A 144,179-nucleotide genomic window follows, 5' to 3' on the forward strand; every position below is an offset into this window, starting at 1 on the left:
GGTCCAATCCTAGGATAGCTTTGGTCTTCCGGCTTGTGTTATCTATAATTCGATGCTTAAGTTGGAGCATTGCATCCCGTGTAGACAAATTTCTCTGGAAGCCCAACATTGTAGGGGGGAGAATGTCGTTGTCCTCGAGATAGTTGGTCAGTCTCATAAGGACAACATGCTCCATGAGTTTGCCCACACAGGACGTGAGTGAAATCGGTCTCAGGTTCTCCAACTGTAACCGCTTGCCTGGTTTAGGTATTAGAATAATCTGGGCCATTTTCCATTGTTGTGGTATTGCACCGAATTGCCAGCATTTGTTTATATACTTGGTAAGTTGGTCTACAGAGGCATCATCGAGATTTCGAATCGTCTTGTTTGTTATTCCGTCTAGTCCCAGCGCGGATGTAGTATTAAGTTTTTGTAGAACTGCTCTCAATTCCGCTTTGCTAATCTCTTCGTCTAATTGTCTGTTTTTGGTGCCTGTGTAATCTAGGTGAGGAGTTGGCTTAGCCCAAGATAAGTACCTTGTGGTTATCTCATCGATAAAAGCTTTTTCAGTTTTGTCATATGCATGTAAGATTGTATTTATGTTTTGTCTGTACGTGGCTTTACTTTCCTCAGAATTCAAAAGGTGCCTGAGCAAAATCCACATTCTGGATAATCCTAACTGATTATTCATATTGGTCCATTATCCGTCCATTGCTTGCTGTCATTTTTCCATTTTCAGGTCTAAGGCTATTAGTGCATATTGTGTTTCCATGTCAGAGAGGGATCTTGAGGAAGAGGCAACTGGAAGCCTATGACCTGCTGTCTCTTGTAAGAGGACTGCCCCAAGACTGTACGGTGATGCATCTGCAGACACAGTGAGATGACTGCAAGGGTAGTAGTTGGTGAGCACCAGTGTCGTCGTCAGTTTTTTTTTAATAGCATTGAAGCTCTCTACTAGTGGTGTATCCCAGCACCATTAAGCATCACTGTGAAGTAGGTCACGTAACAGTTTTGTGAGCTGCGAGAGCCCTGGGAGAAATTTGGTCAGGGGATTAGCCAATCGCAAGAAGGATCTCGCTTCTGTTGCATCTGCTGGCTCTGCTAGATGACAGACCGCGTTGACCTTTTCAGCATCAGCACTGATACTGTTTGTTGATACAACGTACCTAAGGAATCTCACCGACTGCTGGTGTAGTACACACTTTGCTGAATTTAAGGTGATGCTAAGAAGTACTCTGTGGAGTCATGCATCATGTTCTTCTTTCATGCAGCCAAACACTATCATGTCGTCTTGCAGACATGCTTGGCTGTGCAGGCCTTCTAGCACTTTTAGCATTTCCCTCTGGAAAAATTCAGGTGCTGTGGAAATCGAAGGAACGGAAAACGGCCAAATGGCATCAGGAAAGTGGTGTACCTCTGGGACTCGGCTGCCAGTGGAGCCAATTGCCAATAACCGGAACTTGTGTCGAGCTTGCTAAACATGCAGCTCCAGAGAATTTGGCAAAGCATTTATCGATGGTGGGCATTAAGACTTGTTCACGCAGAATGTTCTTCAACCCCTCAAGGTCAATGCAGATTTGAAGCTTGCCTCCTTTTTTTTTGCAACTGCCATAGTTGCACACCACTTTGTGGCCTCTTCAACCTTTCTGATGCGACCCAAGCACTCTAATCTCTTAACTCACGTTTGGCATAGGGCAACATGGGCAGAGGTACTCACCTCAGGTACGTAATAGCACATAGGAATATCATCATCTTGCATTTTGTCCTGACTAGGCCCAGGCATGAAGTCAGGTATAGAATGTTGTACAGGTATCAGGTATAGAAAGTAGCATAGAATGTTGGATGGGTCGCTGACCTAGCAGGTTGACTCTTACCTCCAGAACGCTTGGTAGGACATCTAAAGTAATTGATCGCGAGACGTCCAAGAAGTGCGTGACTCTGTCGATCACACAAATTTATTCTTGACACAACCGGCCACTCCAGCACAGGCTTGCACTGAACAGTTCAATCGTTACTATTTTGGTCCTGCTAAGTCCAAGTAGCTGTTTTTTTTTGCTTGCTTTAAGTTGCCTATAACTTCTTCGTTGGTATAGCGGTTATATCCGCGCCAGTGTTTACCTGAACTTCATGGGCAAGCCGTTGACTGTCGCACCTCTGTTAGGCCTTTTGTAAGCGGATAAGCACACGGCGGCGAAGTGTACACGCCCCTTTTTGTCACAAGCACTGCACGTTTTGCCGTTCGCTGGGCACACAATGTGTGATGGTGGGAGCGTCGTTGAGCCACACCCCTTGCACGTCGGCGCAGTCTGCTCGCGCTGGTTTTTCTGAGCCTACTGATTTGACTTTCCTTTGCTCTTGGAGTTGCGAGCACGGGTGGCGGCGGCTTCTCGGCGTTAAGTTGCAGCTTCTCGCTTAACCACGAGCCTATCTCGGATCAGTCAGTTCATCTGATCGCCATACTCGCAGGTTTCGGCTCGTCTGAATAGTTCGGCGGCGAACTGTCTCGTGCGCTTCGTGCTTCCGGCTGTTGAACTTCGCACGGTCGTGTATGACGTTCGTCCGCGGCACAAAATATTTCGCGAACGCTCGGGCATCTATGGCTCGGGTTTCTGTGTCGTAGCCGAGTTTCTCGGCGTCGCGGAGCTAGGTAATCTTCGGCTTCACGACCCATGGCATAGACGAGGGCGTTTACCTGCTTCTCGTCAGCTTGCTTCCCAAGTCCTCAGATAGCGCTCCCATCTCGTGAACCACCGTTCCCACTCTTCGGATCGCCGAAACTGGTTTTTTGGGCTGTTCAACAACGAACGGGTTGAGCGGAGCGGTAAATTCTTCGTTGGTAACGTTCTCCTCGCACGGGCGCGGTACGTCGGATAGACTTTCTCGCGCCTGCGGTGCTCCTGCTGCATGCCGGATTATACTTTTCTTGCGCCTTGCGGCGCTCTAATTTCAATATAACTTCACTTTGAGTTGAAATGTTTTGGAAAGTCACGGAGAGCAGCATGCGAAAAGCCTGGCACAAGCGAAGATACTACTACAAGAGAGCAGGCCCGGTCTCTACTACGGCCCCTACTGCTCCTCTGGAAAAATCAGTTATGTTATATTGAAGGTAGAGCGCCGCAAGGCGAAAGAAAGGTATAATCTGGCATGACTGATACAGCACGAGCGCCGCAGCCGCGAAAAAGTCCATCCGACGTACCGCGTCCGTGCGAGGAGAAGGTTACGCCAACAAGGAATTTACCCGGAGCGGAGCTGTAGGCATTGAAAGCGAAGCCATGTGTAGTGAAGTTTTGTGTCCGGGGCACTGCGCCCCTGCGCTGTGGGAGTTTTCAGACTTCTATTTCAACGGTGCGTTTCTCACGGCGTTGTCGAGCATCCTGCCGCTGCCACCATGTCGTGGTCGTCTGCCGAGCATGTGACGAGATTGACGAGACGCAAGTGTTAATTAACAACTGTTTAATAAGCCACACTCGCATGGCTACATGCCGTCTCGGCTGGCGCCGGCCGCGGTCCGCTAGAGGCGTCATCGCGTCATTCCGCATCTCACCATATGATTTCACCATGGATTGATGGATGGCTGAACCATTTAGATCGGGCGGCGGCCCACACCACCTAGCCGTGACTATAGTAATACGTGTGACTGCAGATAAGTAGTATGCATGTAGTTGCACTTAGTGGAGGGTTACATTTCACTCGTCTTAATTTTAACCACCAAACAGATAATCTCTGTTTGGTTATTTCTACCTTGTCTGCGCTGCCCCTAAACCACAATGCTTTGAAAAAATCCACCCTGTTGCTTTAAACTGTAGGGTGAAACCCTTTATAGAAGAATATCAGGTGTTCAGCCGTTTCTTCCTCTTCACACACACCGTATAACGTGTCTATCCCTTGATAGTTGGTTCGGTACGTCTTAGTCCGCAATACTCCCGTCCCGTCCTGACTTCAAACAATAAAGATCTTCCCCTAGAATTATTGTAGATATTTTCTTTGGCAATTTACTGCTTGCAAAATATGTATGTTCCCAGTGCTGATTTCGTCTGCATGCCTATTTCCCACAGACCCCTCTCTGTTTGTTAGACCTTGCCCTTAACCGATGATTCTTGGCTTGGCCTCCTGTTGCTGTCCAGATATTTGCTCGACAATTTTCTGGTTCACTTCCTCCATTTTGTGTCAACATTCCTCATGTACAAGTAGCAGAAAACTTTCCTAGCCCACTGCTTCTCCCCCATTTCTCTCAATCGCTCCTATGTCTTGCTGCTAGCTTCTCTGCTCTCAAATGGTGAGCACACTGTCTCCCTGTACCCTCTATTTGGTGTATTTCCATGTGCTCCCAAAGCAAGCCTACCTACCCCACATGGCTTAATTTCCAACCTTTCTCAAACCTCTGATCTCACGCACAGGACTGCATTGCCAAAAGTCAGACTAGGAATCATCACTCCTTTCCAAATCCCTCTCGACCACTTCGCACCTATTGTAATTATTTACTTGTACCTATTAATTATCACCTATTGTAGTGCCCTATTTTTCACCACAGCTGCATTCCTGCTACTTTAGGTCCTATCTTTCGTGTTCCGTTATGTACTCAGCTCCATTGTTTATCCACATGCCACAATATTTGTGCTTATCCACTACCTCCAGTGTAACGTAGCTCCTGTATCCTATGCTTGCCACCTTTATTTTGATTAAAAATCATGATTGCTGATTTCTCATTACTCAAGTTTAAACCTAACCTAGCTCTTTCTTTACTGCAGATGTCCATCGATCCCTGCAAATCTTCCTTGTTGTCAGCCATTAGTACTACATAATCCGCGTACATCAGTCCTGGTAATGACTGTTCAATCTATTCTCCCTGGTTGACCAAAGAAAGGTTGAAGCCAAGTCCGCTCCTCTCTAATTTAGCCTCTAATCCTTGTAGGTACAGTGTGAACAACAAAGGTGACAGCCCCTGTCTAAGCCCCGTTGTATCTCTATAGGCTCAGATACCTTTCTTTCCCATTTTATAATCCCCTTGAGACTGTTGTAGATATCTTTTAAGAGATTAGTTACTCCATGTGCCACATCTAGTGTGCCCAGTCTGTGCCACAAGTCCTCTTGAATTACACTGTTGTAGGCTCCCTTTATATCCAGAAATTCCAGCCATAGGGGCATGTATTCCTTTTCTGCTATTTCGATGCACTGTGTCAATGTGAACAGATTGTCCCCTAACTCCTTTGTTTCTGGAACCAATCTTGTAGTTCCCCCAGCGTCCCTTCACCCTCCACCCATGCCTATGGACACGTGCGCGTAGTGCCATGTCATATTAGTCCCGCACACGAAACTCCCTCGAGGACAAACATACAGCAAAAATGCAACATTTTATCTAAATTTACAACTGTATGTTATTCATTGTTAGTCTTCTCAGGTACTGAAGAAAACTGGAATGATTGATTTAAAAAAAATTAGCATGCGAACTAGGGCCTATATAGGCAGTTTTCATAAAGCTGTTTTGTTTACAATACCGTTTGATTAATATAAGGCTGTATAATGGGCACCTGATCACAGTGTCCTTTATGCATAGAGATGCTTGCATGGCGTTATGGCTATGGGAACTACAAATAGGAGTCAGAATAATCTATTTACTTTTGGTCATCTGTGTAGCCCATATTAGTCATTTCTCCTTGAGTTCCACATTTATTGGCAATTATTCCTAATGGGACAAATTTTTACCTATTTTATGGCCCATTCCATTTTCCAATAAGAATTTGTTGCCGTCAGCCCTTGTGTCTTGCTTAAACGAAGGGATTCAGAATAATAATTTCTAGCTGCAATACAACATGAGCAAACTCCCCCATATACTGTAATATGTACTAACTTCTAACAATTCAACTGCATACATTCTGCTGTCATCTCCCAATGGGAGCCAGCATTAGAGAGTGGCCAGTAACGTAATAACTGCTCTCCAAGCTGATGTTAAATACCAGTATGCTGCTATATGCTACATCTGAAAAAAAAATGAAAAAAAATATATATAGAGCTCTAGGTAACAGATTCTATATAGCAGTCACCACGTAACAAGCTTTCTTTTATGTGTGTTAGAGAAGAAAGGAAATGTGAAAACTAGTAGATCTCTTGTACAATTAAAAAAACTTTGTCTAAAGTGGTCTTGTTTAAGAGTTTTTTGGTGTTGCAAAACGAAGAGAACTACTCTTACTAGTCATGGCTGACAAAATGCTTGTTGAATGAATTCGGTGATGTGTAGGGCTTGCATAAGGAAGGGCAGCAATTGTGTCTTTGCTTTCAGTTAGATCACACCAAAACAGCATGAAAAGAGTAGGCTCAACTCTAACAATGGAGGCTGCTTTAAAAAGCAACTTCAGAAAGCCCACCTTACCTCAGATGAGTTTGTAGTTGACACTAGCAGTATATGATTAGCTTTAGTAAACAAAGATCTCATGTTTCCAATTATAACATTTGTGTTTGTTTCTAGATACCTAATAAGACTGATGCGCTGGCAAAGCTTTTGAGTATGTGCTTTCTGATTGTTCGGTAAGACTAAGGAAAAACTAAACATGAAAATTTTCAATGTTTTGGTTTTAGCCAAGCGAAATAAAAGTTATATCAGAAGGTACTTTTGGCAGAAGATACTGAAAAGCTGAAACCCCACTTATGAGCACACCTTCTAAAAACAGCTGTGAAGAATAGAGCTTCGTTAGTTGCTGCTTTTCTATGCATATGAAAAGTTTGACAGAGATCACAAATATGCGAGAATAGTATGAATGCATGTTTGCCTTAATAGTGCAAGGAATTCAGACAACCACACAAGAGAAAACTACATGACAATGAAGCACTAACTTCAAACTAAAGCTAATTCGTGATGAAAAGCACCTATTTGACCACCATCACAATAACATAAGAGCAATAAACACAAATAAATCATGGCTCTTGTGCCCTCAAAAAACCAAAACATCAAATCATGGCTTATCACACTGTTGCACCCTCAGGAAAAAAAAAACTGAACATGAAAGTGAAAACCATGCCAGAGCTCGTATGCCTGCACAAAAGGCAGACAGGTAGTATCAAATTGATACTAGACACAACTTTTGGGGAATTACAGTTAACTGTTATCAAAGGGTGGCTAACACTCGAGCCATTTTTGTGGATGTAGAACGCTTCATCTATTTCTCGAGTTAATCTATCTTGTATACACACACGGTAAACCTATGCTGTACATGCCTAGATACACATACAAGGTGTCAAAACTGAATATAGAGAGAGACTCAGCACCAATGTAGATGCATGTACATGAACCTAACTAGGCCACTGTCATGAGGCATTATCTGTATTGTCTTTAAGTATACCACATTTGAGAGGCAAATATTAGGGCAGTCCCATTCATGCTTCAATTCTGTGGACGGGTTGATACATGAATTCCTAATATGACTCTCAATCTTGTTTTAACGACCTAGCTGAATCAATGACAAATAAAATATGCAATGATCACGATAGAATTATGATAAAAACATGCACCTGCTAAGCAGCACTGAAGGAGCATTGAAACTTTTGAGGGAGGGTCGACAGACATCCGAACAGAGATTTGGGAGCCCATCACTGCTTCGCTGCAATGCTCGCTCACAGGTCCTGTGGGATGCATGTTATTTTTTGGCATTTCACAGCAGTCTTGCAGCACCCCTGTTGTACACCACTGGGTTAGGGCTCTTTGGCCAGCATTGCAATAGCTCCTGCCAACTTGGATTAGAACCCCCTGCACATTTCTGAATGGATTTGATAATGTTAGCTTAGCCTTTGTCAAATCTGTATACCGAGAGGGAATGCCACAAGTTCCAAGTACATTTTCAAATTTTAATAGAGCACAATATGGTGAAATTAAGATGGCTGTCATCACCATGCATCACACCAACGTTGATGATAGGATAATGATATGTATGTCCCTCAGTAACAGCCCCGAATCTGGCCTTTGGTTATATACTAAGTGGCATGAGTTTAAGTTTGGAATCTTGTATCTCTGGATTTTGTTGTTAGCCAATGTAGCCTGAGCTTTGCAAGATTGGACCAACTCAGCTTTGTTAATACCGTTTTATTTTATCTAAGCTAACACATAGTAATGCAATCTCCAGTTGATATAATCAAATGAACTTATTCTTGGGTTTTCCTAGATGAAGCAGGTGAGGTTACGATAAGTTGAATTGGCTGTGCTTAAACAGTAAATGTAAAGGCTTAGCAAAACCATTAAGAGCAAAGCAATGCAGCCATAGTAAACACATTCATATGGGCTTTAATGCATTTTTTCTCTACAGTTACAACAGAAAAGCATTTAGAACGAAGTGACATTAGGCTACTGTTGACTGTTTTAAACAAGTAGGACTGTGTGTGTCATCATGCCTGTAGACCTGTTTCAGCACAACACGTTCACTTTTGCTAAGGTTGATGCAGATTGAACTCAAGGATGATTGCGCACTGATTGACAGTCATTTTCAAGCACAGGAATGTGCATGCCAGACATAACTCACTCCTTGGTGCAGTGCTGCTGCACAGCTACTCAAGGGTATGCAGAGTAACATTCAGAACACGCTCAACGAGGTGGCTTGAGTGACTGGCCAAGCAACACATCGCTCAACCAGCATTGATTTTCCCCTGCATTGAATCATACATGATTGCAGTGTTTTAAAGCCATAAGCTTAGTGGCTTAGCTTAGACTATGGTTATAACAGGTAGCGTATGTCAGTGCTTCATGTCTATTTGGCAAGCTCACCTAGAGGCCTTTGTGTTAAGGTATCAGTTTAGAAGGTGTTTTTCATAACTTGTCTTTCAGCAATTCACTCTTGTAGGACAGCTTTGGGTGCCTTCTTTGTGCATTTGAGAGTTGTCATTTGTATCCCAGTCAGCAGACTGACTTGTGGTGGTATTTTGGCTCATATTGTGCTGGCATCACAGTCCTGAACATGCAGAAAGCTGCATGTTCAGGACGGTGATGTGAGCACAATGTAATTGAACAGTCATTGTAGCAGGACGTACCAGCAAGTTTTTCTAGCTCTTGGAGATACCTCATGTGTCTTGCTTCATGCGTTGCCTGCCACTTTTGTATGATTTCAAGTGTCAGTGCTATCCACGACCAGAGCCAATGCAGTATTACTTCCTCTCACATAGTGAAGCTGTGCATCAAGGCAAAGAGGAAATGAGCCTCATGCTTTTTAGCAAGAAGTCGTTATTTGTTGGAAGCAAAAACTGAAAGCTGAGCGACTTGGAACTGATTCACACTGTGGGCTGTCATGATAAACACACGAACGAGAAATGAAAGCGTCGACGACACAGGCATAATCCATGCTTTGATTTCTCTTCCTTGTGGTTATCATGCGACCCACGGTATGTATGTTAGAAGCAAGATTAACACCGGGGTTGTCTTGATGAGCTTCATGTACTGTTCTGTTGTTCCATGTACTGTGTGACGAGAAGACAAATATATTTCTTGGAAGATAATGTGCATGCACTCAGGTAACCGTCATCTTGTGATTGACAGCTGCTTCTTTCCTCACTCCCAGGCTAAGTGGCTGCTTTCGTACTTTTCTCACTTACTAGCTAATTGCTTGCACAGTTTGGTTTCTTTATGATGATGGGATGCACTGCTTCCTAGGTTAAAAAAAAGGCATTTATTGTGAAATATGTATAGTCCATAAAGCTCAAAATAAACTATGCTGCCATTGAATACTGTCACATATTTGTGTGTGTCTATTCACTTGTGTAGTTTCTTGCAATAGAGGGATAAGGCAGATGTGAAGAAGGCCTGTGATGGCACATGTTACTTTCTTGTAGATTCTTGCTACTGGTGTTGCTGTTGCCTTCTGAGGTGAAAGTGTTGAGTGCTATTTTATACTTCACTAGTTCAACGTACTTGATCAGGGGACACCAGTTGACTTAACTGACCTCGCTGAGAATAGCATGAGTCATATTAGCTAGAGCTAGGGGCTCTGGAAGTGTATTTGAAATGTGGGGGAAGAGCCAGACTCCTTATGCCTACACAAACTTATCTCTTTCTTATTCTGAGCCCAGTTAAGGCTTAATATTTTGTACATTAGAGGGGGCCAGTTATCCCCTGCAGTGAGCGCCGCACAGATTCCATTGCAAGTAATGAGCTTGGCAGAACATAATTTTTGGTTTGGGCAAGCTATTCGAGGTCATGAACATGAATTTTGTCTATCGAAACTGCCTATTGGTGGCCAGGTATTTATTTATAACTGGGCAGCCACATCTTAAATTTAAGAATCACTCTACTGCAGACGTGCCATCGCCCTGTAGTAAAGAATTCCTGGACATGCTTTGAAGCATACAGAGCACCTAGTGTACAACTTAATATGAAGTTTTATAATTTGCGTAACCTAAGTGGTTTGGGTTCTCAAAGAGACCTTTGCATATGGAAAGCGTCATACCCCACTTGTGTTATTTTGTGCAGCTTTGGGATTGTCTTGTATAAGTTTCTGGCACTCTTGTGTAAGCCCTGCGGTTTGTGCCCTCTCTTTGCACACTCAAAACTTAAAGCTCCCTATTGTCAAGGGCATGAATTTCAAGGTATTTGGCACAACTGGCAGGATTCAAGGAAATTCTGCTGTTGGTGAGCCGCGGTTACACTTGCAGTTTAACAGGAGGAGTTCCGAGTTGAGATTGAGCTGTTTGAATTACATGCATGCATTTTTGGAGATTCAGCTGTAGCCACTAGTGACATCAAATCAACTTTTGTATGCCCGACATCATGGTCAAAGTAACACGTAAAACGCACAAATACACAGCCTTTGCCACTGCAGACGATAGATGGCAGCCAACAGCAATCAACGGTGCTTCCTTGATCAGTAGATGTGGATGTTAAGGTGTATCCTATGTTTACATTGGGAAGCCAAAGTGCTACGTAATTTAAGAGCACTATGGTTTGAGTCGTGAGCAAGTGCCATTGTGGCTCCCACTAAAATCAGTGATGGTTGCTTTTATGTAATATGACGATTGGCCACTGTTTTGCTTGGTAGAATGCGTTTGGGTCTGAGAAGGTGTTTCTACTGAGGGAAAGGTTCTGTAAACCAACATTGATGCTAATCAAGTTCTATAGCTCCTCAGCTGCATGTATAGAGTTACATTTGTTTGGCGAGGAGCAATTATACAATGTGCATAGCGACCGTGAAGCAGTATGTTGAAAACATTGGTGTGCATGGCTGTTTACATAATGGGTACAGCCTTGTGAAATCTGCTGTGGCAGCAATTAAAAAAAAATATGGACAAATCTGCTCATCCACAATTTGAACCCCCTGTTGGAGTAGAAGAATGAGCGTTCCAAGGTGTTTTTTTTTCTTTATTATACCATTGTCACACGGCCACTTTCGATCGCGATCGAGCCTGATCCCGTTCGAAATTCTCGATTATGATTGGCTTCTTCTCACGGCTTGCTCAAGGAGGGCACACACGACCTAGAAATTCGATCCTGATCGGGTTTGATCGCCATGAAGAGTGCGCGGTGTGACACCCGCATTGCACTACTCGGAATACGAACTAACGCTCGACATGATCGCATCTATTTCTAGTGCGTGAGGCTTTCCATTGACTGTCGCTACAACTAACCAACGTTTTGTTTCTTTTGCGCTGCAGTGGGCCGTGACGATTCCGTTTATAGCTTCAAAGTGGACAATAGACAGCCGTTTTCTCGCTCGTAGAAGCATGAAAAGGTGGGCTTGTGCTTGGTAATGAACTCTGACCTACACATTTGCTTCCGGCCGGAGCAGCAGACGCGACAACTCGCCGTTTGTAGGCTGCCGGCCGATGGCGGTATCCCTCGCGAACGGCGAGATATTTCCCTGCCGTTAAGAGGATCGGTCCAGGAACGATTCTTGAGGCGATTTTTGTCGCTGAATGCGAGCATGGCCACGCCGGTTCGCCGTGCAGAGCGGAATCGGAACATTATTTTTCGATTAGTTCGCACTGACGCAAAGCAGTCGGTTGGCCCGTCGGTCGTGCAACGGGCGGCGCGCCGGCATAAAGCCACGTCCACTTGAGACACGCACAGTACATACGTTCCAAGTCTCCAACGTTCTGCGGTTCCGTTGGCGGATGCACCGCCACGGCATCTATATTTGCCATTTCTGCCGCGGCCGTGCCCGTCGCCGAGCATATATATATAGGCTTAACTGGATCAGGCAGAGCTTGCATGATTGCGGAGTATAGTGGTAGTATTTAATCACGTGACCTTCAGGTTGGTTCCAGATCACGTGGTTTAGAACTCTCAATAGATGGTTTTTGGTCACGTGATCTAAAACTCCGTACGTCGTGAAGCCGGCTCATGACATCCTTTTACTACGTTTCTCAGAGCTGGTACTAAAACGATGTAATGTAACGCGTTTTACTGCCTCATGCCAGAGTAATTTTCTGGTGCAAGGTAGTCTTCAAAGCTCATGAGCCGCAAAAACCCCAATGTCGGCTAGCTTTTGTTTACAGTGTACACTGCTCGTTCGCACTCTCCGTACCTTCCACATCACTGCGACGCGGAAATATAGTTCTTCAATTGTGCAACAGTGAATCTAATTCAACGTGCGCGTTTTATGTCCTGATTATCGCTGCTGCTCCGTGGCGTCCTTTGCCACACAATACGACCTTCACTGCCTCAACGATGATAGTGCGACATACTTACTCGGGCTTACATACAGCAGCTGCCTAGACTTGACCCTGGTTTCTTGGCGTCTTGAAAGAAACCTGCAATGGTTTCCACACAACAAATCGCATGGCGGCGACCATATGCCTACATACCTGAAGAGCAAGGGGCTATTTAAATGCTCCTACACGACTCTCCAGCGGATTGACTGGTCGGCGCTTCGGTCGCCCACGGAGAAAGTACGTCAGCAAAGGAACCAATCAAGTCTGGAACACGAGATTTAAAAAAGCCATGCAAGAGGCTGCGCGCTGTTTTCAGCCTTTCTCGAAACATGAAGAATTTGAAGATGAACTGCAACGACCACCAGCGATTCACCGGCGGGCTGAAAGATACAGGAGAACTAAATCCATCCATGATCATGAAGCAAGGTGGATGCAAAATTAAATTCAACGCTGCATTAATTCATGCTCTACAATATCAAAGATGGAAATGTTTTTGTGAGCCGCTTGGTCCACGTCAGCGCTTATCTCAGATATGGAGAACCGTGCGTGGACTGTCGCGTATCAACGCAAAGCGTGTTCCTTTCAAATATCTCGCTTTGCACAAGTCACAGGGAAATCAACATTGCTGAAGAATTTTGCTCAAGGCTTGCTAGCTCGCAACCCCAACGCGCACTTGAACCATGTGCCACTCCTGTGCCTCGGTATACCCCCATGGAGGGAAGGAAAGACAAAAGCAGAAGGCAGGGAGGTTAACAAGAATATCGTCCGGTTGGCTACCCTACACCGGGGGATTGGGAACGGGGAAACAAAAATGACAGGTTGAGAGAGAGGAGGGAAGGAATGAATGAAATTAGCGGTGAGTTCGCTGACGCGTGTGGTCTAATAGAAATTGCAATAATAGTCACAGACATTCATACAAGCCTGTGGTGCTCAAGAAGCACAATAGTGCCTTCACCGGTTTATGGGCCGACGAGCGATGTTCCAGCTGCACCTGTATGGAAAGCAGCTGAATGATCAGTTTTTGGACAGCGTTAGCAAGTTCTTGTCTTTCTGGGGCATATCGTGGACAGCGGCACAGCAGGTGGTCGATATTTTCTTCGGTGCCGCAGACCTCCCACCCTGCACTGTCGATCCCTTTGATTAATGTAGAGTATGCCTTTGTCAAGGCAACTCCTTACCAAAGGTAACAGAGAAGCGTAGCTTCAGGTCGAGGAAGTCTGAATGGAGACCGCATTTCAAGTGAGGGGTTTAATTGATGCAGACTTGCAAGCGTTATGTATCTCGAATTCCAATCGGTCAGTGAGAGAGTGCATGCCAGGTGTTGAAGCGGCCTTGCGGCGTCTGTAATCGAAAGCGGAATTGACGAATGTAATGTTTTCGGTGGAGTAGCTTGAAGCAGCACTGGCGACTTGCAGGCGCTCTTCCACACCTGGGCCAGGCGGCGTTGCCTATGCGGCGCTCACTAATATTGGGCAGAAAGCACCGACTCATGCTGCGAAACCATTACAACGAGTCTCGGCGCAACGGTTTGGTTCCACATGAAAGGAAATACAGCCGCTTGGTTCCACTTCTCAAACCTGCTAAATCACCGCTAGATTTGTCATCGTACCACCCCATCGCTCTGGCCAGTTGCATAAGGAAAATAATGGTAAGAATGATTTCGACGCGCCTGGAATGGCACCTGGAAAATTACAACGTTTAGCCAGATGATATGGCTGGCTTCCGGTGTGGGCACTCATCCAAAGATAATGTCATCGATTTGGTGACATTTGTTCAACCTCAAATACGTCTGAAACGACTCACTGCGGCATTATTCCTTGACACAAAAGGCGCCTATGAAAATGTAGCATATTATGTCTTCATAAAGACTCTGATTGAAGCCGCAATTGGTTGCTGTACTTTTGAGTGGCTGTGCAGGTATTGGGCCGATAAGCGTTTCTTCGTGATGACCGAGGATAGCGCCATGACTGAACACCAAAATTTCCATGGGTTACCGCAAGGAGGAGTGTTGGCCCGACGCTATTCAACCTAGTGCTCGTTGGCCTAGTCAGCTGCTTGCCCAACACAGTTCAAGTATCAATATATGCCGACGACATCTGCATTTGGGCGTCTGCCGTAGCACGACTGCAGGTACGAGCAAGGCTACAAAAGGCAGCTATGTTAACTTCACTGTGCTTGCGAAAACAGAACTTAGAGCTGTCTTCAGAGAAATGCTGCCTTGTCACATTCACTCGGAAAGCAATGAAACGCTACACTCTGCAAATGGGCAAGCAATTGCAATTGAAAACGCACGGAAACACCGCTTTTTAGGGGTAATTATCTACCGCAACCTATCATGGAGCCCGCTCGTTTCATTCCTAAAGAAAAGGTTAGTGAGAATAATACATTTCAAATTTCGCGGCGGAAAGTTACGGGGCACATCGGTGCGGTCAATGCTGCACCTTTATAACACCTACATCAGTTTCGGAAGATGCAGTCTCCCTGTGCTTCGTAACACCTGCAAAACAAACCCGCATGTGCTCGAAAGACTACAAGCTCAAGCCCTAAGGACGTGTCTCGGTCTTCTGAGGTGTGCGTCTACAGCGGCCACAATTGTCATAGCTCGAGACCACCTAATATCAACCTACTTGACAACCGACGCTCTCTGGTGGCATATTCGGCACGTTGCCCGACTACCTTCTCACCACCTTGCCGCTTTACCCGCAGAAAGGCCACCCACAACTTTCCTTCGTATAATTGTTGCCAATCGTACGCCGTTGCCATCGAACTGCCTGCCTGCAACAAGGCCATCCTTACCTTTATGGTGCCTGCAGAAACCTGAACTATGCCCCGCCATTCCAAGAACCAAGAAGGCTAACATGTCTTCATTTACCTTGAAGTTTACCCTAGCTTTGGGCAGGCCGTCGGAAGCATATCTATTTTGATTCCTGCTCAGGCGTCACAAATTATGCCGCGAAACATTTCACCATGGACACTATCCCCACTGGAAATCGTGCCATACATACCTGGAATCAGTGCGAAAAAGAAAATGCCTCAAGCAGCGACTTATCAGATAGCTTTAGAATATATGCACAAAGAATACGCAGCCGCAACGCACATTTTCACAGATGGCTCTACAACTCCACATCGTTCATCATGCGGACTTTTTGTTCCCTCTACAGGACAACGATTCTCGTTTCGTCTTGAGCGAGCGACATCATCTACCTCAGCGGAGCTATATGGCATTAAGGAGGCCCTTGTGTATATACTTCGACAGCAGCCGCCAAAGACATGGGTGATATTCACAGACTCAAAAGCAGCCCTACAAAGTATATGGAACAGGCACAAGCGTTGCAATAATCAACCAGCAGCATTTCACATTGCTTATCTTCACCACAGGGCTAAGATTGCTGGGCATTGCATACAGTTCCAGTGGATACCTGGCCATGCCGGCATTTCGGGAAATGAAAGAGCGGACGAAGCTGCCAGAAATGGACTCCAATACCGCAAGTTCAGAAGAACATATTTTACAAAAGCCGACACTTCAACCATGGCAAAAAAATATGCCTATGAAGAAAAAAACGCATCTTGAATCTGCCGCTTCACCAAGATAACTTCCTACATTACATTGACCCAGAAATGAGACCGAAAATTCCACGACCACATCCTCGACACTTAGAGACATTGTACCATCGTCTTCGACTGAACGTGGCATATACGAACAATTATCTGTACCGCATAGGACTTACCACTAACCCATACTGTGATAACTGTCGCAACTTAGAGGCAATTGAGCACATATTACTAGAATGCCCCGCATACCGCGACGAGAGACAATTTTTTGAGCACCAAATGGACATGATTCGCCACGAACCGTTAACATTACCGAGCATCTTAGGTCCAATGCCCGGCCCTTCAAAACAGCGACGGGTTTTGGATTTATTGTTCAAATACCTGACAGAAATTGGTCAAATAGGAAAACTTTAAAAATTGCATCCTTCCTATACAAAAGCCTAAATTAACCCGCCATGTCACGTGTAAAAATTAGTATCAGGTCCACTCGGACATTTCATATTTATTTTTATCCTTTTTTTTTCTCCCACTCTCTTCTGGAATCTTTTAATCCCATTCCCCATCCCTATACAGAGTAGCATGCCAGCGGTTATATACACGCCGGCAAAATTCTCTGTTCTTCTAATAAAGAGCCCTCTCTCTCTCTCTCTCTCTACCCTGAAGCGGAACACATTAGGACTTTTACACGAGGTGCACAGTGACCACGTACACGTTTACAACGATGGCTCAGTCATACTTGCAAGTTCAGATTCCGCTTTGGTGATACCAACAAGATATGTCAAAATACAGGTGAAAACATCACGTGTATCATCAACGACAGCTGCCGAACGGGTAGCCCTACGTGTGGCTCTTCATTTCATTCAGGAGGAACCACCGCATGTATGGTCAATCTTCTGTGATTCCAAGGTAGCCCTACAACGTGTACTCTCAGCACTGCGCCATGGTTCACATGAGCCACTCTTCACAGAGATCAGAGAAGTCCACCATCGCATCGTTGACGAAGGACACGATATAAGATATCAGTGGTTGCCTAGTCACTATGGCAAACATGGCAATGATCGAGCTAGCGCAGTTGCCCGATCTACCCGTGACGGCGTCGACTGATCTCTCCCTACTGATCAAATCATCTCTCCCTACTCATTTCCGTTAAAATACGCCTTTTTGCAGATGATTGCGTTTTATATTGTAGAAGTAAATCTCCTACTGATCATATTGTCCTTAACAATTATTTTGCTGACTTCTGTAACTGGTGCAAAGCACAGCAAATGAATATCAACTTTTCCAAAACTGTCTGCATGTCCTTTACACGACGCCAATCCCCATCTTTCTTTGCCTATGCCTTTAACAATATGAAATTAAATAAGTTCTTCGAATTCAAATATTTAGGTATCCTACTAACACACGATTTGTCATAGTCGAAGCACATTGATGTTACCTGTAACAAGGCCCTTAAAAGGCTGAGTTACACACATCTTGCTCCTCAAGAAACTAGACTGACCGCTTGCCAGAGAATAGGCGCGGGCATTCAACACGAAAGAGAAAAGAGTGATACTACCGACACAGAGAGCTGTGTTATGGCTGTACAGAAATCGCAAGACAATGTGCCCAACAATAATGAATAAAGAAGTTTAAGAATCCTGCATAACTTATGGCATATATCATTGATAAGCAATTTGCATAACTACACAAGGCACACGTATAGTATAACCATAACCTGATCAAAGCATATCCATAAGTTAAACCGTAAGCATAACCGTAAGCTAAACCGTAAGCATATCCATAACTTAAACCATAAGCATATTCATAAGTTAAACCGTAAGCATATCCATAGGCTAAATCATAAAGCATAATCATAAGCTAAACTGTAAGCATCACCGAACCTTTTCGCTTCGAGATATCTAGGCTTAAGCCTAGCTAAGCACCAGCCAAATTTTTCCATAAACAATTGAAATATGAAATTCATTATCGGGCAACATTCGTTCACTATCACTGAAACAATTCACGCAAGCTTGTTTATAAATGTTGTTACAAAAGTGTGTTATAAATATTTATAAATAAAAAAACTTTCCGCACTTGCGTGTGACCTGACAATACGTCAATGGAATTCATCCCAGTTCACAAGTGCACGCCTTCATACCTCGGACGTTAATTCACAGCTCCGTATTCCACCCGACCTCCCACGACGTCACTGCACCCTTCTAGTCCGTCTGCGGCTTGGAGTCGCGTTTTCAAATGTGTTCTCCTTTCTTATCGGAATTGCCAACAGCCTGCTTTGTGACTTCTGCGGGTCCAATGAAACAATCGTGCACCTTCTTTGTTAGTGCCTTCGTTTCAACCCGCAAAGAGCCGTGCTCTGAGCCACCCTAGACAAACTGGACCAGCGCCCAATGGCAGAGAACATCATCCTTGGAAACTGGCCTACGCGAATATCAGCGTGATCCGCTATGAAGGCGCGGCTGCGGTACTTAAAAAGACACGGGACTTTTTGACAAATTGTGACTGCACACTGTGTGACGTAGCATTGTATGGTTACACTGCGTAACAATAGGAACGCCTTTGCATGCTGCGTGACAGTGCCCACAAACAGTGTGTATGTGTGTTTTTCTTTCATTTTTTCCCACTTTTTTTAACCCTTTTCTCTCTCTCTCTCTCACCTATCGCTACCCTTTGCTCCTCCCCAGTACAGAGTAGCCAACTGGTAATAATCTCTGGTTAACCTCCCTGTCTTTGCTTTGCCTTTTTCTCTCGCTGCTGCTGCTGCAGGTCAAGCTGGCATTAAGTACAATGGCGTAGAACAAAGTAAGCGTAGCACATGTAGTAATAAGAGGTTATTACGCATATATTTAGAAACGCAGTGTTGAGCCAATCTCGGCAGGAGGAAACAATTATGTGAAATCGCCTTGAACGTGTAACCGCAACAAAGGGAAATCGAGCAAGTCCACATTGCGTGGAAACAATAAAAACAACTAAACAACAAAAATATGACAACCGACGTCGTAACAAAAGGTAAACGCCTCACAATCGGAATGACCGATTGCTGATCGAAGCGAAGGCGCTGTGATTTCCACAAGACATGCTTGCACTAGCAAGAACGTTATTGGCTGAAATGTCAGGTTTCTGGATGCGCTAATAGGCACAAAATAGAGACACTGTAGGTTTCACTCTGGTCGCTTTTATTTTGAGTCATTGTTAAAGTGAACGATGATGAAAACAAAGTAGTCGGTCGGAAAAAATAACAAAATAACTCTGTTTGTCCGTAGCAAGCTTGCAGCAAACATTGTGTTGATCTCAGTGCCCATGATCAGACTATTTGGAACGCCCGTGACCCTTCTTGCCTTGACCCCGCTCCTCTTGCACGGGAACGACGTTGCGCACATGATGGAAGTCGTTCACAAGCTGAAAAGAAAAACGACAGGCAAATATTCAGCTTGCTAGAAGCAGCTGTCATGAAAACTACAGATACACAGTGGAAGATTGTTATCGTTGCAGAAACTCTCGGGTACATGACCAACATGAGCATCGCGAATTGGTAGAATTTCTCGAGTCGAGGATCCCGGGAAGTAGACGACATAAAGAAAAATGTAGGTTAAGCTGAAACTTATTCAAACAAGCGCATCGATGCTCGCTACATGCATGATTAACTGCACAGATCCCAGGATTCCAGAGATGTGTTCTTTAATTTCATTGTACGTTGTTAAACCATAATTTATCATGATTTACGGTGTGCTGTGGCGGGCGTCCCTAGGCTTTCTTTTTTTTGTCTGTGTCACGACTCATCAACTATTAGAACGAATATAACAGTCGAGACTCGATCTAACCAAACCCGATATTACGAAGTTCCCGTTATAATAAAGCAATTACCATTCGCCGGCTGGTAGCAAGAGGGTTCAATGTTGTCATTAAGCCGAATCAATGAAACTAACTAGGCCAAACTCGATTTAACGAAGCTTTCTCTGAAATAAATGAACGAAAGTGCGGTAATTTCTAATTTTGACACAGGAGGGTTTTTATTCGAGCGTGCACTATACAGCTATCGCGTTAAAACACTAAGGTGCCCTAGTCCCGGCCCTAGCTTTATTTTGACGAGGCAATATCGGATTCAACACCACCTCGGTATTAGCGGAGGTGGTTACTTTTTTTACTTCATGGTTTACGGGACAGATGGCTGGATTAGCCGCAAATACAATGCCGCGGAAGCTTTTGCGTGTCGCTATACTACAATGTTAGATTTCGAAGAACCGACAGATTTCTTTCTTGATCTTATAAACTTCCCGAATGAAATAAATATTTTGAGCGTCTTCCTGGCTTCGTTAAGCCGAGTTTCAATTGCAATCATTAAGTGCTTTTTCTATGGCTCTGACGTTATCCTTCGTAAACCATTCCTCGTTTTACAGCGTGCATAGACCAAAACACGAGACAATAAAACCGTGAACTTTGCAGTTGAGAAACAAACATTTCACGAATTTACACGTTGCATATTTTGAAAGTAAACAAAATTGTACGCCATCTCTCTAACTTATAAAACATTTATTTATGCGCGTTCTAAAGCTTTGCCTAACTGGATTGCAACATGGTCGACGGATCTGAAATTATTATTTTTTTTTTTGCAAATATGTTTCACTTACTTAATGGAAACCGCATTAATTGAAATTAAGAGCGTGCGAACGATTTCATTTTCATTCCCGAGCACCGCTATGTTGGCTTGTTAGACGAGGAACTTGTGACTTGTGGGCGAAGTGACGTCAAAATAAAGCTGTCATAAAACACCGAACGCATAGTCACAACCATTTTCATGCATACGATTCGACCGTACGTTGCCGTACATTTGGTTTAGGCACAAAGTGCCGGCACTTAATCTCTAGAGTAAAAAAAAAGCACTTCATACGTCATCCAATAGCGTGGGAACCTGGGTGGCTCCATGCATATGCCGGCTTGGTGCCTGAAACAAGAAGCAATCTTAAAGATGTAGGCCTGACGTCGATCAATATTCGGCAGTGTTAATCAACCACCATTAACCAACTAATCTTTGATGATTAAGCAGCAATAATGCACGAGGAGAATATATGTCGCCTTATACCTCGAATTGCGATAAACGACCGATAATTGTTTCAAATTGACATATTTTTGGGCCGAAGTCATGGAGACTCCATGTAAAGGAAGTCATGGTGAATTCGATGATGATTGGTGCATTCTCTGCGAGTCATCATAAGTACGGAGTAATATAATGCCAACCTATTCTGCAGTCACTGATGCTGCGTTTCTTACAAAAAAAGAATTCAATTCACCCCCTCAAAGGGAATGCAATAGTTATTTATGTGCTACAAGCATTACGAGACAGGAAAAATGACTCTTTCACCATTGCCGATGGCACGTGGCACAGAGGCCACATTGTAAAATGTGGTCTATACTAAAATGTTTCCAGATTGTTTATTCGTTGTCATCCTGCACACATTCCAGGCCGACAAATACGCGAGGGTGGCCAGTGAAACAAAATAATATACAATAATGAGCAGTGAAGAACAAAGCTAGTATGTCGCAGCACTAGGGGAAATTGCAGATGCTAATTCGCCAACAATTTTCCACTAAGTAATCTTCAACGTTTTTCTCACCTGCAAGGTGTGGACTGTAGGTGAAAACTTTTCGTTCACATCTTTCATTGCCTCTTCAACCTGTGCGGCGTCAAAAACAAAAATGACTCGATATAAAAGTAAAACTTCGCGTTTTATATAAACGTATGTGCGTCGAGAGACCAGTGCTGCCAACCATAAGGAAAGTTGCCTAGATCTATGGATTTTAGGTTCTGTTTGTGGAAAAAAAGAAAATTTGTCAAAATGAACGTTGATGGGCTATGACAGGGATGAAAGAAAGACTCGGAAATGTAAACAACAACTGCTGTGACGCATCGATTACGAAGCCGGGAACCACTGAGGCCACTGCGTTTTCTGATTAAGTTACCTCAAATTACGTTCGCAGTTGTGTGCGGTGTATGACTTATCAGGACGCATCAGAACAGTGAAGGCATCTGGCGATGTAAGTGACAGAGCGTGGATGCCTTCAGCTCGCTAACGAAGTAATGCTACTCCACTATTGTCGTTCGTAACTCTAGCTGTGCTGTGAAATTCTGGGCACCTTGAATGAAATAGTTACCTTTAATAGCGCAACAAACGTATGCTGACCAACAAAGCAGTACATACAAATCTGGGCGTAAGTAGACGCATATTTAGAAACAGTGCCGCGCACTACAAGGTGACTGTGCCGCTAAGCAGACGACTATGAATGCGTTTATTAAATTTTACCGTGAACCGTCCAATAGCTGCGTAGATCAAATCAACTTTGGACACAGTCCCGGTGGTCACCTGTTTGGGCGACTTTTGGATACAGAGGAAAAAATGAAAAAGATTGGCCCCGTATCTGCGGGCTTTGCTCCCAATTAGTTGTAAGCGTTCAAGCGTGGTGGTGCTACATGACTTTATGACACGCAAAAAAACAAAAAAAACATTGCAGATCTTTTACATTAATCTCATGAAGTGGTATACTGTTTCGACACTGTTGCATTCTGTAAGAGAGGTCAGGGTCTCATTTTCGTACAATTCGAATAACGTTTCTTGTCAATCTTGGTTCGAATTTGCACTCAGTCGCTGTCCAAATTTGTTTTTAAGGTGGGACAGTGTATACAGGGTGTGATTATTATTAAGTGCCACGGAATTTTCGACTCGCCTGTGGCAGATAGCATGATCATTTTCCACGAGCTGGATTATTCGAAGAGTTGGGCATTACTAGCCCCAGAAATCGAGACACACATTCAACTAATTCACCCAAAAATTTCTATCTTCTTAATTAATTGGTGACATATATGGCAACACAGTTGGGAATTGTAGCCGGTGAGTTTGCACGTATGCACTCGAAACGAGTTGTCATGCTTCAATGGAGAAAAGGGCGTTTCATTAGAAAAGTAAGTAGAACTACAAGTCATCTGTATGGCGAGTTTGATGGCGTATATCTCAAGACAGCAGTTATTCTGGAATTTATTTCCAAGTGGACACGCCTTGAACACCCAACGGACAAAATTCAGAAATTGCAATATCTGCCATAAAATAATTGATTAGGAAGTAAATTAGTGGAATTATGTTATTCAGTTAAATACGTGTTTAGATCTCTTGTCGAAGTAATGTCCGCCTCTCTGAATAATCCAGCTCAAGGCTACAATTATGTCTGCTGCAACATTCGATATTTACCATTTCATGAAATTTAAAAACAATGATCACGCCATATATTCTTGCCGACGTGTTCTTCTTTGTAGATATCACTTCGAGGAGAAGACTGTGTTGTTAGAGAGATTATTCACCTGATGTCTCTGCGCACCATTTTGTAGTCCTCTTCATGTATTCCGTATCGGTGAATATAAGGGAATCGAGATACAGCGCAGCTTTTCGCTGTTCTAACTGTACTACAACGTTGTGGCCTCGATGTCATGCCTACCCCCATGCTCACGAGCAACTTCCTCTGATAATGAAGAGAAAGCTACAGGGGTTGAGCTTCTGCGCAAGTGTTACCGTGCGGAATAATGCGGCAAAGTTTGATAGCGTTTTCGCTTTCTCGGAGAATGTAATGAATCGCCCTTTCTTCCATGTATGAAGGTGTCGCATTAGCCGAAACAGGGAAGAGAAAGGCAGAAAAACATTTATTATTTACATGTAGCAGTGTATAGTGTGTCATTTTCTTTCGTAAGTACTCTTCCGAAGTTAAAGCGTCTGTCTACCGCTCGGAACATGACCTTGGATTGTGGTGAGAATGAGAACATTGCATGTCATATTGTCGGAAACGAGTATGCTTGTATCCCGTAAACAATATCAATTATGTTCTTAATTTTTCTCTGAAATCAGTACAAAAATGCCATGTGATGTAGTTCGACGGGGAAACAGCACAACCAATTCGTATACCGCCCCATAACCTAAAATCCGCGCAGGGAGGGTTGTTGCGCTTGGATACGATAGTGGATACGATTTTGCTTGAAATTGTGTTTTATGCTCTCCTGCTAACGTTCCTTATCGGGACAATATTTTTCTCCTGTTTCCAGCGAGTGCATGTTGAAGTGGCGCCGCCTTGTGGAAACGAACGGAGTCGCGGTATACGAAGTGGTGCGTGCACGCATGGCCCCCGAAATTACCATCGCATTCGCTAGTCAGTGTTGTCGGGCTCTAAACACAGTTTTAAGAGCAAACTTCTGCAGATAAAAAAAAATTTCGAATATTTTTACTCGCTTGCGAGAGAAACCACTGCACGTTTGGGCACTACGAATGGCAGGCTTTCTATTGCAGTAGGAAATAAATTGTGCAACATTTTTCCAGGAGAGCTCTCACATGTACGCTTTTTTTGCCTCAGTAGCTTCCCAGTGATGCAACAGTTGTCCTCAAGGACTTGCTGCTGCTCCATCATTCGAGCTTGAGTGGTGTAATAATTTAAAAGCTGAAAACAGCCTTAGAGGTTCCTTTAAAATAAGATTTGCCGTCTATTTGCACAGCCCAAACAATAATATACTTACAGAAAAAAAATTACAGGTCGAAAAACCACAATTTGATAAGATGTCAGGGGAAATCCAGAAGCTTTAAATCAGAGATATGGTAAGACTAGCTTCGTAGGTTCGCAGCACAACACGACGCTGTCTAATTTCTGTTAAAAAATCTGCTTTCACCTTCGTAGTTGCGACTTTTTATTGGCTGATCTGAGCCAACTCTGCTTTTGGCCTACAACAAAATTCGACCGCCACAGGGACGTATCGATCCCATGACCTCGTGCTCGACAGCAAAACTCTACAGCCACTGAGCTACCATCGTACGTAGCCGAGCACGTTGAACTGAGACAGTTTAGAGGTTGCTTACCGCATCCAGACGAGCGTTTGTCTCTTCCCTGATAACGGACAAAGCTTCCTCGAGGGAGCCCTGACATTCCTGTGGAATAGAGAACGGAATTGAATTGCTGCGCGCTTACTGAAACGCCCATGCGCTTGTGAATGCAAGGCACATTCCCTTACCTCGAGATCCGAGACCGTCTTTTCTGATTTCGCAATGCGTGTTTCACATTGAATTTGGACCTGCATAAATATTTACCATGTGCATGATCTTTGCCTTTTAAGTAGGTTGGGCAGAATGAAATAATTTATTTATTTATTTATTTTTTATCATACCCTCAGGTCCCAATGGGCATTACAGAGGGGGTGGGTACATGGTTTACAAAGAAAAAAGCATTAAAACCTATAAGGACAAGGACAAGATCAACAGACAGTAAGAGCAGCAAAATAAAAAGAAATAAAACCCAGCAATATTCGAGTCATTTTAAAGGATGATCCGTCACAGCGGTCATGAATGATGACGCAGCTACCTTATTGCTGTGGTCGATACGGGAGAATAAGTACACTGGCTGCGAAATTAGTTGCTGATTCAATGAACGGTGATGGAACACTTTGTGGAATAAACAAAGGCGCGAGATGTTGCGGCGAGTTTGAAGGTTAGGAAGGTTAAGTGACGATTTCATTTGCGAGACACTAGCGGTACGTGAATAGTTCGACATAATAAAACGAGCTGATCAATTCTGAAGGGATTCTGAAGGGATTCTATGGATTGAATGAGAATGCGGTGTGCCGGACGCCAAGCAGCAAACGCGTATTCAAGTTTCGGATGATCGAAAGTTTGATAAAGCATTAAATTTAGGCGCTGCGGGGCTTGGAGAAAATTGCGTCAGAAATAACCGAGAGTGCGATTTGCATTACCTATGGTGTAGTCAATGTGAACATGTCATGGCAAGTCACCAGATATGTAAACACCGAGATGCTTGTATTGTTAGATATGGAGCTGTTTCCTGCGATTACTTCGAGTTCCCCAAACCACTTCGAATCGCAGCACAGCTAATTGAGGAATGCCGAAGCAGGAAAGCACATTCCAGAGGAGCGGCCGAGCAAACAAGTTTAAGGCAACAAGTTCACGTGCCAACAAGTTCGTGCGCCGCCGGGATTAGCAGGTGGGCATCTGACAATGGAGCATGAGCAGCCCTCCCCTTCTCCTCGTTAGAAGTGCATTGCCAGTCTGCGAGGCAAGACCACAGAGAGCCGCCAGGTGTGACACCGCGACACCGGCGCCTACCATTGGCTGAAAGTGGCGTCATCGGAGTGGACTCTCCCATTGGTCAAACATGACGTGACTTACAGTGCTCGAAGGGTTTATAAGAAGCCTTCCAGAGAGACCTGAGCATGCTGGGATAGTCCCGGATTCCCTGATTCACCTCTCTCTAACTACTTGCCGCGGGCCGCAGCGTCCGAGTTGCTGCCGGCCCGTAATGACTGTACGACTGATAATTGACGCTCACCTCCCTGTACAAAATGTAGAATAAACCCTCCCAAGTTTTGGGGTTTTCATCCCGGAGTCCGTCCTACAACCCCTACATCTGGTGGCAGCGGTGGGATCGCCTCCGAATGCATCAGCTGGTGGCAGCGCTACGGATAAACCTTCGTCAAGAGAGATCCTAAGGAACCGGGAAGAGCGAAGAAGAGAGAGCCTTCGTCGAAAGAGGTCCGAAGAAACTGGGAGTAGCGAAGAAGGAGCGAGCCTTCGACCCAGGCAGTCCGGAGGAACCGGGAACAGCGGACGAACGAACCGGATGGCAGGGTGCTGCAACCGTAAGTGAGCGCGTGGTTTTTTTCCTTATGATTCGCCAGACTCAAAGGTTGTGTGTTCAATTTTAATAGTTCTGGGAATCGGGAGTTTGTTGCATTGTGTGTTTGCACAAATTAATTAAGGAAAACAGTTTTAACCACCTGTCGGGGCAGCTGCCATGGATCTTAGAAGGTTGACGAGGTTAGACTTGTTGTTGGTGTGCGACGATATGGGAGTTGAGGCGGACGAACGGATGGATACGCCAGCTATCATAAAAGCGATTAACGATAGTGGCAACGATGACAAAAGCATTGAGCTTGCTTGGGAGGTGATACAGGAGCCACGGGAGCGTGTGCGTCGTGTACGTTTGCGAGAGCGTCGTGAGCTTAGGAGTGAGCGTCAGCGTGAAGAACGCGAGAATGAACGGAAGCATGAGCTTCAAGAACTTACTCTTAGGTGTGAGCGTCACGGACGTGAGAATGAACGCGAACGTGAGCGAGAGGAAAAGTATGAGAGAGAGAAGGCAGCACTGATCAAAGAGATACAGTATTGTGATCAGTTATTGGCACAGAGAGAACGGCTGTCTGAGAATTCTGTAGGTAGTACAGAGCGAAAGAATGAGGAAGTGTCTAGCGGACTTTCGCCAGAAGCCGACGAAAAGAGTAGTGCCTGTGAGATTAGCTGCCGATTCATAAGTGAAGGGAGAAGGCTAGCCGCTAACGATGCCTTAGTGGCAACAGAGGCCGTTAAAGGCCGTAGTGAGAGCGACGAGGTGCTGTGCCAACAGATGACTGTAGAGACAGCTAGGCCAGCTGCGAACAAATTGGCACAGTTACCGCGTGTGTGCGTCGCTAGTAATGTTAGCGAGGTTGCTAGCGGGGAAAAGGGTACTCCTGAACCGAGAGACGCGAGCACCCATGTAGAGCCAGATGTGCGTGCAGAAGTGAAGTGCGAACTGAGCGATGCAGTTGAGAGTAGTTCTCGGGATGGCGAGCTCCGTAGCTCACGAGAGAACAACTGCATTGTTCAGGGATCGGTGCGGCTCTCCGCCAGTCTAGGTAGCCTAGAGAGGGATGATACAGTTATTAATCATTCGGACTGTGCGCGTGAGACAGCGATCGATACCGACGTGCTGTGTGCCGATGCACAGCGTGAGCTGGGCAATGTAGTAGAGGGCAGTTCGCAAGAGTGCGAGTTCTCTAACTCGAGTAAAGCCTGCTGCATTGTTCCAGAGTCGGTTGAGCTGTCCGCCAGTCGAGGCAGAGAGAATGTTGATTTAAAGGAAAATCAATGAGACTGTGCGGGTAAGAGACCGATCCGGGCCGACGAAATGTGTACCGGCCAGCACGAGGCACGAGAAGGCGACATGAAGACGAGTGCAAAGAGAAAGCGCCGTAAAAAGAAGCGCGGTAAAGACCGAAAGACGGTAATTAATGTAGCGCCGCCAAAGATGGCGAGAACCCCAAATGGGCAGGGCGCGAGGAGAAGAAAGGTGCGGTCGTCACTGACGATGTTGACGCATCCTAAACGTTCTTGCCACCGGTCAAAGGGGGACCGCGAAGAATGTTCTGCACGGACGCGGACAGAGGGCACGAGGCTGTTAAACTCCTCGTCGTTCCGTAGTTCTTTTCATAGCTCAGCGTGCATTTCGAAGAAACGCAAGGTGGCAGGACGAGACCAGGTGGGGAGTAGCGACGCGGTCAATCGAGTTTGTGTTGAAAGCGGGGCGCGAGGACGCAAATTGGCAGGAGACCGTAACGTCTTGGGGGAGCTGATAGTGAATCAGCCCTTTTGTTGTCTCTCGGCAGCCTGAGTAGCTTTGAAACTTCGCCCACCTCGGGTCAGGCTGAAAGTATGAGTCAGTCGTAAGCAATCGGGAACGGGAAGCCAAGAGAGCTTCCGTAGAAGCAAAACGTGTTATTTGGTTTTATTTTTGAGCATCGGAAAATTTCGCGATTTGAGACTAGAGTTTCTTTCAATGTGTAAGGTTTGAGCTTTGTTAATGTTTTGGTTTGAGCAAGCTCCGAGATTTGAAAGATGAGGTTTATGTAATCATGTAGTCTCGCGAGATGCTCATTAATAAGTAGATAGGCTTTTTTTTGTGGGGAGTAACCTGAGGGTCAAGGTTATTGTTGAGAGGCCTATCGTAACGCGCGTGTGTGTTATTTAACCTTCTTTCTTTTTAAGTTTTGAATTTTCTAAGGTTAAGCGCGTTGATTTTCAGTGAGTGCATGAGTTGCACTGAGAGGCGTTCTTAGTTCCATTAGCGCGTATCCTGTGTGGACAGAAGGAAGCAGATTTATGACTGGGTTGCTAGTGTGTGTTGAGGGCAGCCGTATTCTGACTTCTTTAGTGAACGTGCGTGGAAAGAGTTAGTAGAAGACGCATCATTTTAAGAGTTCTGCGGAGTGTTAAGTCCCGCGAGTTTAATTGTTCGTTTAAGTCACGTGTCCTAGAGGGACTAAAGGAAGAAACGTGAGTAAGCGTATGAAGAGTTTGCCTACAACACAAGTACGCGTTCTGTTTAGTGACCACAAGGTTAATGCGCTTGTGATTACTTACTTGTGAGGTTGACCAGATTGTTCAGTGGCACCATTACGTGCGATAAGTACGCCACTGCGATAGAGTGGAAACATGCTGTTCGTGTAGTCAGGCCACTTAAATATGTTCGGCTGTTTTCATTTGTTGTTTGCATCGTCAACGACCCTTTTGTTTTGCAACAACAATAGTACTCTGGTCTTGTCGGCATTCGAGGAGAAATGGATAGCTGTTTGGAAGGGTGGTTGGAACTGCTTTGTCAAAATTGGGGAACTAAAAGATCAGGGTTGATTTTGACTCAGTAATAGCCTGGCGAGTCAGGGGTGAAGAGCCTGCGCTTACGCGTGGTGCAGCGCTGTGTTGTTTGGTTTGTTTGACGTATGTTCTCCAGGGCCCAGGATCCCGAGGGTTGTCAAACGAGGCTCGACCCCAGTACCCTGCAGCTTCTTTCAGCGTTCCTCATGGCCAGCGAATTGAGTTCACCGGCCATTCAGAACAACCGGGGCGAGGACGAGCTGTTAGATATGGAGCTGTTTCCTGCGATTACTTCGAGTTCCCCAAACCACTTCGAATCGCAGCACAGCTAATTGAGGAATGCCGAAGCAGGAAAGCACATTCCAGAGGAGCGGCCGAGCAAACAAGTTTAAGGCAACAAGTTCACGTGCCAACAAGTTCGTGCGCCGCCGGGATTAGCAGGTGGGCATCTGACAATGGAGCATGAGCAGCCCTCCCCTTCTCCTCGTTAGAAGTGCATTGCCAGTCTGCGAGGCAAGACCACAGAGAGCCGCCAGGTGTGACACCGCGACACCGGCGCCTACCATTGGCTGAAAGTGGCGTCATCGGAGTGGACTCTCCCATTGGTCAAACATGACGTGACTTACAGTGCTCGAAGGGTTTATAAGAAGCCTTCCAGAGAGACCTGAGCATTCTGGGATAGTCCCTGATTCCCTGATTCACCTCTCTCGAACTTCTTGCCGCGGGCCGCAGCGTCCGAGTTGCTGCCGGCCCGTAATGACTGTACGAATGTTCATTGACGTCTCACCTCCCTGTACATAATATGTAAATAAACCCTCCCAAGTTTGGGTTTTCATCCCGAAGCCCGTCCTTCAACCCCTACAGTATGCAGACACGCGCTCCAGCCGGATACCATTAATTTTGTATTCTGAAGACATTCAGGCGTTAGGGCTTCGTGAAAATTTCAACTGCTTGCCTTTACTGATGTTAAGGGTCATTAAACATTTATTGCACCATTCAGATACTTTATTTAGGTCAGATTGAAGGACAAGTGTATCATTAGAGTAATTTATTTCGCGATAGATAACGCAGCCGTCTGCAAGTAGCTTTACACTAGAGTTAATGTTATCTGGAAGATCAGGAATCAGATTATGTAGATCAGGAATAGTAGCGGACCTAAAACGGAACCTTCAGGGACGCCAATTCAACAGGACAAGGAGAGGAAGCGTGATTGTTAGCAATAACATATTGGGTTCGGTTAGATAAAAAGCATTCGGTCCATTTGAGGATGTTTGGGTCAATTTTCAAAGTGCTGATTTTTAATAGAAGTAGTTGATGGGGTACCTTGTCGAAAGATGAGGTAACTTGTCACGCATGACAAAACAAAAAACACTATTGCACATTTCACACTACATGCGTGCCAATTTGCGGGAACAGCTGAATATCTTTTATCTTATGATAATTGTTACAGTTAATCATTTTGTTTAGTGTCTGGATGCCTTTTGCACCTTTTACGCGTAGTCGTAAGTGTTCAAATTAGAATTATTCATAATTAGTATACAATTACTGCACTATCCCTATACTACCAGGGCACCAAAATACACTCACTCACTCACTCGCTCGCTCACTCACTCACTCACTCACTCACTCACTCACTCACTCACTCACTCACTCACTCACTCACTCACTCACTCACTCACTCACTCACTCACTCACTCACTCACTCACTCACTCACTCACTGGCTATCTTCCCCAATCGCTAATTTTCGACGAAGATATTTGTGTGGTGCTAACGCAGTATGCAGTGAACTGGTCTATATCTGCCATATCGTCATAGGGACGTGTCAGAGTTCGACGAGAACAGACACCAAGCAGACACAGAGATGTGCGTTACAAGATATTGACCAAAAGGCACGCCCAGTGGCCTTACGTTCCTCATGTCTCCTTGGATTGTTGGCACTGCAACTTGGAGGGTCTCCATGTCGCCCTGCAAAATACGCGGTGCCAATATCAAGCCCTGTAAACGTCTTTGCTAGTTAAACGTCATATTTCTTTCAGAAAATGCCAGAAACTTACTTTTACTTCGTAAGCCACCTCTTTAAGCTGCAAGAAAGAATGGAGAATGAAATAAATGTTCATATATAACAGGGTTTGTCTACAACCGAGTCGCGTTCGAGAAAATGCCTAAGAAATAGGTCGTGTTAGATGCCGACGAGTAATTAGCACCGGTCAAGCTATGCGAGGGGAAGCACCAGCCGTCGCTTTCGAATTATGGTGCCCCGGAATGCGTCGACCATGCTACCGGACCCACCAGACAGGATGACTATCCTGCCCTCGCGTGTCGCGCGTTGAGCTTTTGTTTCCCCCCTGTGTGACGCTTCCCGCAGGTGCACCTGGAGGTCGGCGCGGTTCGGGGTAGTTGAACTTAGTCCAGAAAAAATCTGCTTTGCAGTACTGGAAGGTCCTTCAAGAACGACCAGGCGAGGAGGCAACGCCGGGGGGATGTGGCCATAGGAAGATAGGGCCCAGGGCGGAACATGACGCCACTCGCACGGGCCCTATGATTGGATGGAAATGACGACCCCGGCACGGGCTCGACGATTGGCTGAAAACGAGGCGGCCTCGACGGAATGAAGGGGTTATGAGCCAGATAACCGTCGAAAGGGATGGACGTTCTTGCCGCGAGCCGCAGCGTACGATTTGCGGCCGGCCGTCGACGAACGTTTACTGTTATTGTAGCTGGTTCTAACCTTGTAGATAATGTCAAATAAACCTTCATTTCTCCAAGTCCCCCCCTCAACGTCGGCGAACTCCCGCACTCAACGTTAGTATAGATAGTCCACACAGATGGAATATAAAGGCACACGCTCATATGACTACATACGGAGAAACTGGGCTGAGTTCATTGGTAGTAGTTTCTTTTTCTTTATGTCTTTCTCCAGCGCATTGCTTTCGATTAGCACAGAATAGAGCAAGGCAGATTGAAAAATAAAGTTTTCTTGACCCTAAGCTGATGGCGTCAAAGTTACGGTTGAAGTACAGAGCGTAAATTTGTGCTCGTGTACATGTTCACGTTCGCTTTCTGCTCCTCGTTTTGGCAGCACGTCTCAAGTAGGTCATGAGTTAAGCAAGGAGACAATACCAAGAAGAGTGCTTTCAACTAGAAGTTTCGGGCTTGAGGAAAAACATTGTGAACGGGTTGGGAAATAATATGCAAGCGCTACTATCCCATGCAATACACCGAGCGTGGACGCTTCCTCCGAGCATTTCGGAGTGCCTCAGTTTTAAAGAAAGGTTTTACTCCGGCATCATTGTTTTATGAATATTCGCAAAGTCCATGTTCACTGTGGGAATGCCGGCGTTCACACATTCGCAAATGACCAACGAAACCCAGTGTATCATTTCTGTTACACTGAATTTGATGCTTAAAGCTCTCATATAAGCACTAGAAACCGAATGTCGAGACCATACTTGAGTTTTTGATACGCTGGAGACAGTTTTATGTTGCGCATGGTTCAGAAAACTAATTGCTAAATAATTAAGGTACCAAGTAGTTTATAACCAATTATTACTTCACTGTTTTCTTCCTACCTATATAGCTTCTATGGCGAGAAATGTGAAAAAGTTTTTAAAACCTTTTTGGATATAGAATGGTGTTCGGGCATTGTGAAGTTTACAAATTTTACTTTGCCTAAATGGGCAAAAAAAATAGTAAACAGTGGCCGTTTTTCCTATGTTTCGTTAGTATGGGAGCATTACATAGAATTGTTGACCCCCTAGGTTTTCTATGCGTGATGGGAAGTTTGCCCGGTCCCCTTGGTAAAGTAAACGAGGTGGCTTCTTCATATTTCATACCTGTCAGGGCAGGTAACGGGTGATGTGTACAAAGTTGAAAATGAGTCGGTCAAATGGTTACTTGTCAATAAATTACGCATTCAACTGCTTTCAAGCGTTGTGAACGGGTCTAATCAGAGGCGCTGAATTCAGCTTGTGCTCAAATGCCAACTTTCTTTGGGAAGTTTTATGCCTGTGGAATACAGTTTTCGTAAAAAATGTAATCAAATGTTAGAAAGTATTTGGGCACTATGTTAGTAAGTAAACTGTAGGTTACACTGGGTTTATATTTTGCAGAAAGGGGGGGAGACGATGCTGTGTGCAATTTGTGACAAAGTTCTCACTTTCGCGGCCTAGTTAGAAGCGTCAAAATTACTTAACTCTCGTTTTTTTATTTCATGCGGTCACACTCCTCTCGCAGTAGGCTTTTCCGGTGTCCTGGGTGTACTAAATAACGTATACCCTGCTTAGAATTTCCGAAAATAAAGGTCACGTTATGGGTAATGATGCACCTTTCGCAGGAAGTTATGTGTACAAGCGGTAAGTAGCTTCATAAGTGTAATGTTTCATGAATAAGGCTGATTTTATGATTCGACTGGGGAGAACTGTCAACGCTAGCGAGATCAAATTAAGCTAATATATCACCCTGGTGACAGGCAAATGGTGAAGGAGGAGGAATTATGGCCAGTGTTGTGTCGAATTTAACTGAACGTGTCGATTAATGTCCTAGCGAAAATTCCTTCGCAAGTGCTGGAAACTGATATGCATTGGCAAGGCTTCAAAATGAGCCGTGAAATATGGGCAACGCATTCCAGTACGCTGTTTAAATAGGGTAACTGAGACTGGTATTGAAACCGCATCGGGGATGGTTCAGAGGATGTGTATACAACACAGCAGCGCGGCTGAGAAAGGCGACGCGGGAAACTCGTTTGGACCTTTGCACCGTGTCGAATGTGCACAGTGCCCTCCGGAGCTCCGTGGGCGTCGCCACATTAGCCTCTTGAGAGTAGTAAATATCCGTGACACCCCTCAAAAGCACTGCAGAAATTGCAGCGCTTACCTTTCTACTTACGTTCAAGTCAAGAGGCAAGCTGGATAGAATGGTCGAGAGGAGGGCGAGAGGAGGCAGACAATGGGTAGAACCACCACATTCGCTAAATGAATCAGTAATAGCATCACCACTCTTCGGTCACAGTTCCCATGCAAAGGGGGAAGGGGGTAGGTGACGTGACAGACAAGGAAACGCCACTTCTGCAGACACGACAGTTGTTGCGGGTAAGCGGGAGGAATCGAGTTCAAGGTACGGTTCGGTACGTTTCATATATTTCTGAAAAATAAGCACTAGGCGAATTTGTCAAGCGGACAACTTTGGCACGGCGCGCAGGCACAGAGCCGCATACAAGCGCACCGTAGGGTCTAGGTGACACTACGGAAGCGGTCACATGTCAAATCAACACTTCTGTGCCCGCCGGGGTAGCGTTGAGGCTATGGCATTGCTCGAGGTAGGGGGTTTGAGCCCGACCGTGGCAGCCACATTTCGACGGAGGCGCAATAGAAAACGCACGTGCACTTAGATTTCGGGACACGTTAAAGAACCTCTCGGTGTCAAAATCTGGATTCTGTCACTACGGCGTGGATCATAGTCCAGTGGTGGTTTTGGCACGCTCAGTCCCATAATGCGATTAAAATTTCCTACTTCTGCCACGACGCGATGGGTAATGCGAGGCGATGACCATGCCCAACCCACTCAGAGGCTACGAAGTACGGCGCAGAACAACGCCTCAAGCAAGCACCTTTCCCTGTGTGTTTTGTGTACTGCGCAGAAAAACAGCAGTGGTGCGCGCAAGTTAACGTTTAGCATTGACTCACCATTCTCGCCTTAGATTGAACGTTGAAGAAATTAAACATCCACCCTTAACATCATCGCCACTCATCGTCGATCAACGCGAAGAGCACAAAAAGCTTCGCTTGCATCGATTCCCACAGTGCGTTGGATCTGCATATTGTTTTTTTCTATGCTTGTTGCACTTGTTCCTCAAAGAGTGACCATATAGTTTTTTTGAGCACCTCAGGACGAAGCGATGCCATGATTGTCTCCTTTCTCTTTGTTCTTTGCATCTGAACAGTGAAGGCATCTGGCGATGTAAATGACAGAGCGTGGATGCCTTCGGCTCGCTAACGAAGCAATGCGACTCCACTATTGTCGTTCGTAACTCTAGCTGTGCTGTGAAATTCTGGGCACCTTGAATGAAATAGTTAACTTTAATAGCGCAACAAACGTATGCTGCCCAACAAAGCAGTACATACAAATCTGGGCGTAAGTAGACGCATATTTAGAAACAGTGTCGCGCACTACAAGGTGATTGCGCCGCTAAGCAGGCGACTATGAATGCGTTTATTAAAATTTACGGTGAACCGTCCAATAGCTGCGTAGATCAAATAAACTTTGGACACAGTCCCGGTGGTCACCTGTTTGGGCGAGTTTTGGATACAGAGAAAAAAATGAAAAAGATTGGCCCCGTATCTGCGGGCTTTGCTCCCAATTAGTTATAAGCGTTCAAGCGTGGTGGTGCTACATGGTTTTATGACATGAAAAAAAATTATTGCAGATCTTTTACATTAGTCTCATGAAGTGGTATACTGTTTCGACACTGTTGCATTCTGTAAGAGAGGTCAGGGTCTCATTTTCGTACAATTCGAATAACGTTTCATGTCCATCTTGGTTCGAATTCGCACTCAGTCGCTGTCCAAATTTGTTTTTAAGGTAGGGAAATGTATACAGGAAGTGATTATTATTAAGTGCTACGGAATTTTTGATTCGCCTTAGGCAGATAGCATGATCATTTTTCACGAGCTGGATTATTCGAAGAGTTGGGCATTACTAGCACCAGAAATCGAGACACACATTCAACTAATTCACCCAAAAATTTCTAACTTCTTAAATAATTGGTGACATATATGGCAACACAGTTGGGAATTGTAGCCGGTGTGTTTGCACGTATTCACTCGAAACGAGTTGTCATGCTTCAATGGAGAAAAGGGCGTTTCGTTAGAAAAGTAAGTGGAACTACAAGGCGTTTGTATGGCGAGTTTGATGGCGTATATCTCAAGACAGCAGTTATTCTGCAATTTAATTCCAAGTGGACACGCCTTGAACACCCAACGGACAAAATTCGGAAATTGCAATATGTGCCATAAAATAATTGATGAGGAAGTCAATTAGTGGAATTATATTAATCAGTTGAATATGTGTTTAGGTCTCTTGTCCAAGTAATGTCCGCCTCTCTGAATAATCCAGCTCAAGGCTACAATTATGTCTGTTGCAACATTCGATATTTAACATATCATGAAACTTAAAAACATTGATCACGCCACATTATCTTGCCGACGTGTTCTTCTGTGTAGATATCACTTCGAGGAGAAGACTGTGTTGTTAAAGACATTATTCACCTGACGTCTCTGCGCACCATTTTGTAGTCCTCTTCATGTATTCCGTATCGGTGAATATAAGGGAATCGAGATACAGCGCAGCTTTTCGCTGTTCTAACTGTACTACAACGTTGTGGCCTCGATGTCATGCCTACCCCCATGCTCACGAGCAACTTCCTCTGATAATGAAAAGAAAGCTACAGGGGTTGAGCTTCTGCGCAAGTGTCACCGTGCGGAATAATGCGCAAAGTTTGATAGCGTTTTCGCTTTCTCGGAGAATGTAATGAATCACCCTTTCTTCCATGTATGAAGGTGTCGCATTCGCCGAAACAGGGAAGAGAAAGGCAGAAAAACATTTATTATTTACATGTAGCAGTGTACAGTGTGTCATTTTGCTGTCGTAAGTACTCTTCCGAAGTTAAAACGTCTGTCTACCGCTCGGAATATGACCTTGGATAGTGGTGAGAATGAGAACATTGCATGTCATATTGTCGGAAACGAGTATGCTTGTATCCCGTAAACAATATCAATTATGTTTTTAATTTTTCTCTGAAATCAGTACAAAAATGCCATGTGATGTAGTTCGACGGGGAAACAGCACAACCAATTCGTATACCGCCCCATAACCTAAGATCCGCGCAGGGAGGGTTGTTGCGCTTGGATACGATAGTGGATACGATTTTGCTTGCAATTGTGTTTTATGCTCTCCTGCTAAGGTTCCTTATCGGGACAATATTTTTCTCCTGTTTCCAGCGAGTGCATGTTGAAGTGGCGCCGCCTTGTGGAAACGAACGGAGTCGCGGTATACGAAGTGGTGCGTGCACGCATGGCCCCCGAAATTACCATCTCATTCGCTAGTCAGTGTTGTCGGGCTCTAAACACAGTTTTAAGAGCAAACTTCTGCAGATAAAAAAAAATTTCGAATATTTTTACTCGCTTGCGAGAGAAACCACTGCACGTTTGGGCACTACGAATGGCAGGCTTTCTATTGCAGTAGGAAATAAATTGTGCAACATTTTTCCAGGAGAGCTCTCACATGTACGCTTTTTTTGCCTCAGTAGCTTCCCAGTGATGCAACAGTTGTCCTCAAGGACTTGCTGCTGCTCCATCATTCGAGCTTGAGTGGTGTAATAATTTAAAAGCTGAAAACAGCCTTAGAGGCTCCTTTAAAATAAGATTTGCCGTCTATTTGCACAGCCCAAACAATAATATACATACAGAAAAAAAATTACAGGTCGAAAAACCACAATTTGATAAGATGTCAGGGGAAATCCAGAGGCTTTAAATCAGAGATATGGTAAAGCTAGCTTCATAGGTTCCCAGCACAACACGACGCTGTCTAATTTCTGTTAACAAATCTGCTTTCACCTTCGTAGTTGCGACTTTTTATTGGCTGATCTGAGCCGACTCTGCTTTTCACCTACAACAAAATTCGACCGCCACAGGGACGTATCGAACTAGTGACCTCGTGCTCGACAGGAAAATTCTATAGCCACTGAGCTACCGTCGTACGTAGCCGAGCACGTTGAATTGAGACAGTTTAGAGGTTGCTTACCGCATCCAGACGAGCGTTTGTCTCTTCCCTGATAATGCACAAAGTTTTCTCAAGGCAGCCGTGACATTCCTGTGGAATAGAGAAAGGAATTGAAATGGTGCCCGCTTCCTGAAACACACATGCGCTTGTGAATGCAAGGCACAATCCCTTACCTTGAGATCCGAGACCGTCTTTTCCGATTTTGCAATGCGTGTTTCACATTGAATTTGGACCTGCATAAATATTTACCATGTGCATGATCTTTGCCTTTTAAGTAGGTTGGGCAGAATGAAATAATTTATTTATTTATTTATTTTTTATCATACCCTCAGGTCCCAATGGGCATTACAGAGGGGGTGGGTACATGGTTTACAAAGAAAAAAATCATTCAAACCTATAAGGACAAGGACAAGATCAGCAGACAGTAAGAGGAGCAAAATAAAAAGAAATAAAACCCAGCAATATTCGAGTCATTTTAAAGGATGATCCGTCACAGCGGTCTTGAATGATGACGCAGCTACCTTATTGCTGTGGTCGATACGGGAGGATAGGTACACTGGCTGCCAAATGAGTTGCTGATTCAATGAATGGTGATGGAACACTTTGTGGAATAAAGAAAGGCGCGAGATGTTGCGGCAAGTTTGAAGGTTAGGAAGGTTAAGTGACGATTTCATTTGCGAGACACTAGCGGTACGTGAATAGTTCGACATAATAAAACGAGCTGATCAATTCTGAAGGGATTCTGAAGGGATTCTATGGATTGAATGAGAATGCGGTGTGCCGGACGCCAAACAGCAAACGCGTATTCAGGTTTCGGATGATCGAAAGTTTGATAAAGCATTAAATTTAGGCGCTGTGGGGCTTGGAGAAAATTGCGTCAGAGATAACCGAGAGTGCGATTTCCATTACCTATGGTGTAGTCAATGTGAACATGCCGTGGCAAGTCACCAGATATGTAGACACCGAGATACTTGTATGCAGACACGCGCTCCAGCCGGATACCATTAATTTTGTATTCTGAAGACATTCAGGCGTTAGGGCTTCGTGAAAATTTCAACTGCTTGCCTTTACTGATGTTAAGGGTCATTAAACATTTATTGCACCATTCAGATACTTTATTTAGGTCAGATTGAAGGACAAGTGTATCATTAGAGTAATTTATTTCGCGATAGATAACGCAGTCGTCTGCAAGTAGTTTTACATTAGAGTTAATGTTATCTGGAAGATCAATTATGTAGATCAGGAATAGTAGTGGACCTAAAACGGAACCATGAGGGACGCCAGATTCAACAGGACAAGGAGAGAAAGCGTGATTGTTAGCGATAACATATTGGCTTCGGTTAGATAAAAAGTATTCGATCCATTTGAGGATGTTTGGGTCAATTTTCAAAGTGCTGATTTTTAGTAGAAGTAGTTGATGGAGTGCCTTGTCGAAAGCCTTAGAAAAGTCAAGACAAACACATTATCTTCACTCACCACAAAACAAAAACACTATTGCACATTTCACGCTACATGCGTTCCAATTTGCGCGAACAGCTGAATGTCTTTTATTTTAAAGTAATTGTGATTGCTAATCATTTTGTTTAGTGTCTGAATGCCTTTTGCAGCTTTTACGCGTAGTCGTAAGAGTTCAAATTAGAAATATTCATAATTAGTATACAATTACTGCGCTATTCTTATACTACCAGGACACCAAAACACTCACTCACTCACTCACTCACTCACTCACTCACTCACTCACTCACTCACTCACTCACTCACTCACTCACTCACTCACTCACTCACTCACTCACTCACTCACTCACTATCTCACTCACTCACTCACTCACTCACTCACTCACTCACTCACTCACTCACTCACTCACTCACTCACTCACTCACTCACTCACTCACTCACTCACTCACTCACTCACTCACTGGCTATCTTCCCCAATCGCTAATTTTCGAAGAAGATATTTGTGTGGTGCTAACGCAGTATGCAGTGAACTGGTCTATATCTGCCATATCGTCATAGGGACGTGTCAGAGTTCGACGAGAACAAACTCCGAGCAGACACACAGATGTGCGTTACAAGATATTGACCAAAAGGCACGCCCAGTGGCCTTACGTTCCTCATGTCTCCTTGTATTGTTGGCACTGCACTTTGGAGCATCTCCATCTCGTCCTGCAAAATACGTGGTGCTAATATCAAGCCCTGTAAGCGTCTTCGCTAGTTAGACGTCATGTTGCTTTCTGAAAACGCCAGAAACTTACCTTTTCTTCGTTAACCACCTGTTTAAGCTGCAAGAAAGAATGGAGAACGAATTAAATGTTCGTATATAACAGGGTTTGTCTACAACCTAGACGTGTTCGAGAAATTCCCTAAGAAATAGGTCATGTTATATGTGGACGAGTAATTAGTATCGGTCAAGCTATCCGTATGGAACCACCAGCCGTCGCTTTCGAATTATGGTGCCCCGGAGTGCGTCGACCATGCTACCGGACCCACCAGACAGGATGGCTATTATGCCCTGGCGTGTCGTGCGTTGAGCTTTTGTTTCCCCCCTGTGCGACGCTTCCCGCAGGTGTACCTGGAGGTCGGCACGGTTTGAGGTAGTTGAACTTAGTCCAGAAAAAATCTGCTTTGCAGTACTGGAAGGTCGTTCAAGAACGACCAGGCGAGGAGGCAACGCCGGGGGGATGTGGCCATAGGAAGATAGGGCCCAGGGCGGAACATGACGCCACTTTCACGGACCCTATGATTGGATGGAAATGACGACACCGGCGCGGGCTCGACGATTGGTTGAAAACGACGCGGCCTCGACGGAATGAAGATGTTATAAGCCTGAGAACCATCGAAAGGGATGGACGTTCTTGCCACGGGCCTCAGCGTACGATTTGCTGCCGGCCGTCGACGAACGTTTACTGTTATTGTAGCTGGTTCTAACCTTGTAGATAATGTCAAATAAACCTTCATTTCTCCTAGTCCCCCCTCAACGTTGGCCAACTCCCGCACTCAACTTTAATATACATAGTCCACACAGATGGAATATAAATGCACACGCTCATATGACTATATACGGAGAAACTAGGCTGAGTTCATTGCTAGTAGTTTCTTTTTATTTTTCTTTGTCCAGCGTATTGCTTTCAATTAGCACAAGATACAGCAAAATATATTGAAAAAAAGTTTTCTTGACCCTAAGCTGATGGCGTCGAATGTTACGGTTGCGTAGAGAGTGTGAATTTGTGCTCGTCCACACGGTCACGTTCGCTTTCTGCTGCTCGTTTTGCTAGCGCGCGTAGCAGTCAAGAAGGTCACGAGTTAAGAAAGGAGACAATACTAAGAAGAGTGCTTTCAACTAGATTTTTCGGGTAGGGAAAATAAAGCTGTACACGGGTTGGGAAATAATATATGAGCGCTGCCGTCCCATGCAATACACCGAGCATGGACGTTTTCTCCGAGCATATGGAGGGCAGAAGTTCTTTAAAGATGGGTTTTACTCGGCTATCATTGTTTTATGAATACTTATAAAGTACCCATTCCCTGTGTTAATGTCGGCTTTCACACATTCACAGATGACCTACAAAGCGCAGTGTATCATTCTTGATAATCTGAATTTGATGCCTAAAACCTCTCATATAGGCACTAGAAACCGAATGTAGAGACCATATTTGTGATTTTCATGCGCTGGAGAGTTTTCTATTGCAGATAGTTCAGTAAACGAATTGCTAAATAACTACGGTGACACTTAATTTATAATCAACGATTACGTCACTCTTTTCTTCCTACCTACATACCTTGAATGGCGATAAATAAATGTGAACTAGTTGTTTAAACTTTATTGGGTGTAAAGTGGTGTTCGGGCGTTTCGGGGTAAAGGCCTACCCCAACAAATTTTACTTTGCCTAAATTGGCAAAAAAAAGAGTAGTAAATAGTGGCCGTTTTCCCTATGTTTCGTAAGTATAGGAACATTGCAAAGAAATTTTTACCCCCTAGTTTTTCTATGCGTGATGGGAAGTTTGCCCGGTCCCCTCGGTAATGTAAACGAGGTGGCTTCTTCATATTTCGTGACTGTCAGGTCATGTAACGGGTGATGTGTACAAAGTTGAAAGTGAGTGGGTAAATGGGGCCTTTTCAATAAATTACGTATTCAACTGCTCTCAAGCGTTGTGAACGGGTCTAATCAGAGGCTCTGAATTTAGCTTGTGCTGGAATGGCAAATTTCTTTGGGAAGTTTTATGCCTGTTGTTAGATATGGAGCTGTTTCCTGCGATTACTTCGAGTTCCCCAAACCACTTCGAGTCGCAGCACAGCTAATTGAGGAATGCCGAAGCAGGAAAGCACATTCCAGAGGAGCGGCCGAGCAAACAAGTTTAAGGCAACAAGTTCACGTGCCAAGAAGTTCGTGCGCCGCCGGGATTAGCAGGTGGGCCTCGGACAATGGAGCATGAGCAGCCCTCCTCTTCTCCTCGTTAGAAGTGCATTGCCAGTCTGCGAGGCAAGACCGCAGAGAGCCGCCAGGTGTGACACCGCGACACGGGCGCCTACCATTGGCTGAAAGTGGCGTCATCGGAGCGGACTCTCCCATTGGTGAAACATGACGTGACTTACAGTGCTCGAAGGGTTTATAAGAAGCCTTCCAGAGAGACCTGAGATTCTGGGACATTCCCTGATTCCCTGATTCAGCTCTCTCGAACTTCTTGCCGCGGGCCGCAGCGTCCGAGTTGCTGCCGGCCCGTAATGACAGTACGTCTGGTACTTGACGCTCACCTCCCTGTAAATAATAGGTAAATAAACCCTCCCAAGTTTGGTTTTCATCCCGAAGTACCGTCCCTCAACCCCCACATCTGGTGGCAGCGGTGGGATCGCCTCCGAATGCATCAGCTGGTGGCAGCGCTACGGATCAACCTTCGTCGAGAAAGATCATAAGGAACCGGGAAGAACGAAGAAGAGAGAGCCTTCGTCGAAAGAGGTCCGAAGAAACTGGGAGTAGCGAAGAAGGAGCGAGACTTCGACCCAGGGAGTCCTGAGGAACCGGGAACAGCGGACAAATGAACCGGATGGCAGAGTACTGCAACCGTAAGTGAGCGCGTGGTTTTTTTCCTTATGATTCGCCAGACTCAAATGCTGTGTGTTCATTTTGATAGTTCTGGGAATCGGGAGTTTGATGCATTGTGTGTTTGCACAAATTAATTAAGGAAAACAGTTTTAACAACCTGTCGGGGCAGCTGTCATGGATCTTAGAAGGTTGACGAGGTTAGACTTGTTGTTGGTGTGCGACGATTTGGGAGTTGAGGCGGACGAACGGATGAAAACGCCAGCTATCATAAAGGCGGTTAACGATACTGGCAATGATGGCAAAAGCATTGAGCTTGCTTGGGAGGTGATACAGGAGCCACGGGAGCGGGAGCGTCGTCTACGTGTGCGAGAGCGTCGTGAACTTAAGAGTAAGCATAAGCGTGAAGAACGCGAGAATGAATGGAAGCATGAGCTTCAAGAACTTACTCTTAGGTGTGAGCTTCACGATCGTGAGAATCAACGTAAGCTTGAGCGTGAGCAAAAGTATGAGAGAGAGAAGGCAGCACTGATCAAAGAGATACAGTATTGTGATCAGTTATTGGCACAGAGACAACGGCTGTCTGAGAATTCTGTACGTAGTACAGAGCGAAAGAATGAGGCAGCATCGAGCGGATTTTCGCCAGAAGCTGACGAGAAGAGTAGTGCCTGTGAGATTGGCTGCCGATTGATAAGTGAAGGGAAAAGGCTAGCTGCTAACGATGCCTTAGTGACAACAGAGGCCGTTAAAGGCCGTAGTGAGAGCGACGAGGTGCTGTGCCAACAGATGACTATGGAGACAGCTAGGCCAGCTGCGAACAAATTGGCACAGTTACCGAGCGTGTGCGTCGCTGGTAATGTTAGCGAGGTTGCTAGCGAAGAAAAGGGTACTGTCGACGCGACAGACGCGAGCACCCATGTAGAGCCAGATCTGCGTGCAGAAGTGAAGTGCGAACTGAGCGATGCAGTTGAGAGTAGTTCTCGGGATGGCGAGCTCCGTAGTCCACGAGAGAACAACTGCATTGTTCAGGGATCGGTGCGGCTCTCCGCCAGTCTAGATAGCCTAGATAGGGATGATTCCGTTGTTAATCATTCGGACTGTGCGCGTGAGACAGCGATCGATACCGACGGGCTGTGTGCCGATGCACAGCGTGAGCTGGGCAATGTAGTAGAGGGCAGTTCGCAAGAGTGCGAGTTGTCTAACTCGAGTAAAGCCTGCTGCATTGTTCCAGAGTCGGTTGAGCTGTCCGCCAGTCGAGGCAGAGAGAGTGTTGATTTAAGTGAGAATCACTCAGACTGTGCGGGTAAGAGACCGATCCGGGCCGACGAAATGTGTACCGGCCAGCACGAGGCACGAGGCGACATGAAGGCGAGTGCAAAGAGAAAGCGCCGTAAAAACAAGCGCGGTAAAGACCGAAAGTCGGTAACTAATGTAACGCCACCAAAGATGGCGAGAAACCCAAATGGGCAGGGCGCGAGGAAAAAGATGCGGTCGTCTCGGACGATGTTGACGCATCGAAAACGTTCAAGCCACAGGTCAAAGGGGGACCGCGAAGAATGTTCTGCACGGACGCGGACAAAGGGCACGAGGCAGTTAAACTCCTCGTCGTTCCGTAGTTCTTTTCACAGCTCAGCGTGCAGTTCGAAGAAACGCAAGGTGGCAGGACGAGAACAGGTGGGGAGTAGCGACGCGGTCAATCGAGTTTGTGAAGAAAGCGGGGCGCCAGGACGCAAATTGGCAGGAGACCGTAACGTCTTGGGGGAGCTGATAGTGAATCAGCCCTTTTGTTGTCTCTCGGCAGCCAGAGTAGCTTTGAAGCCGCGGCCACCCCGGGTTAGACTCAAAGTATGAGTAAGTTGAAAATGCTTGGAACGGGATGCCAGGAGAGCTCCCGTAGAAGTAAAGCATGTTGTTTTGTTTTTTATTTTGAGCATCGGAAAGTTTTCGCGAATTGAGACTGGGATTTCTTTCAATGTGTAAGGTTTGAGCTTTGTTTAAGTTTTCGTTCGAGAAGCTCGAGATTTGAAAGGTGTGTTTTAAGTAAACCTGTAGTCTCGCGAAATGTTCATTAATTAGTTGATAGGCTTTTTTTGTGAGTGTGAGTAACCTGAGGGTCAAGGTTATTGTTGAGAGGCCTATCGTAACGCGCGTGTGTTATTTAACCTTCTTTCTTTTTAAGCGTTTTTTTGAATTTTGTAAGGTTAAGCGCGTAGATTTTCAGTGAGTGCATGATTTGCACTGAGAGGCGTTCTTAGTTCCATTAGCGCGTGTCCTGTGTCGACAGAAGGAAGCAGATTTATGACTGGGTTGCTCGTGTGTTGAGGGCAACCGTATTCTGACTTCTATTATAAGTACGCGTGGAACGAGTTATTAAAAGACGCATTAGTTTAAGGGTTCTGCGGAGTGTGTAAGTCCCGCGAGTTTAATTGTTCGTTTAAGTCACGTGTCCTAGAGGGACTAAAGGAAGAAACGTGAGTAAGCGTAATGAAGAGTTTGCCTACAACGCAAGTACGCGTTTTGTTTAGTGACCACAAGGCTAGTGCGCTTGTGATTACGTACTTGTGAGGTTGACCAGATTGTTCAGTGGCACCAATACATGCGATAAGTACGCCACTGCGATAGATTGGAAACATGCTGTTCGTGTAGTTAGGCCACTTAAGTTATGTTCGGCTGTTTTCATTTGTTGTTTGCATCGTCAACGACCCTTTTGTTTTGCAACAACAATAGTACTCTGGTTTTGTCGGCAATCGAGGAGAAATGGATAGCTGTTTGGAAGGGTGGTTGGAATTGCTTTGTCAAAATTGGGGAACTAAAAGATCAGGGTTGATTTTGACTCAGTAATAGCCTGGCGAGTCAGGGGTGAAGAGCCTGTGCTTACGCGTGGTGCAGCGCTGTGTTGTTTGGTTTGTTTGACGTATGTTCTCCAGGGCCCAGGATCCCGAGGGTTGTCAAACGAGGCTCGACCCCAGTACCCTGCAGCTTCTTTCAGCGTTCCTCATGGCCAGCGAATTGAGTTCACCGGCCATTCAGAACAACCGGGGCGAGGACGAGCTGTTAGATATGGAGCTGTTTCCTGCAATTACTTCGAGTTCCCCAAACCACTTCGAGTCGCAGCACAGCTAATTGAGGAATGCCGAAGCAGGAAAGCACATTCCAGAGGAGCGGCCGAGCAAACAAGTTTAAGGCAACAAGTTCACGTGCCAACAAGTTCGTGCGCCGCCGGGATTAGCAGGTGGGCCTCGGACAATGGAGCATGAGCAGCCCTCCCCTTCTCCTCGTTAGAAGTGCATTGCCAGTCTGCGAGGCAAGACCGCAGAGAGCCGCCAGGTGTGACACCGCGACACGGGCGCCTACCATTGGCTGAAAGTGGCGTCATCGGAGCGGACTCTCCCATTGGTGAAACATGACGTGACTTACAGTGCTCGAAGGGTTTATAAGAAGCCTTCCAGAGAGACCTGAGATTCTGGGACATTCCCTGAATCCCTGATTCACCTCTCTCGAACTTCTTGCCGCGGGCCGCAGCGTCCGAGTTGCTGCCGGCCCGTAATGACAGTACGTCTGGTACTTGACGCTCACCTCCCTGTAAATAATAGGTAAATAAACCCTCCCAAGTTTGGTTTTCATCCCGAAGTCCTGTCCCTCAACCCCTACACTGTGGAATACATAGATTTTGTAAAAAAATGTAATCAAGTGTTAGAAAGTGTTCCACGGTCGCTATCTACACTTCCCAACGCCCCGACGTAACTGTCGGTTACACTGGGTTTATATTTTGCAGAAAGGGGGCCATGCTAAGTGACATTTGTGACAAAATTCTTACGTTCGAGGCCTAGTTAGAAGCGTCAGAATTACTTAACTCTCGCTTTTTTATTTTCATGCATTCACACCCCTTGGTTTCACCGTTGACCTCGGTAGACTAAATAACGTATACCTTGCTTAGATCTTTGGGAAATAAGGGTCACGTTATGGGTAATGATACACCTTTCGTAGGAGATTACGTTTGCAAGTGATAAGTAGTTTCTTAAGTGTAATGTTTCACGAAGAAAGCTGATTTTTTGACGTTTTCGGGGAGAACTGTGAACGCTACAGAGATCAAATGAAGCTACCATCATCCTGGTGACATTGAAATGGTGAAGCAGGAGAAATTATGGCCAATGTTCTGTTGAATTATACTGCACGTGTGGATTAATGCCTTAGCGAAAATTTCTTCGCAAGTGCTGGAAACTGATATGCATTGGCAAGGCTTCAAAATGAGCCGTAAAATATGGGCAACGCATTCCAGTACGCTGTTTAGATAGGGTAACTGAGACTGGTATTGAAACCGCATCGGGGATGGTTCAGAGGATGTTTATACATCACAGGAGAGCGGCAGAGAATAAAGGCGACTCGGGAAACTCGTTTGAACTTTTGCACCGTGTCGAATGTGCACAGTGCCCTCCGGAGCTCCCTGGGCATCGCCACATTAGCCTCTTGAGTACTGTAAATATCCGTGACACCCCTCAAAAGCACTGCAGGAATCGCAGCGCTTACCTTTCTACTAACGTTCAAGTCAAGAGGAAAGCTAGATAGAATAGTAGAGAGGAGGGCGAGAGGAGGGAAGGCAAGAAAACACATAGACACGACAGCTGTTGCGGGCAAGCGGGAGGAATTAGGTTCCAAGGTACGGTACAGTACGTTTCTCATATTTCTGAGCAATAAGCACTCTGCAAATTTGTCAAGCGTACAAATTACGCAGGGCGTGCAGGAGCACAGCCGCTTACAAGCGCACCGTAGGGTCTAAGCAACACTACGGAAGCGGTCACATGTCAAATCAACACTTCTGTGCCCGCCGGGGTAGCTTTGCAGCTATGGCATTGCTCGAGGTAGCGGCTTTGAGCCCGACCGTGGCAGCCACATTTCGACGGATTCGCAATAGAAAATGCACGTGCACTTAGATTTCGGGACACGTTAAAGAACCTCTCGGTGTCAAAATCTGGATGCTGTCACTACGGCATGGCTCATAGTCCAGTAGTGGTTTTGGCACGCTCAGTCCCATAATTCGATTCAAATTTTTTACTTCTGCCACTACGCGATGGGTAATGCGAGGCGATGACCATGCCCAACCCACTCAGAGGCTACGAAGTACGGCGCAGAACAACGCCTCAAGCAAGCACCTTTCCCTGTGTGTTTTGTGTACTTCGCAGACAAAGAGCAGTGGTGCGCGCAAGTTAACGTTTAGCATTGACTCACCATTCTCGCCTTAGACTGAACGTTGAAGAAATGAAACATCCACCCTTAACATCATCGCCACTCATCGTCGATCAACGCGAAGAGCACAAAAAGCTTCGCTTGCATCGATTCCCACAGTGCGTTGGAACTGCATATTGTTTTTTTTCTATGCTTGTTGCACTTGTTCCTCAAAGAGTGACCGTATAGTTTTTTTGAGCACCTCAGGACGAAGCGACGCCCTGATTGTGCCCTTTTTTTTTGATCTCCTAACCCTCTTTTCCCTGCGTAGCGTATTAAACCGGATGTGCGTCTTGTAGGCCTCTCTGCCTTTTCTTTCATTTTCTCTCTCTTCTGGCTATAATGACGTTGCAGAGATCGTGTAGTGTTATTCTCACCTCTGTTACTTCGTTTTCCAAATGGTATATCTTCGAGAGAGCCTCTTGCAGCAGACGAGTGAGCTGCGAAATTTAAAAACAAACAAAAGCGAGAGAGGTAACACGTAGAAGATTAACACTAAAACGTGGTATCAACAAGGAAATAAAAACGGAAAAGTACTCACCTCGGAGGATTCGGTTGAAGATACAGGACGCTCATTCCTGGTAGGGTAGAGGCGGCTCTAAGAAAGAAAGAAAGAAAAAGAAACAGTGTTAAGTTTATAAATTGATGTTGGCATTTGCTTGAATTATCGCGAGCGCGTACGGATTCTTAAGCAATGAAAATCGTACAACTACGTCTGAGGACAGAGGTCCCCAAATATAAAACTCAGATTAGGCTACATTTCCCTTGGCGATTAGGTGGCGATGTTGGAATCATGTGCTTCTTGCCACTCCGCCTCACTTCTACGGGGATTAAGGTGCTATTACTGATTATAATTACTTGACAAAAATTCTGATGCACATAGAAAAGCCAAAAAAGAAAGAAATGATGGACAAAATAACGTCGCAGCTATGTACAACGTTGAAAAAGAAATTGAACTTCAAAGGCATGCGCAGTAAACAGCCGATTTAAACAGCGTGACAGAGGGCCCATCAATAGGACCACAAAACCAAGGACTGACTAACAAGTAAGGCTTTTTTGCTGTGCCCCGAAAGGTGCGACATACCCAGATTTATGAATAGGTCCCAAAGAACACGCTGTTAACATTGTCAATATTAGAGGCTACGTTGAACGCAACAAAGAAATTCCGCGCGGAACGCACTAATTACGTACTCATCATAAGAAAGACTGTTAGTGATATTAACGTCTACAATTAACTCCAAATAATGAAGGCAATGACAATATCTGACACAATGACAATAATAGACACACACACACACACACACACACACACACACACACACACACACACACATATATATATATATATATATATATATATATATATATATATATATATATATATATATATATATATATATATATGTATATATAGACCACGTCGTTCATCACTGCTCTAAACTTGAACCGTTCTTGTCTCCGCTGATAATAAAACGGAGAAGTTAACAGCAAATGTGAGATGACCTCATCTGGTTCACCACAAGACCATGATGATTTCACACACCCTAATTTCGGTAGGAAGTCGTCAACCAAGGGTATCCAAAGCTTGAAGTTCATTTACAGAGGGCCTGAAGCAGTTAGCCCGCATAGAATGTTCCTAGACGTGACTATTTTATTGGTCTACACTTAGTACGAGAAATGGACACTTGAACGCATCCACTTGCGAGCCGCGGGGAAGTTGTTGCAATTTCAATTTGCTCGCGTTCATTTACCCGATATATTATTCTCTTAATTTAAAGCGAGTAGGTCCAAATGATTAATTTAGCTCTAGTTTCTAGGACGAATATTATGTGAATTTGTTATCATTAATTTGTTAGGGCAGCAGCGGTTCATTGTAGATACAACCTCCTATTTACGTGTCGATCTATGAAGTTCTCGACTATCGAGTTTAAGCCCCGTTACATACTGAAAGTGGAGGATTCTCCGGCACTGTTGAGCTTCCATAGAACAGCTCTTATTCATGTAGTCAACCTCAATTTCACTGTTAAAAATAGAGTTTAAACTTGAAGCTCAAGTACAGGACGGCAGTTCGTGTGACACAAAAAGTGGTTCCCGGTGGGCGAAGGTATGACGTGAAATTCAAGCTGTCGTTAAGTGAACTTTACACGAGCTATTTTTCTACGTGTGGCATGCCTAGGCAAAGATTTCCCTTACGGATTATATTTGTTGGAAGGTAAACAAAACTTGCTGCTAACTACACACGTCCAAGTTGGTTGATTTGGTAATGATGGTGTAGCTATGCAGTTGTATGTGCTAATAATAGTAGAGGCAAGGCGCAGAAGACCAGGACTTAGGGAGAAGAACACAAACGACAGGACCGGCGCCACTCATAACTAAGTTTATTTTCGCACCAAGCCTGCCTTATGTAGGTCATTCACGCCAAGTCACGCACAAAACTTTAGAAGTAAAAACCAGCAATCTATCGACCATACAGGAATGTTATCTGGCAGAGCTATCGAATGAGCAAACAAGAACCACACGTGGATCAGCACAGGAGGCAATCAATCTAGTATAGTCTTTTTCCAAGCCAACGGGGATAAAAAACCAGACATAGACAGTACCGTCTACACTTCACTACTAACCAATCCATTCACAACACACTTCAAATGCCTAAGGCCCAGTCAGTGATAAAACCCGCACGACTATGGGAATAATGACCAACGAATAACACGAAAATAACATGAAAAAATGCGTCTAAGTACAGTGTCTGCGTCAAAACTAAAATCTCCAGTTGTCACTCACCTAAAAATCGATAAAACATGTGACCGCGCGAAAAAAGAAGAATCACGTGACAAACAATGAAATCGACAAAAGCGATGAACGATAAAGGCCTAAGAACAGCGTCTGCGTCAACAAAAAGGCAACAAAAGTTTAAGAGCCACTAGAAAATTGTCAACAAGATAAAACTAGTAAAATAAAAGGAAGACAGACGGTAAAGCCAAATGAAATCACTCTAACAAGAGGCCTAAATGAAACCTTCTAAAAAAGTCGTCTCCTTGTCATTAAGCATAATGGACGGCCTGCTGACGCATGCGTTTCCCTCTTTTTTGGTGAAAAAGGCTTCCACAATTTCCCGCTCAAACCTGTCTTTTCCATACTTCAAGAATTTAGTTTTTTCAAACTGAGGGCTGCAATCAGCAGTCTCTGCAATGCTCTGCAAGGAAATTCCCTTCCTTGTTGCACAGATTACGACAATGTTCCATTGCACGCTCATTGAACCATCGACCTGTTTGTCCAATATAGCTGCGACCACAGCTTAGGGGGATTTGGTAGACTACACGTGTCCTGCATTCAGTGAACTTATTCTGATGGTGGATTGAACAAGCCGGGCGTTTCTCTCCGTTCATGGCACAAAGCATAGACAACTTGCAAGGTGCCGAGAAAACAACCTGAACGTTATGCCTACTTGCCACTTTCTTAATGTTGTGCGATGCCTTACGAAGGTACGGAATTACCGCAACAGAACTGCGTGAAACTGGCTCCCTGATACGAGGCGGGTGCTTTAGTTTTTGGAGCATCGTTTCGCAGACAGCTGAAATCAGACATGGCGGGAAGCCTGCCTGTTGTAGACGTTGCACTTGAGCGCTAAAGCTACTTGACACAAAATGGATACACGACTTAGTTAAAGCCGTTTGCAGAGAATTTGTAGCAATTGCACGCTTTACAATCTTGGAATGGGCGCTCTCAAACGGTAGCAGGCCTTTCAAAGAACGCGGATTGTACATCCAACAAATGCCTTCCTTTGGAAACACTAGCCTGATATCCAAGAACTGATATCCAAGCCTGATATCCAAGCCTCACCTCAATAGGATTTCACAGGATCTGAAGGACAACGACCTTGTGGTGCTACAGGCCGATAAGGAGGGCGGCCTTGCTGTTATGCCAACTGGTGTTTTTCGTGAGATGGCCTTGGTTGCTATAAAGAACTTCGAAGAAGTGGCGTTCAAGGTTCGGAAGCAAAAAGGTCAGGCTCTTCAACTTTTGGGAGAAATGAATTTGGAAAACCTGCACAAGATGGCAAAGGATGAAAAAGGGAGGTTTCTTGAGATCTTCTTCACGGTGAATACACACAAACCTGAATGTCCGCTGCGCACCATTGTTTCAGAAAGGGGAACATGGCAACGTCTGGTTAGCCGGTACCTTCAGACACATCTGGGAAACGTGGTGAGCGACGACCCTTTCCTGGTGCGTAGTTATCTGGAGGTGCTGAAGGATCTGGTAAGCTTGCCGCCTCGTCAATACAACTCGTTCTCCATAGACATTGAAGATCTCTTCTATTCGATCCCTCACCAAGGTCTCTTAGCGGCGGTCAGGGACAAAATCCAATCAAATGGTGAAGTCCGCTTCCAGAATGCTGCAGGTGTAAGCGTGGACAATTTCATTTCCTTATTAGAGTTCTACCTGAACTCAACCGCCATTTTGTTTGAAGGCAAGTTTTATGTGCAGAAGAAGGATTTGCATCGGTTCTTCTGTAGCTCCTATCCTTAATTGTGATATCTTCTTATCTGTTGTAGGATCTGACGTCAGTAATAATCTTTGTGATCCTGATGTAGTGGCCATTTACAGATATGATGATGATTTCTTGATCATATTGAAGGACGTCCCTGAGCACGAATTAGTTTCTACCGTTGAGAGAACCATGACTATCTTCTCGAACCACAGTCAGGGACTCAGGTTTACTAAGGATGTTCCGAGCTGCGGTCAACTCCAGTTCTTGGATATCAGGCTCGTGTTTCCAAAGCAAGGCATTTGTTGGATGTACAATCCGCGTTCTTTGAAAGGCCTGCTACCGTTTGAGAGCGCCCATTCCAAGATTGTAAAGCGTGCAATTGCTACAAATTCTCTGCAAACGGCTTTAACTAAGTCTTGTATCCATTTGGTGCCAAGTAGCTTTAGCGCTCAAGTGCAACGTCTACAACAGACAGGCTTCCCGCCATGTCTGATTTCAGCTGTCTGCAAAACGATGGTCCAAAAACTAAAGCACCCGCCTCGTATCAGGGAGCCAGTTTCACGCAGTTCTGTTGCGGTAATTCCGTACCTGCATAAGGTATCGCACAATATTAAGAAAGTTGCAAGTAGGCATAACGTTCAGGTTGTTTTCTCGGCACCTTGCAAGTTGTCTAAGCTTTGTGCCATGAACGGAGAGAAACGCCCGGCTTGTTCAATCCAGCATCAGAAGAAGTTCACTGAATGCAGGACACGTGTAGTCTACCAAATCCCCCTAAGCTGTCGTCGCAGCTATATTGGACAAACAGGTCGATGTTTCAATGAGCGTGCAATGGAACATTGTCGTAATCTGCGCAACAAGGAAGGGAGTTTCCTTGCAGAGCATTGCAGAGACTGCTCTGATTGCCTCCCTCAGTTTGAAAAAACTAAATTCTTGAAGTATGGAAAAGACAGGTTTGAGCGGGAAATTGTGGAAGCCTTTTTCATCAAAAAAGAGGGAAACGCATGCGTCGGCAGGCCGTCCATTATGCTTAGCGACAAGGAGACGACTTTTTTAGAAGGTTTCATTTAGGCCTCTTGTTAGAGTGATTTCATTTGGCTTTACCGTCTGTCTTCCTTTTATTTTGCTGGTTTTATCTTGTTGACGATTTTCTAGTGGCTCTTAAGCTTTTGTTGCTTTTTTGTTGACGCAGACGCTGTTCTTAGACCTTTATCGTTCATCACTTTTGTCCATTTCATAGTTTGTCACGTGGTTCTTCTTTTTTCGCGCGGTGACATGTTTTATCGATTTTTAGGTGAGTGACTATTGGAGATTTTAGTTCTGACGCAGACACTGTACTTAGACGCATTTTTCATGTTATTTCCGTGTTATTCGTTGGTCATTATTCCCATAGTCGAGCGGGTTTTATCACTGACTGGGCCTTAGGCATTTGAAGTGTGTTGTGAATAGATTGGTTAGTAGTGAAGTGTAGACGGTACTTTTTATGTCTGGTTTTTTATCCTCGTTGGCTTGGAAAAAGACTATACTAGGTTGATTGCCTCCTGTGCTGATCCACGTGTGGTTCTTGTTTGCTAATTCGTTAGCTGTGCCAGATAACATTCCTGTATGGTCGATAGATTGCTGGTTTTTACTTCTAAAGTTTTGTGCGTGACTTGGCGTGAATGACCTACATAAGGCAGGCTTGGTGCGAAAATAAACTTAGTTGTGAGTGGCGCCGGTCGTGTCGTTTGTGTTCTTCTCCCTAAGTCTTGGTCTTCTGCGCCTTGCCTTTACTACTTCAAGCATGAACCAACTAGCCCAAGCAAGAGTTTCACATGTGCTAATAGTACGCCTGCGTAGTTTGAGGTCGTGTGGACATATGTGTATCTATCACTCTCAATAATCGTGTGCCTGGATAATATTTATGTCTATATTTCTACATTCCTATATTTCCATATGCCTAGGTTATATTTATCCATATATATATCACACTATCTTCGTCTGTAAATGTTTGCATATTTCTCTGCAAGATAGGTTTGATTGACCAAAGCTTGAATGCTTGCTTCTTCACAGCAAAGCATACGCCAAGTTATTGGAACTACTAGCGCGCGATATACTTATATGATACCAATAGTGTTACTTTAATCAGAATCTTACTAAGCAGATGTTCTAACAATAGCAATACTATTCAACAGAATTACTAGTGTATGTCCTGTTACACCGATTGAGCTCAATTTTGAATCCAACATGAAAACTGGTAGGGCATAAACTGTAACGAAACTGTAGGGCATAAAACATTGGCGTTGTGCTTACTTTTATAGGAATGCAGTGCTCCACAGTGAACTTGTTAGCTGCATGCGACATGCGCACCTGCGAGTAGAAGCAGAGAATTAGGAAATAACGCTTCATCAGCAAACAATGCGTATAATGAGAGGTGCTGGCGCAGGCAAACACTCGTCACACGAGCCAGTACGTTTGCTTAGGGCGATCTAGATGTCTAGTATCGAAGAGCCAAAAAACGTATTTGGGCATCGAACTTGCACATTTAAGAAAGCTTGGTGAAGCTCTTACGTCATTGAAAGTGTCATATCGCCCGGTGCCATTGAAGCTGTCCGGAATTTCTCGCTGGAATATTACAGTAAACACCCGTTGAAGCGAGACCATACCCTTTATTTTTCCGGTCAAAGCAAGACTTACAGTCACTTGAACAAAATAAAATCACAGCAGGAGATTTTCAGAGAAAAGCGTGCGCCCACACAATCAATCAATCAATCAATCAATCAATCAATCAATCAATCAATCAATCAATCAATCAATCAATCAATCAATCAATCAATCAATCAATCAATCAATCAATTTTATTAGTACTTGTCGCCTACATTATCGAAGATTAGTTGGAGCAACAGATAACAAGTGGTACAATTCCGGTGAACCATTAGAGAATTATATCTATACACGTCCGGTAGCATTCAAGAGGGCAACAAACAAAGCGTGTTTGTCGTAGGTAAACGCAATATGAGGTAAGAATTGAAGATGTACTCGAGCACGTGTTTTCATGTCGCGTTCCATTAACCTCTTATTTTTTGTCCGCCCTTAACAGCATGCATATTCCGTAAAATTCAACCAGGATTGATGTCATATATATATTGCCGAAACGGTCACTAAAGCAAAACAGTAAGCCAGGCTAGATTGAACGATTAGATATCGAGTGATGAATTCGTCATACGTGGCCAGACGAGATATCTTGCAAACGAGGAACTGGCAGAACTGGAAAATAGAAGTGGCGCCACCTGTGGCGGACTATGGTAGTTCTCATGTAATGTCAACACAGACTCTTCCACAGTGTGTGGCATACATGGAGGTCACGTGGAGGTTACGTCAGCTCATCCGTTTTGTCATGGGCGGTTCAAATTGAGGAGCAGTAGTCGGGCGTCCTGCGGCAAAGGGATATACTTCTACACGAATAATATATTGATCTACTTGAGCATAATATTTTCCTTCAGGGTCCCTAATAATTTTTGTTCCAGTGATTTTCGACAAACATGACACCTATGTAGTACGGGCCTATTCGATCATCAATGACTCCTTTCCGCAAGCTCGCTTTAAAGAGCAAATCATGATCGAGCAATTCGTTCAGATCCGGGTCGATCGCAATCGGAATTGCCTGTGCTACACCAGCGTAACGTGTGCAAGGCCACTATTTGTTCACAAACTAGAAGAAAACGCCCGCGAAATACATTTCGAGTACTACCAGACATCACTGATATTCAGCACACCGTATGAGCACATAGAGCCAATAGACAACACTAACTTCATTTATGTACATAGGTACAGTACTGATCAGGGCACCGAGATGATTTATTGTGGTGTACTACGAAGCCCAGAGTTATTTCGAAGCACAGTGACTGTATTTGGTTCCCCAGTGGTCACCCATTACCCGTGCAAACTCTGCCGACCGCTGTATAGCCAGATATTCGAGACTGAATCGCCGAGCAATGTACATCACCATGTGATCCTTGCGTAAACAAATACGGATACAGTAACTTTGTGGCCGCATAAACACACGTACGAAGGCTAACCACAACACGTCTTTTGACGACAGAACTCTGCCGGAAACCAAAACAGAGGGATGGAATAAACAAACGCCACGATATGCTTTGTGTTGTTTGTTCATTCCTTCTGTCCGACTGCGCTTTCTGTGCTACATTACCGTTAAAAAACACGTTGAACCATCCAGCTCCCCCAGGGCATTTAGGTGAGGAATAGGTCCTTCTTGTATGAAACATACTACTGGGAAATGAGTTGAGAAGCCACTGCATCAGTGGCCTTTTTAAGGGTACGAGGGAGTCAATACGTCGGACAAAGTGGCCTCTGCCTTATATACCGACTAAAATTTCGAATCTCATGAGATGGCACGCAATTACTAGCGTTGCTTTAGTTTTGTAACTTTGCAATGCCTAAAGACAATTCACGTCGAGGAAAATTGCTGCAAATTGTTGACGTTAATTTGGGGACATGGAGGGTACATTAGTGAAAAAACAAAGAAATGTATTTTTATTCAGTCATAACTTAATTACTATAATATATCATCATAATCATTATAATCAGCCTGGTTACGCCCACTGCAGGGCAAAGGCCTATCCCATACTTCTCCGACAGCCCCGGTCATGTACTAATTGTGGCCATGTTGTCCCTTCAAGCTTCTTAATCTCATTCACCCACCTAACTTTCTGCCGCCCCCTGCTACGCTTCCCTTCCCTTGAAATCCAGTCCGTAACCCTTAATGACCGTCGGTTATCTTCCCTCCTGATTACATGTCCCACCCATGCCCATTTCTTTTTCTTGATTTCAACTAAGATGTCATTAACTCGCGTTTGTTCCCTCACCCAATCTGCTCTTTTCTTATCCCTTAATGTTACACCTATCATTCTTCTTTCCATAGCTCATTGCGTCGTCCTCAATTTCAGTAGAACCCTTTTCGTAAGCCTCCAGGTTTCTTCTCCCTACGTGAGTACTGGTAAGATACAGCTCTTATGCACTTTTCTCTTGAGGGATAATGGCAACCTGCTGTTCATGATCTGAGAATGCGTGCCAAATGCACCCCAGCCCATTCTTATTCTTCTGATTATTTCAGTCTCATGATCCGGATCCGCAGTCGCTACCTGTGCTAAGTAGATGCATTCCCTTGCCACTTGCACTGCCTCGCTACCTATCGTAAACTGCTGTTTTCTTCCAACACAGTTGAACATTACTTTAGTTTTCTGCAGAATAATTTTTAGACCCACCCTTCTGCTTTCCCTCTCCAGGTCAGTGAGCATGCATTGCAATATTTCCCCTGAGTTACTGAGCAAGGCAATATCATCAGCGAATCGCAAGTTACTAAGGTATTCTCCATTAACTCTTATCCCCAATTCTTCCCAATGCAGGTCTCTGAATACCTCCTGTAAACACGCTGTGAATAGCATTGGAGACATCGTATCTCCCTGCCTGACGCCTTTCTTTATTGGGATGTTGTTGCTTTCTTTGTGGAGGTCTACGGTGGCTGTGGAGCCGCTATAGATATCTTTCAGTATTTTTACATACGGCTCGTCTACAACCTGATCCCGACATGCCCCCATCACAGCTGAGATTTCGACTGAATCAAACGCTTTCTCGTAATCATTGAAAGCTATACATAAGGGTTGGTTATATTCCGCTCATTTCTTTATCACCTGATTCATAGTGTGAATATGGGCCATTGTTGAGTAGCCTTTACGGAATCCTGCCTAGTCCTTTTGTTGACGGAAGTCTAAGGCGTTCCTGATTCTATTTGCAATTACCTTAGTAAATATTTTGTATGCAACGGACAGTAAGCTGATCGGTCTATAATTTTTCAAGTCTTTGGCGTCCCCTTTCTTATGAATTAGAATTATTTTGGAGTTCTTCCAAGATTCCGGTACGCTCGAAGTCATGAGGCATTGCGTGTACAGGGTGGCCAGTTTTTGTTGAAATCTGCCCACCATCCTTCAACAAATCTGCTGTTACCTGATCCTCCCCAGCTGCCTTCCCCCTTGGATAGCTCCCAAGGCTTTCTTTACTTCTTCCGGCGTTACTTTTGGGATTTCAAATTATTCTAGACTATTCTCTCTGCCATTATCGTCGTGCGTGGACTGGTACTGTGTAAATCTCTATAGAGCTCCTCAGCCACTTGAACGATCTCATCTATATTAGTAATGATATTGCCGTCTTTGTCTCTTAACGCATACATCTGATTCTTGCCTATTCCTAGTTTCTTCTGCACTGCTTTTAGGCTTCCTCCGTTCGTGAGAGTATGTTCAATTCTATCCATATTATACTTCCTCATGTCAGCTGTCTTACGCTTGTTGATTAACTTCGAAAGTTCGGCGAGTTCTATTCTAGCTGTAAGGTTATAGAGGCTTTCATACATTGGCATTTCTTGATCAGATCTCTCATTTCCTTCCGATAGCTTACTGGCATCGTGTCTGACGGAGTTACCACCGAATTCTATTGCACATGCGTTAATGATGCCCATGAGATTGTCCTTCATATCTTAAACACTAAGGTCCTCTTCCTGAGTTAAAGGGAAGCTGAAGAGTCTGTCGAATTGAATAAGACGCTCATATACGGATGCGGGAACCTTATAAACCATGAAGGTACAATTTTGGGGGGGATTTTTCACTTAGGAGCGACGCAATCGTCGGTTAAAATTGCGCTGTAACTCCGCCCCCCGTCGAGCCCCCCGCGCTGCTGCTGACGCTGACGATGCGAGCGTAGACCGGAAACGGCGGCGTAGTGACGTCAACACTGGTGTTCCGCTCCTTCGCAGCCTCCGCGACCGTGCCTGACCGGGCTCATTTCTGCGTGCGTGCCGTCCTAATCTGCTTCGCTCGAGCCTACATTCCTTTATTTGTTTGTATATAGGAGTGGTAGTTGACGTGCGCAGCATCAATTGAGCTTGTAGGCTGATCATGCCGGCGTTCTGTGCAGGCTACGCTTGCGCGAACCCCAGCGGCCGCGACGATGTTCCGATGTTCCATTAGTTCCTGCAAGACAAGAAGCTTTCAGCTAAGTGAGAGGCTGCTGTGAAGCGAAACAACTTCAAGCGCTCAAGAACACGTGTTGTGCTCTAACTACTTCCGTGACGATTACTACCGGATTTTATCAATAATGCGTGCTTTGGTTTCTCTTAAAAAATAGTTAGCGTGCTGAACGGAAGGTGCATGTTTATCGCCCACCTTTGACGCAGGTTTCATCGCCAAGCGCCGCGAATTTTCTATTCGCACGTGTGTTGTGAAACAGCCTGCATGCAGCTACCATAACGCAGTGCAAGCGTAAAGTTTGCTTGTGTTGGAAAGCCTGCTCACGCCAAGACGCTGCACTCCCCCTTTTCTCGCACACATAAGAAACCTACCATCTCACGTAGCCGATGGAATTCACCGGTTACGAGTAGCGTGCGGATGGCGCGCTGATGAAGGTTCTATTCTACACGTGCTACAACAGCCGGTAAACTTAAACCGTCTGTGTAAATTGCCGACAGCTTTGGGGCAGCGCACAAATGCTGAAGATCGCATCACCGCTTACGTTCTAGGAGGAGGCATGCAGGACCATAACACTACAGTTGTTTGCCCGGAAACGTACTCACTGGTACGCTGAATGCAGCTTAGCAAAGAACATTTCCAACACAAAGAGATGCTAACACTCCACCTTCGTTCGCGTGGAAGGCAGTGCTTGCACCAGCATTTTTTGCTTCTTGGAGAGGCCGGCTCTTCGCAATCGGCTCGTACATGTATGTACAAGTATGTACGTACGTGTAGTATGTGCATGTATAAACCCCTTACAAGTGATCTTGCACGCGACAGAGACAGCGCTACAAGTGAGGCGATGGCTGACGCGTTCACTCGTCGTCTGCAAGGCGAACTCCATGCGAGTGACGGCTTTGAGCGACGACTTCCCGGAATGAGGGCAGCAATATACGCGCCGAAACTAGCGTGACGCATGCTTTATCAATTTTAGTTGCTGTATTTTATTGAAGAAGGAGCATAAAATATTTCTGAAGGTCTTGCACTAGGTTCTTATTCTTGAACATGTAAAATTCAATAGTTTGCTCGTTCCGTGCGACAAACAGCAGTATTTGAGTTATGTACATCAAGTTTCGGCTTCGCACAATTGGCTAGTCGCTCATAGCATTTCCGGGCGATGAGCGACGAGTTCTAGATTTCTAGAAACGAGCGATCGAGCGACAACACCAAGCGATTTTTTCAAGCGACGGCCCTTCTTGTCGCTCGAAGCCGTCGCCCGTCACCGTCACGCTCAAAATCGATCTCGTAGAGTTTGGACTTAACGCTGAACTCCTCAGGGAAACGCAAGCTCTCGAAAATTTCCATGACCGTCTCAGCAAAACACCACCAAACTACTTTGCACCGTGCTTCATGTGTAGCGGCAGCAGTCGGTCCGGACGAACACCATTGTTGACGTCACGAGGCGCCCGACCAATCACAGGCGGAAACGAGGCGCGCCAGCTGGGTGTGTCTGCTGCTGCACTTTTCGTCGAAATAAAGTATGTTTGCGCTTTCTTTCACTCAATTTCGATGCGATATTCGAATTCAGAGGGTTGAAAACCACGGCGTACTGCTCTTCACTCATTTTTTCTGGAAAACCATTCAGCTTCCCTTTAAGGCCGAGTACCTGTTCTGTAGCTTGATCCGGAATTCTTCAATTTTCCCTCTTACCGCTAACTCATTGATCGGCTTCTTATGTACCAGTTTCTTCCGTTCCCTCCTCGTCTAGGTTAATTCGAGTTCGTGCCATCCTATGGTCACTGCAGCGCACCTAGCCGAGCACGTCCCCATCTTGTATGATGCTAGGGTTAGCGCAGAGCATAAGGACTATCTCATTTCTAGTCTCGCCATTCGGGCTCCTTCACGTCCACTTTCGGCTATCCCGCTTGCGGAAGAAGGTATTCATTATCCGCATATTATTCTGTTCCGCAAACTCTACTAATAACACTCCCCTGTTATTCCTAGAGTCTATGTCATATTCCCCTACTGACTTGTCTCCAGCCTGCTTCTTGCCTACCCTGGCATTGAAGTCGCCAATCAGTACGGTGTATTTTGTTTTGACTTTACTCATCGCCGATTCCACGTCTTCATAGAAGCTTTCGACTTCCTGGTCATCATGACTGGATGCAGGGGCGTAGACCTGTACGACCTTCAATTTCTACCTCACAACAAGACCTGCCACCCTCTCGTTAGTGCTATAGATTTCTTGCATGTTACCAGCAATATCCTTATTAATCAGGAATCCGGCTTCTAGTTCTCGTCTCTCCGCTAAACCCCGGTAGCACAGGACGTGCCCGCTTTTCAGCACTGTATATGCTCCTTTAGTCCTCCTAACTTCACTGAGTCCTATTATATCCCATTTTTTGCCCTCTAATTCCTCCAATAGCACCGCTAGGCTCTCCTCACTAGATAACGTTGCCAACGTTGATATCGTTGATAGATCACGTTGCCAGGTTCAGATTCCGATGGCGGCCTGCATGGAACCAGGGATTCTTAGCACCCTCTGCTGCGTCGCAGTTCCGACCGCCGCCGTGGTCAGTTGCTTCGCAGCCGCTGGGGACCCTGGGCCGGGGTTTGGTTGTTGTGTTCATATAGGAGGTTGTGGTTAAGTACTGCACCAGGGTGGCCAATCCTGCTCGGTGAGGGAGTGCGTTACCGGTTCTGGTCACCGGGATCAGGCCACACTGCAGGCCTGTTTAGGACTATAATATATACGCAATTATAACCGGTGTGCTGAACTATACCCACCACTGAAACATTACTGCCCCCTATCAATAACACAACTACGGGTTTTCTATTTAATTTCCCAAAACTTGAATTAGCATTTACAGACATCAAATTCGGCGTAGCACATTTGATGCATTGTGCATTTAAGGTAATTGCATACTATGCCCGCCGACCGCCCGTCTGCTTCGTAATGAGTGTCGGAAAGAAAGGTAAACAAGTGGCAGTTTCGCCCTAAAGGCGAAGCATCGAACGCGATAGCAAATTAGTAGACAGTTATACGAAGCAAGGATAGTAGTCTTATGGGCTGTGTGAACTCACGATGATGTGTTGTGTTTAGTGGTGCAAGAGCCAGATATGGCCAAAGAGCGTCACGCAAGTGCTAATGTGGTGGCAATGCTCTGCAAATGCGATGGACAGATGTATTGCAATAGGTAGATGTTACTTGCTGTAAAATGGGTTAGAAACCAGTCGTTGTAAGGAGTGTGAAATTGATAGGTAATAAAACAGTGGACATGACAACAGGGTGTGCTATATTACTGCAAAATACATGTTACAGAACTATCACATAAATAAAATTTACCGTTATGGAGATAGCACTGCCGCCTCGCGAGGGACCTTAAACGCAAAGGTACGGAAGCATGTGCTCTACAAAAAGCTGTATCAACTTGTAAATACTCGCTTACGAACTACATTAACAAGCACGGTGTCACGCGCACAGGAAAATATGAAGACATGTCACTCGATGACATGGTAACTCGCTGTCAAAATGCTGGAGTGTGGAAACGTGGCAGCAGTAGCGAGCGAACTGACATTCATGCTGCGTCTCGCTTCAGCGCGAACTCCACTCCCCCTCCTCCCCCCCCTTGAGCGCACCAGATTGAGCCACGATCAGCGGCAGACCCTCGCAAGACTTCACTTGCACGTACAGCATACGGCGACGATGTTATCGGGCTTGGATTTTATGTGGAGTATCACGGTGACGGCAGAAATGCGCCTGCAGTGTCCATATAATTGCTATCGCAACAAAAAAAAGCAAAGGGATATTCACCTCAGGGAGCGACACCTCGTAGGGGAGGCTGTCTTGTTGCTTTTGAATACATTCTTTCATGTGACCTTTGATGAATTTCTTGGGCATCTCATCGTTGCACAGGGGGCAAAGGCTGACCTTTAGAAAGACCAGAAATAAATAATATCAAGGAGTGCCATCTCAGATAAAGCTACACAGGCTAGCAGAACAAGGAAGATGTGTTATTTAGTTTAATAGAGAAGGACTGACATCTAAGTGACATGACATTCGTGAGCGATTTCAGCATAGCAATCACTTGTGAGTCCTCGTCTCGCATTCGGTCAACTGAAGTGACATTTGACTTTAAGTGGCGAGTCATGTACTGTGGCTCTGGCGCGTGGCATGTTTTCGGCAGTGCTGGCCCCACCTCACTTGATGAAGCATTAATAGCATGGCCGCTTGTTTCTTTGACATTCGTGCTCATACTGAAGACAGATGGAACAAGAGGCGGCGTTGCCAGAGGAGACATTTCCATTGAGCCCGAAGTGCATTTCGTAGACTTTCGTTTTCGGGAGCGAGTTCGCCTAACGCTGCATAAGCATCTCTGTGTGATGATCCGTGTCTGGCCATATTTCTCTATATTTTCTGCTCCTTCTTTAGGCGTGGACCGTCTTGAGGATGCAGCGTTCCAACTTAGACGACTTAGGCACTTAAGCACTTTTGCACGGCAAGCGTCAGTGTTGTGTTGTTCGGAACATCGCGGGCATATATCGTTGCACCTCGGCAGACAGAACTCACGTCTCCAATTCTTTGTCACCTTATGCACCGAAGTGGTTTGGGTACGAAAGGTCGTACCACATACCGAAAGTGGCCGACATTTGCATGTGATGGTAGGCAGTCACCTTTAAACAGGAGACTTGCACAGGTCGACTTGCCGAGGGAACAACATCTGTCGCAGGTTTGATTAAATTTGGCAGGTTGCTGTCACTAATGCATATGTCAAAATCATAGACAACACCAGCCGTGGTTTCGTTCTCCTGCGGAATGAGGTAGTGGACATTGATGTTGCCCAGTATCTTTACTACCATAAAAGCACTGATTCCTCTTCGGTTGTCATCATCAATTGCCAGGACAGGACGTTATTTCCCCTATTAATTCGGATACCTTTGATTTCTCCATGGACAAGAGCTTCCAGAGAAACGGAAATCGCTTGTCGATTAAAGCGGTTGAGGTTGTCGGCAGGTGTGTCCGGCACAAACAGAATTGTGTGCGCCGATGGCCTTCGCTGTGGCATGACGATTGACTTACTGACGAAAACCGTCCATTGATGTTTCTTCTCTCGGGCTTCCGGTGTACCACTGCTTTGAAGCCTTCGTCATCTGAGGCGCCAATGCTTGCGCAGGATTACAAACAGTGTCCTCGCTGTCAGCTTGACTAGGAGGCCAATTTCTCTTCGTCGGGCCGGTTCCTGCCGAAGTAGCCAAGTCGCGACGGCATTCTGCCGACTTCCCTTCCATTGCCATGGCAATTGGAGTGGCGACTCACAGTAAAACGCGGAAGAAAGCCGAAAATACTGCAGCGTGAAGGAAAAGAGGTCTCTTCAAGAATCACTTCGTTTTCGTTCCTTTTTGTGGAGTATTCCAATGAGGGATGGCGCGAAATGGTGGCGAGTTATTTAAGTGGTTTGAACGTGCATGCTGGATTACAACTTTGAAAGGATGATCTAGGCACGGGAAATTGCGATGGGCCGGCTGCATTTGAGAGCCCACCAATGACGATTGATTACGATAAAGCTTGTGAAAATGAGGCAATAGTTCCAGCAGTCTTGTTTCCTCTAGTGATGGAAGGTTTAGTGACGCTTAAAATTAGTGATGCTGGGAGGATGTAAGTAATTTGTTCTTATAAATCCGGCAGCTCTATTCTGGAGAGAATCTAGTTTAATAATTAAGTAGATTTGATGTGGGTTTCAAATGAATGACGCCTATTCTAACTTGGAGCGAACAAGAGAGGTGTATGCCATAAGTTTGCCTTCGGGTTAGCTTGATGTAAGCAGCGTCTGACAAATCCGAGTGTTTTTTATGCTTTAGAAGTTAATACATCAAAGCGGGTATTCCATGTTAAGGCTGCAGACAGGTGCAGGCCAAAGTACTTAAATGAAGAAACTTGTAAGCCGTGATATCGAGAAGTTCGTTGCACAAACTAATAAGGAATGAAAATATCGTTAGGTCCACAGATGTAGAAGCTTTGTTGCAGCCCTGTAATTGGCTCAAAGTCACTGCACTTGGGTTCCAATATTCTATGGAATCTCTGTATTAGTTGTCTGAAAACTAAAGCTTCACACAAGATTTTTCTCTCATCGAAAGTGGAATACTCACTTGAAGCTCGTTCTGTAAGGTCAGCACTCGCTCTTCCAATGTAGCTCGCACTGTTCTCTCAGCATTGGCAGATTCCTGAAGTTCGGCCTAAACGTTGCAGAGATGTTGGGCAAAAAGATGAAAAGGGGGGAACTCCTTAATCATAAAACAGCCTCCCGTGTAAATTCCATGTACACGTCTCACTGACGTTTAGGAAAACTTCCAAGCGATAGCGACGGGGTGTTGCTTTCCCTATATGCTCAAGTCGTTCGACTTCGTTCCACCATCAGTATATATAGGGGGGCAAGCTCCACCAGTGTAAAACAGGCGCTGTCGTCCGCGTGACGCGGTATGAGGGATCACGTGGACACAGCAGGCGCGTCGGTTGCTTCGCAAACGCCTAAGCAAGCTGAAAATGGAAGTTTATAAAGTCCCACCTGCGCTGCGGTTATGATTACATGGGGACGTTTTCCCGCCGTTGGTGTCTACTTGACAATCCTTGAGAGCACTACAATGGGTAGTGGCTGCCTTTAAAGACGTGCAACATGGTAAGCTACAGCTCAGTGACGCAATGGCGGTCGTAGGCAACGCAGCACAATCTCCGCTTTCACACGGACCCGCGGGACAAGAAACTGCGTGAAGCTCGGATCGCAAAATTTAGAACCGGCAAACAGTCATCGGCTACAACTCGGGTGCGTAGCAAGCACTTCCGGAAGATTTCTGCTACGAGGTCGATGCTGTGATGTTCAGTGAACAGCAGAAAGCGCGCACCGAGACACTCGCCCGAGCGCGATGCCCGCCTAATGTCACGCAGCTTTGAACTATGAACACGTTGATGTTAGACGCTGGCACGTTCACTGCAAAGGAAAGGGAACGGTAAGAAGCACGTTAAAAATGCATGGCATAACTCATGTTTGCGTTAGCGCCAAACAATGAGTGTATACTGCATTAAGAAAAAGAAGCAGCGGGAAATCGCTCGCTGAGACGACCGATAAACATACAGTGCGATGCAACCTGAGAAAATATGGTAATGAGACGTCCAATGATTTAGAACAAAGGAAAGAAAAAGATTGAATCGTCACCATGGCACATCACAAATCGCCGTAAGCGTCGAAGTCTCTAGATATACCCAAATTATTTTTGAAGACCTCCCACAGCGTCCATGCGACAATAGTTCCTTGTGAATTGTCAAATGTACATATTAAAGCTCAGTACATGGTGCGAAAGGGCACTTGCAGCGAAACATTGTGCGCGGACTTGCATGCAGACGCGTAGCCTGTCACCGCGAACTGGTGTGATCGCTGCACTGAAACTTCACTGTGTTATGCTCCGTTTGATTAAAGAGACAATACATTATAGGAACATATTTCATCATTCGCTCTCAGCAACTGCCGACCTTTCACGCAAGAATATGGTTTGAGTGACTCCATCGCGGCGGCCGTGCTCAGTGGGCGTTCACTCTATGTATCCAGTAAACTTATATCGACATAGTGTCTGTAAACCGGTCTGTGCTTTCTCTTTGCCTAGGATTATTATTTTGACCGTAAATAACTTCTGGCGTTTTGAGGATACTTACAGAAATGCCCAGGAGGGCACCCACGTGGTTCTTATTGAGCGCCGACGGCGAAACCTATGAGGAGCTCGTCGCGTTATCCCTCATACTACGCAACCGAGTCACTTCCGACAGATGGCGACTCCGTAAGCCCTCGGCGCCAATAGTGACGTTGGATTGCAAGGCCATGGTGAAGTATTACTTTGACGCTTTAAGTATACGCCACTTACTACAGCTAAGTGCAAAGACTTTCAATTTTATGAGAATTGAAGCTAGGGACACGTTTCAACAGGAGGGATACGAAGAACAGTTCATTGTTAGGGAACACTAAAAGACAAAAATAAAACTTGCCATTTCCCTTTGCATCTGCGGGATCGTATCATCGCATGTACTGTTGACAGTACTTAATACTTGATGGAATGAGTTGTTATGGTTCTGAAAAGAAAGAAAACACAAATGCCACTGAAGCATCTATATCTTGAACAAACGAAAAAAAATTGCGAGAAAGCCGTCTGAAGCGTTACATAAACCGCGAAGTAAACAACCAGTTTTACATGGGCGGGAAGGGGTGTTACAGAAAACATAGGGGGGTTACAAAGAAGCAGGCGAATAGTCATTGACAGCAACATGGACGGAAGAGAAAATAAAACCCTCGCGTATACAAAATATATTACCAAGTTGCACACATAAGCATACAGACATAAATATTAATCGATGCTATGCTACCTATTCGGAATATGTAGATGTATCGTGGATTATTATAAACACGACGTCGTGTGGCAGAGTATTCCAATGACGGATGACCCGAAATAGTGGCTAGGTATTTACGTGGTTTGTACGTGCATGCTCCAATATAATTTTGAAATTATGATCTAGGCGCAGGAAAATATGATGAGCAGGCTGCATATAAGAGGCCGCCAATGACGGTTGATTACGATGAAGCTTGTTACAATACCTCGAATGAATTATTAGTGCCAGCAGTCTTCTTTTCTCTTGTGAAGTAAGGTTTATTATTGACTGATGATTTCATATTTGTCATGCTGGAATGACGCAATTTCTTCTTATAAATCCGGCAGTGTTATTCTGGAGAGAATTTAGTTCATCAATTAAGTAGATTTGATGTCTGTTCCAAATGAATGACACCTATTGTAACTTAGAGCAAACCAGAGAGGTATATGCCGCAAGGTTTTTCTTCGGGTTAGCTTGATGTAAGCTGCGTCTGACAAATCCGAATGTTTTTTATGCTTTAGAAGTTATTACATCAAAGTGGGCATTCCATGTTAGGTTAGCAGACAGGTGCACGCCAAAGTGCTTAAATGCAGAAACGTGTCATCCATGAAATGAAGAAGTTTGTTGTGGAAACTAATAAGGAATGGAAATATTGTTAGTTACACACACGTAGACGCTGTGTCGGAGCCCTGTAATTGGCGCAAAGTCACTTCACTTGGGTGCGTATATCTTAGGGAATGACAAATGACAACCTTCACAAAAGATTTTTTTATCCGAAAGTGGAATACTCACTTGAAACTCATTCTGTAAGGTCAACACTTTCTCTTCCAAGTTAGATCGCAATGTTCTCTCTGCATTGGCAGATTCTTGAACTTGAGCCTAAACGTTGCAGATATATGGGGAAAAAGATGGCAAGGGAGGAATTCTTTAATCATAAAGCTGCATCACGTTTAATTTTCAAATACACTTCTCACTGAAGTTTAGGAAAACATTCAAGTGATTGCGACGTGGTGTTGCTTTCCCTATATGCTCGAGTCGTTCCACTTCGTTCCACCGTCAGTCTGTATTGGAGGCAAGCTCGACCAGTGTAAAAGCTGGCGCTGTCGTTCGAGTGACGTGGCATCACGTGGACACAGGAGGCGCGTCGGCTGCTTGGGAAACGCCAAAGCAAGGTGAAAATTAAAGTTTAAAGTCCCACCTGCGCTGCGATTATGATTACATGGGGAGGTTTTTCAATTTCGGGTGTCCACTTGACGACCCTTGAGAGCATTATAATATTGGCTGCCTTTGAAGACGTCAAACATGGTAAGCTACAGCTTGGCGCCACATTGTCGGAGGTACGCAATGGAGCACGGTGTCAGCCTTCACATGGACCCGTGTGACAAGAAGCTGCGTGAAGCTTGGATCACGAAATTAAGAACTGGCAAACAGTCATCGGCTAAAACTCTGGTGCGTTGCAAGCGCTTCCGGAAGATTTCTGCTACGGCATCGGTGCTGTGATGTTCAATCAGCAGCAGAAAGCGCTCACCGAGAATGAAGCTTTGAATTATGAACATGTTGATGCTAGACACTGGCAAGTTCACTGCAATGGAAACGCAACAATAGGAAGCACGTTAAAAAAAGACATGGTATATGTTCATGTTTGTGTTAGCACCAAACAATGATTGTATACTGTATTAGGAAAAAGAAGCAGCGAGAAATCGCTCCATGAGAAGACTCATAAACATACAGCGCGATGCAACATGAGAAACAGTGGTAACGAGACGTGCAATTATTTACAAGAAAAAAAAGAAACATTGAATCGTCCCGACGGCACACCACAAGTCGCAGTAGGCGTCGAAGTGCCTATTAATAACGAAATTAGTTATGAACAGTTCTGATAGTCTCCACGCTTTAATGGTTGCCCGTGACCTCCCAAATGCTGAAATTCTGCAACCTAAAGTTCCCGGCTTTCGCTCTCGCAGTGAAAGCGAAACATTGCATGCTGCATTGCATTGAAGCGAAACATGCATGCCAACGCGTAGCCGATCACCATGAAGTTCTGTGCTGGCTGCATTGAAGCTTTCTTCTGTTATGCGCCATTTGGTTATACAGACGGCCCACTATAAGAACATATTTCATCGTTTGCTCTCAGCAACTGCCGAATTTTCACGTAAGAAACCGGTTTGGTTGACTCCATCGCGGCGACCGTGCTCAGTGAGTGTTCACTGTACGTATTCCGTAAAGTTATATCGAGATAGGGTGTGGAAACCATTCTGTGCTTTCTGTTTGCCCAAGATTATTATTTTGACAGGAAATAACTTCTGCCGTTCCGGAATATATATAGAAATGTCCAGGACGGCACCCACGTAGTTATTGAGCGCCCACAGCCAAACCTATGAGGAGCGCGTCGCGTTATCCCTCATACTACGCAAGCGAGTCGCTTTCGATAGATGGCGACTCCGTAAGTCCTCGGCGCCAATAGTGACGCTGGATTGCAAGGCCATGGTGAAGTAATACTTTGACGCTTTACGTATACGACACTTGCTAAATCTAAGAGCAAATACTTTCAATTCTATGAGAATTTAAGCCAGGAACACGTTTCAGCACAAGTGATACGAACAACAGTTCATTGTTATGGAACACAAAAATAATAAAATGAAGCTTACCAGTTTCGTTTCCATCTGTTGTATCGTATCATCGCATGCTCCTTTGACGTTATTTATTGTTTGATGGAATGAGTTCTTAAGGTCCTGAAAAGGAACACCCAGACGCCACTGAAACATTTATATCCTGAACAAATGAAAAAAATTGCGGGAAAGCTGCCTCAAGCGTTGCATACATCTCAAAGTAAATGTCCAGTTTCAGATGAGATAACACGGGAAATAAGCAAGTCTTCGTGTTAGCCAACTGACAGGCCAGCCGCAATAAAATTTTCTTCATTTCAGATAAACGTGCTATTATAGCGACTCGAATTGCAGACAATTCAGAATGCAAAGGACTTGACAGAAATAATTTGCCATTGAAGTGTCGTAGCATCATTTATTTTCTCGTCCACTACTTGTTTGTCTATGAGCAGACCAAGGAATTGACCATGCATTGGTTTTAAGGCGTTAATAAAAATTCTTGCATTTGGGAGAGAAAGTGAATTGACTCAGGGCCTAAATTTTGTCTGAAAATTTCTGAAGATTTGTAAATTAAAAAAACATTGCACGAAGTTTACGAATCTGTAAATCTTTGCCACAGAGAGATAACGCAATTCTCTAAACTACATCACTTAAACAGCCAAAGTGGACAACCTTAATATTTTACCTCTTCATTGAACGTGTAAACAATGTTTGCAAGAGTCGGAGTCGCATAATAGTAGTCAATTCAAGAGCCTCGTACACTGCATCATTTTCCCCGCTTTATGTGTCCTATCACAAGCAATTAACACAATTATGATATAATTTTTGATTTGTGAGTTAGGAAGCTGGGAACCTAATGGCTTCTTCTTAACGACTTTTACAATGTAACTGACTTCCTAAATCGAAAATCAGCTTCTAACAGTAACTAGAAGTTAACGTTTTCCTTGAAATACAACAAATACCAAATTTGGTCCTGTGGCAGCCGAGAAAAATAATTTGTCCTTTTCCTTCTATTTAGGTAGGAGCCACTTAGCTAAAGCTTACTCTTAAGATACGTTTAAGCATAAAAATTTATTGCGCTATGCTTAGTGAGCGCCTTAAACTAGTTTAATTCCTTGTTTTTGGGAGTGTATAGCCGTCGAGAACTCATAATTGAGTTTTGTGTTTTTGGCAAATGTCACCTTGCGCCGTGCTGGCGTTTGGTCAATCAACACGTTTCCTTAATTCTCTAGATAACTGCACCTAGCGACCACAATATCAATAGCGGTGCTGCAACTCTTTTTTTTCTGCTTATCCACCTGGGCAAATAAATCTATGCGCAAACACAAAACATGCGTTTTCAGCTTATAATAGACCAACAAGTATAGTGGAGTTATAAAATAAACACAAATGCCCTAAATAAATGACCCTATTCAAGGGCAACGTTATAAAATTTATTAGCTGCATTCCCTTATAACAAGGGATGGCTCTAATGTTAAAGTAGCCCAATAGTAGCCTCATGAACGGTTATTAATTCCTCGGGGATCAAAGAAGGATCAAGAATTCTACACCCGGAAGTGTTTTTGAAGGAGTTCTTATGCGAGTGGATTTACGATCAGCCAACAAAGACGTTTCGCTCATTGTGTGTGTAAATGTTTCAAAAAGCATTCAACATTTTCCGCAAGAAATTCACAGTATCCATCTAGTGATGAATATGGAGGCGCTTAACATGTCTAAAACCTTGGCTTGAAGCACCGTAGGAGAAAACCATTGTCTCCTTCAGTGGAGGCTAGCGTAAGAGACGGCTCAAGGTACAGTGGTGCAAAGCGTTGCACACAACATGCAGTGATGGATAGATGGATGGATGAAAAACTTTATTAGGGTCCTTTAGGGCACGCCCTAGCGCGCAGCGGGCCGCTTTCACGTCGGGACAGAGAGGCCGAGCCTCTCCGCTGCGTCGCGGGCCCGTTGGACAGCCCATAACTGTTCTTCGAGGTTGGGACTGTGTAGGACAGCATCCCAGCGTGAAGAAGTGTTACTTTCATCACTGCGTAACGCGGGGCATCGCCAGAGCATGTGAGGTAAGTTCGCCAAGTCATTGCATAGTGCACATGCATTTGTCGTCTGAATTTCGGGGTACATCTTGTGAAGAAGTAGGGGGTTTGGGTATGCCCCCGTCTGTAGAAGCCTTAGTGTCAAATCCTGAGGTCTATTGAGTTTGCAATGTGGGAGGGGGTAGATCCTCCGAGCCAAGTAAAAGTGCTTGGTAATTTCGGTGTACGAGGAAGGAGAGTCCCGATTGTCAGTACCCCCGGCGTCACGCTGCCCGGTAGCTACGTGGTTGATGATCCCTCGCGCAGCTCCGTGTGCCGACTTGGTGAAGTTGGGCGGGGCACCCTCGATCTGTCCCAGGTGAGCTGGAAACCAGATCAATGTGTGTGGCTTGATTTCTTTGCTTCCTAATATCCCTAGGGCCAGCTCGGATATGGTTCCTTTGGCAAATGCCCTAACAGCTGATATGGAGTCACTGTAGATTGATGTCCTCTTGTTGTCCAATAAGGCCATCGCTATTGCAGCCTGCTCTGCGATTTCAGAGGACGTCGTCCGAATCGAGATTGCGTTCGTTATTTGGCTTTCATGATTTACGCTAACTACAGCGAAGGCCTGTCCGTCGGCGTAGCGAGCTGCGTCTACGAAACTGTTCTGCGAAGCCCGTTCACGAGCCTTTTCCAGGAGAGCCTTCGCGCGCGCCCGACGTCTTCCCACGTTGTGTTCTGGATGGACGTTTCGTGGGATAGGCGCGACAGTGATGCGGTCCCACTGCTCTCGAGGGATGCTGCAGAACTTTGTTTTGATTACTCTGGAAGGAACGCCCAACTCCTGTAAGATGTGCCTTCCAGCTTGTGTGGTAGATAGCCTGATGAACTGGGCCCTCTCCTGTGCTTCCGCTATATCCTCTAGCGTGTTATGCATGCCAAGTTGAAGTAAGCGTTCCGTGGGAGTGTATACGGGGAGGCCGAGAGCTCTCTTGATTGCCTTCCTGATTAATGCATTGAGCTTATCCCTTTCCGATCTTTGCCAGTTGTGCATGACCGCGACGTAAGTGAAATGACACATTACGAACTCCGAGGCCTTCTCCGAGGCCTTGCTGCCGCTTGGCCACTCTTCTGATTAGTCTAATGGCATTGTCCGTCTTCTTAGTGAGTCGCAGCACTGTCTGGTTGTTTGAACCACTCGACTCTACCATCATGCCGAGAATCCGGATAGCATCCACCCTCGGAATATAGCCTCCGTCTTTTGTGCGCAGTTTTATGTCGCATTCGGCGAGTGGCTTCCATCCCTTTGGTTTCGGGCCTCTGCGCTTGGGTCGATAAAGCAGCAGTTCCGACTTGTGCGGTGAGCACCGAAGGCCCGTGGACTCAAGGTATCTCTCGGTAGCATCAACCGCCTCTTGCAGGGCCGTCTCTACCTGTCCGTCACTACCTCCCGTACACCAGATGGTAACGTTGTCTGCGTATATGGTATGACTGATACGGTCAATAGCAGAGAGTGTCCGGGATAGACCGATCATGACTAGGTTAAAGAGGGTTGGGGATATGACTGACCCTTGTGGCGTCCCTTTAGACCCCAGCTTAATCATGTCTGAAGTGAGGTCCCCGATCTTAAGGGTGGCTTCTCTGTCTGACAGGAAAGATCTCGTGTAGGAATGAAAGTGCTTCCCCAGGTTTAGGCTCGAGATTGTGTTTAAAACGCACGAGTGCAGAATGTTATCAAATGCCTTTTCCAGATCTAGACCTAGTATGGCTCTCGTGTCCCGCGTATTACAGTCAATAATGTGATGCTTGATGAGCTTCATCGCGTCTTACGTCGAGAGTCCGACCCTGAAGCCGATCATGTTGTGTGGGTAAATGTGGTCCTCAAGGTAGCGTGAAAGCCTGTTTAGGATTGCGTGCTCAGCAACTTTCCCCGCGCACGATGTGAGCGAAATTGGGCGGAGGTTATCGAGGCTGGGTGGCTTGCCTGGCTTGGGGATGAGAATGGTGTTGGCAGATTTCCACATTTCCGGGACTTTACCACTGCTCCACGCTTGGTTAATGATGTCCGTTAGGTATTCGATGGACTTCTCGTCCAGATTCCGTAGAGCTTTGTTTGTGATCTTGTCCGGACCCGGAGCCGATCTGCCGTTGAGGGCGTGGAGCGCCTACCTGATCTCCTCAATCCCAAATTCTGCGTTGAGCTCAGGGTTCTCGGAGCCTTCGTAGTCAGGGGAAGGTGGTGTAGGGCACGATGCGACTGATAGGTACTTCTGTACGAGTTTCGATAAAATTTCCTTGCTCGAATATTCTCGCTTGGCTGTGTGTAGGGTGCGCGCCAGTGTGTTGCGTTGGTTGGTTGTAGTGTTCGTATCGTCGAGGAGATGCTTTAGGAGGTTCCAGGTGCCACCGTTGCGCATCTGCCCATCGATCGAGTTGCACACCTCATCCCACTGCTGTTTACAGAGGGTCCTGCAGTGTTCCTCTATAGTTCTGTTGATTTCCGATATCCTTTTTCTGAGCCTGCGGTTGAGCCGTGGTCCTTTCCACCTGGCGAGGAGGGATTGCTTGGCCTCCAATAGGTGAGCGAGACGGCTGTCCATCTTTTCCACCGGGAGGTCGGTACAAACCTCTTTGGTGGTAGCTTTGATGTCGTGTCTAACCTGTGCAACCCATTGTTCGAGGCTAGGCTTGTCCTCACTCTCCATTCGCTCTTCCCTTATTTTGCGAAATTTGTCCCAGTCTGTGTACTGGAACATGCGCTGTCTCTTCTGGTCGACTTGGAGGTGCGTGGCCAAGATATAATGGTCGATACCAAAGTCTACTCCGAGGTTTGTCCACTTGACCGCTGCAATGCTCCTGACAAAGGTGAGATACGGTGTCGTGTCACGGCTCGACGATGTTCCGCATCTGGTGGGGAACGCTGGGTCCGTGACTAGCATCAAGTTTAGGTTTATAGCCTCACGCCAGAGGTCCTCCCCCTTTTTAGTGCTATATGGGTAGCCCCAGGTGCGGTACGGCGCGTTGAAGTCACCAGCTATGATCAAAGGGGAGTCGCGCGCTAGTTGCGTGGCCTTGGTGATTAGGGCTTTGAAGCGCTGTCGTTGAGCTTTGGGACTACTGTAGACATTCAGGATGAATATACTTTGGCGGTTCGTTAGGCTAGGGATGATCTCTATCATCATGTATTCAACTTTAGTTGCAGTCATCTTAAGGTCGTGAGTGATGTGGGCCAGCTTGTTGCTAACCAGTACGGCGATCCCCCGTCCTTCTTCGTGCTTTGCTACGGGCCTGTAGCCAGACAGCGTGACGTTAGATGTTAATGTTTCTTGTAAAATGATAACATTTGGATTCTCTGCATGCGAGCGAATATATTGTTGCAGGGGAGCCCTCTTGGGAAGGTAACCCCAGCAATTCCATTGCCACATCTTGAATGTGCTAGTTTGAGTGACCATCGTGTTGCTCTTGAGTTGCTGTGCTAACCATCGGAGAGCCGATCGCCCCCGAGCTGTTACTAGTCGATGTTGTTGGGGGTGTAGGAGCTGTAGGTACCAGCACAGGTGCTACAACGTTTTCTAAGAAGGATTCAATTTTGCTGATCCGCTGATTAGTGCGCTCCCCCATGGAAGCCATGTTGCTTTGGAAGAGCGAGCACTTTTCATTTATCTGCTTAATGCTGTCACTGAGAGCGGAGAGCAACTCGCGAATCTCCGATTTGGCCCTGCCTGGTGCTCTTTCTTGTTCGATAGCGATTGCCCTCTTTTTAGCGGGCCTCTCTGTATCGATCTTCTCAACCATGGGGACTTCCATTGGCTGGGGAGCGGCCGGTTGCTTATCCGTATTGCTCTTCTCAACCATGGGGATTTCCATTAGCTGGGGAGTGGCTGGCTGCTTGTCAGCCATGACGGGTTGACCGCCTTTCTTAATCTCAGCAATTTCTGTCATCAGTCTAGCTATAGTGTTCCTCATCATCTCATTTTCGCGCTCAAGTTGTGCTAGTCTGTTGTTACCTCTATCATGCTCTGGCGGTGAGCCCCACGTTACCTTTTCCGGCGTTCCTCGAACTCGGTCGGCCCAGGTCGGGTAGCACTCGGGTCGGCGATCCCTGGAACAGGACCTCGAGCAGGACTTGAACCGGACTTGGCTGCCTCGGCGCCGGGATCCGGAGCGACCCCTGGAGCGTGATCTGGTCCTGGTTCTGGAACAAGAGCGACCTCTGGATCGAGAGCGACTCCGGGGGCTCTCTCTGGAGCGAGAGCGTCCCCTGGATCGGGAGCGCCCCCTAGGCTCTTGCGGTGGAGGTTGCTCGAAGTCTTCTTGCTTTCGCTGCTACGTGGTGTTGACGAAGCCCCATTTGTCGAAGCTTCCACCGTCGCACTCTCCCATCGTCTCCTTCTGACGACGTGCGGGATCTGGAATCTCTCCTTGCACGTTTTGTCAGCCGTAGGGTGTGGGCCCCCGCACAACCCACACTTTGGCGTGCACTGGTGTTGGTCGTCCGGGTTGACTGCCCCACATCCTCTGCAGGTGGACTCTTCGGGAGTCGGACAAACGTCGGCACGATGGCCGAGTTTGCCGCACGCGTAGCAAATATCAACTTGTTTGTGATAAAGAAAGCATTTCACAAGGACTGGGCCATAGCGTACGAAGTTCGGAACCTTGAGTCCGTCGAATGCAATGATGATTGTGCCTGTGTTCTTAATTCTCTTCACCGCCAAGGCCAGTGGGTTTCTCTCGTTGACGATGTTTCTATGTTTAAAAGTATGTACCGATTTGTATGTACCGTTGACGAATTCTATGTTTAAAAGTATGTACCGATTTCTTCAGAAAGTTTTAAGTGATTCAATTTCTAGATCCCGTCGATGAAAGAATGTCTTCCTTTGGTAGTTCGGTGGGGTAAAGGGTGGCGTCAGTTCACAAGCTGTTCTGGCGCCTTGCCCTAGAGGAGTAATGAGAGCGTTAGACTACCTATTTTTTTGTCACTGAACTACCATGGGGATCGACCCCCGTTTTGTGACTGCACGTCCCCACGGAAACGGGCCACATTTTTAGACTGCAATACCTCGAGGATCGGCTCACATTTTGAGACCTCAGGTTCAGACGGGAACGGGCCACATATTTTAGACTGTTCCACCTCCCGGATAGCTCCATATTTCTGGAATGTACCATCTCCGGAATCGGCCACCCAAGAAGCTGGAAACGGACCCACCCGATACGGAAAAATCGGAGTAACTCCCGAAGAAACACGTTGCCATCGAAACGTTAAACCAATAAGAAGAATGAGTTGGGAGCGTGTGCTACCACTCTGTTTCCAAGGCGCTGATCATATCATTATCGTCATCGACATAACCACACACACAAAGCAGGTGTCTAGCAGTTGTGATAAAGGTTTATAGGAATAAGGAACGTTTTTTTGCCTGAAAAAACGGCATCTGCCAAACGACTTGGGTCCAAAAACTGTTCTCCTGATATTCGCATAATTCTATAGGTTCGCACGAGTAGGCCGTTTTCGTTATGATGAATGAACTCTTATTTGGCTATTGCGGATGGTGTCGCTGCTACAGTGGAACGCGCGGCAGCGGCAAGCCGTAAAATAAGGGATCGATACATACCTGGTTCTCTTTTTCCAGGCGGCAGATTTTCCGAACGAGGAGATCGTTGTGAAAAGCACTCGCTTCGTGGCTCTCCATCTCTCGCCTGGTTGCCTGTACCGAGAAACGATGGAACTTATAAGGGAAGTGCTGAAAATGGGGAGCGCGGCTGCTTTCGTATGAGGCTTGCACGAATTCACTTCGTGCGCGAAGGAGGGAGTTAGAAGAATGATATCAATAAAGCTCATTGCTGGCCTAGTTGGTTCTTAGTACTCCGGGAAAAAAAGGATGGGTCAGTGCGGGAATTCAACTAGCCTTATTTCAGTCAGAGGCAGCAGTACAATCACATTACTACACATGTCGAACGAGGCAGCACACGTTCACTATTGAAAAACGAAAATGCTACACGTACAATTGCGGAATATACACGAAATAATGGCCTCCGTACGACATGCTGCGCCACAACCTCTCCTCGCTAACAAGCAAAGTAATTGGCATATCGGTCACACATGCATGCATTACTATTAGATAAATGCTCTAATTCGCCTCTATACTCTGATTTTGTCTGTTCGCGCAGTATCATTTCGTGAGGAGCACTAGAGTCATAATAATAACAATCTTCATTTCTCTATTTCCACAGAATGCAGAATGAAAGCGGACGTAAGGGTAAAAGCCGCATGCAGCGCCTTGAAAAAAAAACCCATTACGCTCCACATGACAGTATGACGAGGAAACAGCTTAGTCATGACAAACGCAGAGAAATACCAGAAACATTGGAATACATTGCGAAATTTGTGAACGTACAAGGGCAAAAATACAGTAGGGATCAGTAAGAAAATATACGTAAAAAATTGACAACAGCCTTAGTGCATATCTTAACATTGTGTCATGTCCGAAAGAATAGCGCGACATACAAAAACAGAATGAAACACCATACATTAGTGCAGGAGCGGCAAAACACTAATTAACCTATTTTTCGATATTTCTTCCAGTGAGATGTTACTACTTTCAAGTGTGTTAAGGTAACAGGGAAGTTTATAGGCGCTTGATTGAAATCGGTACACAGTCCGACAAAACGGTGTAGACCAAGCGGTGCAACGGCGTACATTGTACATGGGCACATGGCTTTGAAGGCTGAATAGTGTCAACATATCTGCGTTGTTTGTTCCAATAGCATTCTTGTACATAAGAATTAATCTGAAGGCATAAGGATTAGGCACTTGAATGATGTTAAACTTGGAATAATAGCTTTCTGTGTGGGCATACCATGGTATATTAGCAATTAATCGTATCGCACGTTTCTGAGTAACAATAATCTTGGATAAATTATGCTTCATACTTGTGCCCCAGACAGTGTGGCAATAGTTAAGTATTGGAGCTAAGAAAGCGTTGTAGATTAATAGTGTAATTCTTGTTGATAGCACATACCGTTGACGACATAGCACCCCATTCAGTTTGTTCATTTTTGATCGTATGTTATTAATTTGGGCATCTAAATTAAGCGATTCTGAGAAGGTTACTCCCAGACATTTGATAGTACGCGCGATTTCGATATATTTGATCCCATACCTAAGCATAATATCTTTTACAACTTTGTTTTTCACTCGAAATACTATGGCTTTAGTCTTGCTTCCGTTCACCTTTAGGTAATTTTCCTGCGACCATTGACACATGTATTGAAAAAACTCATTACCTCTAGAGGATAAGTCGTAGAGGAATAACGTATTCACCGAAATTGTTAAAATAATCGTTTAATCTTGCTCTGACGAATCAATTTATGCTCTAAGGAGCCCCATCTGGCTTATGTTCCCTTTTCATGCGCTCACTTCTCTTTGGTCTGCCTAATAAGCACTACGATTGTCCCAAATAAAATTTAGGACAAAAACTCCCCACTGGGGAGTCGTTATGTGGTGCACAGCATTCTTTGGAACCATTACTCACCAAGCCCAGACTGTACCCTTGAAACCCAAGGTTGTTGTATGTCAAGAGATAAGCAACTACAAATAACACGCACACTATGACGATCACCCAGAAAACTCATTTTTACTGCCAGTATTGTGTTTGCCAAATGAAATAAATGCTGCTGTAGTGCTTTTTTCTTCGGATAATTTGCCCGTGTAGAAGCTTGCGTTCGTTCCAAAGTTGGGAAGCTTCTTCCTGCTGTCCCCAAAGGCAATCATCTGGTTGCTTGCGTTATCCGCGCGTTCCTTGACTGCGAAATGTCTCGCCTGCGTTCTATAACTGCGCCTGCGAGAAATTCATAGCAATGTTCTGCGGTTTGTTGTCGATACATGCGGCCCTGACGTAATTGTGACGTATACTGCTGGACTACACGTCGCGAGTCCGAAACATGCCATCGGATAGTTTTAATGGTATTTCCTTAACGATTTCTAAAACTGTATTTTGCTTAAACGATGAGTTCACGAAGCCGTTTGAATTTAAGGCAAGTACATATATATTAACCATCACTTGCATGCGGGCTGACAAAATATTGCGTTGGAGGCTAGTTCGCCCACTGGTAGATGGCGGTAAGCGTACAGGAGTTTGTGTCTTCCCAGAAATTCACCCACTCAAGCCTGGACGTTGGCATGGGCTTTCGGGACACGAAGCGGAAGGACGAAAGGAACGGAGCCGAGGATGACCCCAGACACCTAGCCAAAGAATACTACGCATTAAAAATAACCAGGCACAACAGTGAACGTCAGCCGGACCCCTTTTGTTCCTTTGCCCGCTGCGCCAACAGGGGTAAATGCATTGGACGTGCTACCGCAGGGCAGGCATTGATGAAAAGTCACGTGCGGTTTGACATTGTAATAATTGGGGGCTCAATCCCACCGTTCGTAACTCGTTGTCAAGATTGGAGTCGGGCATGAATTAGAAGGTAGCTGGCCCATGCCGTCATCCAACTTATCCACGCTGAGGACGTTGTTGAAGGGAAGGACTGCTTCTCATTGAGAACGAGGAATATGTGTTTATTTACAGTATCCACATAATAACGTTGCAGTTCATCAGTCTAGCATGACTGCGAGAGAGAGTGCATAGAGCAGCCGCACAACAGCGGTTGATATACACTCGCTCCTCCTTCGATCCCAAGGTGAGGGAAACGTTCGACCAGTCACCGTAGACGAGTCGCCTCTCTGCGCGAGGGATAACACACACACACACACACACACACACACACACACACACACACACACACACACACACACACACACCTGCACAGGTTCACACCCCTCCCCCCGAGGGCAGATGGCTTTCGCAGCACTCGGATCTGGCCTTCGCAGCACTCAGAGCTGCCCTTCGGAGAACTCCCGCCGGTTGTCCATTGTCTTGCGTCTTAAGCGGCGCGGGGGAAGGGGCCTCCGTAGACGTTCCCACGGCAACTCCCCCGCTCATAGCAGATCAGTTCGGCGGTGGCGGGTTCAGTAAGAATAGTTGGTCCGCCGATCGCGTGTAGTCACAACGGCGACGAGGTTCCAAGAAAAGTTGCCGCCGCTGTCGCAACTGGCTGGCAAAACTTGCATTTCAGCGGGCCGTTCTTAACAGCATCCAAGATTCGGATTGCATGCATAATTTTTAAGGTCTGTCAGGCATGGTCCGTGGCCGCGTGACGAAGCAAGGCAGTTTAGGAGCTTCTGTCATTCCACAGAACTGTCGGATCAATGTACGCTGCTGAAAGCTGTGCGGCATGCGTGTCCATGGACGCCTTCCAGGGTAAATCCCTCGGGAAACGTTACTGTGTCACTCTAAGGAGCATCTTTTACCACCGATCTATTTACCGAGAAGGACGCACGTTCCACTTGTGTTCCAGATGCGGGTGCCAGAAGATGTGCGAAAAGTAATCTGCATGGATTTAGGTAATCATGACAGGTTGGCAACAATTGTGATTATATCTACGACCCTGTCTTGCCTACACGCGGGCACACTCACGAACCTATAGTAACGCACACGGCATACGTGCGCTAGCGTGGTGTAATTGCTGGCTGGTCGCTCGCGCAACCAAACGGCGATTGAACCGCTTCAATGGCCGGCGAACACGTTATCTAGGTACCAACTAGTGATAAACCAACTGTACAAAAACTGTAAGAAAAGGTTACACCCTTTGTGGTGTACATTTGCCACACGACAATAATCAGCATTTGTCTTGCCCGCATTTCCTTTCTTATAAACGATGCGCTCGTTACATCCTTGTCGAGAATGCTTTCTCATGCTGACAACGCGCATACCGTTCGTGACTTGGAAGTACCGGGCTCGCAGCGTTAAGGAAAGGAAATGCGGGCAAGACAGATGACAATTGTTGCTGCGCGTCTAATATACACCCCAAAGGGTGCAACAGTTCTTGGAGAGCATATTAGCGGAAAGCTTTCCGCTGTGGCTTGCAGCCCGTTTTCACAGGAACCAGTCGCAAGTATTTGTCACGGGTGCATTGCTAAGGAAGTTGGACCTTATCAGCGTTGCTTCGTAGGGTGTCAGCGACTAGATTCACGGTTTGATTCCGAATCATCATCATCATCAGCCTGGTTACGCCCACTGCAGGGCAAAGGCCTCTCCCATATTTCTCCAACAACCCCGGTCATGTACTAATTGTGGCCATGCCGTCCCTGCAAACTTCTTAATCTCATCTGCCCACCTAACTTTCTGCCACCCCCTGCTACGCTTCCCTTCCCTTGGGATCCATTCCGTAACCCTTAATGACCATCGGTTATCTTCCCTCCTCATTACATGTCCTGCCCATGCCCATTTCTTTCTTGATTTCAACTAAGATGTCATTAAGTCGCGTGTGTTCCCTGACCCAATCTGCTCTTTTCTTATCCCTTAACGTTACACCTATCATCCTTCTTTCCATAGCTCGCTGCGTCGTCCTCAATTTGAGTAGAACTCTTTTGGTAAGCCTCCAGGTTTCTGTCCCGTAGGGCAGAAACCTGAAGCCATGATTCCGAATCGATGTATACCTATTCGTAGTGGGTGCTCAGCACTCGAAAAGTGAACAAACCACTTCGTCAACAAAATAGAGTGTACGGGATGGCACTGGTTACGTTTGAGCAAAGCGTCACAAGACTAGTTTTGCATTTAAACATAAGGCACGGAAACGTCATGTGGCTATAGCACAACCACCATGCTTGTTGAGGCGCATTTTGCACGGACTGCGGGTAGGCGCTCACTGAGTGGTGCCCACAGCAAGAACTTTCCATGGAGATTCCCATTTTCAGAACCTTGGACCTTTAGTAAACGACAGCGAACTGCACAGCGCAAAAAAATTCACCGACGATTACGATACTTCCTAATGCGAAATTTGAGTGCAGCTCTATGCGCGTTTTAGTTTCGCGATATATTCAGGCATCGCACTGATCACGGCGTCGACTGGCAGAGCCCCGACGCGCAGTGTTATATACAGACCGGACACATAGCGGCCTGCAGCTTACGCTGCAGCTTATGCAACTGTAATCTTCACCGGCTTTCGGCGAGCGCTATGCGTCAAGGTATTCCGGATCTTTTTGTTCCCCCGCACCACGGAGTGCCGCCGCTGCCATGGATGCGTGGACGTGAGAGCCATCTGGTGGTAATTCAAGGTGGCTTCCCCCACTTTCCTCCGCATGCTTTTTCTACACCTCCTCCTCCGCTTTCCTCCTCGCATTCTCTTCGCTGTCGCCGTATTCCACCCCCTGCGTCACTCCGCGTTCGCTTTTTCACCATTCGCCGTGGTCGTTCGCTCGGTTACGCCGAGGTACAACGCCGAGGCACGCCGACGGTCAACGCAAGAAGGGGCGCCTGAGAGCTGCGCTCTAAAATTCGAGTGCCTATGCTGTCGAGGTCGACCACGGCTGACCCGCGCTGTGCTTATACGATCGCACAGAGCGGTGAGAACAACGGACGTGATGCCCGAGCAGCATTTTTGTCTGTGTCGCAGATTGGCTTGAACGAGCTGACAGTAATCAGCAGAACGGGCCTACGAACAAAAAATCTTGAAATAATTCTGTCTTCTTGGCGAAAACCGGCAAGCAATACATTTGAAGCAACAGAAGATTGCCATGAAGCACAGTGTGGCTGAGCTTAAAACTGAAGATACACAGTACAACGTAACTTCTGTATTCCTTCAGGTTCAGAGGCACAGCGAAAAAACAAACAAGCAAAGCACTTGGATTCATTGATTAAATGAAAAATTTAAGATATTCATAATGAACTGAGCTGTATGATCAGTGCTGTAGCAGTAATGTGGTATTAGTAAGACTAGGCCATACCGTACTCAATTTCAAACTTAAACTCGATTTACAAGTTACTCATAGCTAACAAATTCTTAGTTAGTTAGTTAGTTATATGGGGTTTAATGGCGCAAAAGCAGCTAAGGCTATGCTGCGCCAAACACGAGGTGTTCTAAAATCCAGTTTGTGAAAGAAAAGGCTGGGTTAGTAATCTATATTTTATGTAAAAATCCAGTGTCGTGTAGAAATTTATGGACGTCACATAATGGGACTAGCGGATCATCACCTAAAATCAGAGCAGGGTGTAAAGGTATGTGTGGTTGATATAATTTGTGCAAAAGTGTTCGTCTGTGTTTTTCAGTCTGGGTACATGTGTGTAATATGCGCATAACTGTTAGTGGCTGTTGACATTTCTCGCAGGTTGGTGTGTCTTCTTTCGTAAGTAAGTAATTGTGTGTGAGATGTGTGTGCCCAATGCGTAGCCGGCATAAAACTACTTCGATGAACCGCTCTTGATGATAACACGACTTCCACTCGCCAACTATGGGTTTCGTGAGATGTAGCTTGTTGTGAGCACAACGGTCCCATTCGCGTTGCCATTTTACCGTGAAGGCTTTTATAATTGCACGGATGCTATCATTATATGGGAGTGTCGTGTTTGTAATATCTTTGTGCGCTGCCATCAATGCACATCTATCAGCTGCTTCGTTACCTGGTATCCCAACATGGCTTGGGACCCTGCAGAAACGAATTGACCTCCCGTATTCGTTAAGCACCAACATGTTTAAAATGTCTCCTATCAGGGGTTCACACTCAGCTTTCAGATGTAGAGCCTTCAGTGTACTTAAGGAGTCGGTGTATATGACTGTGTTTTTGTGCTTGCCAGTGATAATCTTTTTAACTGCAACCCATACAGCATAAACTTCAGCAGTGAAAACAGAAGCATGTGTTGGTATACGGACACTTGTTTCCCAATTTTCTGTTACGACCCCTACACCCACGTGTTCTTTTTTTTTTGGAGCCATCCGTGTAGAATTCCATGTGATGTTGATACTTGTCTTGAAGAGCACGGAATTCTTGCATGTTGTGTTCGTGTGGAGTGTTTCTTTTCTTTAAATGTGTTAATGTCCAGTCGCACAACTGCGTGAAATTGTACCGTGGGGCCAACCGTTGTGGTTTCTTGGCGACCTGGAGGACTTCGTGGGGGATGTCGTAATCCTGACAGTATTTCTCATACCGCAGGAGAAGTGGCCTAGTCATGTTCGGTTTATTTGTGTAGTGTAAGCGTGAGTTGCACTCTTTGAGGATGTTGTAGCATATGTGTTGCGGTGATGACTGAATTTTGAGTAGGTAAGAGAATGTTATTAATGCTCTGCGCTGCTGTAATGAGGGTTCGTTACACTCAACATATAAACTTTGAATGGGTGATGCTCTGTAGGCACCACTTGCCAGTCGCAATCCAAGGTTATGTGCTGGATCAAGGAGTTGGACGTAGGACTGCCTGGCTGAGCCGTAAACCACGGAGCCGTAGTCTAAAAGGCTACGCACAAGAGACCGGTAAATACGTAAAAGACAGGTTCGGTCGGAACCCCAGTGCTTATGAGACAGAACTTTTAGGATATTCAATGCTTTATTTGCCTTAATTTTTAGTGTTTTAATGTGGGCTAGGAAGTTTAGATTTTTTATCAAAGATTACTCCCAAGAATTTATATTCCTGTTTTACCGGCAGTGCGACATTATTCAATTTTAGAAGCGGGGCTAAGTACAATCCTCGTTTTTGCGAGAATAGCACTGTAATGGTTTTTTGAGTAGAGAAGCGGAAGCCATTTTTCTCAGCCCACTCGGTTAGTTTATTAATTGTTATCTGGAGCTGTCTTTCACATGTTTGTAAGTTTGAGGCGCGGCACGCTATTTGCAGATCATCCACATATATGGAGTGCATAACAGAGGGGGGGGGGATGACTTTGTTAACAGAGTTCATTTTTACTATAAAGAGTGTTGTACTCAGTACGCATCCTTGTGGCACTCCATTTTCCTGGATGAATATACGCGACAGCGCCATTCCTAAACGCACCTGGAATGTTCGGTCCGACATGAAATCGGCTAGACATTTGAGCATTCTACCTCGGATTCCTAAATCTGCTAAGTCCCTTAAGATACCAAACCTCCATGTTGTGTCGTAGGCCTTTTCTAAGTCAAAGAAAACAGTGAGACAATGTTGTTTGTGTAGAAAGGCCGCACGTATTTCGTCTTCTAGCCGGACTAGGTGATCTGTTGTGGAGCAACCTTTCTTGTATCCACACTGATGGTTATCTAGCACGTTCTCTGTTTCAAGGATGTATGTCAGTCTTATGTTGATGATGGCTTCATAGGACTTTGCAAGACAACTTGTGAGTGCTATGGGTCTATAAGTGGTTGCTGTTGTGGGAGGTTTTCCAGCTTTCAAGAACGGGATTATGATCGCTTTCGGCATTTTTCCCTTTTCCCAGCTTTTATTAAAAAACGAAGCAAGGTTTCAACTGTATTAGGAGATAGATGAGCGAGCATCGCGTAATGTACTCTGTCCGGACCAGGTGCTGTTTTTTTGTCAGTTGTTAGTACTCTATTGATTTCCGGTAGTGATAAAGCGGCATTATACGGTCTTTCTAAACTTCCTGTGGTCGGAAGCTTTAGTTTTTCTGCTAATTGCTTATGTTTTAGAAATGCAGCTGAATAGTTTACCGAGCTTGATATATTATGGAAGTGTTGTCCTAATATGTCTGCTTGTTCGTCTATATTTGTTTGCGTGCCTGGAGGTGATAGCATGGGGATGGTGTAAGAAGCGTAGTCACCTCTAAACTTACGAACCTGATCCCACATTCGTCTGGATGTTATTGAACTATTTATAGACGAGACATAATTTTTCCAGGACTGTATTTTGGCTTGTCTGCGAGTGTACCTGGCTTTCGCTTTTGCTTTTTTGAAGGAGAGTAGACTGTCTTGTGTTTGGTATCGCCGAAAGATACCCCACGCTTTGTTTTGTAGTTTTTTTGTTTGTGTACATTCCTTCGTCCACCAGGGTTTCAGGTTTTTTTCTTAATAAGCTAGAGGATTGTGGGATTGTTTCTGTTGCTGCAGCAAGTATACAGGCGGTGATCTTATCATTCATTTCATCTATGGTTAGCTCATCTGATATGTTATCCAGACTGGCCTTTTCAGTAAAGAGAGGCCAGTCTGCTAGGTGGAGTTTCCAACGGGGTGGTCTTAGTGGTATGGTAGGAGAAGGAGATTTTCTTTTAATAATAGCAGGCATATGGTCACTACCGTAGGGGTTGTCAATAACACTCCATTGGAAATCGTCAAAGAGAGATGGAGAGCATAGTGCCAGATCTGAGCAACTCATAGCGCCTGTGCTTGGGGAGTAGTAAGTTGCCGCACCGGTGTTTAAAAGGCATATGTTATTTGTTAGGATAAAATCTTCAAGCGTTTGCCCCCTGGTGTCAGTTGTTTGACTACCCCACAGTGTGTTATGTGAATTAAAATCACCGGCTAATAAAAATGGTTCGGGTAGCTGGTTTAAAATGACCTCTAGGTCTCTTACGGTAAAATGTAAATGCGGCGGAATGTATACTGAACAAATGGTGATGGTTTTGTGAGCTAAAACGGTGACAGCAACGGCTTCTATGTGAGTGTTAATGGGAACTTCTCTGGCTGCTATACCACCTGGCAGGACAATGGCTACACCTCCTCACAGCCGGTTCGCCTTAGCACGGTCGCGCCGTACAACAGTAAAACCTTTCAAAATGTTTTTGTGTTTTTCGCCTAGGTTTGTTTCTTGTAAGCACAGGGCTACAGGAGAGAAGTTTATTAATATGTGTTTAATGTCACCTAAGTTGTGCAAAAGCCCTCTACAATTCCAGTGGATACTAAAAGCCATTTTAAAATGGAAAGATAAGAAATGGCATTACGGAAAAATTAAGAGGTGTGGTATAGGTGACATGGGTTTAAAAAGGCTAATACAAATGAGCGATGACCTTTAGGTTAACGCTTTCTTATTTTGAGTTGTTATTGGGATTTTGTCCCTCTTACCGCGCTCGAGAGAGCGCTTATCCTTCAGTGTCAATGACACCGGAGTTTTTGTGTCGACCTCCATCGCTCTCTCTGAGGCGCTGGAGGACCGAGAGTTAGGCGCCGAGACACGTGCCTCTGGCCTTAGGGTTCGTTTGATTTTAGGGCCCTGCGGGGCTGGTGTCTGCAGGGCCGTCGAAGAGGGTGGAGGAGTACTGACTGCTTCCACCATGGGGGCGGGAGGAGTCACTGCGGCACCACTGCGCGTGGGCTCGGAGGACTCCGGAGGCCTCTGTGATGCTGCCCCCGCCTTTGTCTCTTCGGCATAACTTCTTCGGGGAAGGTACGACAGTCTTTTTCTGGCTTCGAAGAACGAGATTTTTTCTTTAACAGTTAGTGCAATGACTTCTGTTTCTTTTTTCCAGCAAGGGCAGGACCGCGAATAAGCTGGGTGATCTCCCTTGCAGTTAACACAATGTGGCGAAGAAGTGCAATTCTCTGATTGGTGGTCGTTGGAGCTGCATTTAGCACAAGTTGTTTGTCCTCGGCATGCATGTGAAGCATGTCCAAAGCTTTGGCACTTAAAACACCGTCTGGGATTCGGGATATACGGTCTCAAATTGACTTTGACATAACCTGCATCGAGTGGAGTAGGCATTACGCTTGTTCGGAAGGTGAGTATAACATGTTTGGTGGGGATTTCTTGATCGTTTCGTCGGATTACTATTCTTTGTACTTTGGTGACATTTTGTTCCTGGAAACCTTCCAGCAGTTCCTCGTCGCTTAAACCAATGAAGTCTTCTTCAGATATTACTCCCCTGCTTGTTTTAAGTGTTCTGTGGGCTGAAACAGTTACTGTCGCTTCGCCAATACTGGTAAGTTCAGAGAGCTTATCTGCTTGATCTTTGTTATTCAGTTCTAGGAGCAGGTCCCCGCTAGACATTTTGGATGCTTTGTATGTTGGCCCGATTTTGTCTTTCAGACACTTCGCTGCCAGGAAAGGAGAGAGTTTCCTTACCGGAATGTTGCTTTCACTATGCACTACATAGTGCTTTGAAAATGTTGGGGCGTTGCTTTGAAAGGAAAATTGAAATGGTACTTCAGTGCGGCATCTCTTCAGACGCCGATCATAAACAACAGAAGCTTGCGCTGCCATAGGAAAAGGTGTATGTTCGGCAACAGCGCCCACCGCCCACCACGGAGCCCAACGAGGGGACGCGGCACAGCTTGTGTACAAGCCTGCACGACGCCAGCCGTGCGCCATCACTATAACCCAATATGGTGTACCCAAGGTAGGATATCCACACAAGATTAACCCTTACCGCCGTGGAGAAAGGAAGTAAATGGAAGAGAGAAGAAGACAGTAAAGATGTAAAGTGAGAGATAAGGACGAAGGTTTGAGAAGAGAGAGACAGGAAAAGGCGACTACCGATTTCCCCCTGGTGGGTCAGTCAGGGGGTGCCGTCTATGTGAAGCAGAGGCCGAAGAGGTGTGTTGCCTCCGCCGAGGGGCCTTAAAGGTCCAAACACCCAGCATCGGCTCAACCCCCACGATCCCCTTTTCCCCAGACACGGCTAAGCCGCGCACGGCTACACGTGGGAGGGTCCAACCCTCGTGTGCTCGTGTACGTGGTGTCGCAAAACACCAAACGCCTGCTTGCACAGACGCCCCTGCGGGGCTAACAAATTCTTGTAACGCAACGAGATAAGATTCCCGAGTATGTATGACTTTATTTATTTATTTAGTATCCACAGCACCCATTCAGACATTACAGTGGGGGGGGGAGGGGTACAGATGAAAAACAAGCATAAAAATTGCAGATTTGCATAAATTTGTGTAAGTCAACAACACATTATTACAGGCCGACAAAAAAAAAGCACACAGCCAAGTTGCACGCAGGCATGTCGGGCACAGGCACGTTGCAGATGGGACATGTCACATTTGAAAAAAAAAGAGTACATAAAGCACAATGATTACAGAGACTCATAATGAAAAAAAGCAAAAAGAAAAAAATCGAATAATAAGTTGCAAAAAAAAGAAACAATGCAGTGATTAAGATACAGTGCGACAAGGTGAAAAAAGAGGCACTAAAAGAAAATGTGATTTGCAGCTGGGATTGTTTATAGGTCATTATGATTTCTAGACGTACACGGGACATTTATCAAGCCTTAGGGATGAAAAGATTCTATTGCTTTTAATGCAGCATAGAACTTGTGAGGACAAGAAATTCCTACAACTGAGGAAGGAAGTCGGTTCCACTGATTGATGGTTCTTGGGAAAAACGAGCTGCTAAAGGCCGATGTATTACATTTGTATTCTCTTATCTTCTGTTCATGATCTTTGCGTGCTGATGTGTAGTGAGGCTGGCTTATGTACACCTCACGCGGGATCCTAGTATGAGAGTGATATATGCTGTGTAAAAGCTTCAGTCGAAACGACGCTCTTTGGTGCTGGAGAGATTGCCAGTTTAGCATTGCCTTAGATTTAGTTGCACTAAACTGCCTGTCATACATTACTATATCTAGTACATATCTTGCCGACATGGACTAAACTTTTTCAAGCTTTTCTTTGGTGGTTACTGATGAAGGATCCCATGCAGAGCATGCGTATTCGAGCGCAGATCTTACATATGATTTATATAGTAACTCCCGGGTTTGTTGTGAAAACGCACGTGTATTTCGTCGTAAAAATCCTAAGCTCCGACAAGCTTTGCCTACGGTATAATCCACACGCCGATTCCATGATAAAGAGGGGCATAAGTAACCACCTAGGTATTTATATTCAACACCATTTTTACTGGACAGCACTTTATCGTATATTCAAATTTTCCAGGATATTTTTTTCTGGAGAACCTCATACACACCATTTTTTCGAGTTTCAGTTTCATTTCCCATCGCTCACACCACACCTGTATGACATATAAGTCGTTTTGAATTACGAAGCAGTCACTTTCAAATGTAACTTTATGGTATAATATACAGTCATCTGCAAATAACCTAATATGGGACTGTACATTTTCATTATTGTCATTGATATAAAGTAGGAAGAGAAGGGGCCCCCAGAACTGATCCCTGAGGTACCCCTGACGTAACATTGCTTATTGCAGATTGTTCACCGTTTACGACTACATATTGTCGCCTCTCGCGTAAATATTCGGCAATCCACGCAATAACTTGGAGATTAATGTTAAAACTGGTTAGTTTCTGCAGTAAAAGGTAATGTGAAACGGTGTCAAACGCTTTTTCAAAGTCAAGAAAAATACAGTCGACCGATGATTTGTCGTCTAGGGCTGCCGCTAATACATGTGTGAACTCTACTAGTTGTCTGACGCATGATAATCCTCGCCTAAATCCCTGCTGATTTGAGTGAAATAAAGATTTACTATCTATATGTTTGACTACTGCAGTATATAAAACATGCTCTAGAACTTTACTGCACACAGAAGTTAGTGAAATGGGACGGTAGTTATTAATAATGTTTTGCGGGCCAGTTTTATGTATAAGAACAACCGATGCCATTTTCCAATCAGCCGTAAGTGGACTGTGTTCCAAGGACTTCTCAAAAATAATTTTCAAATACATTGACACTATATAAGAGGAAGGCTTTAACATAAAATTGGGTAAACAGTCAAGGCCCACAGCTTTTGCACAATTTAAATCACGAAGCAGTAATTCAATGCCCCAAGCTTCGATAACTATTTTAGGCATGGGTGTGGATTCGTGTTTCAACAATTTCAGATCTTTCCGAGAATCTGTTGGGGCAGAGGACACTGATGTAGAATAAAGATTGAACATCTTGGCCTTTTCTGTGGCGTCGCAAATTGTAACATCGCCATCGGTCAAAGCGGGGATAGAAATGTCTTTTTTATTTCGTTTTATATGCTTCCGAAGTTCCTTCGGATTTTGCTTTATCTTACTTTCTATTGTTTTAAAGTAGGCTGATTTTGTTTGGATTGTAGCGTTGTTCACTTCCCGCATTGCCAGTTTTAGTTTACAAAAGTTCTCTTTAGAAGGGTATCATTTAAATGAACGGTAAATTCTTTGCCTACGCTTCACTAAAACATTCAGTTCTTTAGTGTACCATGTCTTACTTCGATTACGCCTTCTAGTCAATACCCATGACAGAAAAAACCGGTTGCGCAGTTCAAAGATTTTTTCTTTAAATAGAACCCATAGGTTTTCAACAGAATACTCATACGCAAGTGTTTCGAACACAACGAAATATGCTTCCAGTGAAGTATTGATTGCTTGGATATCAGCCTTGGCGTAATTGTACATGTACCAACTCTTCTCATTGTAAACGCTTACATGTTTCATATTTATTTCGCTTAGCACGACGTCATGATCACTTACTTAACCCTGGCAATATTTCAGTGTTCTGCACAATTTCTGGCACATTTTTGAAAAATGGATCTAGGATATGACTTCCTCGCGTAGGTTTCAGCACAGTTTGTCTTAACGAAAGGAGGTTCATGAAATCGGCATTTCAAATGTGAAGCTTGTTCTTTTGTCGAAGTATTCCATTGGAAATCTATTATTTGTTGTTTGCACAACCCCAATTGAAAATGCTACATTACTACAGTGCCAAAAACACTAAATTACAGACAAAAAGCAAACGTTACAGGTTGTCACCTAGGCTTCTGCTGCCGAACAGAATAGAAAACTTCCATTATCTGTTTTGTTTCAGCTTTCCTGCTAAAACATTTATCGAAGTTTTAGTTTCCATTATTTGCGATAGTTCATTTAGCAGAGGGAAATCGGAAATAATACTTTACCAGGAGCTTATTGAAACATATTTGGTTATTTTTTAATATCCGGAAATGACTAGGAGTTCATTTCGAATACCAATAGTTACTGTATTTGATTATTCACCCAAACCTAATCAGAAGTCAGACTCAAGTTCATTCGCAAACATGCAGCAGCTCGGAAAGTCCTTCTTACCCTGTAGTCACAGCCCAGTTGTCTAAACGAACAGTCGACAGGCATGAGCTGGCATACTGCCTTGTGTTGCCGCTCAAGCTGAAAAAGACAAGGAAGGGGTACACGTTATTGAAGAAGCAACGTCGCCGATTCTACTTTCTGGTAAATAGAAAAAATGAACAAGCGCGCTTTGAGTTCACAGAAACTACTGTCACAATAATCGCCTCCTTATGGTTATTGCCGTCTTGCCCGCTCCTCTAATCGATCTGGCTCGACTTCCGAAAGCAACGAATGCCCGACGCGAGAATCATCAACAGAGGGAGGCGTATGAGTCTTGAGCATATGGTGACATGCCGACGAAGAAGACGTCAGCTTGGTCGGAAGAAGACGACGCTCTGGACTTCGCGCGCTGTCTACCATCTTGTCAGCCGCTACGATTATTGTAGATATTCTGTAAATACACGTCTGGCTGTTTTTAACCCAGTAACAGTTTTGGTGGAGGTTGGGGGATCATTATCAAGGCGGTTTCACGCAGCGGGCGCTCCTTGGCTGCATCTACAATGCCAGCACAAGGCGAGGATGCTTCGGGCCTGTAGGCACCCACGCCCACCGTCATCCTCGCTCAACCCAGCGACCCAGGTTCCTTTTCCGGCACCAACGACACTGATGTTGAAGACTGGCTTCAACTATATGAGCGGGTGAGCTCCAGCAACCACTGGGATCAGACCATCGTGCTCGCTAATTTGATATTTTACCTCGCGGGCACGGCACGCGTCTGGTTTCGGACCCACGAGGAGGAACTTACCAGCTGGGACATTTGTAAACAGAAGCTGAAAGGTTTGTTTGACAAGCCTGTTGGACGTCAGCGCGCCGCCCCAAAAGACCTCGTTTCGCGTGTCCGGACGTGCACTGAATCCTACCTCACGTACACCCAGAACGTGCTCGCTCTGTGCCGCAAAGTGCATCCGAAGATGTCCGAACCAGATAAAGTTGCATACGTCATTAAGGGCATAGCAGATGATGCCTTCCACCTCCTTGTTTTCAAGAATTCTTTCACTGTGCAAGCCATTATTACCGAATGCCGGCGGTTTGAAGAAGCCAAGAGTCGCCACATTGTCCAGCCATTTCCCCACCTTCCCAACACGGCTGCTACGTCTACCTGCGAAGACCTCCGCAGTCCGCCCACGCCCGGTCTCTCTGATAACGTCCTACATATCATCCGACGTGAAATAGAAAGCCGCATCTCCTGTCACAGCCCCAACCCATGGCCCCGAAAATTGCCAGGCGACCGTCTCACTGATACAGTCCGTCGTGCGCCAGGAATTGGCCAACATTGGCTTGACCTACGTTTGCTCAGTTAGTTAACCTGACTACACTCCGTCCAGCACTGTCATACGCACTGGCCCTATCTCCCATCCCACAGCCCTCATGCTGCTCCTTGGTTCCCGCCGCAAACGCAGCCAGCACATTCTGTCGACACTTCTCTGCCTACCCGTTCTAGCCGTTCTCCTTCGCCACGTCGCCGCTTCTCCCGATCGCCCCCATCTCGCCGATCACCGTCCCCTAGCTCCTTCCGGCGCACCCTTCCGGACAACTAACGGGTGCAGTACCTGGAGGTGGTGCTGCCAAACCAACCCGACGCAAAAATCCGCTTCTGACCTTGCCCACATATCGGAACCTCATTAAAGTGAACGTGGATGGTGTACCTGTTACGGCTCTGATTGACACTGGCACGTACATATCTGTGATGAATGCTCAGCTTCGGAATCGTCTCTCGAAAGTCCTTACTCCTGCCCCGTCGCCTGCGGTCCAAGTCGCCGACGGTGGAACACCAGCCGTTATTGGTATGTGTCCAGCTCGCGTGAGTGTCGCCGGACATCATACTTCTGTTTTATTTTATGTTCTAGAGCACTGCCCTCACGATCTCATTCTGGGCCTTGACTTTCTGCCTACACATTCCGCTTTGATAGACTGTTCTGCTGGTGTTGTGCAACTCGCTCTACTTGCTGCTATTGACACTCCCGATAATGCTCCGATACGGCTATGTTCCACAGAGCATATTCTCCTCCCGCACGGTGCTGTTACCTACATAGGTGTCTCACCCGTTCCACCTATAGCAGACGGTGACTACATCGTATCCCCTAATCTGGATGTCCTGCTGTCGCATAACGTCGATTTTCCTTACCGTCATTACCATTTCGGACAAGGCGTCCTGCCTTCCACTTGTGAACTTTGGACTTTGTACACAAGTACTCCCACGCGGAATATTCCTGGCGCAAATAACGCCGGCCAGAGGCTACAAAATTTCGGCTTTAACTTGTAACAGCTCCTCGCGTTGGACTATTGCTTCGCCCCCTGTCCCTTCAGACTTGAATGCCCTAACAAAAATGATTGCTCCCGACCTTCCGCCCCAGCGTGCTAATGAACTACGTTGCCTCCTTGCCTCATACTGGGACGTATTAGACCTAGGAGAGCGCCCTCTAGGACAAACATCTGCCGTAAAACATCGAATAAACACCGGTGATGCGTGTCTCATCCATCGGCGACCCTACCGCGTCTAAATCATCCAACATGAAGTTGACAAGATGCTTTCTCGAGACATCATCGAACCTTCTTGAAGCCCATGGGCATCCCCTGTTGTACTTGTTAACAAGAAGGACAACAGTTGGCGATTTTGCGTGGATTATCAACAGATCAACAAGGTAACTAAGAGGGACGTCTATCCGCTACCACGCATTGACGATGCCCTGGATTGCCTGCATGGAGCACAATATTTTTCGTCCATCGACCTTCGCTCCGGCTACTGGCAAATTGCCGTCGACGGCATGGACCGCGAGAAGACAGCATTTATTACTCCCGATGGCCTGTATCACTTCAAAGTGATGCCTGTCGGCTTATGTAATGCCCCGGCCACATTTGAACGAATGATGGACGCCATCCTACATGGTTTCAAGTGGTCCATCTGCCTCTGTTACCTGGACGACGTGATCGTATTTTCTCCGACTTTTACGACACATCTCGAACACCTATCGACAATCCTATCTGTTTTCCGTCAGGCGGGGCTACAATTAAATTCGTCCAAGTGCCACTTCGGTCGTCAGGAAATCTATGTGCTCGGGCATCTCGTCGATTCTTCTGGCGTATGCCCTGATCCCGATAAAATACGGGCAGTGAAAGACTTTCCCGTGCCAACATGTGCCAAGGATGTTCACAGCTTCTTGGGCCTTTGCTCCTACTTCCGTCGGTTTGTCCGAAATTTCGCGAATGTTGCGCGCCCTCTCCCTCAGCTGCTTAAAAAAGACGCCGGATTCATTCGCGGCCCTGAGCAAGCTGTTGCTTTCACCGAGCTGATTGGGCTGCTTACGTCCACGCCCATTCTCGCTCACTTTGATGCGTCAGCTCCAACAGAAGTCCGTACCGATGCCAGTAGCCACGGTATTGGCGCTATCTTGGCACAGAAACAACAAGGGCGAGAACGTGTTATTGCCTACGCCAGCCGCCTTCTTTCCTCTGCTGTGCGCAATTATTCCATCACCGAACGCGAGTGTCTGGTCTCGTTTGTGCACTGGATAAATTGCGCCCCTATTTGTACAGCCGCCAATTCACTGTCATCACTGATCACCACGCTCTGTGTTGGCTTTCGTCCTTCAAAGATCATTGAGGGCGCCTTGGCCGCTGGGCTCTGCACCTTCAAGAATACAACTATTCAGTTGTATTCTTGAATTCTGTCGAGTACAACTATTCAGTTGTACTCGACAGCTCCTCACCGACTGCGGCCGCTATTTTGTTTCTAAAGTTGTCAACGACATTCTGCATTCGTGTGCGACTAAACACAAACTTGCTACTGCTTACCATCCACAAACGAACGGTCTAACCGAGCGCCTTAACCGCGCTCCTAATGACATGCTTTCCATGTATGTCTCCTCTGACCATCATGACTGAGACGTTGCGCTGCCGTTCGTTACTTTCACCTATAATCCCTCTCGCCATGATACCACCGGCCTGTCTCCATTCTTCCTCTTGTTTGGCCACGACCCTACGCTACCTTTCGACAGCATTCTGCCTGCTAGCTTGAATTCCACATCCGAGTACGTCCGTGAAGCCATACTCAAAGCTCAAGAAGCACGCCATATTGCCCGACGTCGACTTGTGGATTCCCAGGACAATCAGCGGCGCTTATATGGCGCCCGCCATTGTGGCGTCCATTACACACCGGGCACCCTGGTTCTCCTTTGGTCGCCGTCGCGACGCGTTGGCCTCTCGGAGAAGTTACTTTCACGCAACTCTGGCCCTTACCGTGTCTTGCGTAAAGTAACTGACATCACGTACGAAATCACCCCTCTTGAGCCAACCGTGGTTCAGCATTGCCGCGACGTGGTCCATGTCGCGCGTCTGAAGTTGTATCAGTCGCCCGCCTCCTAACCAGCACCGAGCCCATGCTTCCGCCGCCGAGGGTCGTGTGACATGCTGACGAAGAAGATGTCAGCTGGGTTGGAAGAAAACGACGCTCTGGACTTCGCGCACTGTCTACCTTCTTGTCAGCCACTTCGATTATTGTAAATATCCTACAAATATACGTCTGACTGTTTTTAACCCCGTAACAATTTTATTATGTTCTTGAAGCGTTAACACGGGGTTCCGCAGCTAACTGCTTCTTTTCGTTGCGCCCAATCAGAATGCGGTCCCTGTGGCCTGGAGTCGAACCCGTATAGCCTTGGGCTTAGCAGCAGAACAGTTCAGCCACTGAGACACAGTGCCAGCGTTAAACAGCTTTCTAAGCTTTTTCAGTGAAGCGCACGCACGCACGCGCACACACACACACACACACACACACACACACACACACACACACACACACACACACACACACACGCGCGCACACACAACACAACATAACACACAACACAACATAACACACACACACACACACACACCAAGAATAATTTTTCAGGATAGCTGCAGAAATAAATCAGTACACTCACGGGTTGAAAGCATGTCTTCAGCACTAAACAGGAAGGTAAAAATTAAGCATGAGGCGAGAAACTGCGACGTACCGAATTATCATTGCCGTTGAGGAACATCTCGCGATGAACAGCGCAAAATCAGGCGAAGGCGAGAGAAACACAGAATAAAGGGTTCTGCTTTCCGCTGTTAGTATATGCGTAGTGTATATTACCAACATGCCAATGGTTTCAAACATAACAAACTGGCTGTAGCTTAGCTAAGGTTAAGCCCAGGATGCGAAGCATACTAGCCTCTATTTTAACGCGACAGCGTTAAGGAGCTCGTGTCGCAGAAAAGCCGGTGTCGTCGGCGTCGGCTCAGGCGTGAAGCGCTTGCTCAGGCGCACATTTCGTTGTCGCGCCGAACGCTGCGTTGCTCGACGCTCACCGCGTCCGATGCGGGGCGCGTAGTCGCTGCGCCGTAGCAAAGCCACCTAGAAACAGTCTCTGTACCACGCCGCAACCTTCGCTTCTCATTCCAACGAGCAGCTCTGTCTCCAGGAGGCATCTCACCTGGTGAGTGTCTGGCAGAGGCAAGTGCAGCTGCTTATATACAGCCGCGACGCCGCGAGCGACGGCGCGAGTTGGAGCCCCGTTTCTCCTCTGTCGTGACGTCACGGTGTCACGTGGTCAGCCTTGAAGGCGACGCCGCGAGCGACGGCACGAGTTGGAGCCCCATTTCTCCTCTGTCGTGACGTCACGGTGTCACGTGGTATTGAAGGCGAAACTGCCACGCCTGAGGAGCTGGGTTGAGCTCTAGTAATATGCTTCGAATAAAAAAACACTCACACACGCACAAACAAGCAAACAAACAAATAAATAAACAAACGAACAAAAACATTCTGCACAGCTCGACATCACCTCTTTGCGGGTCCTGAAGTGCTTTCCGCAGTTCTCACAGGTGTCAGGACGCTGGTCACAGTTCAGTTCATGCCTCTGAAAAAAAAAGAAAAGAGGAACATGTGAGAGAGGCAACCGTGATGTGCGCCACTGAGTGGTAAAAAATAGTAACAAAAGCCAAAAATATATAAAATGCGTTTAAAACAAATAAAGTGGTTTACAATAAATGAAAATAAATAAATTGGTAGTTTTGTTCGGTTATTAGCAGTATTTGTAAAGTGTTGGTGTCAGTAAATACCACGTGGAAAGACTAGGCGCCGCCACGCCCTGAACACATATTTTAGCGAGGTCATCGCACTTCATCCTGATCGTCCAGAGCCGGAAAAAGTTCGGGCGGGCTGAAACTGCGAATAAGCAAAGTAAATCTTAATGACGCAGCTAATTCAGGAAATGAAATGAAATGGAACGGTATGCATTACATGTAACGGGCACAATACGGCGCTTTTACAAGTGAAAAAGAGTCGGTTTATTATCGAATAAAGTGGGCTGATCCTGGAGGTAGTGCAATCTGCTGTTCCGTGGGCCACGTGGCGGGAATCTCCGCATCTTGCCATGGCACGCGCTTAACGGGTGCTCTGAGAACAGATGGACGGTTCCTGCTGTCTCGCACAATAAGCCACAACCGAACATTGTTAAAACGGGCTGTGGATATAACCAAAACTGAGACGTGTCTGGGCGCCTCACTGCTTTTTCAACAATGCACAGCAGGCCATGTAAGGGGACGGGACTTGCAAGTACGTTCAAGAATGGCAGGTCTCTTCTTTTTCGAGGTGTGTGTTTGACATAGGAAATTTGCGTTTACCCTTTGACCTGATTGAACATGAAAAAATGAAAATCATACTTGCCTAAGCAGCCGTCCGGAGAGCCCCAGAGATTATAAGTCTCCTTTGGCAGGCCGTGAGTGAAGTAAAAGTTTGCGCAAGTACTACTTCTAAATAACTGAAGCACAACTGCGAGTCGGCCTAGGCGGAACCGATTCATTAAAAAAACATTGTGCGCAAAACAAACAGCGATGAAGAAAAGGAGCAACACAAGGACGAGCGCTGACCCTTGTGTTGCTCCTTTTTTTTTCGTCCCTGTTTGTATTTGGCATAGACAGTAAAAAAAAAATGAAATTATCTAACGCCTCTTTTTTAGCAAACTTTTGCGGTGCGTCCAGGCCACAAAAGAGGCAACGGGGGCATCAAAGTTGGAATCCGTTCTCGGCGTTGGGCTATTGTTTCATAGGGCTGAATCACCAGCACCCATACGTTCTTTAGCCAGAACAAGCAGGACAGAAAGAATGCCATGCGTCTTTGTGCATCTAGGAAGCGTAAGACGCACCCACCTGGCAGCCAATGTGCGCATGCGTGGGCGTGAACAGTCGTCGTGGTTCTGTCATCAGTTCATCGCCTTCATTTCGATGTGATAATTTCTTCGTTGCTAAGCTGTCATCAACGTATTGCCGTTTTCACTATGTCGTCTTCATTGCGTTGTCGTATTGTCACTTGAAAAAGGGAGTACCAGCGAAACACAAAGCACGCGCACACAAAGAAAAAGTGTTAGACACGGAAGGACGCTGGACTTTCAACTGTACTTTACTGGAATTCACTTTGCCGCACATAACCTCCGACGCGTGCGCATCTTCAACTCATCCCAATACATGTGCGTAGATAACACCTCGAAAGTACATTGCAGCGCGAAAACAACCAACGCATGCGTAACTTTGGGAGGAGTAGAAGTTGTATATGCGTCGGGGGTTATGTTCGGCTACGTGAACTCCAATAAAGTACAGTTGAAAGGCCAGCGTCCGTCCGTGTCTAACGCCTTTCCTTTGTGTGCGCATCGTTTTCTGTTTCGCTGGTACCCCCTTTTTCAATTTCATCATGCACCAACTAGCCCAAGAGCTTGCGCTAATGGATGTCATACTGTTGTCACCACGCCTTCATCCTAATGCTTTCGTCACGTCGTCATAATCATACCGCCGTCGTATCGCTCTCGCCATTCCATTGTCATCAAGCTATCGTCGGCGTTGCGTCGTCGTCGTGTAATCAGTGTGATGCCTTCGTTATACCTTCTCGTCAAGCGTCGTGGTCTCTCCATCATCATCATCACTCCATCGTCGTCATTCCAGCTTTTTCGCAATTCTGTCCTTTAAGCGTCGCCATTCCACCAACGTCACGCGTCGTTGTCATCATTCTTGCATAGTCATTGCACTGTCACTTCTCCGTCGTCATGCCATCGTCATCATTGCTTCGTCGTCATGCGTGGGATCTGCATGTCCGAGCGCCAAAAATTCATGTTGGCGAGGTCTTTCCCGCTGAAGATGTGTCCAACTTGGCCATGTGCTCTATGCCTGTCGATGCTCGCTATCGAACCATCATTCCTCGCGAACTGAAACCGTCACTTAAACCGATTTCACCAACGCGGGGGGGGGGGGGGGGGGTTTGCGACTACATCACAATAACCTTTACCTCGTCCTTTTCTCTCCGTATCTATTTCATATGTATCCGAGTGGGAGGATACAGAACGCCAGTAAAGGCAGACCGGAATGGTTATCCCTACAGGAAGAACCCGCGCCAGCTGGCCGTACGATGGTCAATACCCATTTTAAGCATGGAACAGAAGAACGCAAGAGGAGGCTTGGATAACGGACAACAAATGCGCGGCCCCGCAGCTGCGTCGCGCTGGGCTGCATGCATTCGTTTGTAGTCCTCTTTGAGCATTGTTTCGCAACATATGATACGCGGTGTAAGGTTCCCGAACGAAGTCAACGGAAAACAACAATGACTAAACAGAAAGACAGGACAGGCGGTGACTAAAAACTGTTGATTTGACAGTTAGGCGTACCAACAATCATTCTGCGCATAAGCGCGGCATTACGTCCATCGAATCGTTAACATTCATGACTAGAAAAAAAAAACACGAAGAAAGTACGAAGACAGTGAATGCGGTAGAACAAGCGCTTTCGTATCGACTGTTTCAACATCCTTTTGGTGACGTAATCAGTTTAACGTAACTTATAGTCCCCATTAGCGTTTTCTTTTTCTTAATGAATTCCACGAATGCAGTATCAATACCGAGTTCGAGATCTAGTTTGCCTAGCAAGGTAGTAATTGTCGAAGATTTTTCAGTGCCAGGCATCGCGGGCTTTGGGGTGGTATGCAAAATAATGTGACTCACCACTTTGTCGCGGGCGTGAACATCCGCGCCACAGAAATTGCATTCCAGGTATCTCATGGGGCAGTTTTTCTTCATGTGGTCTGCTATGGTTTTGATATCCTGCAATGTTCCGCAGAGAGTGCATGACGCTTTTCCTTTCAGGTTGCAAGTCTTGTAGTGATCCTGCAAAGTAACAGTTCATAGCGCTCGAACAAGAAAGAAAGATGACTGCAGGAAAAAAAATAACGGCAGCTTAATGACAGGTTAGCGTTGCGTTTGAACTTCTCGGTCCGTGTTCGAACTGTACGCGGGTTCGGCTAACTAGGGTATGACTAACGTGGACGGAGGTAGGAAAAAATTTTTGGCGCCCTGAAACACTTTCACACGCCGTGTATGACCTGCAGTGACATCGTGCAGGCGTCACTAGACAGCCCGTAAAGAGAAGGGCCCGTAAAACGAAATCAATTTTAGGTTGCAGCACTGACGTTACTTTGCAAGTTTAAGATTTAATAGCCTGAGAAGATATAAGATAAAAGGCAAGCACTGTGAATGTTATGTTTCATCAGGTATGTTTGTGGGCTGCCATTCTAAAAATTCTGGGTAATTATTTAGTAAGGAACGTACGACCTGGTATTAGCAGCTTTATTGGTTGAATAATGTCACAAGGAACCTGCATATACTGCTGCGATAAGCAAAAAGCATACATATGGTTAAGTATACGCGAAACCATTGTGTAAGCTTTATGTATTGAACATCATTTTATATCAGTGACAATTAGTTTGTGTAATTGTGCGATTCCGTTGGACTATGCGGTTATACGCAAGTGAATGAGGAGTCGGACACTACTTTAGAAGCGTACCGTGTATACAATGCTTCGTACCTTGTACATGTTATCGTCTTGCTGGAATTGTGCCATGATTGTGACTCCGTGTTCGTATCGTCTCTTGTTGAAATAAACATTTTGTGAACACGGTGACAATTGGCTTGGTGGATCCCTATAATTGCTATAGTAAAATAAATGAGAAGCGTGGACCGTTACCACGATGTCTTGGTCGTACAATCGTAGTAACCAAAGTGGTCACGATAGTTGTTTGCAAGTAAATGAAGATGAATACTTACAAGAACGTCTCGTAATTTGCCGTTAAAACGGCAAGTCTTGGTTCGGTTAGGACAAGCTGATGGCGCGTTCTCCAGGATGGCCCATTCATCTGCATTTTTCTTCATCTGTCCGAATAAAAATTGGTCTTGCAATGTTTTTTTTTTTTTGAAGCAGAATATAAGTTTTAACCGCTTCTCTGTTAGATAGGTTGCAAATCATGAAAGGTACCGACAACCGCCAAGGAGAACACATCATGCGATTCTAATAAAAATGAAATTACCACGATGTATAGAGACATAATTGAGCATGCTGTTCGCGGTTTATGGAGGAGTTGGAATGTTTCATTTTCACATGAGGTCGCCAAACACGGTTGGTCGTGCGTCGTTGCGGTGAAACCTTGGTACTAGAGCGGCATGCTTACTATCGTAACAGCAGATTGCTTTACGTAAGTCGTCTGCACCATATTTATTGCTTAAAATTGCAGCCTTCATATCGTATATGCGTTTGAGCCTTATTATTTACTTATTACGCTGACCTCTACGCTAACGTATTTGAGTTAATAGTGGTACCATTTGCCGCGACCATTCACACTGTAAAGAAAGAAGTGCTTCTCCTCCACTCTGCCATTGCCGCTGACAGCTCATTTTTCCGATGTCACTAGAAATTATTTCGTGACCGAGGCTACCATTCTAAACGTTACACGATAATGCACACTTGTTCGTTATGCTCCTTTTTATTAAAATTTCAGTAAAGCATGCTTTATGAAGCACATTGTAATGACAAATAATACAAGCGAAAATTCTTCAATATTAGTGACGAGCAAGCTATATACTTATTCTCAAACTTTTCGACGAATATTCATTACTGAATTTGATTCACGCACGATTCGATCCATATTCGATTCAATCTAAAAAGCTACTATTCGCATACCCTTATAAAGCAATAAATACAATGTAAAAAATATATGCGGTAAACATTTGTAGAATAAATACCAGAACGTCTATAAACAATGCAGTAATAGAGTAAAAACAGCAATTCAAAAACAAACAGTAGGAGGGGAAAGGCGGGGAACTGATAAGTTTGTCATTCAGACCAGTATTACTCCAGTGATGCGCAAGTACTTTTGACAAAGTGTGCTCGATAATTTGATCACCATGCATGGTTCTGCAAGATTATGGATAGTTTTCATGTGACGACATCACGAAAGCAGCCTTCGCACTTTGCCAGTTCCTAAACATGGCGGCCACAATGACGCCTGTGCACCCTTTCATCACGCATACATGGTTATTGCTTTTTGACGGTGACCGATGTTTTTTAATGTTATCGATTTGTCGCGCCCGGTGCAAGACACGTTTGTCGTGCAGTCACTTTGACTGTTTATACAGCTTATCGACGTGACAGTACCCTAATATGGCTGACAGATGATGCCAGTGCAAATCGTCTATGTCTGCCCCATCCCAGGGTGTGTTTCGATACTGGCCAGCATTGTAGACAGTCCATGTCCACAGCTAGAAAGCTTCGAGCTCAAGCAATGAAACATACCAGGAACCGCCTGGAAGATGTCTCCTTGACATGACGCCGCCTCGCGTCCTCCATAAAAAGCAAAGAAACGCACATATTACCGCTGTATTTTAATAATTTTCGCATTGAAACTTACGATAAACAACTTTGCATTGTATTAAGCGCATGAGAAAGCGTCACTACGTTTTCTTTTGAGCAGACGACCTCCTCGCCGAGCTTCGAAGCCTTCTGCTGAGCAGCCATCTTGCTTGGACTGCAAAGCAGCCCATATCGTTTTCGGCTCCGATCATGTCTTCGCGAAACTCTCTTGTGCCGTGTCTGTCAGAATTGCAGGGAGACTTACAATGTCTGCCTCCAATTTAGCCGCCTATTAAGGGGAGTACGTGGAACATTGGAACAGAGCCTGAGCATATCTAGTTGCGTCTTCGGAAAACCGCAGTGTAGGCACTCACCGAGGTTAGGGGAGCATTCCACTGGCAAATGTAGCACGTGAACTGGTTGCAGGCGTCTGTGAGCACTTCGGCACACCTGCGGCAGTAGACGTGGTCCTTGCCGTCCTTGAGGCCAGCCGCTGTGACACAATTGCACGCCGAGCAGATGAGCTCCGGCTGGAGCTTCTTGGCAAATGGCACGTCGATCTCGTTCGAGAAATCCGGATGGTCCCGCAGCTTGTAGACGTTCTCGTAGGCCATCGTGAGGTGATCGCTGAAGAAAAAAAGGATATTAGCGAAGCTGCATTCGTGAGTTGGCTTTTTACAGAAAACTCACCCTTCTTTCATGTTTTTAATTCAAAAAGGAACTACCCATTCAGGTACGCAACTAAACACACGAAAAACATGTGTACTCTCAGTGAACAAGCCTGATATTTAGCCCCCCCCCCTTACCCCCTACAGAAGAAATGAAAACGAAAAAACAAAGAATCGCAAGAAAACGCTGCATCGACAGAAATATTCGTCTATGTAATAATTGCCGAGACCACAGCTAAACAATCTTAGATATTCATTAACACGCGCCGCATGTTACATGAAAGAAAATCCAAATTCTTTGGAGAATTCACCATGGTTGAGGTCCTTTATACGTAGCGCATAACATCGATGCTTAACACCAGTAAATGTGTGATAACTGCAAAACTATTTTACTCTTGTTTCTTCTCACAAGCTGCTTTGTTAAGGCCTGGTAGCACGTGTTTCAATGGCAGAACTTAAGGCTGTAGATTCATGTCCACTTCGATGTGTTCATCACGATCGTTTGATATTGATCTGGAATTTTGTAGAAAAAGCCAGTGGCACTGATTAAGTTCACTTTCGTGACGGTCGGCAAGCGCTAGGGTAGTAATATAATTTGCGAATGATGGATAAGGCCGAGGGGGTGGGTGGGTGGTGGCTCAACTTGTACGCTGAACCATCACTTTCAGGTTTATAGCGCACAACGAGGGACGAGAGACAGAAGTACGACGCGGACACAGCGCTAACTTTCAGCAATTGTTTTTTGTTCTACGAAGCTGTAAACATGTGCATAGGGAACAAGCAGCAGCGCACGCATGCGCATATGTACTGGTTTTGAACAAATAAGACAGCAACGAGACATGTGTAATTGAAAGTTAAGTTGATATCGAAGATGAAAAAGGCGACCACGCATAGCCAATCTTGAGTTAAAAATTTCTTTTTGGCTATGCATCGTCGCCTTTTTCATCTTCGATATCATAACTTTCCATTACACACGTCTCGTTGCTGGCTTATTTGTTCAAAACCAGTACATATGCGCATGCGTGCACTGCTGTCTGTTCCCTATACATATGCGTACCGCTACGCAGAATAAAAAACAATAGTTGGAAGTTAGCGCTGTGTCCGCGTCGTAATTCTGTCTCTCGTCCCTCGTCGTGCGCTAAAAACGTAAAAAGTTATGAAATACCAACATGCCGAAACTTACGCTCTTCCTAAACTATCACAATGTCACCTGTTGAAGATGACATGCATCTTCAGCTAGCGTGTACCACTCATCTCCATACGTCATTAAAGAGGCGAGTGGTTACAAACCATCAGAGCAGGTACAACAATAAATTAGTGCACGACAAAAAATACTTACAACTACATAATATAGAATAACAATACTATTTTAGCTGTGATTATTAAGCAAGTACAAAAAATACAAAGGTGTAAATGATAAACACTTAAAACAATTTGCATCCTTTGGGGCTTACCTTGTCCCGCAACAATAATCGTCCTCTCTCTTGCCCGTGTTTCATTTGTTTAACGCTGTGAGCAGGCTACTTCCAAGTCACGAACGGCTTGGACGTTATCAGCGTGACACACCATATTCGACAGGAAAGTAGCGAGCGCTGATTTTTCAACAAAGGAAACGCAAGCAATGAAGATGACGAATACTATTGCGGGACAAATATACACCCAAAAGTGTGCAACTGTTTCAAGAGCACTTGTTACAAGAAATTTTTCCTTTTTATAGGAGGATAGCTAAAAGCTGACGAAAGAATTGGTTATCATTTATAGTTATGATGTCATCGGGAAGGAGGTTCTCAGGTTACATGGGGCAAAATGATTGGTGTTAGAGTGTCACAATGTGGAATGCCGACCTCGTGATGGCGGTCGACACGATGGGAGAAATGCTGAGGTCTGTATAAAAAAACACGGACAGCGAAACACAGGACGAGCGAGTAAAGAGCACAGGGCAGAGCGCTGACTAGCAACCAAATTCTTTACTTGCAGAATCAGCATATGAAGACGTCATTGAATGTGACATTCAGAACAGAAAAAGAAGGATAAGCGTCAGCCACGGAGATAATCCAGTTCTTTTGTTGAGAGCGCGAGGGATGCAAAACAAAAGAACTGGATTATCTCCGTGGCTGGCGCTTATCCTTCTTTTTCTGTTCTGTTTGTCACATTCAATGATGTCTTCATATGCTACTTCTGCAAGTAAAGAATTTGGTTGCTTGTCAGCGCTCTGCCCTGTGCTCTTTACTCGCTCGTCCTGTGTTGCGGTCTTCCTGCTTTAATACAAAGATGAACCAACCAGCCCGATTGAACATACTACTGAGGCCTAGCGATCAGTTGTTCACAAAGCGTAGAATTACGGTATAAATTGTGAAATAGAATCAAAGGGCATGTTTTATGACGTGACGCAAGAATAGCAAGGGGTAGAGTGCTTTTCATCGATGTTATACATGTTGATGTTATATAAAGAACGAAACGAACGGGGTTATTCTCTGCGAGTTCGAGCGGAGTAATTAGGTGGTTACGATAGGGATCCCATGCAGATGAAGCGTGTTCAAGCTCGCAACCTAGTAATGTTCTACAGAGCAATAATGCGGAAGGTGCGTTGGAAAAGTTCTCACATATGCGCCCTGACAGTTGATTGACATCATTAACGACGTAATCAATGTGAAGCGCCCAAGATTGGTTACAGGTGATATGGATATCAAAGCACTTATAAGAACTGACAGATTCAAGGGGGACATTGTTTAGTATGCTTAGTGCGTATTGATTAATATGTTAATGGACTGCTAGAACTTCTAGATATACGGATGACTTTACATATGTTTATGTTAAAATCCAGTTTCCATGTACTCAACAAACTGTTACGGTAATTAGGTCAGATTGGAGGCAGTATATGATGCAACTGTCTGCAAAAAAGGTTAATGTTGGAAGAAATAGTGAAGCGAGGTCGTTAATGTAACGTAATTTATCAGAGGTCCAGTGACTGACACCTGTGGTACACCCCGATGTAAACCAGCGGGTGAAGAGAGATGACCGCTAGCTGTGGTATATAGCACGCGATTAGTTTGAAAACATTAAACCCATGTAAGGAAATCGCTGTCTAAATTTAATAGGGCCAGCTTGTACAATTTGGGACAGGCCTTATCGAAAGCCTTGCCGAAATCTAAAGATACGCAATCGGCACACGTTGAACGATCAAAAATGCGATGTAATTTATGCGTGAACAATATAAGGTGGGTCTCACATGAAAATGTTTTACGAAATTCATGTTGTGCTGACGTGAAGAACGAGTTTGATTCGAAAAAAGTTAATTGGTTAGGTTCGAGGAAATGACGTGTTCAAATAGCTTGCAACAAGTACTGCAGCAACATTTCGAAGCCGCTGAGAAACGGCTGCGCGCTCGTCCGCGACAGAGAGCAACGACGTCGCTACTGGCGCAGCTAATCCAACACACCCTAGGTAGCACAAGGCTTTTCAATGCGATACATGACGTCATGTTACCTGGCCTGACTGACATAGAAGCTAATAGGGATGCTCCCGTGTACGCAACAGAGATTTTGACGTCACCACTTTCATCACGCCAGCCTTGTCAATGGAAATTTCGGACCAGGTAGCGTGACCCCAGAGATCGGAGTAAACAGGCCTTGTGCTACGCAGGCAGTGTTGGCTAATAGCGCGCCTCTCCTTTCTCCCTTTTTTCGCGCATGCGCACGTTGTTGCGCCGGGTGAGTTTTCGACGTACAGGTGACCGACAGACGGACGCTCAGAGGAATCGGCTATACATACGCTGTAAAAACCCAATCTTGAGAAACCACTGCTACGCCGCAATGACCAGCACATAAAATTGCTGACCTGACGGGGTGTCTTGATTTCAGTCAGCCCAAATTACTTTCGCATTAGCATGAGAAGTATGACTTGGGATTGCAGTGCGGTGCACTGAACGCCTTTCGTCTTGTAAACGACAAGGTGTGAATGCCCCCGCTTAAACCAAGTATTTGTGCGTAACCGTCAGAACAAACGGACGCCGTAATGCCAAACAAAGCAGCATCAGCAAATCTCGGCATAAGCCAAATCATATACCTACACTGAGCATGACTAGGCAGTTGGGGTGCTGCGTATAGCTGACTGGTCACTCAGGTTTGCCGTTCACAGAGAGAACCAGAGACTCGCATTGCAGAGCCCCAGTGGTCACTTGTTTGGGTGAGTTTAGTCACAGAAGAAAGAAAAATAAAAGTTGGCCAGGTGTTGCACCATTGTAACACGAGAAGGCGAAAACCAGCTTCACATTTGGTGCGCTGCAATTGGACACATGTCTGAACGCTTCGTTACAAAAAAAAATTATTTCACATGATTCATAATTGTGTTGTGAAGGGGCACACCCTTCACAGTCCGGTGTCGTCTATTGCCAGCTTTCGCCCAATATCAAATAAGGCTCCGTGTTAATCTGGGAACTTTGACGTTCATATTTGTTTTGCACGCGGAGCGAGTATATATCTGACGTTTTGTTCAGTGAAGGCAGCTTAAGGAGAAGGCTGGTTAGCACGGATTGCACCAAAACATCATTTCATCTTTACTAGCGACTGCATTATTTAAAACTTTAAATCTAGCTTGTAAAGGAATTAAGACTTAGTGTTCATGCTAATTGCATGAGTGGATTCGAAGTCTGGCAGCACTGCGTCAGAAAAAAAATTAAGATAAATTCTGCGATTCTACGTGTCAAAATAATATTATAATTATGAGGCACGCCGAAGTGGCAAATTCCGCAAAAATTTAGACCTCCTGGGATTCTTTACTGTGCAGCCAATAGTGGTACACGGGTGTCTTTTGGATTACGCAAATGCGGTCGTCACGTAGGGGATTCGATCCGGTGCCCTCAGACTTAGCAGCGTAACGCCAATCACCACATAACCACGGCGGGTGACGTCACGTCAGAGAGCGCCTGTGCAATCGATAGAGGTTAGATGAGCGATACCTGAAAACCTCATATAGGGGGCTAAGAAAGCCTTGCTTCGAAAATATTTAAAATCATTCACAAGAAAATATCAGCGCCTCACACGTACATCAACTTAGAAAAGTTTGCTTCGTGCGGCATCCATAGCTTCTGTTGTGTTCTCATACTTTTGACTCCGTGAAAATAGCTTGTCTCCATCGCTTGCTACAAGCTGACGTACGATAGAGTTTGCTTTGCCAACAAGTTTGCTATCATCGAGGATGTATGCGCGCGTCGTGGGCTTTCTGTAGTCAACTGTACTGTGCTTCTGTGTTGCTTTCACTTTTTTTTTGCAGGGCTGACAAATTTCTGTGACGACCTACGCATGTGTTTTGCTCATCAACTGTCTTGAATATCAGGCTTATACGAACAAATAACGCTGCTTGCTACATCTTAGGGTTTGAACTGCATCGCTGCCAATAAATTGAGGTGCACTGTAAACATCCAGGGGCGATGAAGGAATAAAATTAAGAAATGCGTGGAACATTAATTAGAGCTCACTTAAGCAGCTGCCATGGCAGACATGGAGGCAGAATATCAGAAATTGATAAAGCGAGTGGTGCTCTCGACAATAATCTCGAGCTGCTATAAGTACGGCGCAATACTTAAAAAGTAATTGATATTGAGAGTCACATGCCAAAACGCCGATATGATTGCAGGGCACGCCGTAGAGGAGGGGGGGGGGGTGCCCTGGGCTCTGGGCTTATTCTGACGAGCTGGCGTTCTTTAGCGGGGACCCAATACGCGGCACAGGAGTGTTTTTGCATGCCGCCACCATCGGAATGCAGCCGCCGTGGCTTGGATTCGAACCGGCAGCCTCGATCTCATAAACAGAACCCATAGTAACTGCGCCATGAGCCCGATAAGTGCGAAATTATTCTTTCACAGATTGATTTTCATTTTATTTTTCGATGCTCCCACCATGTACTATTCCATGCACAATGTAAATACGTACAAAAGGCAAACCACTACTACTACCCTTCGTGATTGGGCTGTTTACCTTTAGTTTACCTGCCGGTGGCTTGAGTTCCGAGCTTTCCGGCGCATTGAAACCGAAACTACAGCACTTGGAGCTGCGAGCTATCGGGGAAACACCCTTAGTGATTCAAGCGCGCTAGAATGCCACCCGAAATCGTCGTTTAGAGTTTAGTGATCCGTCGCACACAGCGATATTATTATGCCCTGCGATTCGCGAACCGTCGCCGTCTCTAGCACATTCCGATTCAACGCCGATAACGAGGACCACACCAAGTATGGCTGCCAGTAGGCGACACTGCAACCGATGCGAGCGAACTTTCCATCTTGCTTAACCAGCAGATGCACTACGATAGGTTGCCGTCCACCGAACAGAGCGCTTCAACAAACGTCGCACAAACTCACCGTCGTATCGGTAGCACAGGTGTCGAAACAGCCCACCCTGGGACAACGCTGACAGATTACTGAATCAAGTACACGGCGCCGGCAATGGATGGCCGCTCGCTGCGTTTTCCAGCATGCAGGCGATGCAGGCGTCTCGTCGCAGCGGCGGCGTGACGGCGGTGATAAGATACGAAAAGAAGGAAGTTGTTGCCACGGCTGCAGGAGTGAGGCGTTGCCGGTGCCCGTAGAACGCAGGGTACGTCCCGCCATCTTTTATCGAATGTTGTATTCTCGAGAGAGGAAAACAAGTTTGCTGATGGGCATGCTCAGTTTCATAACGCAAGTACTGCATACATCCACTAGTGACACCTGGATGAGACAGAAGTGCCACTGAAATAGCGATGAGGCCGAGATAAAGAAAGGCAACTACGCGGAAGATTTCAACTAGACGTGTTTGGGCTAGAAACTTGTTCTGCATCTATTATTTTTTTACCGAAAAGCAGGTTACGTAAATCGATTGACTCGCAAATCAGTTTAATAATTGTGGTATGGTGTTACCGCCTCATATAACGTATAACTTTTTTCGGGAATCGGGCAGAGCCATTTAGAAAAATAGTGTGCCCGTTGTCTTTGAAAGGACCTTATACATTCCGAAGCGTCTTGTCGGAAACTTCTTCAGCTCATCCGTAGCGGAGCAATGACTTCAGTATGCAGGGGACGCGAAGTAATAGTTTAATAACGTAAGTCGCCAAGCCTGCTTAAAATGACCTTCTTGTACTGGGTACCAACGTACCTGCCTCGCTGCCTTATTAGCTATGACGTCCTTCACTGAGCGCGAGGTCGCTGGTTCGATTCCCCGCCACGGCGGCCGCATTCCGATGGGACCGAGTTCAGAAGCGCTCGTGTATTGCAATTCGCATGCGCATAAAAAAAAACAAAGAAAAATAAAACACGCCGGTTCAAATTATTTGGTGCCTAAGGGATGGTTGCGACGGAGAAATAGAAACGAATCTCGAAGGCTACACTTGTGATGAAAGCACGCGCCGTAAACAAGCGCAGAGCCGGTAACGGGTCGTGAACGCGATGTTTTGGACAGGGCCTAAAACGTGGCGACTATTATGGGTTTGCACCCCTGCAATCACTGTCGGCGAATACAACCCACGCAAGTGTGGCCTCCGAGATTTACTTCGGTTACTCAGAGGCAGCCGTGACCAACGTTACTAGACTAGGTTCAGTGGTTGAACTCTCCGTAGGGTCCGTACATCGCGGGTGCCCCCGTGTCTTGATTTGCCGCCAGAGGGCGGGGGCACCACAGGTAGCTCTAGGCGGGCGCAGCTCTGCGTTGGCGAAGTGGTTCGGGTCTTCCGACTTCGCAACTTACGTACTCAGCAAGTGTTTTAAGTCTAGTAACGTTGGCCGTAACTGCACCTCTTCGATTATCCGCCCCTGACAGAACCGGGCTGTCCTTGTCGCTGTATGCACAACAGTTTTTGGCTGATAGCTCTCGCGTTGATTTGGCACGTTAAGTAGAATCAATCCAATCCATATCAAAGCAAGCCGAGGGATGCCAGGTTGTAAATTTAGTGAGTGAATAGTCCCCTTTTCGCCACTGAGTTCTGTGATATGATAGTTTGAAAAGAACCTTTGGAATTTGTTCAGGCGTGCTGAACTGTTACTCAAAGTGCGTGATATAATAAACTGCAACGAGAAACCACCTCTATTAACGACTGACGGCCTCCTTATGATTCGCTTGGGTGCACAATGGCCGTTAAGAGAATTCCAGTGGAGGTCAGTGTCATACTGAGGAATGTTTTATCATCGCTAGCCACTTCTGAATTCGAAAGATAACAAAGGAACCTGAAAGAAAGCAACGAACCGGACAGTGAGTGGTGGAACGAAATAGTGCGCGAAGAAAAAAAAAATGTGTCTGTATTGGAAACGAGATTTATCGTATCATGCTTGAGGTATGAAGGCGTACATGTACATTACTGATGAACATGGGTAGAAACAGCGAATTCGCTTTTTTTAAGCAGAAATAACCCGTCGCATTTAAACTGAAATCTGATATCTTAACACATATTTTATTCTTTGGGTTTTTGTGCTCGAGCCAGCACTTCCTTGCGACACTTAGTACCACTAATCCTTTTCGTACTAGGCATTTCTGTTTTGCAGCTAAATCCTTTTGAAGCCAGTTTGGTTTTCTCCCATGAAGATGAAGAAGAAAGGGTATATTAGGGGGTTAGCCAGTGTATAGACAGACTGGCTACCTTGTGAAGTACGTAAACGGAACGTGAATAGGCAATGTACGATTTAAGATTGATAACCAGTTCAATAAGAACGATAGAGTGGGTGCCAAGAGGAAGGAAATAGAGTTCGGTGCGGCACAAGATTAGATAGAGTGCGACATTAGCTAATATACTGGCATAGGAAGGGCTCGCCTGGCACGTAGGGATAGTGATAATCAAATATCTCGGATAGAGCTCTGCACTTTGCAACGCGCGGATATTTAGTGTTTCTGCTGCTGCTGGCTATTGTGACGTGCCCGTATCAAGACATCGGAGTCTTTATGAGGAGGAGGAGGTAGAGGAAGCCGAGCAAGACTAAAGGTGGCGGACAAAAAAAGAAGGGAAAGTACATTAAAATGGCGGACTAAGCAGGCCGTCCCATTCGCATTTTTTACATTAATTATTATAAACTTTTACCCTACCAGTCAGTGATTCTGTCAATATGCTTAGCCTGTATCATATAGTTGAAATGCGGAAAGAATAGTGCAGGAGGGATAAAAATGACACAATCGCGAAGACATCAACGAACTCACATCGACACACGCGGTGGAAGGCCGTGGATTGGTTTGGCTCGCATCGCGTCTGTTTTAGTACGGACATATCTTTCACTTAGTGACTTGTTATTTTCTGCGTTAAATGAAGGTCCACACCACCCACACCTTGAAAAAAATACATGCAAGCGCCAGCACTTAGGTGCTAGTTAACGAACCTCAGGAGGCCGAAATTTACCCTTTGTTGCTCACTTCTGCGCGCTTCATAGTCAGTTTGTTTTGGCGCGCAATATACCGGAAGTTATATAAATTTTGTCTCACTACCAACACCGTCGGCTTGTCGTTGCCGAGCTACCCTGAGAACTTTAAAGGGCTGTGTAAGAAAGACAACGTTCTTTTACAAAGTTGTCTGGTTAGGTAGCGTATTAAAAAAGAAAGAACAGAAGCTTCTGGTCACCGACGAAAAAGTGAATTTGTATTTCGGAACCTAAACAAGGGTTCCTTGTTCACTATCGGCTTCGTAATCGTGAACAAAGAATCTGTGTTAGCTAGGAAACGTCAATGGACATTTGACTTAGTTGAAGACTAGAGGCCTGTCGTTTCTTTCAAGCAGTTTCAAAAGAGAAGTTCTGGCACGAGAGTAAGCATGTTCACAAAACAGTAATAGCATGATACTTAGGAAAGGAAGGCACTGAAAAGCTAAACATATCGCCGTCAAACCGATTTATCGATGTATTACATCTTTACTATGGTTCTGCACTACCACAAGTGCCGTGAAATGACCTGTCAAATGTACAAAAGGAGATGACGCTGACAGGTAACAAGCGCATACGATGATCACTTTCCAACGTCTCACAATGGACGAGTTAATTCGCCGCAAAGCATGGACGCGTCAATAGTTTGCTATAGCACGCGAAATGCTGTGACCGGTGGCGTCGATAGCAGACGGCAGCTAGCGCGGACCAAAGAAAAAAAAAACTCTCTCGGAGCTGTTCGGCTACAGCGCTATCGCATTTTGTTACCATGGCTACGAAACCGATAGGGGACCGTGCCAAGAGCGCTCCTACTTCCTTTTTGACAAAAACAGCCACGGCGCACTGCGGCCGATTTCAAGGCGGAGCCATCGCGTTCCAAGTCGCGATTCTTCTGTTTCAGAAGAGCCAGCCAGGGTAAGTACCAACCTACTGTCAACGTAATGTAAAGGCAAAGCCGCTGGTGGCACACGTAAAGAAAAACAACCGCGGAATGCTGAGATGAAAGCTTTGTTTCGGGATAACGATGGAAGCTGGCTAAGGCCTAGTATGCTCCAGTCGAGGTTTTGAAGGCATGCACGGGAGGACAACGTGAATACAGCAACGCGCATTTCAGAATCATGTGAGATAGTTACACAGGCTTCAGGTGAAGGATCTCCGATCGACATTCCTGCGAACAGGATGTTCTTGCGGGTAATGTTCGGTTATCGCGAGATACTTTCGGTTCGCTGTTGTAGGCTTAGAGCGTACAGCTAGGTAAGCTACGGAAATAAAAGCGGTCTGTCTGTGTGTCCCGTCTTTGCTTTGTTGTTGCGTAATTTTTGCACCATCTGCAATTACGCAAAAGCATTGATAAGTAAGCATTGTCCACCTAAACCGTGCTCGACGCGGCGTGAAATGTGCGATATGAAGGGGAGAAGAACAGGTCAGGGGCTGAACCATGCATCGAAGTCAGCTTGCGCTGTTATCGATCTTACAACATTTTACTAATTCGCTGTAATAATTTTAGATACTGAAACCAGACAAACATTCTGGCGCGTTCATCCATGTTGTTCGCTCAGCTGATCAGAATATCTTGCTAAAACAATATAGTTGGGAGCTCTGTCCTTATTTAAAAAAAGTGATGTACAGCTTCGCACAAACTGGGCATGTAATACTGGCCAGCGCTCTCTTCACTAGTGCTGCACGTTTCATTGTTTGTGTTGTTGTTAAGGGCCGCTAACTGCTCTTTCCTTTAAATGAAACGTTCTGGAGTTAAAGGCAGTGCGGCTATTTTCAGAGAGGCTTGACGAAGGGGATGCTATCAAGAACAGAGCTCTCGTTATCAAGTTCACTGAGAGTCAATATGTGGGCTAGATGGAACAGATGCATGCTCTGAAATCGCTTGCTGGATACGACAGCAGCACGAAAAGGGCACCGGACTAGCGACGTCGAACAACGGAAGTTTCCTAAAAGAATGCCTACGTCGCATCTGTAGTCTTATTGCGAAGCATCTGGCTGCAAGCCTTTGTTCAAGCGACGCAAAATTATCAAGCACAGAGATAGGAAAGTGCGTGCACTTGTAGAAGCTTTTCACCCTAAATGGTGACACGATAATGGTGTATTTGAAGCCGCTGTTTCTTTTCTATCGTTGTATCCATAGGCAGTGAAGAAGCAACTAGAACAAAGATGACCGGTCGCAAGCTGCTGGTCAAGGACCGCAACAGAACTTTCGAAGACAAGCTGGTTACATTTGCTGCAGAAGTTCCGGGAAGAGTGCTGTGTGCCTTGTGTGGAAATATTTCCTCAGAGCTTCTGGCTGATCCCGAGGGTCACTTGTACTGTCGGCCATGCTTGGGAATGCTGGATAATGACGGACGGATTGACTGTTGCGTTGACAGTGCGACACACAGGATTGAAGACGTGAGTACTCCAGTCGTTCAGAAGGCGTGACTGTGTTTTTTTGACGTGAAATTATAATCATATATTTCATTTCTATTGCTTGGGTCAAGAATGTGTTGTTTGTAAGCCTCGCCGGCTTTTCTTTTTTTTTGACGTGGTAATCGGCCATGAAATGCTTCGTCATTGTGAAATACACGTGGAGTACTCGAAGTGAATAGGTTTCAATTAAGGATGGACCTAACTTGCCATCGGTAGCGTTCGCAAGCTTTCGTAGGTAATCGAATGTCGCATAACTCTTACTTGATTGAAGCAGAAAAGGCACGCCAGAAAAAACTTCAGAAGCTGTGTTCTTGATTGCGCACATATCATGCTGTTAGCATTTCGTTTGAAGGTATCCCGAGTTGGATATTTATATGAATGTTACGACACTTGATTAGAGAATGCGGACGCCTGATGTTCAGTTCAGATTTAGTGTGAAGCTTAAACGATGCTCAAAAACATATAGAGCCTTAAATGAGCCAAATGTTCATGCACTCGGACTTTTAAGTTCCCAAGGGACTAAAAATCAGCCGATTCTCGATCTGTAGAAGCAAAAGCTGATGCTAATTGCAAAGAAACCAGTTAAAAGAAAGCCCAAGGAGCCACGAGCAAGAGGTTTATTCTGATCAGGAGCTCGTGTGCTATAGACAGTGGGGAGTTTCAAGACATTTGTTCATCAGGAGACCTATATTACTCCTCATGCCATAATTTGTGACGGCGCAGATTTTTGTTTTGTTTTGATTATTATGCAGGAACCGTATAGCCCGGGACACAATCCCAGCGCTTCAGCAGAGAAAAAGTCACGTGACAGTTGAATAATGTAGTGTTTGCATGCCGATCCTTCGCGGTTATTGGCAGGGGTATGCGTGCCCGGAGGCAGTCAATATTCACTACAAAAATGCCCACGATTATACGGAAATTATGCTGCGTCTTAATAACTCAAATTAACGGCGAAGCCCAGTGACCTTTTTAGACCAAACATAGCGGCTCTTCGTGTTGTCAGCAGCGGGAAGCGACTTACTTTATCGACGGCATTGTGGTTTGCGCGAAAGAATGTTCAGTGATTCCCATCCTGGAACAAACTTGGAACACCAATGTTTTGCAGTGCCATCTAATCTGGAAATAGGAAAAATGAACCGTAGGAGATGCAAAAACAGATGGCACGTTGTGAATGGTGTGATCAGAAATTGCCGTTATATGCTTTGAACACGGTGTACGAGCTCTTGAATCGCACCTGGTAAAAAAGAAAGAGAAATTCTTGAATAAGTTTGTCCATATCGCTAGCCAGTATACGACGACAGTTTCGATTATACGCGTCGCGTCGATGTATGTAACCTTGCCTAAATTGCAGACGTAGCCAAGAGTGCTCGCGAGGGTACATAAATGCGGTAGTCCTTGTGTACAACTCTTACCTCGATTCATTTTCGTACCAAGTTGGCGCTACAGGTGCTATCTTCACTAAGAACTGAAAATGTCTCTGCTACATGCTCAATGTAAACGGAAAGAAAGCGACGTTAGGAATCTTCACTAAGCCGGTTAAAACCATTAAACTAGTAACGTGAGGTTTTAAAACATTTCTCATCAATTTTGTGGAAAAATGATGGTCATTAGGAATAAAACTGAGGTCACATTTCCTCATTCCGGATTTGGCGATCGAACCTCAGCTAGATAGAACTCGCCGTACTAGCGTGCTGGCTAATGACGGTGCACTGCTGAGCTGAAGGTCGCCGGTTCGACCACGACAGGGGCGTCCGGATCTCGATTGGGGGAGGGGGGGGTATGCAAAACAACGCTCGTGTATTTAGCAGCAAGGTTTCAGACCGGGTAAGTTCGTGTTCCTTGTTACTGTGAATTACAGCTCCCGCCGGCACAAGGACAGGAAAAGACCAGCGCTTGTTCTCGTCTTTCCTTTCCTCGACCCGATGTGCGCTGTGATTCACGGTAACGTGTGTCTTTAGGCTTGGGTGCACGTAAAGCAACCCTAGGCGACCGAAATTATTTCGGAGTCCCCTCTCACGGTACGCCTTATGATACAGTCGTGGAATTGGCACACAAAATCGCGCAATTTTTTTTTCTCAATTGCGCGGTTATAGAGCCCGAAGAGTTGAAACTTGCTGCGTGGCTTCTGTAGTTCCCATAGTATGCAATGTTTTCATTATTTACCGAAAAACAATTAACTAGGCACACTTTGGACAGGGTAGACTGCACGGGTAGATGCCGCCTCGATGTTCGTGACGTCATAGCGAGCTGGGGAGGGAACTTCAAGGCGCTGTCGCCCCCTGTCGTTCATATTTGTCTCTTCTGTATCACCAAGCCGCTTCTCAGAACAATAGCGGACGTTTTATATCTCTGTTGTGGAAGCGTAATTAACTTGCGCAGCTTGACATAGTGGTTATGCTCAGCGTCTTTAGGAAGCTTGGGTTTTCTTTGACGTGGCAAAAAAGTGACAGCTGCTAGAGTTAAGCAAACATGACGCATGCGCAGTACGACCATGTAGACTTCTCGCTGTCATGCAGCACGTTGTGCTGCGTCTCTGTGGCGTTCTGAATGCTGGCTACCAGATTGGGGTGTTACATTTGGTGGTATAATGCAAAAAATATCTTAGCATACAGGCTTGGTGCCCTTTGAGGAACTCCAAATAATCAAATATATGTCTCATCTTCCGCTTCCCTACGGCTTTTCAGTAGCCCAAGGGTTGTTTTGAGGGATTAAAGACTGCCAATCATATATTTCATGCAGAACTTCAAAGGTGTTTGGAACATTCCCTCCCTTTTGGAACAGTCCTTTTAAGCGGACCTTAGCTATCGAGACTGAGTGTGCGAAATTTGCAGTCTTACAGCGCGACGGGTTGGAGTGAGAAAAGGAATCGAATTTGTGAGCTTATCGCATCTTGCACCTTACTAATATTTGCATCCTGCTAACGAAGCTTTATTAACTCCAGCAACGAGAGTACCTAATGATTTGCATACGTACTGTTCCTACAGATGGAACACAGGAGCGAGAGATTCATGGAAGCTTTGCAGTTGTCGGCCATGTGCCCAAATGAAACATGCAGCTATCAGGCGACACTTCGAGAGGTGATGGTGAGTATTGCCGGGAGAATTTTCGCGTGATAGCTATTCCTAATTTCACTTACTGCGAACAGCAGTTACAAGTTAGAAAATGGGCCGAATCCTGCGTATTCGGTCGTCACGCTTCCATCAGCCTAGTCTCAATTGCCTTCGCACCTCTGAGTCGTTAACTGTGTAAAAACCGTTACTGGCCCAAGGAAAACTACAACTACGCTACGATGACAACCATAATTATAGGAACACCGCGGTTTAAACAAAGAACTACAACGGTGACGACAGTTGCAGTGACGATGACGATGACACAACGATGCTACAAAGATGACGCCGGCACAACAGCCTAGCCACAAGACAAACAATGCCATGTTTGGCATCGTTAAGTTCTTTACTGCACAACTTAGTAAACGGCGCAACAACACCGGCACGATGAAAATAACGACGACGGTAGCGGCGACTGCACAACGGCGGCATGATGACAATGACACAACAACGACGACGGCTGCGTGAGAACGAGTCCTTCAGGACGATGGCGACAACAAGCCAACGACAATGGCGGTGCCATGACAATAATAGCACGACGTCACGATCAGCGCGCCAACGACGCCATGGTGGTGTCACTTTAATCACTGACATCTAAGGCCACTTCTTTCGCGGGAGAAACGCTGAGAATCACTGGGCTGTCTACCAGCGCTCGCTTCCCGCTACACGAGCCGTCAACGACAGATAGAACGTAAGGAAGAAAAAAAATGAAAAAGAAAACTAAAAAATAGACCTGCTAGCGCCATCTGGCGGCTTGGCAGAGGCGATTGTGGACCTTCCTTGCTTTAGGCCAGTGCACCGAAAGAACATCTGTGGCTCCACGATAGACATTAAGAATGCCGGGAATGCCGCCCCCTACCGCTCTATAGTGTACGCGCTTTGTTCGTGCTCGTCTCTTTCTCTCTTTCTCCCCCTTCCACTTTTCTTCTCTTTTTATCCCCTTTAACTCTTCCCCCGAGCAGGGTAGCCGACCGAAACTACCTCTAGCTAACCTAACTGCCTTTCGCTGTATTCTTTCCTCTACTCCTACTTTGCTTCTGTTCCGCCTGATCTACAGAGTGGGCTTTTCTCTCCACACAATTTCGACGCCTGGGTCGTCCTGCGGTTTCGATGTCGCAACTTCTGTTTCCCGGCTGGCACAATACCATAGCCTGCAGTCAGCTTCTCAGGTGCTTAAAAGACACGGGCTAAGCCCCGGTGGCCTGCGGCTGCCAAAAATGCGTTCTGCGACCGGAACGACATTCTCTTTACCTCCTTATTTCCTCTTTGTCGCTCTTCCCATCCCAAAAGGTCACCAGAAGAAGAAATGTAGATACAGCGCTAATTTTGGAATATATATGAAGTGAAGCTATCGTGACTAAAAGGTAAACTGTATAAAACTGCATGAAAATGTGCATCTTCTGTCACTCATTTCGCAGCACAGTGATAACATGCCTGCCAGTAAATCGGCAAGACGTGGAAGCATCTACAACGTGGTTCACACCAATGCAGATCGGTTACTTGTATCGGCCTTCTTTGCCTCACCCTGCATACGGGATCAGCCCAGTTTACCATTGCACTTATTGTCGGATTGGCCCTCCTTATTCGACAAGAAATTAGTAAATATTCCGGATCAGTGTGAGGTTTCAATGGAGGGGTTTGCTTGTTACATTATCACTTTTCGGGAGGATGCATTAAAGACTGCATGTTTAGGGCCAATGCTTTTCCTGACTTAGTTCGTAGTGCTTATTATTATCAATAAACGAAGCTAGGCACCGCCTCCGCGGTAATTATTGGCTGCCGCTCTGCTTCTGAATGAATGGCAGTGTAGCCTAACGCTGCTGAAGGCACGATGAAAATCTGCGCTAAAGTTGAGAAAAAGAAACTTGCGGTTTTCCAGAGCATCGCCGCCAGGCATCAACCGTGTGTGGAGAGCCCATCGCACACTCATCGCACAGTGCAGGGAGAGGAGGAAAGAGACCACCAGCTACCCTTTCCCTAGATTCTTCCCTTCGCATGTGAGGTCTATAGTGCTTCTTCCTCTCCCCCTCTCTCCCTCTTTCCCCCTCTCTCCCTCTTTCTCTCTCTCTGTTAACGCCATCGGCGGCATAACTTCAAGGAAGGACCATGAGGTCGGTTCCGCGTTGAAGGACCACAGCCAGGGCCTTTGCATGGCTTGGCGGAAGCAGAATATGAATGTGCGAGAAGTTCTGAATGGCACGAACAATGCCCAGGAGAATTGAGGGGTCACGTGACAGAGAAAATGCATGGAGAGGCGGAGACGCGCCATGAAATATTTCTTATCACCCGTCGGGCCGCGTGCGTCCGATTTAACTGGGTGTCGAGGGCTTCGCTTAACGCCAGTCATCGATGATAGTGGAAAGCTATAGAATAACTATAACAAAGAAACGTTGCCTAATACAGCTCCAGGAGCTGGCGTCTCCTAGATGCTGTTCGCAGTAAGACTTGTGAAAGTGCCGGCTAGGTCATTGTTGTTTGTTTGTTCAAATAAGGTGTTACTTGTGTTACAAACCTCCAGGAAGAAAAGTGTAATCGTAAGTAGCAGTTTTTACTTACGATGCCAAAACCGTATGTTCATAGAACAGTTACTGCTATTATACCGGAGAATTCGCATAACCCAAGCGTATCATTTCCGCATAAATCTTGCAGCCGAGTCCACGTGCGGTCAAACGTTCACGGGATCCGACAAGAAGGCTGAATATTTTCAGAGCACCTCCGCGCCACCTGGATTTCGAGTGTGCTACCTGTACTACATTGTACAGGGCCTACATAGTGTCGCTGTGCGTTGTGGGCTGCAAGCTAAACCTGGCCTTTTGTCCAAAATATTCTCGGAAAATGCATCCCGTATGTGTTTGACTGTATTTATACCTTATGCGATTACATATCCCCTAAAAATACACATGGAATGATGCAAGATCTTACTAGTCACGTGAATCGTTCGAGATTTCTCTTTTATAAAGCTCTCTTTAGTGTATTACCGGCAGTGTACTCGGCGTTGGCATACCCAAGGTGTGTATTTATGAATCATGTCTGAAATGCTATACTTTTTTTTCTTTCCCTGAAGGGTCACTACAAAAATTGCAAAGTTAGGACGGTGAAGTGCCCGCTATGTAAGCAAGAGGTCAGTACCAAGCTGCTGCATGCACACATATCCAACGTCTGCGAAGAAAGAGTTCTCTGCTGCCCCTTCTGCAGTCAGGAGGTAGCGGCCCGTCAACTGGAGGCAAGTTCAATGATGCATGCAGCCCCGTAGTTAGCACTCGAAATTTTATTGTCATGTTAATTGTACGAACACTCAAGCCGCACTCGCGCCCTCGGCTACATGTCCCGAAATGCACATACATATGTACTGGTGGTCCCAGTTAAAATTGGGGAAAAATTCAAACAAACAAACAAACAAACAAACAAACAAACAACGAGAGGATCTACGCGGACAGCAATAACAGCGTGTTGATGGATGTTGCTCGTGCTAATAGCTTTTTCGTTAGGCACAAATGATGTTGATCAGATGACTTTTGGTTAACCTGCCTAATCCATAAGGTGTCAATGCAAAACATGCTGCGGATGCCGAGATATGATCGATGGGAGGGTTTTAGAGGCAGCTAGGTAGTGTGTCGTTTTTTATTTTCGCAGAAGAAACATTCCGCGCAATCAAAAATACCACGAAAGAAACACGTCCGTCCGCCAGCCATTGCTGCGCTCTTAAAGATAAAATAAGGGCTTAACCTATCGCCCTAGCAACGAGTGGTCACGCTATCTTTCCGAACGGTCCTCAGGTATCGGCTCGCGTCTACGGTCCTTATCAAACACGAAGCCTTGTCTTTCAATGCGCTGTAGAAGACTCAACATTTGGGTACGTTGGTACTGGTTGAATGTCTTGAAGGGGCAGCACAAGAGACAAAAACCGAAAGCAGGAAAGACAGTGGACAGCGCTGCACTTGCAAGTAACTTTATTAGAAATCATACACATACTTAAGTATTTCACTATGCATAAAATGCACAGCGCACTAAATGACAAGGTTGACGTTTGAGGCCGTTGCCATAATTGGCACGCGGACGCGTTGTCGCATGCTATTGAAAACCAACCAAAAAGGAAATTTGCAGGCTTTTTTTCTTTCGTAAGAAAAGAAGAAACCACACAGGTCCTAGGTCGACCTGCTATCGGTCGTTTCTAGAGATCTTCCATTCTTGCCTTCACGCGTGTCGAATTAGGGTAGAATAATTCAAAGTTAGCAAAGTAAATACCTGCGCAAGAATACAAATGCCTATAGCTTAACGATGCCCACTAACACACAGTGATGGCCATTCGCGTAAAGGTCTGTGAGTGTGTGGGTAAACTTTATTTCAGAGATAGAGCTGGTTTGGTGCCCGGAGATGGGCGGGCAACCCTATACCAGGCAGCCATGGCCCTGTTCTCATTGGCTAACTCCTATTCACCAGCCGTAGCTGGTACTGAGAACTTTGTATTGTCAGCAGGGCCTCCCAGTGGTCTTCCGTTGGCGCTTGTATGGGCGTGTGTTCTTGATGCATTCTCAGACCATGTGATAGATGGTGCATGGCGTACTGCGAAATTGGCTGTCTCTTGTATACGTTTAGGGATAAATTGTGTGCCCTGTAGAGTGACAGGGAGATGATCGCCCGTGTGAAGTCAACGTGGTATGAGAGCTTCTTCTCTGTTAAGCTTACAGTGTGGTGCCAGGTATTCCCACCTTCTCTTCTTATAATTTTCTAGAATGCATGCGTACCCCGTATATATATATTTTAAATAATTGGTGACGTTTATTTGAGCTAGTCGATATGAAGCAGTCCAGACCACCTGCAAGCGCTCTGCGGGCGGCTGCAGAGAATCGAAAAACAGGTGTCATATCACAAAGAGCATGTCTTGTTACGTTTTGGCCGAGCAGGGCTCCGACACAGGAACACGATGCCGAACGACGAACAACGTTATTTTAATTTAGCATAGCTGCTGCCGGTTGATATAAAAGCATCTTCGGCGTGGCTCCGCTATCCCTTTTAACAGCGTCGCCACACGAAGGGAGATGGAAACAACCCTCCTCCCCATAATTACCATGCGCGTCGGCTCATTATCATGCCGACAGGCTCGCCGGGCTTAGTGTCGCTATAGTCTCAGGGTCAACAGTGAGTGGACGTCTCTTGGAAGTTCATTCGAATTATTTGTGCAATAACAACACGTTCCATACTTGCGGTAGCTAACTCTCCCGATGCTCGTCTGCTGCCCCATCATATTTGCAGACTCACATGGAAGACTGTGATCAAAGGCCGGCGACTTGTGATCATTGTGAGACGGAATTTGATACATTTGCAGAGGTAAGTGGAAAGTAGCGTGACCTCGAGTAGACCGCACAACCAAGGTGATTTTTATTCCAAATGGTTCTGCTGCCGTAGGCTCAGCATATGCGCTACTCGGAGCAATTCGGCAGGAGAGCGTAGGGAAAGAATCGGCGGACGGATCTTTTGGACGTGTCTTTGGATGCTCACTAAACATACTCCAAGATCCGCCGTTAGCTTCAGAAGCTAGAAAATGATGGAGAGATTTCTGCTCCTAATTGACCCCTTCGAAGGCGGAGCCAAAGTAGTCGAACGTTATAAAGTACCTTAGTTGATCTGTTACGCAAAGTCTGGTTCACAGCTTCAGTTCAAATTTCAGAATTTAGGTGCAGGAACAAAACCAACGACCAACAAGAAATGCACAGGCAAACCATACATGTTTACTTCCAACGAGAGAACAAGGAACGTTAAAATTATTAAGAGTCCCTACCTCTACGACATCAGAACTTCACGGCTTTTAATGTCTGCCTTGATCTTTACATGATCACAACCACACCCATTTAATAGGATCATACCGAGCGACTCTAAAGTATCTTTAGTCTGTATTAATGCCACAAGCGTGAACAAATATTATAATCTTTTATTAAATGAAGTGCAAAAGATACATAAAGAAGGCTAGAGACGGTTTGCCTGTTGTAGCCTCACCAATGATGATAACCTCTCCTGCACACAATTGTGAATATATATATATATTGTACTGTAAAATAGGGAGCAGTGGGGCTGTGGCTAGGAGAGAGACAATGACGACGAGAAAGAACAACCTTGTTTCGGTGCCCGGTCGGCTACACTACCTCTCGCTGCTCCAACGTTCTAGTCGCGAGCGCTTAGTGCTCAAAGTGCTTCGCGACAATATATATATATATATATATATATATATATATATATATATATATATATATATATATATATATATATATATATATATATATATATATATATATATATATAATATGCACACACACATGTACGACTACGCGCATAATGTCATACAAAGCATACATGAATGTACAAAAATCGTCATTCAGTTTTGTCAACAAGAAATGCTGCGAAATCTCCCACGGGAAAGCGCAGCATCGCTATTTGCACATTTCTCCAGTGTACTTGAAATAACCTGGCAATGTCTACTACCGTGCCATGACGGTAGCAGTGTAACACCACCAATCAATCGGTGTCGCTGCACGTGACTCCAATGCATGGGAAGTGCCCTAACGAGAACTATTAATATTTTTCTTTTTCAAGCTGAGGGACATTCACTTGGCTGTTTGCCCTTCAAAACCTGCGAAGTGCCGCTACGCTCAACTGGGATGCCGTTTCCAGGTAATGAACGACCTTGATAAATCTCTTCGTCGCCACTGGAACTGTGCTGAGTGTGTTTGCTGCCACAAAAAGACTTCCAGGCGTGCTTTTCTACTGGCCCGAAGTTGGCTACGGGAAAATCAAGTATTTTGTCTTTTAGTTTACTAGAAGCACCTGCGTGCTTTCGACGTGCATAAAATATAAAAAACACCTCGTGCATCGAGTTCATGTATGTTGGTTTCGCCTGTATTTCTGTATTTATTAAAAAATCCTGTATCAAAGGGTGATTTAACTGCTTAGCAAGACTTCTGCAAGCTAGAGGGACCTATATAATGTAGAGGCTATTGGAACTTCTGTTTTCTAACCAAGCAATTATGCCATTACATTGCACATCTTGCCAATCGGCAAACGTGTGCAGTGCTTGAATTACCGCTATCGCATACTTTCTTTCAAAGAGCTGTATAGAGGTGCACAAAAAATAGGGAATGCTTATAGGAAATCAAATGACCAAAAAATGCCATTCAGAACAACGGACTTCGCTACCCGCTAAGTAGACCGAAAGTGGAAGTCTCTTGGAACTGCGCATGCAAACTTGAAAAAGAAAGAAATAATCCTTCGTAAGTCTTTCCTAATCTGACCAACTTATACATCAAAGACAGCGCATTCTGATGCCCTTCGTTGCAAGTATACCAGGGGTACGTTGGCTGCCTGTGCTAAGTGATGAATCATCGCTGACGCCCCGGTCATAGGGACTATTTACCACGCAAGCTGCTTGCTGGATCATGCCGTCAGCTTTCGCCCCCGCACCCGTATGAATTTCAAGCTGATATCCAGTGGGGAGGAGGAGGAGGGAGGAAAGAGAAAAGCAGGGGGCAGCGAGGTTACCTAGAATTACGTCCGGTCGGCTACCGTACACCGGTGGAATGGGAAAGGGGAAAACAAAGATGGCAGCGAAAGAGAGGTGGGAAGGAGCCTACAACATGGGAGGTAAGGAAAAAAGAAACACAAGCGGTGTCAAGTTAAAAGAAAGACCGCAGAACGAAGATCGGTAACTTCATGTTACGATTGTTGACCCATTACGTTCCAACGCAAAACTTTGAATGCAGGTTGCGTGGCTATAGCTATTCTTTGATTTGCATTTGATGCCGAGCTCAGCGCCACAAGCACGACTTCGCACCGACATGGCAGCGGTTTGCAAACTCTTTTAACAGCTTCGCTGCAGAGGGGCATATTCTTTAGCCGAGTGCATGATTGTGTCCGTGAAACGTGAAAATAAACATCTGTTCTGCTTGTTTTCTCAGGCCTCTAACAAGGAGATGGAAAAACATGTCGGCTCGTGTCAATACGTGACGTCACTCATCGAGCGAGTTCTCAATCTCGAAGCGAAGGTGCAGGTAATGAAAGTGCAATAACGAAACTAACGTGGCTTCGGCACTGTTACTTGCTCGTCATGGAAGGCATGCGGTACTTTTATATGCGCCATCGGTTTTATTTGTGTTTCTGAGACGCAACATTGATTAAAGTAGGATTTTGGTTTTGTTGTCACGGCACAGCACTTTCAATATATTTGCTTGCTGTGTATTGTGCAAAATGTGTGGCAATTTTGATCACACAAATTTTGCTGATAATCGCCAAATAATCGCCACAAACTTGGTGATAATGTAAGGCCCACTTCGAATTTGATTCGAAACGTATTGTAAAGACATGTTAACTGCTTGCAGCGGCTTAGTCGTACTTCATTTCGTATCAAAATGCTTAATACGTTCATGGAAAATTCGCGACGTGTTGACGAAATAAGATGCAGACAGGAGTCTCATAGTCACTAAACCTACCGGGACTCGTGGTTATTTAGTAAAAACTGAAAAAATAAAATTAGCAATACACACATAAAACTGAGTTCATTTTTTAGAGTGTGTTAATTGACAACATAATAGGACACAAGTGAATATGATGAATTGTGTTGGAACAGTAGAAAGTGCTCGGTAACAAAAACCCGGAATGGTCTAAAGTGTAACTTATTGAGAAACCAAAGAAGTATTTAATGATTTATGCACATTGTGTATGACTTTGCTCTGTAAAATTGCGAATGTAATACACAATTGCCATGGCGTAGGAATTGGGAACGGAGAATGAGCAGCTGAGGCAGCTGATTGCGGAAAAGGAGGAGGTATACAAGGTGAGATATCGCATGCAGCGTTCACTGTTTTACATTCACATACATGCAACGCAACGATGCTCATATGCAAGCACAACTAATGCTTTCTCGTGTTCGTCACATCGCGTAGACTGTAAAATATTGATATTGCAACAATATTTTAAGGAAGCCGCAGTAACGTTCTGTTGCAGGTGTGCCTCGTTATACAGCTCAGAAAGTAGCAGACCGCATTCCGCAAAACGTAATAGGTATTTTCTATGCATCACCTACCTGAAATGAAAAGGTTCTACAGCTTACAACAATTAGCAGCTGAAAATTTCACATTTAGAAGCATTGATTGAACTTGTTACCTAAAAACACACTGGAAGAAGTGCACTGCTTTTTAAAAAAAAATTCTATTTCTTTTACGACAGAAAAAGGATGACTACTTTCAAAGAAATGTGCAAGAAGACCTGGAAGAGCTGCGTGCAGAAATTGTGGTACGTATGGTTCGGCAAGACCTTGTCATGTATCGTTACCTCTTATTGTATTGTATCAACGTCTAAGTACGGTATTCTTCGAAGCTAAAGTAAGACGACAGGTAGTTAAGTTTAGACTAGTAGATTCAATTCTGTGAACTTTGTTTTTAGTCCTTTATGCCAATGAGTTACCATTGGCAAAAATGAAAGCTCCACTTCGCGTATTTTTCGTCCCTACGTATTTTAGGCATGCCGCTCACTTTTTGACCAATCCCCGTTGTGTCTATGCGCCATAGTACTGACTTCAATCATCATCAATAGCAGCCGGTGATTATTACGAATAAGTAATTGGCATTGCAGAAGTAGGCATGGGATCTTTTTCCCTCACTTCCAGTGTGGGGTAGCAAACTGGGTCCTCGTCTGGTTGACCTGAGCGCCTTTCCTATCCTTGATGTCTCTCACTCACTCACTTGGTCTAATGGGGATTGTAGGCGCAGGAGGGCTGGAAATATTCGTTTATTAAAAGGATTGTGCTTTTGTTTACGCATATATTTTGTTACGAAGAGATTGAGGTATCGTTTGTTTTAGCACTGAGTAATTTCGTAGGAAACAAGGCCGGCAGCCTGGACGCCTGTAAGGGTAGCAAATGTGGCAATACTGTCCTGTGTGCGAGCTATTCAGCAAGACGGAAGCACCAACCAGAAGTCATGTGCCGTGCATACAATGTTTCGCGCTTTGCATATGTTATATAGCCCTGGTGGAATTGTGCCGTGATTGTGACTCAGTGTTCGTATCGTTTCTTGTTGTAAAAATTTTTTTTCTAAACACAAGAAAGAAGTCTGGAAGGGTTCGCGATGAAAGCATGCCTTTAAAAGATAGAAAACTAGACAAAAAAACAAACAAAGAAAGCTACTTGCTGTAGGTGGCAACAAAACCCAAGCCGAGCAAGCGACAATGCTCACGGTTGTGACGGTGAATGTTTTGCATCAACGCCATAGACATGAGGGGCAGCGCTGGCTAGCACTCGTACTGCTAGATCCAAGGCAGATGCACAAATATATCCGAGGAAGTGGAAGAAAAAAAAGCAACGGTGCCACGGTATGCAAGACAGTAAGAGCATCGCACACATAAAGCGAACATATGGGCTCGGTTCCTACGAGCAGCGAGTTGTCTTCGTCGCTTCTCTTTGGCATTCCTACATCCTAATAGAAAGAAAAAAACTATTTACCTGATTCTTTTTTACTTTGTTTGTCTGTTGGTTTCACACAAATTGAGTAGAATCAACTCGTGAAACAGTATACTATTAAGACAAATTACGTTGTTTGGGGTGTATTTTGAATAAAAAAACAATCAACATTTGTCTGGCTTGCCTTTCCTCTCTTGGAAACTGTGCGCTCGCTACATTGTCGACAATAGTACGTCACGCGGACAGCGCACATGTCATGCGTGACGCGTAACTCCCGGGCGCGCAGCGTTAGAGAAACAAAAGCGCACGCAAGTAGATGACGATTCTTTTTTGGGGACAAAATGAACTCCAAAGGACGCGAACTTTCCTTTCAGAACGCTGTCTTGTGAAATAAGTTTTGAGCCCAACTTGTGTACTGCAGAGCAGTTTACGATGATGACTCGCAATTTTTGATGTACATTTTTTTTTGCAGATAGTGCGGAACAGAACGATGCAGAACGATCCGATGACTGAGAAGAGACTTCGGGAGCTTGAAGAGAAGCACGCCCTCCTTGAAACGCCGCTAGAGGAGCTCTTGGTGGAAATATCAAAGGGAAAATAAGTGGCCAGTGTTGCACTAAAGACACGGTAATCACCCAGTTTGGCGACTATAAAGTTACACTCGTTTGTTCTTACAATGAATGCCCATTACGCCGGTCTGTTTTATTATTTCTGTATTGCATGACCGCATAAGCATTGAAGAACATGTCGATGAGCTGCCTCTTTTCTGAATAAATTGTGTTGTGAAAAGTGCTGAATACTTCATCAGAATGACGAAAGTGTGATATGTGATGTGGTTCGTTGTTACGTCACGTACACGTCACGCCTGCGGCAAAAAAGAAGAAAAAACAGATGTTACTTATCCACCATAAATGTTATGAGATGGGGCGCTGGCTAGCACTACGTGGTTTAGTTCTTGTAGATAAATACCCCAGAAATTCGATAGGAAAATGGCGCCGCAGTAGCTCAACTGGTAAGAGCATCGCAAGCTTAATACGAAGACGTGGGTTCGCGGCCCCACCAGAGGTTAGTTGTTTTTTTCACCCACTTTCAGTAATTCATAATTCATTTAATAAGTACATGCAGTTTCCCCTATTCTGTTCTTGGTGTCCTCGTTTGTTGGCTTTTTATGATATCGCTAGTAACAACCTCTCCCTCGGTTTTCGTCTCGTTCTTTGCGTAACCTGGTAACATATAAAAGCTATTTCCGCATCAAGAAAAATCAAGACAGTCTGTACTATATATGGCCATGGGGAGTAGACTTGTACAAGATGAAAATATCACTTGATTGGTAAATTAGTGCAATAATTATTTATACCTGCCGTGGGGGCGTAGTCCCCACGGCAGCTATAACTACGGCGGCCGCATTTCAATAGGGGCGAAATGGAGAAACGCCCACGTATGGTGCGCTGGGTGCATGTTAAGAAAAATGTTTCGATGGGGGCGAAATGCGAAAACACCAGTGTATTTAGATTTGGGTTCACGTTAAAGAACCCCAGGTGGTCGAAATTTCCCGAGTCCTCCACTACGGCATGCCTCATAATCAGGAATTGGTTTTGGTACGTAAAACCCTATAATTTTCTTTCTGTAAAAAACAACACTCTGGTTGTTAGAATCAGCTCATAGTCCCCCACTGTGACGTACCCCATAAGCATGTATCAAGGTTTTGGCACCGAATCATCCACAATTAATTTAAAATTTTAGTTACTGATTTATTAACGGTTTTACTGAACAATCAGCAATTAAAACTTCGCTCCGGCGTACCAGAAACGACACTAAAATCTAAGTGTGTTGTCTGTGCCAACAATCGACATTTCAGCATCTAACTCAGCGTAGCAAAAGTGATATATTGGGTACAACAGGGTTAGAAACAACTTCGAATACATTTCGAAGGTATATTAACGACAGTAAAAAAGAACATTCGTAAGCGTGTGAATTCGTCTGCTGCCATATGAACTTTTGTGTACTATGATTCAGTTAGTTGATGAAAAGCTGTGATTACACTGTTTTTGCAGTTTGATTTGTCTTTCTTTTTTTCCACCCATCATGGGCAGTGTTCCAGGTTACTGTTTCTGCATTCGCATGTTGCTGTCCGGCATAAAGTTGATGCCGCAGTGAGTGTCTCAAAAATATGACTAACGCCACGTTAAGGCATGGGAATATCCAACGCAGTGTAGGTTACTGAGGAGGCGAATCTTAACTTATCTTGCTGAAGTTAAGAAGTTAAACTTGGGTAGGCAAAGCGCCACTTATAATAGGGGAACGCTGAACTAGCACCATATGCCAGCGAAAACATGGAACGCTCTCGGAAACGTTTTCGGTGTAGGAGTCACTCGGGCTCGCCAAAACACTTCTTAGCCTGGATCACTCTTGCACATGCTCATGCTCAAACCTTCTGAGACGCACTTGAGCTCAGTTATGCTCAGGCTGACAGGTCTGTACGAGTCTGAGTGAGCCGTCTCGTGAATAAGTTTTGATATACAGGGTGTTGTAGTGACCAATTTCAAAAATCCTAAAATTTCCCTGTGCCAGAAATCGCAATTCTAGTTAGTGAGCTGGCCTACTCGAAGAGGCGGACATAACTTGCAAAACAAATTTAAAATCGATAATCGACTAATGATTATACCATCACTAATTAGGTTTCTAACTAATTACGTTGTAACGCGTATTGCAGTTTACAAATTCTAGTCGTAGAGTTTGGAAGGTAGGCCCATTTGGAACGAATTCTCAGAATGACACCATTTTCGAGATATTATTTCCCGAAGTTTGCGGAATAATGAAAGGGCGTTCCAATTAATTTGTTGAAAAAACAGCGTTTTATGCATTGAAGCACACAAGTATCTGTAACGCCAATGCATTATCCCACAAAGTTTGGGAAATTATATCTGGAAACTGGTGTCGTGCTGAGAGTTCATTCCAAGTGGATCCGCCTTGAGAACTCCTCAACTAGGATTTGTAAATTGCAAAGTGGGCCATAATATAATTAGTTAAAAACACAATGCAATATTTTTTGTCAACTATTTGATTATGCATTTCAACATTTAGTGCAATCAGTGTCCGCCGCTTCAAGCAGACCAGCTCAAGGACTAGAATTGTGCCATTTGCCGTAAGCGACCTTGAAAAATTTTTGAAAGTGTTTGCTGAAACACCCTAGCACAATGCCTAGCACAATGCCTAGCACAATGACATAGTGGGTTTTGTGGGAAGGGAAATTGATTTTAGTGCAACAGATGATTATGAATGGGAATGGGGAGATTCTTAAATCTTGAGGGTGGGGTCGCGCTGGGTCAACGGGAGTGGGATATTTCTGAAGGCGGCGTTTGTTTTATGTGGGGTCAGGGCAGATATGTAATGATAGTAATGAGTTTACAGAGGCAGGAAAGCCATTTCATCAAACTATTTAGCTTGTATTAGCAACTGATGAGGTGAAAAATTGATGGCGCATGCGTCCCGTGGAAATGATTGGCGAAATTATTGCGATAGAAAATCTTTCTTTTGATGGACGTGTAATTGATGAGATGTGTTTTATATGGTACGGTGACTATTAGAGCGAAGCTTTCTTTGCCTCCTCCTCCACCTAATTTCAATCTGCTGCTTCTTGCTGCGGTGTTGCCAATAACAGAGTAATTTGGGAAAATGAGTATGTTCCCAAGTAGACGTGGACCACTTGTTATGTGCAACTGGACGTATGAGAATTTCTGTTAATGCCCCGGAAAGGGGGTAAGTGCCACTATGAATGTGGTTATATACACATTCCTATATATACACATGTGTTTATATACACATTATATACGAATGAAAGTATACAGACAGAACAAGAGGCAAGGAGTGAAGAAGTCGGCCCGAGACGCAGCTTAATGTGGAGGAGGAAGTAAAGTAAACAGGATTGGAGCAGAAAGTGTATTGAGCGAGGAATACGGAGCCATACGCAGCAGCCAGATGAATATGGTATGGAAGTGGGAGGAAAAAGCTTCGCTTATTACCGATTCCCATGTGTGCGTGGGATTCGCGAATTCTCTTTACCTTCATTTCGGCCTTTTCGCATGCGCGATTTTGGAGGTATGTCGCCCGCAGCTGCTCAAAGTGAGCGCTGTGGGCCTAGGTCGGACCGGGTGCCGTCATTTTATTCTATTTTTAGGCTAAATGCCTCTGCTGTCACCTTGGCACGCCCAGTCCGTGGGTCTGGCCAAGAGTGGCCACGGAGCAATAACACGCGCTCAGAGTCGAAAGTGTTCATTCGGAAGCCTACTAAGTGGTACATAAAATAAATGTTTTTTGCCCCAATTGAGCACACATAAAAAAAGGAAGACACATAATTCGTACCCTGCAATTTTTAAATTTAAGATTAACCTTTCATGACGGACAAGCTTGTTGGCAGTATTTCCCACGTGCCCAGAAAGGCTTGCTGCCATATAATTCATGTAAATTCCAAAATTGTCAAGCATGGAATTACTATGCTCTGCCTGGAGTCTGCCCTCGAAAAATAGTGTACACACACGATGCAGGCCTCGTTCAATAATCAAATTAAGCGACTGAAAGCAGCACGGTTCCCTGACTCGTTGGTGGCCTCACTCACCGAAAGCCTTTAACGGAAGGTTAAAGGTACCAGCGCAACTAGGCAGGAAGAAAGAGCCAGAACCGTAAGATCTGCAGTGATTCCTTATGTGCATAGGGTCTCCCATAACATCAAGAAGGTGGCAGGCCGGTATGGCGTACTGATTGCCTTTCCTGCCTACGTCAAACTGGGTTGACTCTGTTCGAAAACCACACGTGGCGATACCTGTTCGCAAAGCTGTGGCAAGAAACATAGCACGTCCTGCGGGAGATGCGATACGGGTGTGTGTATGAAATTCCCCTTGAGTGCGGCAAGTCCTATATATGACAGACCGGACGCTGCATAAATGAACGAGCCCGGGGAACACGAACTAAATCTTATGAAAGATGGCGTGGAACTTTTACCTGCGCACTCGAAGTCCTGCATGTGCAAACCGCGTTTTTCTCAGATTAGGATTCTTGGTAGAAGTAGATTTCAAACAGCACGTGAGCTAATGGAATCTTACTATATAAAAAAGAAAGGTACAAATTGCATTAGCGATACATAAATCGTGCTCTACAAATCGGAAACTAGATTATTTGACCGCTGGGTAACGTAGATCTGTGAACAGCCAGCGCATGCATGTATGTATATATATATATATATATATATTAATGGGTCCCAGCCCACATTAAATCAATTGGAAGTGCCGCCCGTGTTGTATTTATGTGCCTTCTTTTTGTGTGTGTTCAATTGCGGAAAAAAAACATGCCTTTAAGTAAGCGCCAACTAGGCCAACAAGCAGTTCTGTTGTAACTGGTACATGCCCGGAGACCGAAGTTGTCAGCTAGGCCAGACAGGAGCCAGACGCTAGTTGGGTATTAGGGCACATACGTAGTGGCTTATGTTGCTAATGAGAAAGACGGCATTCTTCACGTAAGTAGTAGGCCATGCTTGTAGACAACCTGTGTCACTGGGTATGCGAAATAGAAGAAGCCAACCAACACTGACACCAATGACAACATAGGGGAAGCTACTTGGTCCTAATAAACGAAATACAGAAACGATAAATTAATGGACGTTAAAGTGGATGGAAAAAGAACTTGCCACAGGTGGGAACAGAACCCACAACCTTCACATTTCGCGTGCGATGCTCTACCAATGGAACTACCACGGCGCTGTTTCCCCATCCACTTTCTTGGGTACTTATGTGTCCTAGTAGAACCCTGGGAGTGTTAGGCAGCGCCACCACTCACAGACGTTGGCGGCGGATGTGGAACGTCCTTTTTGCCGCAGGCATCACGAGAGCGTGATCTTGGACGTTTTCGGATTCACTAATAGTCACCACAAGTCATTGGTGGTCATTATTAGTCATTACTAGTCATTATCACTCCTTGAACACATAATTTATAAACACATTATCACTTTTCTCTAGTCGAATAACATTTTGTGCAGCGCTCAGCATGGAATTCGTGCTGGTTTTATCGCAGTGACTCAATTGACTGAATTTACAAAGGACATCAGTTTTGCTCTTGATTTAAGGTCATCTAGTGGATGCGCTCTTCATTGATTTCTCCAAAGCGATTGATACTCTACCACATCCCAGACTATTACATAAACTAAGCCTTATCCTTAATAACCCTCTTCTTATTGACTGCATCTGTAGTTTTCGTTATAATCGTTTATTGTATGTTTCTTTTAATTCATTCAACCCTCCTGATGCATCAGTATCTTTCGGAGTACCCCAAGGCTCTATTTTAGGGCCATTGCTTTTTTGCTTTATATTAACGACATTGCAAACTCTGTTTCGGTAAAAATTTTCTGTTACGCTGACGTCTGCGTTCTCTAAAATGCCATTTCTACACCTAACGATCATAACACTCTGAATAAATCTTTTGTAAGTTTTTGTGACTGGTGCGAACTCTCCTAAATGAACATTAATTTAAAAAAACAATCGTCATGCCTTTTCACAAGCATGCTAATTGTTCATATTTCAATTGCTCCTATAAAGCCGCTTTTCTGCAGCGCGCATATGAATATAAGTATTTAGGCCTCCTTTTCACTCCAAGGTTATCCTGGTGAGAACATATTCTAACAACTTGCAACAAAGCACTAAAAAACTTGGTTACCTGCCCCGAACCCTACGTGTTGCCCCGAAAGAAACTAAACTCATTGCATACAAAACACTTGTAAGACCTATTCTTGAACATGCGGCTTCTTGTGTTCCTGCGATATTTCTGTCGTAGCGGAGGCTTAATTGTGCTTTTTGGACGAGAAGCCATCCGAGGCAATGTCAGATGGCACGCCATCACTAGCGTCGAGCTGCATCTTCTCACTGCGTCTAGCAGGGATAAAGTGTAAGGCTCGAAACACAGACATGGAGATGTCCATGTTGTCGATGTCGCTTCCCATAAAACCAGGGAATTGAAAGGGGACCCACAGGCGATTTCCTGATGCCACGTCCGAAGTGGCCGTCGCTATCGAGCTGTGAAAGCACCGTCTCAATTTGTCAGCCAACACATGATGGACCTCCTCCTGGTGCGCTTCGTTCTTTTGATATTTAGACTTCAGAGGAAGCTTTAGCTCAGGCCCAGCTGCGACTCGGCCTATTCAAATAAATGTAAACCGCCAGACGCTTTTCTGAAATAACCCCGGGACCGATTTTAATAAACTTTGTTGCATTTGAGAGACAAAGGTAAATTGTAGTGACTGTTGGAGGCGAAATTTCTATTTAGGGCCTGAATTCTGTGAAAAGGATTTTGAAAAAAATCAATGGTAAGACACAGACTCACGAAATTTATAAAAAAATAGCTCTGTATCAAGAACAGATATCGTGGTTCTGTAAATGGCACCCATAGATCATTCAAAGCGCACAAATTCGACATGACAATTTATATCTTACGTGAATTTGTTACTTTGTGTACAAGGGTTCTGCAAAAGCTGTATTTCCATATTACTTAGCTATTTAGATTCATATGTAACGTAACAATTTTGTCCGCTTTAGATGTACTATCAGATGCAATTCATAGAACTGCGATATCATTTTTCCTTGCTAAGTTCGACAGTGGTAAGCTTCATACTTTCGTTTTCTGAACATTCACAATTTTTTGCCAATTTTTAATAAAGAACTGACAATGTAAATAAAAATTTTAAAGTAGCGTTCACTAGATTTTAAGTTTTCCTTTTCTATGCAAGAAACCTCCAAAAATTTGGCGCAGTGGTTGCCGAGAAAAACGAATTCTCCTTTTACATGCATTTAGACAGGAGCACCCGAGCTAAAGCTTACAAACTGTAGTCAGGTACACGAGCGGGCTAGTTGGCAGTTCATCTTGTTGAACAGTGCGAAACGAGACATGTTGAAGAAGGGAGAAGAGGAGAAACGCTTTTATTCGTCCTCCCCTTTGAGCTGTCCTTTGTTTCTTTTCACGCTGATTAAAAAAAAATGGACTTAAGCTACTAATTGTAGCGGACGCCAGCAAGCATTCATGTTCCATGAAAAGGTGGCCAAATGTTAAATAAAATTTAGTATAAAGCTGCGTATTATTTATCCCTGAAAATATCTTTCGAGTGTTACCATCGCAAAAGTAGGTGCATATGAGCCAAGTATATCAAATGGAAAGAAACATATGTATTTAGCGGCCAAATTATATTTCACAGAAGTCATTAGCACCAAGCGACGAAAGACTGAGCTGCCGCTCTTGCCGCCTGTGAAGGACGTTTCAAAGCACTTCCATGGAGATAGATATATAGATAGATAGATCGATAGATAGATAGATAGATAGATAGATAGCTAGCTAGCTAGCTAGCTAGATAGATAGATAGATAGATAGATAGATAGATAGATAGATAGATAGATAGATAGATAGATAGATAGATAGATAGATAGATAGATAGATAGATAGATAGATAGATAGATAGATAGACAGACAGACAGACAGACAGACAGACAGACAGACAGACAGACAGACAGACAGACAGATAGATAGATAGATAGATAGATAGATAGATAGATAGATAGATAGATAGATAGATAGATAGATAGATAGATAGATAGATAGAAGCAGGACGCAGATTGTGGCATCGCCGAGTGTGGCGACGGCCATCGGCGGGCCGTCTGCAAAATGTTAGTTTGGGCGCAGTGTGAGAGGGGGTGCCGAGAATACAGAGACAGCTGTCGCGCGAAGTCGGCAGATAGAAATCGGCGTCGTGTCGCCCTGTGTGACCGGGACTTTAGAATACCGTACGAGGAGCACCAACGCAACGGTAAGTTTTGCTATCGCTTCCAACGCTTCTCCTGCGGGTGAATGTAGAAATGCTTCTTTCAAACCTCTCATAATTAACTGACGCACTTTGATGAGCTGTCTGTCGCACGATGACTGCTTTTGTTCGCAAAAAAAGCGCAGTCTGAGTTGTTGACGACCAGTATTCGTCCGGTCATTTACAACGCCTAAATCGTTCTAACGTTCAGCCTTTTTAAAGCATTAGCTTCTCTTAGCTTGTTCTTGTTCGCGTTGTCAGCGTCACGAACGAGAAGGGGCTTCCATTGGTGAAAGCGCACGTGATTCCAAGTGCGGTTCCACCAATCAGAGAAGATAGTTCGGTTACGGTTTCCTCCACCACTATCAGATGGTGTTGTGCTCCGCGCAACAAGTGGATGGCAACACCTTGAAAAGGGGTGAATGATACGTCTAAGGAACATTTATGCATTAGCTACACGTGGGAAAGAAAGAAGACAGGGCTGGAAGCTGCTTTTCTATGGACAGTTGGTTAGAGCAAATATAAAATTTAAAAATTCGATTGCTTCATTTGTAAATGATATTATTGTAACTTACCTATCGACTGTTAGTTTTGGCAGACATGAAAGTAAAGATTTGTTTGGTTGTGCTGCAAATGATAATATCGAGTTTCGAAAGCAGGATTTATAAATTCGCAGGTCGATGATTCTGATTCTGTGCGAGCAAGACAATATTGCAGTACCTAATGGCGGGACATAAAAATTGTATCAGCGCAAACACATGCAACCACAAAGTATCAAGGACGAGACACAGCGCTTGTGTCTCGTCCTTGATACTTTGTGGTTGCATGTGTTGTCGCTGTTACAATTTTATGTCAAGTATGCACCAACTCGCCCAGAAAGAAGATTTAGTTAAGAGCGGGAATAGGTGTCATGAAAAGCTGACTTGGCAATACGGAAACTGGCGGTCATATCTCAACTAAGCCTGTGTCCGCAAAACAATTTGCGAGCGTCTAGACAAAATGACAATAGATGAACAGAAAGAAATAGCCTGGATAGCGACCATAAACGTTAATCTTAATATATGGGAGAAATACCGATGCAATACCGGAAGCAACAGCAGTAGAATGTTTATAATTCAAGGAAAAAAGTAGCAGAGATCGCACAGAACACGAAAAAAAAGGGTCTTCGTTACAACGCGTCTGTGATTACAAAGAACTAGTGGAGGTCATGCAGCTGGAGATTAAATAAAAAAATTATATTGTGGGTTTTTACGTGCCAAAACCACTTTCTGATTATGAGGCACGCCCTTGTGGAGGATTCCGGAAATTTCGGCCACGCGGGGTTCTTTAATGTGCACCCAAATCTATGTACACGGGTGTTTTCGCATTTCGCCCCTATCGAAATGGGGCCGCCGTGGCCGGCATTCGATCCCGCGACCTCGGTCTCAGCAGCCCAACATCATAGCCACTGAGCAACCACGGCGGGTCAGCTGGAGATAAAAGGGCTATGACACTCCTAGAGTGGAAAGAGAAAACCAGGTACGGGTAGGAAAAAGGAAATGAAGCACGCTATAGAAGCGCGTGAGAATGTGTCCAAGGATTACAGCATCGCAAAAAAGTGGGCAGTGCGCGAAGAAGAATTCGTGAGCAAAAGTATACGGACAATATGGTCGCCGCAAAACTAAATTTTTGCCATTAGCATGCGTAAACTGAAATTGACGAGCGTCTAGACTGGAAAGTTCCCAATGCTAAGTTTGGGCTGCAGTCCTATGTTTCAATTTCCATTCAGAGGCTGTGTAAAAAAAATCGGTTTTATCGCGCAATCCTTGGTCCGTATACTTTTGTTCACGGAGGTACCTCATGACCCAAGTTGGTGGGACGGTCGCTTTCGAATCTGGTTCCCCCTGAACAGCAGCCCGGTGCCCTACGTATTCCACTATAAACCACCTAACGACGCAAGTTGGTGAGAAAGGGGTTAGGCGCGGACATGGATACATAGAGAGATGGAGACGTGCCGCAAACTGGGGTAAGGTCCCAACAACTGCCAATAGCATTAACAGAAAGGGGAGAAAGCGCGCTTGAAAAGCGCGCCGAAAACAGGATGTCAGCGGTATAGAAAAACCAATTGCTGAGCGTGGCGCGTCGCAGGGACATACTGTTCGGCCACCGCCAGATGCATTGGGAGGTGGGCGAGTCACACGAGACGGTCATTAGAGGAAACGCCAGTTCACGGGATTGGCCAGTCGTTTCAGTGGGTGCGAGAGAGAAAATCTGGGGGCGTTTGCGCCTGAAATTTCTCCCTTTGCCTAGGTACCAGGGAGGAGCAGTTTCTTTGCTCGTTCTGTCCCTAGGCGTGCCCTGGCGTGGCGGCATTTTGCCATGTGTCGGCTGGTGATCCGTGCGTCGTGTACAAGTTTTCCTCGTGCGTCTCCTTGGGTGTTGCTGGTACAGTGCACTGGCGCGAACGATTGTTGTCGTTTGGTCAGTGGTCTCACGTGAAGGCGAGTATGCTATGGCGTTGCCCTGTCACTACCAGTGTCACACGTATACTTCTGATCGCGATCAGCACCGATCCGAATCGAAATTCTCGACTGTGATTGGGTCTCTCGCTCGTTTTGTCCAAAGGAGGCAATCACGACCGCGAAATTCGATCAGGATCGGGCGTGATCGCGATCAGCAGTGAGCCAGAACACAAGATACACACACAGCGCACACTGTCAAAAATTTCATTGCGAAAGCATTGCGACCTTTGAAGATTAGAGCATGGCACTAGTCACTTGATAGGTATAGCATATATTATATATATAGCAAAATATATAGCATCTTCACAGTTTGCCCTGTGTGTGTGGTTTCGTTCCTTGCTTGTGCCTCTGTCACACTGGTATCTTACCGTCCTCGCGAATTTTTCCATGCGTCGAACGCTTCGAGAGGACTCAGTTGCGTGTTATTCAATTGCCATAATTTAAACTTTAAAATACTACTAACTTGTAGCGTGGGGTCTTTTTTTTCACGTTCCTGTGTCTTCGTCCGCTTCCGCTGCTGCCTTAGTATGTAAAACGGCAAACGTCTGACTGCTGTTGCAGAAGTCTTGGCGTCACAAGTTGGCGGCTGGACGCAATAATATTTATTTTATGTCCAGCACGCTTAGGCCTCCGCCACTCCAATCTACGGACCATCCTGCTTCCAGCTTTGATCTCCCCACTACCCCTTGGGTGCCCTGGGGATCCTGCGCCGCCTGCTTTATTATAACCTCAGGTCCTCTCCTGAGGCCTCCGGTTGCATGTGCCCTCCTGGAGCAGTGCCTGTAAAAAATCCAATCTATCGTCGCGACTTAAAAAGCGACCTGCGACTTATACAACACCAGTCAGAACCTTGCCTGTCGAACCAAGTCATTCTCACTTAATTATTTAAATGTTTAAGCGACTTCTGTAGGTGTCGGTAAATATCATATTAAGCGACTGGCGAATTTGTTCTCTTTACTGGACGGATCCTGCATCTCGGCATGCATTTTGTAGCTGTGTATTCGTATAGATGTAGGAGCTCGGTGGGAGATCTATCAGTGCAGGCAGCATGCGCTAACACCAAGTGGCAGATACTGCTTGATGATTTCTAGTATATCATACCCGCGCGCAGCTATCGTGTGCGCCACAGCCCTTATAAGTTACTTGGCTCAGCCATAAGTTCCAGCTTTGCTCCGACACCACTTAAGTGCTGGTTTCCCATGTCTGTCTGTCCAC

The 144,179-nt window shown here is 45.3% G+C and overlaps 2 protein-coding genes across 5 annotated transcripts; one reads left to right on the forward strand and one right to left on the reverse strand.

Annotated features, from left to right (window-relative positions):
* Positions 1-19,301: 19,301 nt before the first annotated feature.
* On the reverse strand, positions 19,302-112,886 carry LOC139050962 (TNF receptor-associated factor 5-like). 4 transcript variants are annotated; one of them, XM_070527873.1, is made up of 26 exons: positions 112,656-112,885; positions 106,007-106,259; positions 104,054-104,158; positions 102,956-103,117; positions 99,755-99,829; positions 93,912-93,989; positions 78,746-78,838; positions 71,164-71,247; positions 69,308-69,394; positions 68,138-68,221; positions 66,256-66,342; positions 63,923-64,039; positions 55,403-55,459; positions 49,166-49,222; positions 49,002-49,064; positions 40,618-40,644; positions 40,472-40,528; positions 38,538-38,597; positions 38,386-38,454; positions 31,644-31,670; positions 31,498-31,554; positions 25,181-25,240; positions 25,029-25,097; positions 21,759-21,818; positions 21,035-21,088; positions 19,302-19,545 (listed from the first exon to the last, which is right to left on the reverse strand). In XM_070527873.1, the coding sequence occupies exons 2-26, from the start codon at positions 106,244-106,246 to the stop codon at positions 19,456-19,458; spliced, it is 2,019 nt and encodes a 672-aa protein (XP_070383974.1). In that variant the 5' UTR covers positions 106,247-106,259; positions 112,656-112,885; the 3' UTR covers positions 19,302-19,455. The 4 variants fall into 4 exon arrangements, with proteins under 4 accessions (XP_070383974.1, XP_070383976.1, XP_070383977.1 ...); XM_070527875.1 differs by lacking the exon at positions 112,656-112,885 and adding an exon at positions 103,815-103,938 and having other exon boundaries at positions 106,007-106,041; XM_070527876.1 differs by lacking the exons at positions 93,912-93,989; positions 99,755-99,829 and having other exon boundaries at positions 112,656-112,886.
* Positions 112,887-116,422: 3,536 nt separating this feature from the next.
* On the forward strand, positions 116,423-132,425 carry LOC139050469 (TNF receptor-associated factor 2-like). The gene is made up of 10 exons (XM_070526889.1): positions 116,423-116,579; positions 117,805-118,064; positions 121,067-121,165; positions 124,254-124,412; positions 126,443-126,517; positions 127,778-127,855; positions 129,136-129,228; positions 129,948-130,010; positions 130,403-130,468; positions 132,106-132,425. The coding sequence occupies exons 2-10, from the start codon at positions 117,831-117,833 to the stop codon at positions 132,232-132,234; spliced, it is 996 nt and encodes a 331-aa protein (XP_070382990.1). The 5' UTR covers positions 116,423-116,579; positions 117,805-117,830; the 3' UTR covers positions 132,235-132,425.
* The last annotated feature ends 11,754 nt before the right edge of the window (positions 132,426-144,179 follow it).

The sequence above is a fragment of the Dermacentor albipictus genome, chromosome 10 (genome assembly GCF_038994185.2).
Source record: "Dermacentor albipictus isolate Rhodes 1998 colony chromosome 10, USDA_Dalb.pri_finalv2, whole genome shotgun sequence".
In the NCBI taxonomy this organism is placed as follows: domain Eukaryota; kingdom Metazoa; phylum Arthropoda; class Arachnida; order Ixodida; family Ixodidae; genus Dermacentor; species Dermacentor albipictus.

Coding starts and splice junctions, on each gene's coding strand:
- LOC139050962 (XM_070527873.1), bottom strand. CDS start 106,246: ATGGCCTACGAGAACGTCTACAAGCTGCGGGACCATCCGGATTTCTCG. Junction 99,830..102,955: donor TTCACGCCCGCGACAAAGTG/GTGAGTCACATT, acceptor TTTTTTTTTCAG/AGGCATGAACTGAACTGTGA. Junction 55,460..63,922: donor ACGAGGTGTCGCTCCCTGAG/GTGAATATCCCT, acceptor TTCTACTCGCAG/GTGCGCATGTCGCATGCAGC.
- LOC139050469 (XM_070526889.1), top strand. CDS start 117,831: ATGACCGGTCGCAAGCTGCTGGTCAAGGACCGCAACAGAACTTTCGAA. Junction 126,518..127,777: donor AATTTGATACATTTGCAGAG/GTAAGTGGAAAG, acceptor TTCTTTTTCAAG/CTGAGGGACATTCACTTGGC. Junction 130,011..130,402: donor AAAAGGAGGAGGTATACAAG/GTGAGATATCGC, acceptor CTTTTACGACAG/AAAAAGGATGACTACTTTCA.